Source organism: Colias eurytheme, chromosome 8 (assembly GCF_061535395.1).
Source record: "Colias eurytheme isolate Ceu_HAF_F1 chromosome 8, ilColEury1 Martin Lab GWU primary, whole genome shotgun sequence".
Lineage (NCBI taxonomy): Eukaryota > Metazoa > Arthropoda > Insecta > Lepidoptera > Pieridae > Colias > Colias eurytheme.
In genome coordinates, this window is record NC_142987.1 from 9359060 (window position 1) to 9503238 (window position 144179).

Below are 144179 nucleotides of genomic sequence, written 5' to 3' on the forward strand. Positions count from 1 at the left end.
TTTCTTAGTGAAAGTTGTTCAGTTTAACTAATAAAACGGAAAAACAAATTTTGTATATAATAAAAAAAAATGTAATGTTTGTGTTAAAAAATTATTAAATAGAAAAATACACAAATGAAAACAAAAGATATTTATTTCTGACTAGCTTCCGCCCGCGACTCCGTCCGCGCGGATGTCGGTCTTCGCGTCTTCTACAGATTTATTATATTATGTATAATATATAGATTTATATTGATAAACCTAATAAATCTTTTGCTAGCATTCTGATGCTTTATCGGTTGCACTGGATTTATCTCTTTTTTTTTCAATCGCTTGAATGATATAGGATGGGTCCTTGATGGGCATCGAATGCTGAAGCCTCGAATCAATCAATTCTGACAGTAGGCAATTTATGTAAAATCTTGATAATGGTCCATCATTTTATTTTGCCTAAACGTTACATAATTTTTTATATATTCTATTTTTAACGAATGATTCACTCCAGTCCAAACAGCAAATAAGCAGACTTCTGCTTCTGCAACGTTTAGTTGCAGAAGCAGAAGTCTGCTTATTTGTATTTCAAAAGTGTTATTTTTTGCATTGTATTTCAAATATTATTTTTTTTTATTTTTAACCGCATCTTCCGCATTCATGTCTTTTGCCGGAATTAGACATTTAACTACTACTAGTCCCATTTTCCCTTTTTGATATGGGAGTGTATAAAGTAAATTTTTTAGATATTTCTCGTTATACTTTTAAAAAGTTATTATTGTCATTTTGCTCATCAGGTAAAGTAATTTCGATATCAGTTTTAAGTTTTTTGATACCTGCAATAATAACGTCATAATCGCCTGCACATACTTATCGATTACACCCTGTATACAATCCACCATCCACATTCATAATGTTTTCCTGTCCTCCTCTCCTTTACGCTGTTCACCGATACATTTTAAATGAGTAAATCTGCTACCACTGAAGGATGTTTCATTGTGATCAGCAAATTTTCACCACTGTTGTCGATTATTTGTTTTTCATTTTTAATCAGCAATTGGGAATCATCAGTTTTGTTTTTTGCAGATTGGTGATGTACCCTAACAATACGTCGAAAAGGGAAAGCATCAACGAATTATCGTTTTCGTCCTCTTTTTTTATTCTTCGCGTCTCTGTTACTTCTGTTTGTTTAGTTCTCAACACCCACTGAATTTTCTATGTTATTGTGATTTTCCATTACATCTGAGTTTTGATGATGTGATGATAATCCATTCGTTTTAATATTGGTACTTAGTTGGTGGACTAAACTAGAAATGGTGGACTACATTTGTCAGCGCGTCTGTAAGATCAGAATATAAAACCAACATCCTGTATTTAAGTTACAAAATTAATAATCAAACAACATGCCGCTACGTTGAAAATGACTAGAAGAAAAAATTAAAACACCTCGACATATAATTTTGGAGTAAACAAATCATTTTCCCCGTATGGGGATTTCCCCGGATGAACTTGGGAAGTTCAAGTTCTCAATACAAGTTTATATTATATTTCGTATTTCTCAAACGAAAAATAAACATTTTTGGAACTCAAAAAAATTATATTATAAGAAAATTTATGAGCTTACTTTAGTTTTAAAGAAATATACATCCCTTTACTGACACCCCGTAAAATAAAGAAATTGTAGCCAATCACCTTTGCAATCTATTTGGTTTCATTAACTTTATGTTCGAAGATAATTTTTTTCTAGTAGTTACACGCGTATTTTTTTCGTTTATTTTCCATATCGAAATCAAATGTTTAAAAATACGAATATTTGCACAAAACCAAGATAAAAATAATCAATTAACAAAAATATTAAATTTAATGAAGTAGAGCAACTTTCACTTCGGTATGAAGGAAAATCGAGCGTAGAGCACACGTCAGAACGCTCCGGCCCAAGGAGCGCGACTAAAGAAATTCGCTAGAATTTTTCCTAATTATTTTAAATATTTTTTTAATATTTAAAGAATTATCAAAATTCAAAAAAAATGTTTTTTAAAGGATTAATACTCATTGGTCTTCAACCAACTCGAATAAATTAATGGAAAAAATAACTTTTAGCAGTATTTATCAATAGATTTTGTAAGGCAAAAAATGGGAAATTTAATGAATTTATAACGTTCTAATTAAGAAAATCATAAGTTTTTCGGCAATTGTATTCAGCAGTTTTTAATAACGACTATATAAGGATAATAATGCGCTGATCAGATTGTGTAAATTGTAATCGGTTGCAACGTAGTGAGTGCACAAACTTAGCTCGAAATGTCTTTGGGGGAAAGAGACTTATCTTGAAGGCCTGATTAAGGTAACATAAAGTAACTTTACAAATGTGAAAAAATTCACGCGCATTGCGTATATAACACTAATTGATAAACAAGAAAAAAAAATTCAGTTTATCATTTCATTAGCCGGGAAAAAATTGTCAAATAACTTGTTGAAAACGCAATTTTGCTAGACTGCAGCCTTTAGTGTAGTGTGCAATGAATTCATCAAGTGTTTTATTTACCATCAACCATTGCATGCCGACTGTAGGCTGTATTATACTGTATTAAACTGAAGACTTTATTCAAAACAACCATAAAACAACAGGAATATATTTTATTACACACACATACAATACATTACACACTAAATAAGTATCATCAAATTCATATAAAGCAGTTAAATTCTAATCTTATGTAAATGTGACAAATGCATTTTTTATTCTAGAGCAAGGCTAGTTTACAGTAAAAGAAAGGATTAACAACACCAGAACGTAAAAACGTCATAAAACTATCCATAACTACCATTTATTATCCAAGAAGTACATGAAGTCAAAACTCATTTATCAAAGTATGAATCAGTATAGTTTGCACGACGCGTTCACAAAGATTCCACAAAATGGACCAAGCCGATGAAAGACCTTTATTATTTTTCATTGTAGTGACAAATAGAATATTCTAGTAGGTACTGAGAATTGTGCTCTTTCAATTTTCGTGTGGATTTTTCATTATTCGCCGCAAAATTGAGAGTGAAGTTGTTATGAATGAGTTTTGAGAATTTTTCTTTAGAAACTACGAATTTTAGGTACTGATTAATTGTGTTTACTGTGGCATGCATTGTATCAATGATTTTTTAAACCTCAAACAATTATTATACTGACTATACTTATGAATTTCAGATTCAAGGATTAAGTACGATGCATGAAAATACTTCTTTCTAATACAAAGCCTACGCCACAGTAATTATAGGCCTAACAGAAAAGGTGGTAAGAAGAGGGTAATATGCAAAGGAAATGAATCAACCAAAGAACAAATAAGCCCCACCAAGACTTAAAATCATAAACGTTTAACCTTAAAAAGGCTTTGAATACTTAACAAAAGTACAAACACCAGAACAAGTGGTTAACATAAACCTCAAAGCAACTCTGCAAAACAAAATCGATACTTAAGCATTACAAGTTAAACAACAGCAGTTAAGTTGGCAAAGATAGCGGACGAACTCTAGCTTTGAGTTTTGACGTTGGAATTATTCAAAAACCACGAGTTTCGAGCGAATTGTTTGCAATTTCTGAAATAGAAATAAATAATGAACCGTCTGTGCCTTAATTGATCTGATGCGGGCTTGTTAGTTCAGAGTTTATAGTAATTAATGGATACTAGTGTTACACTCGGAGTTGCTCGCGGTTGGCGACTTTTAGTGTACGTTAATTTTTACAAACCTTCATTTGTAAAAATTAATAGAAGGTTATATAAGGTTAAACTATAGTGTTTGCTTGAAATAATTGTTTTATGCTAACAGCCATTCTGTATTGTATATTTTATTGCGCTAAAATAGTATCGTATGATGTCCATAAAAGTTTGTTAATCGATAAAAAAGAGCTTATAATATTATGAGCCATTTCACACGTCAATTGAATCTTATTCCCGGTTATTTGTCAATTCTTGAAGCAAGCGTGATTAGTTGATTCCTTTAAAACGTCCCGTGTGATGTATTGGCCAGACATATCATTAATCTTTGCTATCTTGAATCTTTAAACCGAAATAAGTTGAAACTGTACAAATAACAATTTGGGAAGTTCTGGTTTTAGAAATCATTCAACAAATTGTGGAAGAAAAACTTAAATGAAACTTTTGACATAGATATTATATTATATTATGATACATTTAGCAAAATTATTTATGTAAAATATTTACTACGTGGTGTAATAATAAAATTGCTATCAATAAATATAAATTGTATAACCTTTTTAGGATATAATATGACGTCGCTGCTTTTCATTATTGAGTATTGATAGATTTTAATACATTTTATTCAACTTCTTATACTATAATTGTAATAAATTTTGAGATGAAACAAATTTCAACGTAAAATTCGTACAAGACCAAAAATAACAACCATAACTCAAAAATCTCTTGTTTTTCGCCAGAGGTAAAAATCACGCCTAATTGTATGTGTAAATCCAGTCGCACAGAATAATCTTAGGTACTGTTGTTATGTAGGATTCAACTTAAATCCGAAGGAAACAAGGAAAAGTTTATATAAAAAAATATTTACAATGGAAATGTATGTAAAAACATGTTTGTAGCGATGTATCTTTCTGTGGTTAAAGAAGTGCGATTTAAACTTGTCAGCTATCCACATTTTGAATACTAGCTTTCTGTCCTTGTTTTCGTAAACGTGAAATACTAAACAAATGATAACTAATTAAGTATCCAAAATTCTATGTTATCAACTAGGTATTTAGCTAATAAGCTTCCGAAGTAACAAATTTCTAATGACACTTTCTTATTGTTCAGCTACACTCTAATCGACATGGTGCAAATTTTGGTTCATGATTCATGGTTAAAATAAGATCATACAAATAGTTACTACTATTAGTTCCTATACTATTACAACTTACCACTACGTATATTGATATTTTAGCAATTAAATTATTTGTTTAAACTATCAAGCCATCGATAAAAACAGAGAAAATGAAAACACATTAAGAAACCTAGCTACTGAAACTAATCGGGCGGAAGTATCGGAAACGCTACTAAATTACCTTAATTAAGGCTTTCATTTATCGAGATTTAGCCTAATTCAGGTAAACCTGTAATGTATTACCGTGGAAGGAAAATATTTTCATGGACTTTGTGAGTTTTCTTGTGAATAGGTGTTAGTTTTGGAAGAGAAATGGCTTGATTTTTAAACTGAACTTAATATGAAATGAACGATTCCGTTCAATCGTGTTATTCAACAATCATTAATATCCATGATTATTAACTTAAATTTGTAGGAATCTGGGTTATTCTGTCCCTACATATAATAGTAAAAGTCATAACTTCACGTATTCTGTTTCCATTTATTTGTCCAACATTGATACCTAGATAGCAACGTTGTTTTGAAACAACAAAAAGTTTTTAAGCTATTGCATAGCTTCTATCGCGGGCCTTGAGCGCGGGGAGCGAATCCAGAAATTCCGTAACGAAAAAACCTCACGCTCCCCACTCCGACGGGCACGGAGGTGTGGCTTGAAGGCATAGCATGCAATAGCTTTACCGCGGCAGTCCCCGAGTGCCACACGTCTTTTTTTCTTTTCGAAAATATAAATTACTATTTAAATTGTTCACATATCCCATAATTTTATCTAAAGATACAACTTTTTGTTCATTTCAAAGTAACGAGACACAATGAATAAACTTTATAACAGTTCCGGTCTGTTTCTAGCCTCAAGTGGAACTGCAGTCTTTATAAGACTAGGATAAAGGTTTTGATGTTTAAGGTGTGTTGAAGGGGATTTGATGTTAGGATAATCACTGGCTACTAGCTGGCTACACAATTGCTTCGAAGGTAATACCTATTGTCAAACTTTACAGGATAACCGGTAAAGTATACATTAAAGCAAGGAATATAGAGCTTGTGTTCCAATATAGAGAGGATATAATATTATAGCTTATAAAAATACGTACAAATTGTTATAAAAGACGTAGAGCATTCTTTCGTTGTTCTTAGTGCGTTCTTATACTGAACAACACTGATTACGAGTTTTCGTTTACACTTAAAGATCACGAAAGAAAGCTCTTGCTCTAGTTCTAGCTCTATGTTCGTTTGATGTAAATGCACAGTTAGAACTTATTAATGAGTTCATAAAAATGCCAAAAACTGAAAAATAACAAGATCACAATTTTTTATCACCAAAATTAATAAAAATATACTTTCGGTGATAAAACATAATATAATGATTTATTTGTAGCAACTCTATTTCGAATCACATTAAAATCGGCGGATCACGCTTTATCTATCCAATGCCTAACTTTATACGTCATATCCAAAGAAAATCATTCCTTGGCACTTAACGCATCCTACAAAAGTCTTTACATTCGAACATAAAACGACTCCAGTTCGAGACGTTTCTTTTAAAATTTCTATTCTGTTTCAAATGCCTTTTTTATACGCTCGTAAAAGTTGAGCGAGACTGATTTCGTTTCTTGAGCATATCTTTCGTAACTGAGTAAATAATAAATGAAAACGTTCCTCGAAATTAAAATATTTAATTCAGTATAACTGTTTAACCGCCGCAGCTAAAGGGTTAGTTGTTATTTCTTTTGTAATGTTTATGTTTAAATTTTTAGATGGATTTTTTTTAATTGTAAGATGATTCTTGTAGTTAACTATTTTATTGTTATATCTTGGTCCTGGCAAAACAAGATTTGAATATTATGAGTTTAGGACTTCTAATGTTGATTGTAGTTTTAACAACCAGTAAATGCTGTAGGTACTTTTACAGCTACATTTCTTACTCGTAGAGTTAAACATATATTTACTTCTCTAAAAATGTAGAGCCATCGCAATAATCCAAAGAATATGATAATAAACAGATTTTTCAGGTTTTACTGGTTTATCAAATAACAAATTTTTTAAGCAATTTACATTATAACTTATATTAATATAGTTAATCTTATTCATTATATGCGATGGATTGGCTAAGTATAATCAATTATAATTAAAAAATTATATATACATTTATAACGTATTAAATAAAATATTCATAAGCGTAGCGAATTTTGTTCCTACTCTGAAAATAACAACAAAAATAACAATCAATATCATTAAGAATCGTATAAGAACCATTGTGAAGCCTAATTAGTTATTGTAACAATGCAACCCCTTGACGATCTCATTAATGTCTGTAAATGAAACATAACAATAACATTAGGGTGCTTTTCCACTAGTAATGTGCGAGGGAAATGTGTCGTGCGAGTCTAGCTGTGTTGTGAAAATGAATGAATGAAAAATACTTTACTGTACACCTTATATATACATGATACAAACTTAAAATACAATATAACAATGTACAGTTTTAGTTATCACTGGAAGCGATCTCTACCAGGCAACCCAGAAAAGACGCGGAATCTAAATGAGTTACATGGTGAGTGCAAAATAAATAAAAATGAGTAGGGGTTTCCACGAAAGCCGTGCGAGGAAAATGTGCGGTGCTGTGTTGAAATGTCTTCTACACTTATTATGCTTTTCCACTTATTGGTGGGAACAGGGGCGGATTTCCCTATAGGCCCGGGCCTAGGGTGACAAAATTTAGTATGTATCTGAAAATATCACATATACACATCTCTCGCACTCTCCTTGTATGGGCCTAGCATTACTGAGCCGATTCCACCAGAGCTGTGCTGAGTGAGGTGTGGTAAATGAATTATTTTATTTTATTTATTTGGTCAACCAACATTTGTTTACAGTGATTCTTACAATATAAATATTACATGCATCAAGATATTATGTTCTTGTCAAAAGTAACAAATAATTAAAGGTTAACACAGCATGCACCAATTTAACAGAGCTATTTCTTAAAAGTACAATATAGACATGTTATTATTATTAAATAGATGGAATAATTTAATTAATAGGCTGATAACAATAATCTAAGTTTTTAATTTATAAATTTCTTTTACTATTAGAATGGAGCTTGCTGGGTGTATGGAAGAATATATCTATTTTGTCGCTGTATTTATTTACAATTTTTGAAAGTCTAGGTACTGGGGAGTTGACGGAGAGGAGGAGCTAATGGAGTTAGAAGCGATACTATTGCTTCTTTGGTGGAAACGCAGCCTTATACTCGTTAATGTTATGTCAATATTGTTCAGACAAGAACATGCGTTTTAAAGTTATTTTTATTTTATCTCCTGAAACATTATAATAATATGTTGTTTTATTATCACAGCACTAGAAAGATAATCTTAAGAGAAAGAAAATATATATGTGGACGGTCTTAAATTGTTAAATTTTTTATTATAAATTATTTCTACTACATGTCAGTGTAAGATTATTGAATAAATCTTACTTATATATAAAAATGAATCGCAAAATGTGTTGGTAAGCGCATAACTCGAGAACGGCTGAACCGATTTCGATAATTCTTTTTTTATTATATTCCTTGAAGTACGAGGATGGTTTTTATGTAGAGAAAACGTAAACATGTACCACGGGCGAAGCCGGGGCGGACCGCTAGTCTTATATATAAAAATGAATCGCAAAATGTGTTGGTAAGCGCATAACTCGAGAACGGCTGAACCGATTTCGATAATTCTTTTTTTATTATATTCCTGGAAGTACGAGGATGGTTCTTATGTAGAGAAAACGTAAACATGTACCACGGGCGAAGCCGGGGCGGACCGCTAGTACTCTAATGAATATAAGACAATTTTGAAATATTCTTAATAATTAAGAATACTAATAATGAATTAAAACTACCTATAATTATTATAGGTAGTTTTAATTCATTATTAGTAGGTTACAATTTGAAAAAAAGTAGAGTAGATCCTGTTTTGGAGATAAATTACAGTAATTTAAATAGGTCACGAAGTGAGTTAATTCTGCTTAATTTGGCACCTGACCACCAGAGGCGGCTCGCCCTAAGGAGCGCTGGTGCAGTGAACTCCCATAAATAATTATAATAAAATCATAGTCCTTAATTTAATTATTACCATTAATTATTACTATTAAAAATCAATCGTAATCTTTAAAACTACTGTTAATACCAATGAATATATCCATCATTCCATCATCCCATACACCTGTATAATACCTACTGTATTATGTAACGCGCGAAGCGGAGCGCTCACGATTGCGCTCCAATGAAAAAAGATTTAGTACATTTCCTAATACGAAATCCAATATGAGTGAAAGAGAGGGTTTTGCCAGAGCCCTGCGCGTGAAACAAAAGATTTTCTATGGAAAAGTAGCAAAATTCGGAGCGCCGCACCCGCAAACGTTGCCGGTTCGTTTTCACCGCCAGGCAGGACAGCGATTGCGCGCGAGGTTGCCAGTTACCACTTCTATAATATAAACAAACACTCGAGTCAACTTCAATGCACGCGCGCGATTCATGCAATTTTCTAATTAAAATTATAAAATACGTGTTGAAATAGCCTGTAGTTATCAGTATTACTTGTGAGTGTTAAAATGAACAATAATTATAATGTGGCGTTCATTAAAAAGTGTGATAAAACGTTACAAATTCGGCTTGAATGTAAAGCTAAGGGACCGCCACGGCCTGAACTTGATCTTACGCAAAAATGTACGACAAAAACGAAAACATATATACGCGTGTGTTTAAATCTGAACAATATGTGAAAACACCGTGGTTGTGTGGTTGTGATGAAAGCAACAAACTATTTTGTTTTCCGTGTCTATTATTTAAAGCGGGCGCGGCCGGCGGAGGTGAGAGTGCTTGGACTGAAACGGGCGTTGACGACTTAGCTCATCTTTCAATCAAGATGAAAAAACATTCACAATCTCGGTACCATTTGTTGAATGAACTGCAATTGGCGTCTATCGGTCTTGTCGCTTTAAGTTATAGATATTTTTGCACACCAAAAAGAAAGACGTATCACGTATGCATTTTCTTTATAAGTAATTTTTTTGATAAATTGTACTGCTTTACACCATGTATTTTCAGTGTTTTATTTCAAGTGAACACCCATAAAATTTTGTCACGAGCCGCCTCTGCTGACCACTAAGGTTGTTTTTTGAAATTCATATATTATCATGCACTTAATCTTATCTCTTGAACTAATTGCATATAAATGCGAAGAATGGATATTTTTCTTAGTAATATATATTTATTAATTACATCCTTACATATCTACTTATAAAGAACACTACTTAACATTCTTTCCGGTATTTAATCCGTCAGGCCTCGGATCACAGACACAATAGAAAATCTATTGTGTCTCGGCCCGATCGGGCCGCTCGGTGGTCAATGGGTTAAAGACAGAGTTTATTTCATCAGTAAATAAAGAATATAATCTTTTCTATTCTTTATAAGTTTATATAGATAAAGAATATTGAAAACAAACAAACATGAAGATTTTTTTACGTTTCATTTTATCCTATGACTTATGTATGTAATTATTAGTAAAAAATATAATTATACATACACGTATAATAACAAAAGCGTTTAATTGAAATAAAACCATTTCTTTTCACTGAGATGTTCTATTCAAAGATACTGAGGTAAACGACACGTCAAGAGTTACCCTGCGGCCTTAGCAAAATAGCACACGATGACTGCACAAAGCAAAGGGCGTACACTAGTCTAGTAGTTTTAATATTAAATAATGTCATGGGGTAAATTAATGCCACTTTGTGGAACAAAACATATGGAAAAGTATATCGAAATTGTTTAATGTCTAGCCACAGAATACTTAGAGTAGGTAACGCCTCTAGCGATAATTTATTGAGAAAGGAAATGCTCGTACAGTTTAATTATAGGTTTTTCATTTTAAATTTTAATGATTCGATTCTTAGCTATTTAATAGCATAAAATATATCCGTTCTTTCCTTTTCAATAGGTAATTCATTCAAAATTCTAAAACGTAGTAGAGGTTGACCACATCAGTCTCTGCCGCTGATGGCTATTATTTGAAACGCGGGCGCTTGTTATTTTAATTAAGTGATCTAAACTTTAATTTGCTGCAGAAAGTACTATGTACAAAAGCAAAGGGTCATCTCACCATATAACTTAATACTTTTTTGCAAACTTACGACACGGATAATTATTATTCCTTGGTATAATATTTCATGCAAACATTTCACCTTTGTCATCTTCCATATTATATATTCACACCTATTTAGTGACGTATTTATTTATATATACTGATTGCGTTTTTAATACCATAACACTATTAAAGTAACGCGGGTATCTTTTGAATATACTATCACCACAGTATTTTCCCATGGAATTTTTATTGTGTGTGGTACATTATCCTATTAATATAATAAATGTGAAAGTTTGTAACGATGTTTGTTACTCTTTCACGCAAAAACTACTGAACCGATTACAATGAATTTTAGCACACATATAGAGGGTAACTTGGATTAACACATAGGATAGGTTTTATCCGGAAATCCCACGGGAACGGGGACTATGCGGGTTTATCTTTGAAAATGCGGGTGAAGCCGCGGGCGGAAAGCTAGTGTATCACTATTTTTAGGTCAGACTTGACACACAAGAAGAAGCAATGCTTCCGGTACATCAATATAAGTTCTTAAAAAGGCTTTTTGATAATTTAAGGGTTTCATTCAGACTTAGAAAGCTAAAGAAGCTAACTTATTAGCTGCTCTGTGAATAACATTTAAAAACAAACATTTTGTTCATTCATTGCAAATCTTTTATTGTTTTGTTTGTTTGTTAACACATGAGCTATACTTAAAACCTCATTCTTGTATTAGTAATTAGTACACTATTTGGAAATATATTAAGTGGATAAGCTCGCAGTAGTGGATACAATATCCAATTAAATAGGCGATAGTATGGCTACTTACCTCCAATAAATCCTATTACAGGTTAATTGCAGTTATCAGTTCCGAACTTAGAGATAATAATAGTGTTTTACTGAAAGCAAACACAATAGAGTTATAAGTAAATATAGTACCTACATAATTAATAGAACATCTATGTATAAAAATTATGAGTTAAACTGCTCATTGATTTCAAGAAAAACTTATTCAAAAGGTTAAGTTCAAATATATTTCGGTGAGTATTAAAAAAAGACCGTGTGAGAGCACGCGTGTCAGAAGTGGAACTTCTTTAGCAAGATTAAAAGATACCCTAATCAAAAATGAAAACATTCCATCATCTAATGAATCTTTTATTGCTTCCTTTAGCTTAGCATCAATAATTCATGATAATAATTAACACAAATAGGCATAACAAAAGAACTACGACCTATCATTTGTTTCGTAATCTCCACGTGACCGTTTACATAACACACGCATTCATATCTACGTCACGTCCCCTTGTTAACACATAACGTATTAGCTTGGAATTCCTTGTTTTTCCTCCCCAGAGTTAAGTCCGGTATAATTCTTGTAGATAATTAACTCGTTGATTTATGCCTCGCCTGCCCGGACATTTAGTTCTATCACTTTTATTTGTTGTTCTCTTGATGAAGATTCGTGGGTTGGGAATGTTAAAAATAAGTCTTAGTGTCTGTGTGGTTGTCATGGTAACGGATGTTGAATCGAGGTCGGGGCTATAATAATTATTATTGGTTTAGAGGGATCTTGTATCTATTAAAATTCGTTGTCTTTTTGGAAATTATAACTATAAATGTGAACACCAGAAAGTAGTGGAACGTAAAATGCATTTCACGGATTTTAAACGCAAATAAATCAGGCATTCATTTATCTAAATAAAATAATATAATATGACAGCAATAAGGTATATTCTTTCATAACATAAATCTTTTTGTTAGTAAGTCCTCGATAATTAATAAGATTATTTAGGAAGGAAAATGAGTATTCCACGCTGCGCTCAAGTTGTAAAGTTGAACAAAGGTGAGCGAATTTTTCGAATTCATTATATCATTCCTTCCTATCAGGATCTTTACACACTGTTGTTTTTAATATCTAAAAAAATACTTATAAATTTTATAACATACATTTTCATCGCTAGTTTATAGATAAACATTGCTTCATCTCTTGGTCTTTTGGATTAACAAAATTCACGAAAAAAAAAATTGTCATACTTATTGAAGTGAAACTTCAATAAATATGACAATTTTTTGAAGTGAAACTTCTTTAGGCGAGTTGAGAGTAAAATTTCAAGGTAGCTTCACGGCAATACCGTAACGTCATGCAGTAAGGCGACGATTTTGGTATCTTTGAATCTTGCCAAAGAAGTTTCGCTTCTGACACATGTGCTTAAATTCAATTAGATTCTAATCCCGTCAAACATTATAATAATAAATAATTGGCTAATTAGTTACAATCCATTTCAAAATTGACTGATCAAAACTCATTTATAATGGTAATAATTCATTATCATATTATTTGTTAATAAATCATTTGCATCTGATCCATCCACAATACAGGTTTAGGATTACTTATACTAATACCATTGATGATTTGAAATTATTTTAGCAAATGTATCTATATTTAATTTATTGTATAGAAATTTAACAGCATGATAGATTGTAGCTATTGGCTAGGATTTGTCTTTACTGTGAGAGCGTTTAAATTAAATAAATTGATGAATTGTTTAGAAACGATTTAGTGTTTGTTTTTAGTGATTGTGTCTTTATTATAAAAGGGATATTTCAAAAAATGTTTAGAATTATTATTAAAAAATACAGGATGAGCTATGTGGTAAGTTTGCAACAAGACTTGTGTTAGGTTTCATAAAAAAATTGTGGATTAAATAAGTTGTGATGTTTAAGTTAGTTTTGCTATCTTTATTTTATTTCACTTTTTAAAGAGAATTAATTGTTTCTATTAATATAACAAACTATTCTAATGTTGCCCTCGTCGCACTGAACTGTACTATTTGTGGTAATAGATAAAAAATAACAAAGAGAGAGTTTCATAGCGTTATTCCATTAGTGTTTATACTTACTCTTTAAGTATTAAAAACAGTGTCTATAAAAGTATCAGTTTAAACCAACAGTGCGCAGAGACCCTATTAAATTTAGTTCCATTCGATATCTCATTTTTCCTTATTCAATTTGCTGACACAGCATCTTAGGAGATGAGTCAGAGGCACCTGCAATGCAATTCGGTTTTAGACGATTGTGAACGTACAGTTGCAGGAACTTTTTAAATTCTTATCATTTTAAAATCTTAACCTATTACCCATACATATAACGAACTTATCGACATTTTCAGATTGGCAGCGGTTTGACCCGACCTTCCGTTACGTATGCCTTACAGTGTATAATTGTAATTTGTAACTTGCATATGGGAAGGGATATTTCCTGAAATAAAACAATTTTATTTTATTTTTTATTTATAATAGGTATATTTGTTAGTTATTTAAGTATTAAAATAATTGCACAACTGTGCATTTGCAAAGAGGTCTTCTTATTTCCTATAATGGTTATCTAAAAGAAGTTAATGTCACAAAAAATTGTTGCTACTGCCCATTAAAGAGCTGGGTCTCTCCATTAACATTACCCTTCAAAAAATAATTTTATTCAACCTTATAAAAGTACACAAAAATTTTATATAAGTTTTAAATAACAAAAAATTATCCCCCAAACTGCCAGCTCGATATAGTTTTATTTAAAATCAAAATGGCCGCCATTTCACAAACTACACAACTGGGATCATCGAGACAGTACCATAAATTGACCTTTACGAGTAATACATCCAATCGAATGGGGCACATTATACATTATTATACACAATTAAATTCTACACATGACTGTTTAGATAAGATTTAGGACTGATCTTTTGAACACTAAATTTGTGTTGCTTCTCTATGAATAGAAGGCATATTGTTAGGTTAGGTTAGGTTAAATGATTTTAAAGTTATTGAAAAAGTTAAATTCAACGTTTCATATAAAGCTGTCTTTATTTATAGATACTAATATATTAATAAATCAATTTTATCCTTTAAAAAAGTAAATATACATATTATTATAATTATTATATTGAAAAAGCCTGCTTGCCTCCCGAACTATATTACTGATAGAAACAAACTTAATAAAAAAAATGTGTGCGTGTACTAGTGTACACACGTAAGAAGTGAAACTTCTTTATATATTTTTCAAAAAATAATTTACTATATGCAACTTTACAGAAATACGTCGAATCACGCGTGGTAGGGATAAGAAAAAGATGGCGCGTAACGGAAAAATGTCACGCGTAAGGAAAAATGTTACACTAAATTTTTTTCCAACCCCGATAAAGAAGTTTCACTTTAATAAAAAAATGTTGTGTGGTTTTATGAAACCACGGTAAAAGTGAAACTGTTCGAACGGTTCCGAACACTGCTTTGTGTAGCGCATGTCGCGTGACGGTCGGCTGCCGAGTAGGTATACCTACTCGGCAGCCGCGATACACGCGACATGCGCTACACAGACCAAAAAGTTTGAGACGATGTAATAAAAGTTTCACTTTAAAATCTTTCAAAATAGCTTTTAATAACCAAAACAATACTGGTATCACTATATTATAACATCACAAGATAATATTTTCTAGACAAATAAAAACTTAATAAAATACAAGCGGTCAAGTGTGACCTAGATACTATTTTGAAGCGATCCGTATGTTAACTTTATTATTTATACTACTTTTATTTATTGAAATAAATGCAAAAATACAGGTACGGTATATTAAAAGGTAAAAAATGCCTTACGTTATTTCCCACATTTCCTTTTTACTTAGAGTAACCAAAGAGTTTACATTTGAATCCAGGAAAGCTTTTGTACGAAATAGAAATAAATAATTTTAAATGATTTAATTTATTCATATTTGTTGTAGGACACCTTACAAATTCGATGACCATCGCAAAGTTTTTAACCTTTATTATCATATTTTAATGAGATCAACATAATCTCTATATTATAAGGGTTTAAACATTGTAGTTACAGAACCCTAAAACATTTAAGACTACGCTCGAGTGGTTCTTGATGTAATTCATGAAAATGAAAATTAGGATCGTCTTTATTACATAAAACAATATAGTATCCTATTTATTGCTGAGATAGCGATTTATTATAACAAATCGATATTGAGATTTGAATTCCAGAACATGTTTATTTACATACAAAGGTATAGTATAAAACTTGCTGCTAAATCTATATATTTGTCAAGTAAAAAGTATAATATGCTACTACAAAACTACAAAAGGATTATTCAGAAATATTTTACTTTTCCTATATATTTAGAATAGAATAAAGCGCGTCACACACGGTGAAGATACTATAATATTTTATCTTAAGATACTGTTATATTTTATATTACAGTATCTTAACGCATCCGGTATCAGCGTTCGGACCATCATTTTTCTTTTTGTCATTGCGTACTAAGACCCCTGTAGAACCGCCATCCTGTTACAAATGACGCGAAATTTTGTGGGTCATTTGTAACAGGATGGCGGTTCTACAGGGGTCTTAGTACGCAATGACGAAAAGAAAAATGATGGTCCGAACGCTGATATCGGATGCGTTAAGATACTGTAATATAAAATATAACAGTATCTTAAGATAAAATATTATAGTATCTTCACCGTGTGTGACGCGCTTAAAGTTTAAAAGTTATAAATAGTTTCTAGAAGTATGCAAGTCGCCGTCCCAGCTGTATTACTGCTTTGTTCATTTACTTTATATAAGAACAGCAAAAGAAAATGCATAAACATTGGCACATTATAGCGAAAGGCAAAAGGCAAATTACATGAAATTGGGGTAAAGAGCTAGTTTCATCATATCGCAAATGGGCCATAAACGACGGCGCCAATACATTATATATATTATTACATATGCCAAATATTGGACATATGTTTCGTATTTATGTTGGGACGCTAGATTTTTATTCTTTTCGCTATTTCTCACGTAATAAGGGAACGTTCTGTCAAGGGTATTGGGCCAAATGAGCCCATTTGTATGGAAATATTACGAATTTGGTTTGTTTGAAAATATATCGGATTCTTATGTTGTAGTTTGAGCGTTGCTGAGATTGAGTTTCGACTGTATTGTAATAACTGTTTTGTTTTCGACGTTCTCGTTTGAAGATTGTGAAATTGTGAATGTTATTTCGTGGCTAAAAGTTGATATGAAATGAAATGTGATCTTAGAGTAAAATATTGTGTATTGTATGTATAGGATACGTTTATAAGGGTCAATATTATTCAGAAATGGAAAAAAGAAAATATACATATAAAAGCAAATACATTTGAGCAACTTTCACATGGAGTGATATTTAACATTCTTTGACGACAATTTATATAATTATTACATCATATAGCTGTATCTATTTACATTGGTTTTAATTTTAATAACATATTTATAATTTAATGTTCATTGTGTGTGTTGAAATATTTTGAAATAATATCACTGTTTCTGATAATCTTACAATCATTATAATAGTAACTACTCTCCCAAAATTATTAAGTGAAACAAGCTAAACTATGCACACAAAATGAGCTTGATTAAACGCACGTTATCCATATGTCAGTTCAATTCGGAAAGGGCATTAGAAACATCGCAATATATTCCCCGCCAATTTGCGAAGCGATATCGATCGGAATAATTAGCAATTACCTCTCAATCGACCATCGGGTGCCACGTAAGCCGCTTACCAAGTTTCATGTTTTACCAATACTTGATTGAAGTAGTGGAGTTTAGAGTTTGAGAGAAACAACATTTTCTGTGAGATGGTTGTTTAGAAATTGTTCGATAACTTTATGTCTAAGTAGTAAGGTTTTACGAATAAGAATTGGTTTATTTTTCTAATTATGGTTTCATCGCTTTGGAATTCAGCTAGAGAAATCATTTGTAGTTTTTACGACAGTAATATTTTATAATATTCATAGAAAAGATAAAGATAATTCTTAATCTTTAGCAAATCCAAACTCAAACATTTATTTATTTAATTAGACTTCTCCTAGAAGCACTTTTGAATCGTCGTTACATATTTTTAACATTTACCACCGATCTGCTATATTAAACTTTCATTTTTAAGTGAATGATTATATAATAATTTATTTTGTTTGATAAGCATTCTACCCAGTAACAAATAAAATGTTTGTTCAAATAATATTCTCATAAATCGCTACTAAAAATAAACAGAAAAAATTCTGTCACTATGTGAAGAAGTCACTATCTTGACAAAATGCGCAGATTCGATTGATCTTCAAACATTCAAAAACAACGTAATCAAGACATACATTTCACACAAGCTGCACGTGCCATTGAATATTGAATCAATTGCACTAAAAATTATGGAACAGATACTAAAGTTTACATCACAATATGCGTTATTGGCTTCCGATCGATAAAATCCAGCTATAAAATCCAGTATGCGAAATTTCATTCCTCCAATAGGACCATAAATAACAAACAGCATCGAATATCTTAACTTCAGAAGTTCGTATGACAAACAGGGTGGAAAGTACAAGATTTCAGAGTTCGCAATACTTGAATCGAGTTCCGAATACTTGGAGTCTGCATAGTTCGGCGATCTGCTTCGAATTTGCTAATGAATGTCGAGTTTTAATGGTGTGTGACGGTTTGTTATATTATGTTCTTGGAAACTAAAGTGAATTACAGATACTTAAAATAGACTGAATTCAGCGATATGGTGGTAAAATAAAATTTTGCACGTAAGCCATAGCCATCGTTTGACATTTTTACCGTTTTTATCTATACTAATATTATAAAGCTAAATAGTTTGTTTGTCTGTTTGTTTGAACTCGCTAATCTCAGGAACTACTGGTCTATGAAAAATTCTTTTGGTGTTAGATAGCTCATTTATCGAGGAATGCTGTAGGCTATATAACATCACGCTAAGACCAACAGCCCCCCTAGTCAAGTGGCTTTCTGTTAGCGTAGCGTTCAATAGAATAGACTACGAATGTATGAGATCTACAGCCTACGTCAATCTCATACATTCGTAGTCTATTCTATTGAACGCTACGCTAACAGAAAGCCACTTGACTAGGGGGGCAGGAGTGGAGACACGCGGGTGAAACCGCGCGGCGCAGCTAGTAAGATATAACAGTAGATGCTCGCGTCCTCTACACGCTTTTTTTAGTTAGTAAACTTGTTATAAAAATGATTGAATTCCATTCAGCAGTTCTAGAATTTAATACATGACACTGTAAGTTACAGGACTTTATTTAATACGTATACAATAAAATAATGTTAATTATTACATAAAATATATTATTACGGTAAAAAATTTCTTATCAGCATTGCACCACAGTTTTTTATATTACGAGTAGAAAAATAACAAAAAGCAAACGTTATAATCATATTTATACAAGTATAACCTTATGAGGTGGGTTTGAATGGAATGGAGGGAAAACTCATTCAAAGCCTCAGCCCTGATCCCAAACAAAAGAGGAAAGGGTGGAAAAATATGAAAAGCATCTAATATCGTCTTCTATTATTTTTTCCGCTAAAAAACTGATTTAAAACGCGGTTTATTCATGGATTAGGGTAAACCTTAAAAATAAGGATTGACGAAAAATTACCAAAAGCAATGGTAATTTCATTAAATTAATTAATTCAATGGTAATTCATTTTAAGATTTTTCTCTTCCATTTAATATATTTATATTATTTATATACAAAATATATTTATTCTTGATATAAATGTTCGTATTTTGAAACACAACGATAATATTTCAGTAGGTACCAAAAATAAAGTTCTAGTAATTCACGAATGTAAACAAAATATAGTTGGACAGTAAATACAATAGCACTCTGAATATTATAGGTTTAGTGCTAGCAAGTTGTGAGAGAATATTGAATAATATTCACATATCAAAGAACTTTGTAACTGTATCCGTCTATTTGGTGACTAGTGCATTTTATCGATACAAAGTCCTATCATAAATATATAGTTAATATATAGAGCACTCTATAAAGTTTATTAAATTATTTAAATTTTTCTTGCTTTTCTTTAATTTTCTTAAACCAACAAAGTTACTTTCGCATTAATTATAGTTCAAGTAGGTAGTTATAAATTTAAGTATAAATTTTCCCTAAACATTATTAATTGAAGTCGTAAAGTACAATATAAATAATAACGGATCTGTAAAATTTATTTCTATTCTTAGTAACTAAGTATAGACGAAATAAATAATAATGTCTCAATATTTAAAGAATTACTATTGCAGATTCTAAATATTAAATACTCAAACATTAATTTATTCAATGACTTTTTCTAGAAGCACTTTTGAATCGTCATAACATATTTTTAACATTTACCATCGATTGTTTTGAAACATTACAATCAAAATTACAAACATTTTAATTTTGAAGTTGACCGCCTCCTCGGTACAGTGGTTGACGCGTGAGCGTAACATCGAGGTGTCCTGGATTCGATTCCCGGTGGAGACGAAGAAAAAAAAGACTCGTACTGGTAGGACACTGAAGGCTGATCACCTACTTGTCCCTAAAGAAAATCGATCAGTGAAACAGATGTATAATGCGTCTGCCCCTTACCCCACTTGGGGACATGTGACTTCACAAAACAATTTTTAAGTAAAACAAACTGCATTTAAAAAGCATAGAAGAGTAGAATTGATAATTAAATCTTTAAGTTATAATCTCTACTAATTATCACGTACATCTGTCTATCAAAATGTAGATAGATTTGTGCGTTAGAATAATAATTATCTTTTTGGGAGTGAAATCGCACCAAACATTCGAGTTAAAACCATCAAATTAGTAATTTTCTTACATCCCACGTATCTACAGCGACAGAATTAGATCGTTTTTGAACTCTACTAATTACAAAACTAAAAATAACCCCTGCGTTAATTACATTGGAAAAAAGTGAACTTGTTACTGTTTTTACTGTCAAGTAAGTTTATAAATAGTATTATATTGAAGGTAGGTTTAACACATTATTATTTCGCAATAATTTCATCATAAATAAAAAAAAATCAATTAAAGTGTTCAGTGAAATTATAATCCTGGCAAACTTATAAATGAGAAAAATAGCAGCCAAGATCAATTCTAAGAATATGTTTGGTTGTTGTTTTCGCCGAAAAAGTATTGAGACCTAAATCTGGAAGAAAGAGGTTCTACAGAAAATACTGTAAAATATTGGAAAGATTAAAATTAACAATTACATATATAATATAATATTTTTTTGCAACTTTATTCCTTATTTTATCTTTATTAACTACAACATTATCTGTTAATTAAAAGTAGGACATTTTAAATTAAATAGATATTGTATAATTGAATTAAAACAATTTATATTATGTACTAATGACTTATCACATGTAAGTGTCACATATAGAACGAAAAACCTTAATATACTTTGAGCCTTATCTTCATCATTCTAAAAATGGATAAACTAAATATCCAAATAGCGTGAACGAAATTCCAGCGCATTGTAATAAATACTGTGCTCTAGTAGATGCATTATATAATACTAGGAAATAGAAAAGGGTTAAGATTGACGGCCCAAAAATTATACGATCCATGCGCCAGCCACATCTGCATATAAATAGAATGCAACGTAAACCAATTTAGGTTTTATCTCGATCGTCCTAGATCACTAAATTCCGTTTTAGATTAGTTCAAAATATATTGCGCTGAAATGTGTACTATATGAAAACACGTGGTGTGTTGCGCGGTTTCATCCGCGGGAAAAATCAAGTATTTCTCTAGCTCATGTGATAGTCTAATGTATAACCTATATTACTGTAAAGTTTCATCCGAATCCGTATAGCAGTTTTTTTGTGAAAGCGTAACAAACATACATCCACGCAAACTTATCGTATTATAATATACGTAGAATATTGTAGGATATATTATAATATTGTGACTTTAAATGTTTTTTTTCTTTTTATGATGATTGTTAGATATATGTTAGATAATATGCACGTAGGTGAAATTGAAAGATACTTATCGCCAACGTTAAAATACATTGTAAGGATCTTCTTCTTCTTATCATTATTATATAAATAAAACCGGATGTGGCATTATTTGCTATATTTTCAATAAGTATTTGTGTATAATAAAATTCTCGCGTAGGTTCATCTAAACATACACATGTTATATCTTTTTTTTTAGACTTATGTTTAACTATTAATTTGGAAATTACCAACGTAATATTCAAATTAAATAGACTGAAAAACAATTAAAAGAGTGTGTGTGAATTCCTTTTTTGAGGTATTTGACAGATACATTATTCAGTTCCTTTCAGTGGTGAATTTTCTTGGATGTGATCAGCCTTCTCTGCAATGCTGACTTATTTCTTAGATATTTCCAATCGGAAATCGAACCGTGCTTGGTTCTCTGGTCTATCCTCATATTTTGATCACTGTACCAAGGAAACGGTCTGATTATTTTAATTATGAATTCAGGATATTTGTCTATACCAGTAAGCTCATTATTTTGTATTATATATTTAATTAGCACGTGCTATTGTAATTGTTGAGCTGATTTTGTATCATAACGACCGAATGCAAATATCATAGAGACTGCAAACATTGTTTTGAATTAATATTCCCGTTTCAATAAACGATTCTAGATATTTGTTTGCAACAAATCATTTTAATTGCTTTTATGTTGCCGCTGTGAAATAATATTAATAAGATTCAATATTTAATATTACTTTGCATATTGAATAAAATGCTATTTAGCGTATAGATTAATCTTTTCGAGTGGTATATTTTTTGAAGCGGATTTGTTTTAATAATAAATTATTATGGCACTTCTCTATACAGTTTTATTTCATGAAATGATTTGGTATTATTAATCATTCAGTTTTTTCTATTCAGTAGTGAAACGGAACTTTCTATTTCATAAAATATCGCCATTAATTTTTTTAAATACCGAAATGTCAAATGCAATGTATTTGTTAGGGCCGATTTTTCAATGCCCAGATAAACAGCTAGATAGACTTTATTCTTCAGTTAACAAAATATTCAATTTTTCAATAGACGAATAGGACTTATCTATCGAATAACTACGTTATTTGAGGAATAAATCTATTTGCCGCTCCAACGGCCAGATAGCGCGCTATTCGACGGTTAGGCGTTTGAGTTGACAACTGACGCGTCAAATTTGGGATATTTTCGTATGTCATAACATAGAGCGTAGAATTATTAACAATTAAACCTCTTTCTATATAATTATTATCAATTAAAATCATATTGAAATTGGTGTTTTTGATAGTACTGATGACCATGCCAAATAGGCGAGCCGTTATGAGTTAGATAAATAATTGAATAAATCTATTCGAGGGGTAGTTATTAGACTGTTTATCTCGGGATTGAAAAATCGGCCCTTAATAGAATTAATTAATATTATCAAAATAATTTGTAGCCAACTGTCACGTAACTTATGACTTATTGCTACGAGATCTATAAACTACGTCGCCTACGACGTAGCGCCACTACGAAGTCATTGCGGTGCGTACATACATTGCTGCATATTAAACACATTACGCTCTACTAATCTTACAAACGAGACAATGTAATATGCATTAGATTTAGATTGGTGTCTGTCATTCACAAGGTCGTAATTGGATATTGCAGGCTAGAATATTTATTAGATTAAAACTGCACCATGAATAATTGTAAAATATGTAGGTGTGATTTTATTCAATGATATAAAAATAGTACCTACTTAATATTTTTATTTTCTTTTGTGTAAGTACAAGAATATCCTGTTATAACTTATAAGTTTCAGGAAAATGAATCAGGAAATTTTCAGGAATCACATTCAATTATAATTGAATGTTATTCCTGAAAATTTTCTTTTCCTTGTTGAGAATTGATATTTTCAGAAAACGATTTTGTTTATGTAAGATTATATTCTAAGTGTTAATTATAAATATAATTTTCCTTTGATCGCAGACTTATTTAGACTTATTTACAATGTCCTATAATCTACCAAAAATAGTAAAATAAATTGCCATGTAGGTATATGTATTCTTCAATATTTAATACATACATACGTATATATTGTTCGCCTCCACACTCTGCAATGTTTCCAATTGCCCACTTATATATTCCAGTGATTTTTCTATTTCTTTATTATGTTGGTCCATGCTCGTACAATGTTTTTTAATATCTTTTATCTCCGAAATACTCTTCTCAATGAGTTCGAGACGTTTATTTTGCCTAGATTCGAAGACTCCAATCATTTCTTTGATTTCATTTCGCACATAGGCACATAGGACATTGTAAATGTCCTATAATCTACCAAAAATAGTAAAATAAATTGCCATGTAGGTATATGTATTCTTCAATATTTAATACATACATACGTATATATTGTTCGCCTCCACACTCTAGCGGCTTAGGAGAAAAAATCCTTCAGCCAAATAGAAATAAAAACAAAGAGTAATAAAGATAATCGCCGACACGTTCCTGCATAATCTGTCACTCATCGTACGAAACTAAACAAGTCAATGGTACTTTAGAGCGACCCCAAATAAATACGGCCCTTAAGCTGACATCGCATATAAGGGTATGACCTCGGGTAAATAATGCCTGAAAATATGATTACATATGACCCGGCACAGGAAGTTTTTATTCAGATTGTGTGTGTTCAAAACGTCTTATAGTGTATGAGTGTCATTCAAGAGTGGGAAATGTTAATTGTATGGTTTTTGTGGGTTCCGTACTTAAAAATAATGAGACACTATATTACTACAGTCGTGTATTTTAAATTGTTAAGTAGTGGAATATGAAGTGCAGTATATAACCGTGCATCAGTAGATACATCAACCAATTATATTATCTCTTAAGTCTTATGCACTTGTCTGTTCTGAGCGAGATAGGTCATCACGGCTGAAATTTTTTAAAAGAACTACATACGAATAGGGCTCTATATTTATCTGTGTAATTAAATAGGAGATAATAAAACTGTAAAAATGTTTGTATGTGAAATAAAGATAAATCATAAAGAAAATGTACAAGCACTTTAAATGACGTAATAAGTTCTCATAAACTTTAATTAAAAAGGGCCAATATGTTTTAAGAATAGAAATAATTTCTAATAACGACGTACTTATGTAAAAGTAGGTACCGTTATCTTCACCATAGACACAGTAACTAAAATAAGAATAAAACCACAAAAAGAAACAAAAATAAGTTTTGTGAGCGCCCACTTGACGGCACCTATTGTGGACCAAGTGTTGAGTGGTGACCGACCCTTTCACATTGAAGGTATTAATAAAGATACATGACATTGGATGAAGATTCTATAGGTACATTTTAAGGTCATTTTAATATCTCTACGAAAAAAGAGGAATCAAATATTTGGCAAAACTTCATTTAGAATAGAATTATGTCCAATCAATTATAAAACCCTATCGGGACATAATTTTTCTCTAGATCCACCAAGCGGAAGACGCGGGTTTTTCTATTCAATAAATAATTACATTTATAAAGCATTTGCAAGCAATACCAGAAAACCATAATATCAAACCCTTTCAGGATCCTAGAATACAATCATGAAGTAGGTAGCAATCATAAATTATATATCAATATTGTAAAACTAGTTTAAAATGAACACCCTATTTAAAATGAAATGAAAACCCTAGCTAGAAAACCGTTTAGCAACGCAAATCATTACAGACAATATAAAATTTAATGTTTTTCTACCAAGAACTCGGCGGCGCTCCAAGTTCAAACGCTCCGAAAGTTTCAAATTTCACAGGGTGTTCTCTTTCGCGCAGCCCTAATCTAACTGGGTGTTATCACCAGTTTCGCTTGAGCGCCAGTAGGGAGCGCACGTGTGCCAACCCGCCAGGATTCTCTCGTGAAATGTGATGTTCGAAATGTTTCTGTGTTACGTAAATAATGTGATTTGATTATGAATGTGTGAGTGACGCTTGTAACAATGGTCGTGTTATTTTTTATATCTGTATTTGTTGGTAAGTTTGTTGTTGTTAATAAAATATAAGTACCTACTCTAGATATTGGTTCTCTACAATTGTTGCGTTTGACATTCAATATTCCTGTCTTACTTTTTAGTGATATTTTTATATTTCTTTTGGTATTTAGATATAAGATTCTTTGGGTGAAATTAAATTGTTTTGTAACAAATATTATCGTCAAGCTACGCGGGAATATTAGGTATTTATTAGACGCTTTACGTGAAAATGTAAGTCAAAATTAGTTATTTAACTAGAACGCCTTGAATAATACAAAACGTAACCGTAAACAGTGATTGCTCCGTATGTTGATTTGAAGTAATTAGTTGTTTTGTTATAACCCACATTTGATCAAGCACTCGCTTTAGTTAAAATTCCACTAATTACTGAAAACATTATCTCTATTAACAATGTTTCACCCGAATTGGCACTGGGTTTACATTAATTCTGAAGGAACATAATATAGTCATGGTTTTTTTATTTTTACTTTTTACTATTAACATAAATATAAAAAAACATCATGTATATATTATGTATAATTATAACGTACATAACGTTTTATTATAATATCCTTCTAATGAATTTGAAGAGCATAATATTTCATGAACTTATACGATATTATGTTAGTGTTAGGGCCGATTTTTCAATGCTTGGATAAAACTTATTCGTCGAATAATGTATAAAACTACCATTTTAAAAACGTATTCTAATTGCCCGCATTTGACAGTTTACGTGACATTTTAATATTATTATGTAGTACTTTTGGCTAGGGAGCCAGGTGCAAATTTGGTTAACTATTTCCTCTCAAGAGATAATTCGTCAGTCGCATGAGAGTATAGTATTATAAAGCCTCGTGAACGTCAGCTGGCGCTCGGTTGGGGGGGTGAGCGGTTATAGCCTCCCACGCACATAGGAAAAAAAATACATTCATTCATTCATTTCCTCTCAGCTAAAAATTTGTCAAATTGTAGCTAACCCAATATCTCAACGAAAAAAAATAGTCAGCTGGTTACAACATGGTGTATTATACGTCAGCTGGTGTCTCGAACATGAAAGTTAAATTTAAAGAAAAATTTATTTTCCGTTATTTCCTCTCAAACAAAAATTTACCTGATGATAGCTTATATGTAACTGTGGATAAATATATATGTCAGCTGGCTGTATCTTGGTGGAAAAACCGTCAGCTGATACGGGAGGCTACAACCGCTCTTCCCCCCAACCGAGCTCCAGCTGACGTTCACGGGGCTTCATAATACTATACTTTGATGCATTTTACTAATTACCGCTTGAGAGGAACTTGGTCATAAAATCTGCTGCTGGCTCCCGGACCATTTATTGGACGGATAAGTTTTATCCAAGCATTGAAAAATCGGCCCTTAATATAATAAGATTTATAGTTCATTAGCGGTGCGTCATACCTGGATCAAATATAATTATGAAAGTTTTTATTTTCGCTCCACATACTATTTTAACTAAAGTCAGAGTCAGTACAAAACTACGTAGGTTTTAGGTCACCAGATAGTTACTCGACTACGTAGTTATTTGTATGAAAAATAACCAGGTTTAAATAAGCGTGTCTGGTTTTATTTTATTACTAGCTGCGCTCCGCGGTTTCACCCGCGTGGCTCAGCTCCTGTTGGTCTGATGATGATATAGCCTTCCTCGATGAATGGTTTATATAACACCAAATGAATTTTTAAAATCGGACCAGTAGTTCCTGAGATTAGCGCGTTCAAACAAACAAACAAACTCTTCAGCTTTATAATATTAGTATAGATGTAGTGACGACGTATCTGTTAAAATTTTGAGTTTCATATCCACTATCTAAATAACAAATCTATATATACATATATATAAAACTCAACGGTGACTGATATAGTGATCTATCAACGCACAGCCCAAACCACTGGACGTATCGGGCTGAAATTTGGCATGCAGGTAGATGTTAGGACGTAGGCATCCGCTAAGAAAGGATTTCCCGAAATTCTTGCGGGAACGGGGAAAAACGGGGATGCACGTACAAAGTCGTGGGCGGAAGCTAGTTTATAATATAATGTATGTAGCCGTGCTCTACAAAACATAGACAAAACAAAGTTTCAATCCTTTCCCTTATATTTCTATTCCTTTCATGTTGTTTTGCTTAGCTGTAAAGCGTAGCGTACAGATAACAAAGTTTCACACTTATAATAATGAATTGATTTATTTCACAAGTAACTTTTAATTAATAAAATCCATACTAATATTATAAATGCGAAAGTAACTCTGTCTGTCTGTCTGTTACTCAATCACGCCTTAACTACTGAACCAATTTGCATGAAATTTGGTATAGAGATATTTTGATACTCGAGAAAGGACATAGGATAGGTTTTATCCCGGAAATCCTACGGGAACGGGTTTTTCTTTGAAAACGCGGGCGAAGCCGCGGGCGGAAAGCTAGTACGTTATATTATTATACGTATATAAACGTAATTATATTATGTCATTATCATACAGTTACGAATGTGTCTCGCATTTGGCAACTATGTTTATCTTAAATTAAGACAGTAATTGACTTTGAATTATATCTCTCTCTCTCACTCTATGTGTTTCGAGACGCTTATGACGTTATAAGATATCTCATTATAGATCTTAATAATATCAGTGAATATTTGTAAAGGTTCATTTAGCTGTAACCACAGAATACTTAATGGTAGCTTACGCTACTATAACTTAACTTTTTTACTGTAGGATGTGTTTTGGGACTTATTACTATAATTACAACATTGTTAATCTTAATATATATAAATCTCGTGTCACAATGTTTGTCCTCAATGGACTCCTAAACCACTTAACCGATTATAATAAAATTCGCACAACATGTGCAGTTCGATCCAACTTGAGAGGATAGTTTAAACATGTAGGTACCACGGGCGAAGCCGGGGCGGACCACTAGTAACTTTTTAAAGAAAGCATTTGATAATTCTTTTTAGTTTATTTTCACACTAGTTTTACCACGCGGTGCGTCTCTTTGTTTTCTCGGATAAAATTCTATTTGTGTTATCGATTCTTATGCTATCGTCGTGGAAGAAGTCACGTAAATCGGTTTCTCCGTTGCATCTTCACGCTGCAATAAGCTAACATACAGTAGATACGTTTTCACGTATATTATTAGGTTAGATATTGTAGGTTTGCTTTAAAAATGTTCAATTGTTTTTATTTGGATTTTCCGCGGAGATATAACCTATATATACATTATAAGAGAGATAATTACGATATTTTAAACTCTACATAGTATAAAACACAGTCGCTTCCTGCTTACTGTCCCTATGTAATATGTATGCTTATTGCTTAGATCGTAAAAAGTACTTCCGTAACGGATTTTCATGCCGCATTTTTATATAGAGGTAGAGCGATTCAAGAGGATGGTCGAACCAGCATCCGAACGAAGCCACTTCGAGTTTCAGTCCATAATAATATAATTACCGGTAAACCATATGAATTGATTAGTTATGTTTTGGTGTACTTGTATTTACTTTGGTCATATATTATTGTAGGTATCTCTACGTGAAATTGCTTTCACATCTGTGCAGTTAAACAACCGAAAGTTTCTGTCCGATTAAACAACCAAACATAGCTGCAATCACACTTAGAATATTAACATAGGATTCATAGGAATACTTTGCCTTTCTCGTTAACTTATTTCAATTTCACTTCTGTTTTGGTCGTAGTTTTAATTCACAGATAATTGTCGAATAACAGCGAATTAATAACATCGCAAACAAAAACAATCAAAGCGGAATTTCGCTACAGATAAATTTAATTACATTTCAAATAACAAATATTTATGTCCATTAATATTGTATCTGTACAATTGGACTTGGAGTGACATTAATTTGACGTTTAACAAATGTTTTGGCGCGTATTATGAGTGATCTGGTTGTATCCTGTTACAGATAAATAATTGAAATCAGTGGTGCAATTTATAGGTTATGTTGTGTTATTTATTTGCTTTTGTTTGGTTTGTTGGGAGCCAATGAGATTAGAGACATTGCTTGTGATGAAATTGTTTCAATTATTTCTGCATTGTATAGATAGTTAAAAAGTTATTTGGCAGAGTTATACAACGTATTTAAAATTACATCTATGAAAATAAAAGGATAAAATTAAATAGCTTCATTAATATAACGAAAATTTTGCTAGATTTATTATGTTGCTTGATCATGCAATTTCACTCCTGTCCATAAATTGAACACTTGCTACAAACATGTTATTAGATTATTTAAAATTGCAATAGCAGCTCGAATTCAAGAAATTGGTGGTGCAAACCCGTTTTTCGCATAGCAGCATCGCAGCATCTAATCTAAATCCTAATTGGCCGAAATTTCTGAGAAAATCTATAACTATTATCCACAATACATGGTACATTTAATAATTTTTATATCAGATTAGCCCGAACCCTGGGGCGAGCGGATAGACCCTAACGATTGCATGATTCGATTTTGTTTCTCTGAGGTCAGTTCAACCTCGAAAGAAATGCCTGCTAAGCGTCTAGCCATTCAAATAACTATTATAACATATTAGATATTAATCTTTAATATGAAAACTTTATGATTAAAATATATCTGTATTTATGTTTAAAACATATTACAAAAGATTTATGATTAAAATTTGTTATTCATCTAATAAACCAATATCTATTAATCTCAATTTTGATATATAAGTTATAATTTAATGCTTGTTTCATATTTCCACGAAACTAGCTGGTAATTTTAATTTTGATTTATTTTCATGACTGTAATTAGACTGACTTGGAAATTAATATTCTGAATACGACTTTAATAATATTATAACACGGGTATTTATGATTTAATTGATTGAATTTATCAATATTTATGAGCAGAAATTGTTCAATGTACCTATGGTTATCTGCTGTAATACACCACTTATTACGTAAAATAGATTGAATTTTCATATATTTTGGTCTGTAAGAATGTTTTCCCGGGCATAGCCGGTGCGAGTATCTAGGTAGGTACTATGTTATGGAGGTACGCATAGTGGTACGGAATAGTCGGTTCATGTTGTTAAGCTATTGCATAGCTTCTATCGCGGGCCTTGAGCGCGGGGACCGAATTCAGAAATTGCGTAACGAAAAACCTCACGCTCCCCACTCCGACGGACACGGAGGTGTGGCTTGAAGGCATGCTATGCAATAGCTTTACCGCGGCAGTCCCCGAGTGCTACACGTCTTTTTTTTGTTTTTCTCAAAGAAACAATGTACTGAACTTTATTCTTTTCCTTTCAGCTACAGTTGCTATGCTTATGTTATGTGTTTTAACTTTCTTACCAAAAATAAAATATATGTGTATGAAATTCATCATTCATCCTTGTGTATTTTTAATAATTTCAGTATCAATAGCTTCATAGGAAATGTTATCTCTATTATTTTATTAATGTAGGTATATATTACTATATTATCACAAACTATGCTAGGCGGCAAATTAGTATAGCTAGAAACTGTCATAACTGTCTCAAGTTAAAGCATGTGCAAGGCAATATCTTCATGAGTTCTACAGTTTAACTAATGTGAAGTAATAATTTCATCATAGTGTTGCTATGGCGCTTCATAGTATCTAAACTAATATTATAAAGAAGAAAACTTTGTTTGTTTGTTTGTTTGTTTGATTGTAATGAATAGGCTCATAAACTACTGGACCGATTATAAAAATTCTTTCGAAATTCGAATCAACGTTCAACCATTCGAAAGCTACATTATCCACGAGTAATATCATCATGCTAAGACCAACAGGAGCGGAGTAATGCGGGTGAAACCGCGCGGCACATAGGAAAGTCATTAAAAAAAATACTGTAACCAGTTTATATTTATATAACTATATACTATACTAGCTGTGCCGCGTGGTTTCACCCGCATTACTCCGCTCCTGTTGGTCTTAGCATGATGATATTACTCGTGGATAATGTAGCTTTCGAATGGTTGAACGTTGATTCGAATTTCGAAAGAATTTTTAAAAGCGGTCCAGTAGTTTATGAGCCTATTCATTACAATCAAACAAACAAACAAAGTTTTCTTCTTTATAATATTAGTGTAGATAATATTACACGTAGGTACGTGTAATTTAATAATGGGAATGAAAGTATTCTCAACCATTGTTTATAAAGATGCGTGGACAAACAATATTATTACACCGACTCCATTCAATTTTTTGTACTTGCTTATTCGGACTTCTTCTTTGTTATGTAAAAACACACCAATTAAAATATAAATGAACGTGTAAAACAAAAATATCACATATCATTTCTCTTCGAACGTCTTAAAACTATATTGGCATTTAATTACTGTCTGGTAACAAAAACGTTAATAAAAATAGCACATCAAACACACACAAAACCTTATTCAGGTGAATCAACATCATCCGTTTTATCATTGTATTAACTTTACAACCTCGTCCCTAAGATTAAGCACTTTCTCTATCGAAAAGGAAATTGTCCCATCCAATTTTTCTCTTATTTTATTATTCAAAGCTATAAAATTGACCCGGCTTACTTACTAGTTGTTTGTAGATAGGCACGTTTTGGTTAAGGCTATAAACCTAGATTAAAGTATGACCTAGATTAACCTGAAGCGAAATTAATTTGATTTTAACAACTTTACCCGCCCTCCTCGATTTACTAAAAAATTGGGTTGATAGATGGGGCCAGAATAGACGTTCAGTGAATATTGTTTACCCGCGCGTTGTTTTCGTGACATAAAATTGTAGTAATAATTATTTTTAGGGTAATGGTAATACTTCGATTTAATTTTGATTAAATTCATTATTATATAAATTAAACCGTTAAAATTTGTACAGATAGTTTCTGTTACCGCTGCACAATGAACAGAAACTATCTGAACCAATTTTAATTAAATATTATAAGTATTTAAGTTACAATAATATAGGACTACAATAAATTCCTTGAATATTTAATATTATGATAACGTAACGGCACCAGTCTTGTACAGATTAAGGAAAAAATTGAAGTTTTTTGCAAATTTCTCGTAGGTTTTTTAACTTTATTGGATACTGTTTAGTTATACCTTTAGTTCTATGTTAGTTTAACGTAACCAATGTTAGAAAAAAGATTACAATGCATAAATCATGAAGTTATTTATAAATTAAAAAACCACTTTTTTGCACCAGTGTTGGACAGTGAAAAATCTAATGATGGACACCCAGTTTTGGACAACATCCAGTTATGAACACCCATTTATGGACTGTACCTAATGTCGTTTCTCCTGTTATTTACACTTGGAGAAGACTTATAGTTATCAATAGAATCTTGAAAATGATGATTGGAATACAATAAATCGGGGATGTATTTATAAAAATAATTTGGAAAATCCAAAAGTGCACGCCTCATAATTTTTTTTTAATAAATATTTATTAATTATTATTTTTGTTTATTTAATAACAATTAAACCACATCGAATCAGACCCTGAAAAATGAAAGGGTTCTATTCCTGAGCATACTCAAGCGTAAGAGAAAAAAAAAACTCGATTAGCAAAGTATTTCGGTCGCTATCGTGTTAACAAGAAAAAGGATCCGCACATACAGACACACGGACGTCCAAGACAGAACTTTTTTAAACTGTTTTTTAACTAGTTTAAATAACAAAAATGACATCAAAAATATCATGAACGTTAAAAATAGTGTTTTTTCTTAATATGTGTGTGTATGTATTATCTTACAAGTGCAATGTATGATACATAAAGACATTTTAAGTTTGAAAAATCAGATGTTTTGCGCGAAGTGACAGTAGTACCCACCTCAACGCTTCGCTTATGAGGCGTGCAATAGTACTTATTAATTGTTTTGCATACTTATAATATTTAAAACAGTCTTAATTTCCATTTTCTAGGCAAAAATTGGACAAATGCATCGTTAAATACGAGTTATGTCCGTTAAGAAACACCAATATGGTTTTTTGTCTCAATAAGTCAGGGATGAAAAATATAACTAAAAAAAGTACAGCCATTCCATCCATTTTGGGACTTCTTCTTCTTCGTCTTATCACTCTAGGGGGGTAGATGTTACCCGCTTCACGATGTTCCGCCATATCTCTGTTTCCTGGCATTCCGCTACACTCGTGAAGTGAATCGCCAATCTGAATCCGCCAGCAGCCTTAATCTGATCGGTCCATCGATATGGATTCCAAATTGTAGCACGAGGCAAAAAGCTTTTTTTAAACTGTTGTCAAGATGGTGTGGATGAAATTTAAGCGTGTATGCTATATGGTGGTGGAATCTAGCAGCAGACAACGATCCAAACAGTTCATCAGAGAACTCTCTATGATAGATGCGTTACAATACGCATAAGTATGCGACTTCTCTGCGCAGTGATAGAGAATGAAGACTAGAACGAGTCGCACAGCACATAATGACCCATTGTTCTAAAATATATTCTTCATGTTTAGATAGATATTATATTGTTGGACCCATTAGTGTAATTTTAACAAAAAATATCAATGTCCATTATAGGAACCAAAGCAAATCCAGTCATGGACAATTGTTGTACAATATTGGAACGCTTTGTTTGAAATGGTCGTGATAGGTATATTATTAATCAGAAAGAAAAGACAATACAGAAAAGCGCATGTAATTAATACCTTTAAAAAAAAATTATTTTCGACATATGTCCATAAATGGATATATCCATAGAATTAAATCCAGTTATGGACACTGATGAATTTTATTTAAACAACATAACCTATCATGATACTAAATCGTGTAATATTTCGTACACTTAACTACTATAAATAAAAGTAAAATCAAATTTTGCTGACATTTATACAAAAATTCTTATAACCAAAATTGTGTCCTCACTTCCTTAAGGATTTTCTTAGTAAAAACGGATTTCTTCGAAACGAGTCGCAGCAACTAAACATAAAGTTCTGCCATCTTCAAACATTTTGGCCGAATAAGATGAAATGTCGTATTTTGATAGCTTATGAACCAAACTTTTATTTTAAGTATTGCCAAATTATATAACGTTAATTTTGGTCTTAATATTTAAATTTAATATTTATTTTGTCCATTAGTGGATGCTTGTCCACGACTGGTGCTGTTACATATAAAATTAATAAATTGACGTTAATTAAAAATTTATCGGAAATTCGTACGTTTCAGTACCGAATACTCTTCTTAATCAGTATAAAACTCATGTTTAAATTACGCTTAAAATATTAATTTTTCGATAAAATCATCTTAATATATATAAATCTCGTGTCATAATGTTTGTCCTCAATGGACTCCTAAACCACTTAACCGATTATAATAAAATTCGCACACCATGTGCAGTTCGATCTAACTTGAGAGATAGGATAGTTTAAACATGTAAGTACCACGGGCGAAGCCGGGGCGGACCGCTAGTATTATATAAAAACTGTTCTTTCGTCCTTTTTTGAAAAATTGTCCTGACAATGACGAATAAAACCAAAATATCATCAAATTTGGCGCAGGTGTTTCGGAATTCATAGACATAGGTAAGGTATACATTTAAGTGATTCATTAAATAGTGTTTGCATGATTGAAAAACTTTCATATTGAGCTATACAAATACAATTACTACAAGCAAAATATTTTCTATTCAGACCAAGAAGGAGTATTATAAATTGCCATAAAATCCCAGTACTATAAGAAAGTTCATTCATTTTCCTCATAAAAGATACGCTATCAACTATCCCCTATCTATACGTCGTATAAAATAACACTTATCCATCATAAATAATAGCTTACAAAACGGCTAAAGCGTGTATGTTTTCTATTGTATTGTAAATCAAATATACCCCTGAAAGCCGTGACTCCATAGCGTGTAGCGCGCTATAATAAAACAGTTGAATGTCGAGGAACAACGCAACACTCAAGGTGACTGCCCTAAATTATTGCTAAAGGATCATACGAAAAATAGGAAGTTATGTATCAAATATTTCCAGTAATGTTTGCGTTTTATTGGTGCGTTTCTGTGGAGCTTATCACGCTTGCAGTGAAACGCGATTCGTTTTCAGTGAAAATTTCTTACGCAGAGAAATAAATATTTTAACAAAACTGATTGACTTTGTAATCTCCGTCAGACTCTCCATGAGGTACTTCATAAGGCCTTAACAAAAACGTAAAAAAATTGCCGAGTTTTACTACTACTAAATTTCAGTACCATTATATATTTCGATATAAGTAAATACCTGCATTTATATCTGGGTTTATTTATTTTTCTTATCAATATGGTCAATAAACAATTGAAAGTTATGCAGCCTGCGGTCTGTTTATTAGGTACTAGGTGACCGTTAACAAGTGTTTCAGCTAAGTGCCTGCTTGTCTAAAAGGACTTCATACTGTTGATCTTGGCTATTGCTAGACTGTTGTTGAACTATATAAAATATTTGCCACAAAACAGACAATGAACTTAATAGAGAAACGAACCAATACCTATACAACTATAGTTATCCGTCCTATAATAATGAATAGTTACTTATATTAAAAACTAACGGTCCGCCCTGGCTTTGCCCGTTTACATATTTTCGTTTTCTCATAAACATCCCCGTACTTCAAGGAATATTAGATATAAAAAATAATTAACGAAATTGATTCAGCTGTTCTCGAGTTTTGCGCTATCTTGTTCATTTGTTTCGTTGTATTTTCACGGCGCAGCATAGCGTGCTATAGTATGATTTTTGTGTCTGAAGATAGTAAGGAAGCAAGAGATCTTATCCTCGTGGGAATTTCTTTGCCGTGGAAGAAAAGCTAGTAAATAAATATAAGGCAGTCTTTCAAATGGCCAATATTGTAAACCTCATGAATTCTTACAACTGCGTATTCTTTGATCAAAACAATATATCATCGTCCATTGGGTATACGCCTATCAATATTATGTCGTCGCGTCTGACAGCGCCGTGATGAAGTAATATTTTGTCACGTTTGACACGTTCAAACGACCTCTTTATTATGCGAATATTTTATCTAGTAATCAAACGGTTTATCGGAAAATTTAGGAATTTGTTTCTCATGTTAACCTCTATATACATATTATAGAAGCCAAAAGGAATGTCCTATTTCAGTGTAACTGCAAGAATAGTTTAGAGACATATACATAGGTATGCAAATCTCGCCTAGTGATCGCATTTTTTCTATTCTTTAAAATTTTCATTAGATATTTAAAAGCATGTTAATTTCTTGTTATTATGTTATTTTAAATTAAGTAAATCTACTGTATAGTTGAGATATCAAAAGAAATATAAGTTTAATTTGCTCGAGAAGGACTGGTTAAGTTTTAAAGAAAATAATTATTAAAGATTTAATTTATGTCGCAATTTTATTTATTTTTCTATAATTATATGTATTATTATTATTATATTATTTATATGTATTCAACAATATTTTACTCTAGGCTATAATTATTCAAGTTATCAATATGGTAATTCCCTTCCAAATATTAAAAGACATTTCCTTCGTTTAATGGAGTGTCAACCGAGCATTGACGCGTTTATATTAGGCTTCAAAGTCTGACTATAATATGACATGTCTGATATATTCAATAGATGTCTAGTATAAAAAAAATACGTGTGGCACTCGAGGGCGGCCGCGGAGTGAGTGGTTTTGTTAGGTTTTTTCGTTATAGTTATAGTTCTCAATTGTGTCAGAGAACAGTAACAAAGAGTCAAACACTATCTACTATTATTATTCAACGAGACGTCATTTGTTTTTAGAGTGACATAAAGGTCGATGAAGTTAAGCCTAATGCGCTGGTAACCCCAGAGCACAGATAGCTCAGAGGGTTAGAACTTGGAGGGAAATCGTTTTTGTCTCTTTCAAGTACTGTTGTCTAAGTGGCCGCTATTATAGCTTCTTGTTCGCTGTAATTATCACTGCGGCACGATTTGTAGGAGATAATAATAAAGTTTTTTGTAGTCAGAATGGAAGTGTGCAAATGTAGCCATTATAAATGGGAAATTCGATATTAAAAAGAGCTAAATAATAATTTAAGAGAAACCGGTTTCAGTTCTTAAAAAATTTTCGCTAAAATATTTCAAATAATGTGAATATGTTCATATATAATTTGAAATATAACCAATACGATATGATTATAATTCTGTGAAATAGCAAATACTCGAAAATGTTTGGCAATCTATTTACATCATTGTTTTTCATTAAATAAATATAATACAATTTCACAGAACGAAATCTACAATATTTCCTAACCTCACTTTAATCCTACTACACAAAATGTCTTCTTTCCAGTAGAAGCCTTATAAAAGAAAAGGCTCATTAAAAATAAAAAACGAAGCGTCTCGTTAGACCACCTATCGAGTCTAGAGGTAGAATACGGTTGACTGGCTCCGCCAATACGCCGATACTTGATAGACGATATTTTAAAATTTTCCCTCATATTATAATGATATTTCAGTTGAATTGCATTGTAGAATTATGGACAAGGTCGTGGGTTTGGATTAACTGAAATTGGGTCGCTGTTTGAGTGAAAGATTCGGTGCAGACTGTATTATAATGCTGATTAAGTTAACTTTTTTGACATTAGAATTATGTTCAAGAGATAACGGTATTTTGTACCTAGCCGGTACAAAATTATACTTTAAATATTATTGAAAACGTAAATCTAAATAAATCTTTGGTATTTTGGGATGCACACAACGTAAAATTGTTTTTTTTTTATTGCATTGTTAAGAACAAAAAAATTGTAGGAAATCTTTTTAATCACTCAAGATCTAGGTATCGACGAAATTTCATTTTATTATACTATCAATAAAAAAGTAATACAATTTCCATTTATTTATTTAATATTTATAGCATTTATAAATACAACATGCAAGGTATATCAGTAAATAAATAATCAGATATATCGGAAAGCCCGCACACTGTTTATTTTGTTGCCAGCTATAACTTTGGAATATGCTTTAATTTTTTAGTGGCAAGCGGTGCTGCCAGATTTCGGTTGTATGTATGCAATAGATGACTTTTATTTGGCAGCGTATATAGTCATTTGTATGAAGTATCTGTGTAATATTAAACTGTGTTGCAGTGAATAGTGATTGTTCGTTAATGAATGTATTACACATTTGTGTGTGAAGAGTCCACAGTCTATGAATTTAAGTCATAGATGAAAGAATGAAGAAATAAATTAAGTAAATATTTGTATGAGTGTACATGATACATCTAATACAAAATATTGAGGTATAATATAAGTACCTAGATATATTTTTCCTGTATTGCTTAAAGAGGATGATATGATCTCATAACACGAGCTATAAGTGAGATCTACTTACGCAAATTATTAACAATTTCAAATATATTTTGCTGGATCTACTTAACATTACAATTATTGTGATAAAAAGTAAAACCATTAAAAATTTTACTCATATAAATTTTGAATCATTCATTTTTATATTGTGTTCTAACTGATTAACTAACGGAGAAAATCCAATAAAGTTCTATTGACTATTGAAATATAAATCGTGTTTTTAATTTTCAGTAAATAAAAACAAGAGCTTTATTCAAAGTTTTCACTATACTGGGCGAATATTGCGCTGCGAGCATTTTCATTGAATTATAGCTCTTTCGCATTTGATAGCGAATACAATATTTTTATTGACACTGATTAATTTTTATTTTTTATCATAACAATTCGATCGTATCTTTGTGTCGTTTGCATAACCTTTTTTGTGCAAAAATAAGTTCTAGAAAGATTTATGCTAGTTTTAAAATCTGCTAGATAAAGAGATGTTGTTGATTAGGATTATGAAATTAGGTTTGATAGCGACATTATATTTCTACTATTTTTGTATCAATATAGCTATTATTTACATTGGAATTTATTATTCTTTAAATGCGAAATCAAAACTATTGAATATATACCATACCTTACAAAAGTTGTAAATAATGTCTCATTTACCATCCAATTTAAATGAAAGAATACCTCTTTACGACCTAGATAACGCTACACGACTAAGTTTAGTCCTTACCAGGCTTTTTATAGTTGACCCTATTCCCATCTTCCCCCAACAAAGCGACTGACATTTACCGTTTGTGTCTTAACACGAAATGCGTCCATTAAAAATACTCAACCAGAAAAGCTTAGTGCGATGTAGTTTTCACTTTTCAGTCAAAAGACTACTTTTCATATTACCTCCGCGTCGTATAAAACATGAACTGAACTTCTCAATGGAGGCTATACGTCAACTACAGTAATATGTTTTCATTTGCTATGCCGAGTCTCCGTTCGCATTTTATTGTGACGATGTACTCACATTTTAAAATATTTAAATTGCACAGATACTTGGAAGGTAGTTTAGTGATTCAACACAAGCGGAATATATGAATGTGTTTCCCCAGTAATTTGTATCTTTCGGTCTAGACGAATAAAAATTGAGATTTGAGCTCGTTTGAGTGCGTAGTTTTTAAGCTGAGCATCGCAATGCAGATAAATTTTAAAATAGATTGTAGTACGTACTCGAATGAAGACTGTATAATTCCTCTATTTTATTCTACAATTTGTGAATTTTCGTATACAATTAAAGCTATATTTTTATGAACGAAAATTAATACATTCTCGTGAAAACTCGTTATTTTCTGGTCTACAAAATTGAAGGGCATAATCGGATGATTCTAAAGCTGAATTAAAACAAAATGTCTTCCATCTAACAAACGAAAAGTCTCGTTTACATAAAATGGAAACGTCCAAAATAATTAAATCGTTAAAAGTGTCGTGTCGAGAGGGTGTGAACGGGTCGCAATCTGTATGTTTGCCTGCTTTGAACGACACCAGCGTGTTTGCTTTTTATTCCGATTCTACAGACAACCTTACACCAGATTGCAAATAGGGTAAATAAATATGCATCCAGACTGGATATAAATATCAACGGCAGTTTCAATGCATTTACGATGCTGCGAATATATTTTGGTTCATAACTTTTAATAGTCATATTTTTTATGTGATTGTGCACTAGCTGCTTCCCTAGTTTTCACATTAAGTGAAAGCTTTTTGTGGGTAGTCTTTTTCCAAAATAAATTAACATTGAAAATTCCGTTGGAGGAGATATTTTGTAAAAATAGAAGCGTAAACTCTTTCACCCAAAAACAGCAAATATTTTCAATCAGGTACGCAGCCTCCAGCTAGTGTATTGTTCGAATAAATTCATATATTGGAAATCGTCCTTAAGACACAAGCTTTGTACACATACAGAGATTTAATCTCTAATTAAACTTACGTTTGTATCGAAACGAAGGTTGGGAAAATAACATTGTTTGTGCAACTTATCTCGACTGTACTTAAACTCAAGATGAGAGTAGTTCCCGGAAACCAATTTGGCACGTGTGTCTAATTAAATATTAGTTGAGAAATTAAGTCACATTACAATATAATTACGAATTCGGTAACAATAATTTTAATATCATTATATAGTGAATCTTTTAGTGTAGCACAATCAGTCTGATTGTAAGATTATTTATAAGGTATACATTAAATTAAATCTGTTCTATACATTTATAAATAACAATAATTTCTTCAAAAATATATCGTCCATATTTATCTTAACGCATTTTTGCTTAGATCATTAAATCACTCAGAAAGTGACAAAGCTTGTGTTACCTTTTCAGGCTAAATGTAGCTGAAATACGTCGAACAAATAACAAAATAACTCATTGAAAATTATATGGATATATTTTATTTAGTTATATTATATCAAAATTTTGATATACATATCATAATAAGTATTTCCCTGTATTAAGTGTGTACAAATAATTTATCATTACATATTATCATGCATGTATTGAACACACATAATAATAGTTTAACGATTTATGCATTTCGGTTAATGATTATATACTAGTGTATATTAAAGTTACACAGAAACTATTCTCATCTGCTAATTGAAACAAAATTAATATTAATATAAGCCATTTTCCGAATAACACAAGCAACTTTGTACAAATATAATTTGGCAGTGCACGGCCATAACGTTTAAAATTAATATGAAATGAGCGAAGCAGCGGTATTAACTTAATGATGTTTATTGAAATATTCCAATATTTTAACTTGTATAGGTAATTTTTAATTATGAACGTGTATTGTGTATTAATAGTAGAATTTTAAGAAGATCAAATATCCTCTTTAAATTAAAAAAATGATATTTTATTTGCTCTTTATTAGTTGATATAGGTTAATGTTATTTATTTTTGTTTCTCTCTATAAAAATTGAATTGCTAAATCCTTATAATGTATTAGGAACATCTCGGAATAACATTTAAATATTATTAACTCAAATATATTATATTTTTTTCCAACGAACATATTTTTCGGAAACGCTTTCAATTTATACCTATACTAGCCGTCCGCCCCGGCTTCGCCCGTGGTACATATTTCGCAATAAAAGGTAGCCTATGTTCTTTCTCAGGGTCTAAAGATTATCTGTGCCAAATTTCATCAAAATCAGTCAAGAGGTAACGCGTGAAAACCATACATACATAATTACAAACCTTTCCTCTGTATAGGTAATATTAGTGTAGATATGTTTTTACTTACAACCACACCTTTCGTTTCGCTATAGATACTTAAATGCTTATTTTTTAATAAATACTAAAAACGAATTACAACCTAACTTTATATAGGTACAATAAAATCCGATCAAAGACGCTGATGTAACCAGTAAGGGCACAAAAGCGTCGAAAATAAGATGAAAAATGTGATTATTTAGGGCTTACAACGTTTGACCCATTTCGGGAAAATCTGATTTAGTTATATAATTTGGAATTGAAATGTTTCAGCCGCTTTGGTTGAAGCTTTTGAAATTGTGTTCGAAACTGATGTATTTATTTTTGTATTCACCAAAAACATATGGTGTAACATATTATGGTGTTTAGCTGTAGCGCCCGTAGAAGAGAAACAAACTTTATAGCTGTTAAGGTAAATATGGAGAAACTAAGAAAAAATTGACATACAAAATATTCTAGAATCATCACCTAGAGAAATGTTAAAGTATGTAGGTACCATAGCTTTAAGAAAGCATCAGCACTTAAAAATAATCGTCGTTTTATTAATTAAAAGTTCTTATATCTAAATAATATATCGCTACCAATTTTATATTGAAGTAATATGACTCAAGTCTTAAATAAACAATGTAGAAATTAGCTTAAAGTTGTTGATGGTCTTTAAGAAACAACAACATTTTAGTCGAGAATTTACTATAAAATATTCTTAGTAACACAAGAGTATTAAGCTCAAAAGCTCCTTATACAACGCTCATACGTTTCCAACCAATAAATAACGGAATAACTAAACAATAGTAACGATAGAGTATAATAACGATTTCCGAAACGATTTACCCATAACTATACGTAAAACTTGGCCACTAAGAAAAAGATACTGTCCTCTACCAAGGAAGACCCAAATTAAGGTTCTATAATAGTTCTTATCTTTGATAAATTGCAATGGGAAGTGAGTTTAATAGTCGAGTAATATAATGTAAGGGAGAAAATTGTAGAGTATTTAATGTGTTTGACGAAGCTAGTGCGATAGTTTGCTTACTCTAAATGTTTATAGATACGTAGGATGTGGATGTCATTTTAGTAAAATTTTTAAGTAATATTTTGATAAGTTTAACAACTTAAAAGAAAATGAGTACGTATATTTATTTTTAAATGGATATAATGTGTGTAAGTGTATTTATTCCGTTGTTGTAGTTATTATACATAGAAAAAGCTTAACATAGTCTCAAGTACAAGTCTTTTTTTTGTTTTTGTGTCATATTTTACGTTAACCATACATCACAAAAGATGAATAACTGTTTTAAACTACCTTCATTCACGCTCGCAACATAAATTTTTGGTTAAAAAGCATGATTTCTATAGCCGAAAACGTATTATTTACAACATAACCGTAAGTTATAGCTCCCGCGGGTAAATGCATAAAGTTCGCTTCATATTGTTAGCTCTGTTTAAACTAAGATAGATAAACCCGGGAGATTTTATTGAAGAATTGTATGTTATGATTAATGGAGTAACAGAACGGTTTTATTTGTCCAGAAATCCGTTGAAGAAGCAGGAAACGCTCTTGTCATTTCAGATGAGAAACTTCTTATAATGATAAGACATGGTTTGCTTTAAGGACAGTGAAATAATCACAATTAATGACTAGATAAACATATTAGAATAGAATAGAATAGAATAGAATTCATTTATTCGTGGTAAAACAAGAAATACATACAAAACAAAAAAAAAAATAATACAGATAAAAAAATAAAAAAATCACCACGAAAAGGGTATGGATTCAGCATATGGAGAAAACAATGACCAAAAGGCCACTGCTTTCACCGCTGTTTTTCAGCCATAACCTGTTGTGGCCACAAATGTCATACGACAAAAAAACATGTAATTATAATAAAAAAAAATACTCAGTACCATAACAAACATAGTGGTTCCCCTTAAACAAACATATTATATTGTCAGGAACACAGGTAAAACAATAAAACTTTTGATACAAAATAAAAGATCAGAAAAATAAATCTAAAACTAAAGGAATGCAGGATTAATTATTACGTCCCTACTGGTGAGATACATCCATTATACAGCGATACCTCATTATTCAGCCTCACAAATATACCTAAAGCCAATCAATTCGTACATCGGGCGAAAGAAATCTTTTTAAAATAATTAAATAAATACAACACAATAAAAATTAAAATATCATCTAATCCGCTGGACACAGTTCCTTTTGTTTTTTAAGTAAATAGTTTTTTAGCCTTGCCCTAAAAGTGCCAAGACATCTCGAGTCGCGGACAGGAGGAGGGAGGTCGTTCCAGCACTTACTAGCCCGATATTTAAAACTACCTCTAAATGCAGCTGTTTTATACTTAGGGATTTGAAACACACAAGAGAAAGACCTTGATTTGTTGAGTTTTTGACTTTGTGACCAAGTTAATTTTTGATGGAGGTAAGGCGGTGTACGGTGATTTATTACACCATGCAGGAGAATATAAAGATGGAGCTGTCTACATGCTGACATTTTAAGTATTCCTGCTTTATTTAAGAAAGGCGTAACATGCGTGCGAGGCTGGATCTGGAAACAGTAGCGCGCACAGGCATTCTGGATCCTTTGAATGAGACTCTTACTTCTTGCCAAACAACAGCCATCATAAACAACATCGCAGTAATTAAGTTTAGAAAGCACGAGTGAGTTACAAAGCTGGATACGCAGCGGCTCATTTATATAATTTCTAATCTTATAGAGAATTTTTAGGCGGTAGAAGCAGTTACGTGCTACTTCAGCTATGTGGTCTTCAAAGTTTAGTGATGAGTCCATTAGTAAGCCGAGGTTTCTTGCTACCTGTACTTGCTCCAATTGTTCACCATTAACTTCTACCTTAGGACATATTTCATTTATCTTACCCACCTGCTTTTGAGAACCAAGAACCAAGAATTTAGATTTAGATGGATTGAGGACAAGCTTATTTCTCTTTGACCAATCGCTTATATTAACGAGATCGTTATTTAGTTTGTCTACAGCTGATAAAGAGGAAGATGGTGGAAAACTTACATACAATTGTAAATCATCTGCGTATATGTGATACGAACAATACTTATTAACGGTGGTAATGTCAGTACAATAAATGATGAACAAGATCGGTCCCAATATTGAGCCCTGTGGCACACCCCTTTCCACAGGTTTCAATGAAGAGTAAAGATTACCGCGAGCAGTATTTATACGAACCATTTGAAATCTATCCATTAGGTAACTTCTAAAAAATTTTATTGAATTATTTTGAAACCCGTAGAAATGGAGCTTGGAGAGAAGAAGCGAAATATCGATGCAGTCAAAGGCTCTCGAAAAATCAAGGAGTGTTAATATTGTTCCCATGCCTTCATCACGTCCTGTGAGAATATTATCAACAACATCTAAAAGCGCTGTTGTGGTACTTTTCTTCTTTCGAAAGCCCGACTGATAGGATGGAAGAATATTGTTTGTTTCGAGATATCGAGTAAGCTGCTCACATACTACGCGTTCAACCACCTTAGACAGACATGGCAATATGCTAATAGGACGCAAGTCCTTTAATACCGTGGGATTACTATTTTTGGGTACTGGCTGAATGAGAGAGGTTTTCCAGCAGGTTGGAAATGTACTACTGGTAAGTATTATGTTAGTTAAAGATGTTATTACAGAAAGAGTTCTAGGCAAAGTAAGCAACAGCATATCTATGGATATATCATCACAGCCTCTAGCCTTCGTTTTAATCTGGAGCAGATATTTAGAGACAACTGTTTCATTCACAGTTCTAAGCTCAAACTTTGCTGGCCCATAGAGGTTATTTTCGAAAAATATTTTTTCATTTGAATTATCAAAATTAGAACTAGGCAGTTTCAGGAAATGGTCGTTTATAATTTCAGGGTCAAACAAACAGTCGGGAAGATCTAGCTCAGGTAAATTATTAGGCATTATTGACATTTTTAAATTCTTCCACATTTTTTTTGGATCCTTAATATTCTTATTAATGTTGTTATCAAAGTATGCCCTTTTTTCGTAAAACAGTGCAGAATTTACCAAATGTTTCATATCTTTGTAGTGGGACTTATCAATATCCGATTTACTTATTTTATACTTATAAAATGCTTGATCTCTAAGCTGCATCATAAGCTTAACATTGTCCGTTAGCCATGGTGTAATTAAATTTTTTATGCGCGAGGTTTTATATGGTGCATGATGGTCAAAAAGATCGATTATATATTGATTAAAGGTAGAAACCATAATGTTTATGTCGTTTAGGTCTAATATTTCTTCCCATGGTATCAAATCTAGATGTTTATTAAATTCAACGATATCTATATCCTTTAAATGTCTGTATGTTACCCAACGTGGAGGCGGTTTCTCTATTTTAACATTAAATTCAGCAACAACAAATGCATGAGCGCTCAGGTCCGGAATATGGTTAATTTTTATTTCTTTTATTTTGGCGTCAGTACAAATTAAGTCCAAAGTGGTTTGCGAGGTAGAGGTGAAGTGCGTGGGGGAATCAACGTATTGTTTCAGACTGGCTTGCTTTAAAAAAATGTCAAGATTCCTGTAATCCGATGTACTCCCGTTACTAAAATCAATATTAAAATCACCCAGTAATATGACAGAATCGAAATTTACAAAGGAAGTAATAGACTCGGCGAGCGCATCGAAGAAGGTTTCTGAACAAAGCCAGGGTGGTCTCTGAACAAAGCCAGGGTGGTCTTACTAGGGTGGTATTACTCGTAGTGTGGTCATGAAGATAATCTATTTGCTCAGCTACTCAAATATCTTGTGTTTCATCTAAAGAACTTGACTCGAAGAAGCTTTAATGATATCTTAATAGTAGTAGCTTCATAATTACTTATTGACCTACTGCTTTATTTTACGGCAAATCACAGAAATATCCTATTTCATACTGCGATATTATGCTATTGATAAGGATCAATCTAAATGGGCTCTACACCCTTGCTGTTCAGTTAAGGCTCCTATAGCACTTGTAATAAGAACGAAAATAAGTTTTTCACAATTAGCATTTTATATAGTACCTTATATTAATATCCCCTTTCGACCTTTCAAATATCCCTGAATCATAGGTGAATTATAATGAATTATAGGTGTTCAATTTTTTTGTATTTTAAACATCTAGTTTTACTAAAACAAGATAAAAAGTAAAACAACTAAAACCCAACTACGACAAAAAACGACGCTGAAAAAGTATAAAACAAAAGTTAAATTGATGAACTAATAAAGAAGCTATGAATGAAAAGATGTGAATTATATGCAATCAGCCCATGAATACAGGTAAAGTCACAAGGAAATGCTAGTAATATATATATATTCAAAATGTGCAAGTAAAAAGCTTTCAAATGATACCAAACACGGCATATTTATCTTAACTTTATTTTTTTACTCTGTATGTTTTGTCCGCTAGAGGGCGCCACATTAGATTTTGTGAAACCCCATATAGCCTATAACCAGCGGACAATTAAGACGCTTCTAATGATATGTCATTTGTCGAATTCTGATAAGTAGTTTAGAAGTTACGAGGGAACAGATGAACATACATACATACATACATATATACATACATACATACATACATACATACATACATACATAGCCTGTCAAAATCATAACCCTCCTTTTGCTTTGCCGTAGTCGGGTAATAATAATGATCAAGTGGCTTAATGAAACTTAGTAACTTAATTAGTATTATTTTAGCTAAAAGGATTAATCTGCGTAAATTAAATTGAATGTGATTCATATTTTTATAGGTTTCAGTTATTCGGGTTTCTCATAATGTCTTATCATAATTTATCTTCTTTTTTTAATTTTCCAGTCCTATAATTTAGTTTGAAAAACTGTCTCAATGTCCAAATCTCTGTATACATACTACAAGAACACTTATCTTAATTTCCACCGCTATCAACTCTACCCATCGTTCAGCATCTCCCCGGTTCATTTTAAGATTATTACGCCTGTTTACTTTTCCTACCCTAAAACGAAAATACTGTCCGAATCCCAGATGACTTGGAGAAATAAATTTCTATCTCAGATGGAATAAGAATAAGGTTTTTGTGGAATTTTTTATACCTTACAATTTGCGAGAGTAATGCGCAGTTTTTAAGGTATCAGTTTTTGGAACGTTTGGATTTTATTTACATTTGTATGCTATGCTAGCAAATCGGATGTAAACATTCAAGAATTATTGTTATACTGTTCAAGAAAATATCTTTTTTTTTAATTGTTTTGTCCTTTTTTTGTAATCAGCGTATGCAAAACTATAACTTCCATGGAGCATAAGTACACCGACGGCAGGACACCCTGTATTTAAAAGTATAATTAATAATTTATTATTATTATTATTAAAATAAAGTAGGTACCTATCGTCATATTATTTCTTGTGATTCCTTTCTACCAATGATGCAGAAACATTATGTCCAAATCGCAAGATCCTTTAATAATCCCACCAAAAATGAAGCTGAAATAAATTTTTGACGCCAATAACCCTGCTTATTGTTTCGGCAATGATTTATTAGCAAGTTATGAGCGTGTTTTCAATAGTTGAGCGCCAGTTTATTGTGGACTTATTACGTATAAAAGCCTGTTTGTACTATTTGCCATTTGTTCTCTGTAATAAAATTTATTATCGTTTAGATAAAGCAACGATCAAGGTATTATTTTTGTACCATTTTGTCTTTCGTAGTTGATTTTGTGCTACGGAAAAAGTTATCTTATTCAGAACCTATACTTATATAATAAAGCTAAAGAGTTTGTTTGTGTGGACGCGCAAATAACGGGAACTACAGGTCCGATTTGAAAAATTTTTTCGGTTTTAGATAGCCCATTTATCTAGGAAGGCTACAAGCTATATATCATCTCACTAAGACCAACAGGAGCGGAGCACTGCGGGTAAAACCGCGGAGCAAAGCTAGTATTTTATAAAATAATAACGATGTCCTGTCCTGCTAATAAAGTATAATTATAAATTGTTTTTAATAATAAATACACATACATACACAGAATAAATACTCTCTATGTCGTATTCGTAAAACATGCGTAAAACATAATCATAAAACTCAGCCTTTGTTCCAAAGTCACACACAAATTTAGATCCATTCGCTAAAATTCCGAACTAATATCGAACAAAAGTTTTACAGGCAATCAACTTTTACGTCAAACACAATCACATAACTAAAAGGAAGGATAATACACGATTCTCATTGAATAAAACATTTGAAATGTCGTCAAACCGAGGAATCTCTTTTGATCTTCTTCCATTCAATAATGCGATCCAATGTCAATAGAAACCCTTTGAAAAGCTACATTTTATTGACGCGTATGCGGTGAGGTTACGAACGTTCAATTTTGTTTTATCTAAAGCCAGGCCTTCGAACCATGGACATAAACATGGTTCGAATATATGCTAGAAAATAAGGATCTAATTTAATTGCATTGTGCAATTTGAAATAATATAACCCAATGTGTAAGCAATACTTATAAGCTTAATCAAACATATCATCTTATAAAAGTGAGTCCATCACGTAACTGTCAATCGGCCATTTTGTGCAATCTGCACGAGCTGCCCTGACGGAGATATATTGTTTTGATCAAGGAACTGTCTCATACGGTTTCATTAGGTTTATATTGCTGCCGGGCGGTGGAACGGGGAATGTAATCCATCGTCCGGTGCGGTGAGGCGACTTGAGACGTGTTCCGCTCATGCCGCCAACGGGAGGGAAGAGCAGGCAAACCACCTTTCCTGTTCTTGGCTTGCGCCTGGCCTGGAGATGGGCTGCCGCCGAGGGGGTCGCGGAAGAATTCTAACAAATACCCGCGGCCCCATCATTAAAGCGGCTCGACGGAACACAGTGGGGTTTTAGTCGGTAAGAATCCGACATAACCCACGGCTCCTTCCCCGGGGGCCGTGGGTATCTTTGGAAGATTTCCCCACTATAAAAAAAAAAAAAAAAAAAAAAAAAAAACTCAAACTCAAACTCAAACATTCATTTATTCAATTAGACTACTATTTAGTAGCACTTTCGAATCGTCATTACATAGTATTTTAACATTTACCACCGATTCGGAAAGCAGTATCTATGGAGAAGAATCGGCAAGAAACTCCATAGTTGCTCTTTTAAATAATGTCAATAAATTTACATAATATGTAACTTATATCTACCTAACTACATAATATGCCAAAGAACTGTCCTGTGGTTTTTACGCGACAACCCTCCATGGGTCTTTATCGTCCATATATTCCTGAATACTGTAGTACGCTCTCTGAACTAGTACATTTTTTATGTAAGTTTTAAATTTAGTACTACTAAACTCTTTAATATTATGAGGAATTCTATTGTATAAGCGTATACCTTGACCCATAAATGAATTTTTAACTTTAGCTAATCGGAAAAATGGCATTTCAATTCTATTCTTGTTCCTTGTGCCATAATCGTGTCTATCTCCTACTCTTGTGTGTAAGTCAGAGCTTTTGTGTACATGCAAAATATTATTAAATATATACTGTGATGGTACAGTAAGGATACCAGTATTCTTAAAATGATCTCTTAGTGAGTCCCGAGCACGTAAATTATATATAGAGCGAATGGCTCTTTTCTGTAAGATAAATATAGTTTCTATATCTGCAGCCCTGCCCCACAGTAGAATTCCATAGGACATAATGCTATGAAAGTAGCTGAAATAAACCAATCTGGCCGTATCTTCATCGGTGAGATGCCTTATTTTTCGGACTGCATATGCAGCAGAACTGAGCTTACCTGCAGCGGTGTTGACATGGGCTCCCCACTGTAGTTTCTCGTCCAATGTTAACCCTAGAAATACAGTAGACTCAGTAGGATGCAATACCTCCCCGTTCAAGGTAATATCTCTGTTCAACTTTTTTACATTAGGAAGTAAAAATTCAACACAAGTGGTTTTTTTGGCATTTAATAATAAATTATTGGCAGTAAACCATTCAGATATGTGTAAAAGAGCACTGTTCACTTCGTCAACATTTGGGTCATGCCTATCCACATTAAAAATTAATGAGGTATCATCTGCAAACAGAACTATTTCACACCTATCCTGCAAATAATAGGGAAGATCATTGATATATACCAAGAACAAGAAGGGACCTAAAATTGACCCCTGTGGAACACCAATGTTAATTGACGCACCGCTAGAACGTTCTCCATTAACAACTACAGTCTGTATCCTATCATGCAGGTATGACGCTATGAGGTTCTGGGCTTTTCCTTTAATTCCATAGTGATTAAGTTTACGTAACAAAGTACAATGTTCAACGCAGTCAAATGCCTTGGAGAGATTTTTTGAGTTTTCCCATGCCTTATATATATGTGTTAGAAGTGCAACTCCAGCATCTGTGGTTGAGCGCCCCTTTGTGAAACCAAACTGTTTGGTGTGCAGTAAATTATTATTTGCAAAATGACTACTCAATTGGTTTAATATTAACTTCTCGAATACCTTACTTAATGTTGGTAAAATAGAGATAGGTCTATAATTGTTACAGTCTTCTTGATCGCCCTTCTTAAATAAAGGTATAACTTTACTAAGCTTTAGTAAATTAGGAAATGTACCATAGTCACAACACTTATTAAATATGGAAGCTAAATTTTTCGCAATATTTTCTATTATATTATTAACTAAATTTACGGACATTCCCCAAAGATCACAAGTATTTTTAAGATTAAGCGTCTTAAAGGCAGTAACAATATCATTAGCAGTTACGTGTCGTAATTCAAATAATGTACTGCACTCCGCAACATGGTCCCTCAAAAAGGTCTCTGCAAGTGCTGAAGACGAATTTAAACTATTAGTAATAGTAGCAGGGACACTACTGAAGAATTCTTCAAAAGCAAGCGCAACATCAGCACTTTTGTCAATAACCCTGTCATTATTTACAAGTTTTATGGTATTACTTGATTTGCTTTTACCCATTTCACCATTAATAATTGACCAAACTGTTTTAACTTTATTATCAGAGTCGCGTATTTTTTCTTTGATATACAAACGCTTTGCAGTGAAACAAACTTTTTTAAAAATTTTTGAGTAATTTCTAACATAACTAAGAAAAGATGGGTCTTTATTATATTGCTTCATACCATATAATTCATAAAGAATGTTCCTGCACCTATGTATACTAGCTGTCGCCCATTTACTAAATGGTAAATCCTTGGTAATATTTAAAGATTTAACTTTAAATATTTTTTCAAATTCTTTATGTACTAAATTAAAAAGATTTTTAAACATTTCACAAGGACTATTAGGATAGGATTGATCATTTAGTACGGGCAGGTTTTTATTAATATTATTCCTAAATTTATTAATGCCTTTTTTAGTTATAGGCCTAACATTAATCCTTTTAAATGTAGGTATGCAATCCCATTCAAAAACTACTTTCTGGCCACAGTGATCCGAAGTCAATGTATTGAGAATATTTTTCTCTAAACAGATGCAGTCACAGTATATATTATCAATACAAGTTGCAGAAGTAGGTGTAATTCGTGTGGGTTCGTTAAAAAGTTTATATAGATTAAATGACTGAAACAAATTAACAATTCGTGTAGCCGTTTGTGTTTGTAAAAGTAAATCAATATTAAAATTACCACATACTATAACTTTTTTTTTACTCCTGCTTAGACGCTTTAATATTTCTTCCATGACTGTCTCGAACATATTATAGTCACTGGAAGGGGGTCTATAAACGCAAACAATAATATAACGCTCCAGCTCCACACAGGACAGTTCAATGGTCCGTTCTACAGAAAGACTAACAATGTCAGTTCGTTCTTTACATTTTACACTATCATGTACAAAAATAACAGAACCTCCGTGAATAGCCTGTGTCCTAAAGTATATACTTTTTAATTTGTAATTTTCAATATTTACTAACGACTGACATTGTTTAAGCCAATGTTCTGTTACACAAAATATTTTAATATTGTTATCATTCAGAAACAATTCTATTTCTAACAATTTGCTAGCCAAGCCTTGAATATTTTGATGCACAATGGAAAAACACTGCTTAGCTGTTGTCTTATATACTAGTTTAAATCTAGCTTAGGGCTAGATTGTCTGTCTACACTTAATCTAGGTTGATGTATAAAATTACTACTACATAAAATTATAGTAGATCGATGGTCTGATACCGAACATGTACCAGACTGGTTAATATTATATGCTATTAACATAGCAAGTTCACGCTTATATCTATATGGCAGATACACTGTATTCTTTGTCAAAGTAAAAGATTTAATACATGAGTTAATGTCAAAGTAAATAAATGCATCACGATGATGATTTGTTAGGTTATACAATTTTAAATTCATATTATAAATTAATCTATTTTGTTCTTGTGTCAAACCAGGTAGGTATGGCAAGGTACACAACATAAATTTACATTTAGTCTTACTACTAATATCTAACATTTTTTTTAATCCTACATCAATATCCTTATTATTTATATTTAAACTGTCCCCATATAATATAATTACAATATTATTCTTATTAAAGCTGAAATGATCCAGTGATTTGATTATATATTTAAATGAACTGTTAGGCGTACAAACATTAGTAACTTTAAGCCCTAAGTTGTTGAGCATAGCGCCAAATCCCTGACCAATATTATCTGACAACACAATTATTTCCTGCTTTGAAAGGTATTTAGTATTACTGGTTGGAATTGTGGTAGTGGGTTTAACACTATGTATGTCTGTGTAGTCAGGCTTATGGGGCGACGGTTGCTCATTGTCATTGTTTGAACACTGACAAAGGTTTATATTGCTGCTTCTTGATTTAAGAGTTCTTGTATTAACTGTCACTGTAACTTCTTTACTATCGTATAGGTAGTGGCAATACTTTAATCTATACTTAATATTATAAAGCTGAAGAGTTTGTTTGTTTGAACATGTTCAATTTTAAGATCTATGTGTTTTATAGTAAATTCTATAAAAAGCTCTACACTTCCAAGTACAAGATAAAATGTTTCTGTCGGTATGATATTTTCTTTTAATATTCATTTAATATCAGTATTCTCAAATCGCTTGTGCTACGGAATAATCTACAGGTCTTTTTCTGTGTGATTCCAATAAAATAGTATTTTTTTCAGAACTGTCTAATAAATTAATAATTTGTAATTTGCCTAAATAAGTCACTTCAAATTCCTCTTTTATACAAAAAGTTAATTAAAATAAGCGAAAATATAACGAGTTACATTGTGACGATATAATACATCGTCACATCAATGGGAAAATGGCGTCAAAATTGATAGCTGGGCTCCGACGATCATATCGTAAAATAAATTGTGGAGTTCTTGCGATATTATCGGATCTTTTTGTTTATTAAAAACGTTATAAGTATTTTGTGATATTACGAAATTGTGTCCACTAGAAAGTAGAAAATATTGCTCTGGAAACTATAACGAATAGTAATAATTATTGAATAATGTGTTATTAAATCGCTCCAATAAGCGACGAAGATAGACCCTATTATTATTATAACATAATATTTTACTAGAATACTTTACCCTGCTATATTATACCCAGCGATCCGGCTATATCCGACTATATGCGTAAAGTTGTGTATAAAATATGATGGTTATTAAATTTAATATTGTACGTGTTTAATTAACTATTAAATTTTGCATAAACGTTTTAAGGGCACAAAGCACTAAGTATTCCATTATATTATCTATAACTACCTACCCCAGCATACGTTGTTCTGCCCTATTGCCTTTATCGTGTTTTTAGTCCATAAGAACCTTCCTTGTGCTTTAACAAAAACGTTAAAAATAGCCGAATTAGTGGCGCCGTTCTCGAGTTTTACGCTTAGCAACACATTTAGCGTTCATTTAACACGTTTTTATAAGCTTCATCTATATGTTTGTATGTAACTAACACGTTTCTATGTAACCGACTCCTTTAGACTCGCCTTTGATCGACTGTAAACGGACATAATTACTTCAAACTTTGTATGCTTATCAAAGATCGGTGAAAATACATAATAACGTCATGAGATTAAGCGTTTGTTTTTGTATTTTTATTAAACTGTATAATTATAATTCTACAGACTTTCTTATTATACAGATTAAACAAACGAACCCAGTTCCAACTCCAGTACTAAAACGACCGCATTTCTAAGCTACGAGATCTCTCAAGTCCTGAGTGTCACTTCAGAGTTGAGATTTACACAAACAGTTAACAAACTAACACGCCTCATGACCCCACTATAAGTGAAATAAGGGAGATATCTCTATAGGGATCTTGACAATTAGCCGAGGTGAAGTTTACGGTTTTGGACATGTCTACGTCTATGTGAGTCGTTTTTGCTAAAATATAGATGTAGTGTGAAGGGTAACATAGATATTATTTTTTCCAATAATAATACCTACCTAGGTGGATTTTTGTCTTTAAGAAATGTGAATAATTCCTTATGTTTCGACCTTTTCTTTTAATTCCTCGTTTGTATTTCAGAATTGTTAATCAAATTTTAACAATCTATGATGAAAGTATACGTTTTCATTTTAGACATGATACATTATAATATAGCAGTTTAAAAACACACATCTGATTACTGCTGGATAAATGAAATCCTCATATTTCCGTTTCCAGGGTCTTCTATAATAATACCTCCTACTGAAACTTATTTAAAACAAAAATAACTAATTTAGCGACAGCGCCTAACAAACGTGATTAAATTTTTCCGTAGAAAAAGTGACTTTTCGCGAATAGCCTGCAAAGTTTGTCGTACGACAAAAGTATTTTTGTGATGAAATTTTAAATAGACTTCTAATCTGGTGAATCCTACTATAATGTTAACGTTTGTAAGGATGGATGTATGTTTGTTACTCTTTCACGCAAAAACTGTTGAACAAACTTTGATTGTACTTTGCAGTGATGTAGCTTTGCGCGTACGTCCAGATGACATCTGTTGTCGGCGTCTCCGGTATCTTGAAGACCCCCATTTTTCTCTTCATTCGAACCGCTAGGGACTGGAACGCGCTTCCTGAATCTGTGTTCCCCGACGAGTACAATATGGGGGTCTTCAAGAGAAGAGTGAACCGGTACCTACTAGGGAAGCGCGTACCATCTTAGACCGCATCTTAGCTTTCCATCAGGCGAGATTGCGGTCAAGCGCTTCCCTATCTTAAGTAAAAAAAAAAAAAAGCTATCAGAATAAATCATAGACTACAGAAAGATTTGCTCTTACGGGTTCATGGGTGAAACTTCGTGGCATAACCGGTAAATATAAAATTTCCAAGTTTGTGCGTAAGTTTACTCTTCTTTTGGTGAAAGCATAATTAAAAAGCGCGTGTTATAAAAGGAAATTGCTATGACATGTAAATGCCACGTAGCCCAGTGGATTATGGTCTAATCCCTCTTGGGAGGTCTGAGTGACTATAATGTAATATTAAAGGGCTAATTAGGACAAAGACATTTGTGTTATTTAAATATTGTTTACGGACTGCTAATTATTTTCGTGCTTTTCTATTTAAAGTTTAATAATACATTTGTGTTATACAAAATATTGTTTACATAACTGACAGTTTTCGTGATGCTCTATTTAAATAGTATAAAAACAATGGTTGCCTGTAAAGTCGGTTTTACGGGCGAAGATTTTACGTGACAACGTCTTTTTCTCGATCATAGTTGAGTGGGAGAGAGACGCAAGGCATTCGGCGGGCCTCTCTCTCGTTCGGTGACTCATCGTAACGTTACCGAGCGTTACACTTTTTCATAAGTGACTCCCAGTCGCAACCTAATTTAAGACGTTGTCACGTCAATAACCTATAATTCTAGGTACCGAAGACTAGTAATTCCCTAATTAGACATTTTGCCAATTTTATCAAACCATTATTGCAGATCTATCATTAGAATAGTTTAGCTACGTTTTTAACATAGAATTAAAAGAATCAGAGAATATATTTTATCAAAGGAAAACACGACATCAAAATTAGCCTAACGTTTTGTTTGAACTAGTCTTTATAAGGTAATTTAGTGAATTGTGCAAAAACTTTTTGTTACTGGCAAACTTCGAACATTGAGTCGATTCCGTAACTTATATTAAAAGAAAAAGGTCTGTCATTCGCGGAATGTAGCCTTGAGACAATTCAATAGGATTGTGAAATCGTGAAATAGCTCTTTTGTTTTGAAGTAGCTATCTATACATGTATATAAGCTTAATCAATAGCTTATTTTTATCGATTTATCTACATATAATATGCCACGCAATGAAATATATATTTCAAATAATATCCGATCACTAGAATATTTTTTCCTACCGAAAATCGCATTAAAACGCTACTAATTATTTTTATTAAAACCTATTCTTAATATTTTTATTCTTTCAGACATTAATACGAGAGTAGTTATATGAACAGTCCATTACTTAACTATATTCTATGAATTATTGACTAGGTATTGTTACTTTTTTATGAAAATTTCCTTATTTCAATCAAGAAGGACGATCGAGATCTCTCGCAACAAAAAAGCCTAAACATAACTAGGTTATGTATTGGTTGAAATATTCCATACAATAATTATACATTTTCCCCCATACACTATAATGTTTCTTATATCTAGTATGGTACCTATTATATTATCTGTGTTTTTATCAACAAATACAAGAAATGACAAATGAAAGCGGTATTTAATCTTGGCACACACCATACCATTTCCACGTATAAGTTCCGCTATTCCGACATCTTTAAATTAATAGTGAAATTATACAGAAATAGAGAACTATTAATTTAAGTGTTAATGTGGATACCAAGAATTCAAGTGAACATAATATATAATTACACGGGGTGATATTAATGTGTTTTGTTCTAGATTGAAGTTATTTTGGTTGAGGTAATTCAAGAATTTAATATCGTCTTGTATTAAGTAGAACATAATTGATTGACATGGTTTTTTATTCACTTTTTATTAACTTTATTTAACTTTATATACTTACAAGAAAGATTTTTTTATCAAGTTTATTCATGAAATAGAGACGATTTTAACTGGCCCATAACATTATTGTATACACAAATAAAATGTAATTTAACTATTTTATTTAATAAATATTATATAAGTGGTTATGCAAATGTTCCTAAGTTGACTCAGAATCTTATTTTTTATCCTTGAAAAGATACAAAGGATATTTTTAAATCTCCCCAGTAGGCGCTGTTAAACCTTTTTCCAACTTTATATCGGTATGGACTAGCGACCCGTATTTTAGTTTCACAAAAGAAATGATAAATTCTCCGCTAGCTGGTTAACTCAGGTGTATAGATATCTATTATTTATCTAAACAATAACAAAGATATCTCAACATAATAACAGATAGCTTATGTTAGTTTAGTAAATTATTTTTGCGTAGGTAGTAAATTATTGTTTACTAGCTGTGCCCCGCGGTCTTACCCGCAGTGCTCCGCTCTTGTTGGTCTTAGCGTGATGATATATAGCATATATCCATCCTGATAAATGGGCTACACACCGAAAGAATTGTTGAAATCTGACCAGTTAGTTCCTGAGATTAGCGTGTTCAAACAAACAAACAAACTCTTCAGCTTTATAATATTATTAGTATAGAAGATAATATAATTAAGAATTAAGATATCTAGCACACATAGACAGACCTACCTAGTGTTATATTCCTCATCGAAAAATCCATACTAATATTATAAATGCGAAAGTAACTCTGTCTGTCTGTCTGTTACTCAATCACGCCTTAACTACTGAACCAATTTGTATGAAAATTGGTATAGAAATATTTTGATATACGAGAAAGGACATAGGATAGGTTTTATCCCGGAAATCCTACGGGAACGGGTTTTTCTTTAAAAACGCGGGCGAAGCCGCGGGAGGAAAGCTAGTCTATTATATATTATCTATTTTAACAAGTTTCATATTCACTAGTAGGCTTATTTCCCTAAGCAGTAAGCAATATACATTATACGCCTAACGCTAACACCATCTTAACGTTCAAGTATTAAACCCATTCTCAATCTAAACAGATTAAACGCTTAATCAAAGTCCAAAATCAAAGGACACTGTATATGATACTCCGTACCTCATCTGCTTGAAAATTCATTAAGAAACGAATTAGCTCCGGGGTTCAAGAAATTTCGTGAAAATGATTTGAGCAGTGCCGGTTTTATGACGCCACGGGTGTAAGTAATTCTGTCCTGTGAACCTCTTTTGGCCCGCTCATTCTGAAATCGATAGTTACAAATAATATTTTAGGAAACTAGCTAGTCACTATAGACCTAGGTCCAACCAATTATGGTTCTGGGAAGTGTTAAATTTAAAATGTTATAGTGAGGATGAAGGAACGTTATCTATAGATGATATTGTATTTTTGTCGACAAAATTATATGACAACTAGCTTTCCGCCCGCGGCTTCGCCCGCGTTTTCAAAGAAAAACCCGTTCCCGTAGGATTTCCGGGATAAAACCTATCCTATGTCCTTTCTCGGGTATCAAAATATCTCCATACCAAATTTCATGCAAATTAGTTCAGTAGCTTAGGCGTGATTGCGTAACAGACAGACAGTCAGAGTTACTTTCGCATTTATAATATTAGTATGGATGTGCTGGTGCTCTTTGTAATGAAATAAAGAAAATGTAGGGTACGTGTTTTATTTAATTACTTACAACTTCAACTCAACTAAAAAAAGTATTTTCTCATCATATTATTCTGCTTTTACATCTTACATAATATATCCCCGTGGTTGCCTGGTAGAGATCACTATATAGTGATAAGACATCATACATCCCGTTGTGGTATATATTATTTACTGTTATCTTATTGTTTATTGTATTTTTTATGCACGATCAAATGTTAAATAGTTAATACACATAAAAGAAGTCGTTTAAAATATGTTAAGGAATCATGGAAGTCGAACGCAAAATATTTTTAAATATTTCCCAATGAGGCAACTGGGTAATACCCAACAGGGCTCAAAATGTATCAATCCGTCCCTGAAACCAAACGATATCATACGAAAGTTTAAATTATAATCCAAATTATATAGGTAGGTAGAGAAAGGTTCATAAGGGCGCGTGGTCTAATTACGAATATAAACTTACTCAATCAGCTTGTTCCGAAATTATATTACGCTGATTTTCACAAAGTTAAATTTGATTTATGTTGCCGTAAAATATTGTTAGCAAAAATAACACGGTTCCATTCTAAAGACAGTTGAATGTCGAATATTTCTCCGGTTTGCATTCATTTGCATAGTCTATGTATTCTATCAATTATTTTTCATGCAATAGATTTTTTATCTGCGTAAAACCTTTTTGTTCGATGTCGTGCTGGCCACTAACAAATTGTTCTTTTTTTAAATTCGAAAGTTTTAAATTGTATGACGTTTAAATTAGAATATCGCGTTATCCTCGACATGTTGCGTGTTGTGCGTGTTTTGTTTCAGATAATTAATTTATTTTATTAAGAATTAAAGTACTTTTCGCGAACAAAACGCTATAATGTTAACATGATCGTACCTAATTATATTGTTATATTTACTTGATATTGTTTCAAACAGAAATGAGAAGGAAAAAGTGTGAAAAGTTTGTAGTTGAAATGGAGGTAAAAAATATTTGAAAGATTTGAAGGTAAGATATTTTTTCAGTTTTCTTATATTTTCTAAGTGACGTTATCATGCAATAAAAGTTCAATGCGGATAACCTTATGACATTTCTTCGCTATACTAAGGTAAAGGTAAAAAATACCTAACCATTTACATGAACGGATTTGAATGAAACTTTACTACTTTAATAGAATTTTCTATTTTGTTTCGTTGATTCGTCCGCGTAGCCCATAACAATCTTTACACTACAGTACCTACATAGAAAATAAACAACATCAAAAAGCAAGCGAACGAATACCAAATTCGAGTGTGTTATAGCCATAGATATACAATACTAGTTATGACCGTATTGTGCCAGTTACAGACAATATAAACTTGCATGTAATTTCCCCCAAGAACGAGGGTTTCTGTAAATATTTTTAGCAGTCGCGACGAGATTTTCATAAATTAGCATAGTCCATGGAGTGCGAGCCGCGGCGCAATTTAGTTTTTGTTTGCAAATGTTAAATATGTGGCGGAGCGGGATCTAATTTTTTAAGGTTTTTATTAAAATTTTAGATTGTAATTTTTATTTTTTTAAGTTGGTACCTAAATAATTATGGAAGGGATCATCAGTCTGCCAGATTAATATGTATGGTGTATTTTTTCAATGTTTTGATATGTCTATAGTTACTTCAGTAGTTATTAATCTATTTTTTTTACTAACAATAAATTAATCAAGTAACTAATTGAATCGTGAAATTTAATAACAATTTAGAAGGTATTTACGATTCAGACATTGACTTATAATTGGCAGGTGTATCGAAGTTATCAGCGTCCACAGTCAGCGTCCTTTATAAAACAAATGATTCTTGGACAGATTAAAAAATTGATAACAAAGAGAAATGAGACTTGCCAATCTCAGGATCAAGACCTTCTATTGACACATAAAAACAGGAGAATATCGTGATGAAACGGTATATATTAAAACCGAAATTACTCGCAGACAGACTCATAGCTGTATAATATATGCTTATGACGTTGGTTATGCACAATAAACGAACTAAATTTTGTACTAACACAATTTAATAAATACTCTTTCATTCCGAGCAGTAATCTGAGCATTATACCATCTCATCGTCGGTCGTAAAGAGCTTGAAAAATGTAAGCCCATTCATTTGTTATGCACAAATTTTGCTGGAGAAAATCTTGAAAAATACACGCGTATTCTCCTAAGAATCACCGTCCCTTTGATCGTACATTTAGCTAATGTTTTCACGCGGGTTCTCTCATAAACGGGTCTATATTAAAATTTATCACGGTCCCAACGAATGCATTATTAAAGTATTAAAGATACCGTAATGTTCGCGCGAGGCAGAAGCATCTAATTTTTCCCTTCTTTATTAAGGTGCCAGGTTTTTGTTGTTTTGATGGATACCATTCATTACTGTGCGATGGTAATGAAGAGTTTGTACAAGATTTATAGACCACCTAATGACTTTCCTGTTTAGATTAGGTTCAAGGCTGTACCTATATAGTATCATTACATTATGTTATGTATCTCAAGAAATAAGCTTCCTGAAAAGAACCTGTGTTATGAACAATTGTCCGTATTTATGCAAAATGGAACCACTCGACAAATTTCGTTTTTTGCTTTTATTGAAGAATACTCATCCAAAAGTGGTCTAAATTCTTATACAAACAAGAACCACATGATTTTTACGTTGGAAACAAGGTATACTAAAAGCAGAAAGGAACCACCAGCAACAACGAATAATACCATATTAAGCAAAACCGAACCACAGCACCACGGGACTGCTTTGTTCAAACAAATAAACGATATAACTATCATGTCATTTTATACAAAACAGATCCACACCTACTTGGTACCATTATACATTACACATATTTCTATTAATAACAATTATTTTTAATACACAAAATGGAACCAGGTTTCTGTGGTATGGTTATGCGTAAAATAAATACATAATTTAATTGTAATTTTTTATTGCAAAATAAAACCACAAGCATTCGGTTCTATTATGCATAAATAAATATTGTAAAACATTCTGAAACCCATCATCGCTATATGGAACCAAATGCCTTGACTTGTTACAATGCTTCTCATCTTTAAACAACGTATTTCATTACTTAAATAGCTCAAAGTGCAAAACTCCAATTTTTTAAGTAAAACGTCGAACATCTGTCAATATTGGTGATATTCAGCGAAGTAGTGAGTACGTGACGGTGTTTTTTTCCTCCGCGAAGTAAGTTCTATTGTTTTTGTTAATTACCTTTAAAATTAAATGTGAAAATGTTTAGTAATAAATAAATAAGCAAACAATGGGTAAGAAAAGCATTGGAGACGAACACCGAAGATAATAATGAAGATACAACGGGTAAGTAGTTTTATTTAATGCATTTAAGTACTTATTGAATCTGAGATGCAGGTACGCTTTATCCACTTTTGATTCATTCCCGATTGTGGTGTGATTTTAAGAAGATAGTTCATTAAGTAAGTACAAGAGGAATCCTCTGTGGATTTACGTATTTTAACGACAATGTCGTTGTTCACGAAGGCGAGTCGAATTAAGAGTCATTTTGTTACGATTCATCTGTCATTGTGAGATGAAACTACTAAAGTCTAAACCCTGTTTTAAAAATAACTGTCGATGATCTAGGTACCTACCTACTATTTTGGTAAAATACGTTTAGATTCAGATTCAGTACAGTACATTCAGCCACATCATTCAGCGCATATAATTATTTGTTTGATTTTAAAACTCGGTATAATGGTACGGAACTCTTCGTTGCGCGAGTCCGACTCGCACTTAGCCAGTTTTTTGTACATGGCGCATGTACATACAACATACTTAGTCGTCTAGTAGGGACACGGCTTTATAAGAACTAATAATATTTTGCTGTCGCCATATACCTACCTACGTATAAAAGCCACGCGGCTTTATTGTTTTGATTTAAAGCTTTTTTCTTTTTATTACAGAAGATAACGAAGAACCCTACCCTCGAAAAAGATTATCTAGAAAGTTTAAGAATATTCAGAGCAAATTTATATACACATACTTAAATAAGTAATTTATCAATGAATTTAAATAAAATAAATTTTAATTTTACTTCATCTGACAGAGCTGCAAATGTTTTTGTAAATCCTTTGATATCTCAGAAGTGCGTTTTTGCTGGGTGGTTCCTTTTTGCTTAAATACGGACAATTTTTGTGTTATTTGCATACATACCATGTTATTAAATTACGTTAATTTTGTGGTATATTTCTTTTTAATTGACACTCATTATAATTAGACGTATTTCATTTAAAATTTAAGTCAGCTTTTATAGCTCAATAAAATGAAGAGTTAAATAAACAGAATAGAATGTTCATACGTTATTCCACATTATATTTCTTATTCAGTTTTTCCCATTTTTATACAATCATTTGTCAAGTACAGATCTCGAGTAAAGTCCCTGAATTATGAAAGATAAAAATGTATTTGTATGCTAATCGTGCTGACTGTAAAAATAAGCTCCATTGATATTTCAGGCCTTGTTTGTATCTAAAATCTAATGTTCCAGTAAATTTATTGTTATCTTTTACCTGGTTATTCATTTTGTGGATACAGTACTTTGTTTTAGGAATTTTTTGAAAGCTTTTAGAATATTTAGAGAACAGCAGCCCCCCTAGACAAGTGGCTTTCTATTAGCGTAAAGTTCAATAGAATAGATTATGAATGTATGAGATTGACGTTTGATAACGACGACGACAACGATTGATTATGTCAATCTCATACATTCATAATCTATTCTATTGAACTTTATGCTAATAGAAAGCCACTTGTCTAGGGGGGCAGGTCTACGCTATAATAAACTTGATTAATTATTGTAACAGAATATTGTGAACAGTACCTTAATTTTTTATTGAACCTTTAATTATTTTCCATTACATTTAAATTTATTTAGCTATTTATAATTTACAAACGTTTCTAAAATGATCAGCTGAAAAATGTTGTTCAATACGAACGCATTTTGTCGTCCGTGACAAGACAAATAATCTAGCCACTAATAATATTCCTAGCTTTTACAGAAACATTATAAAAATTTAACAAACTTTACCTTAATATACATCCATACTAATATTATAAATGCGAAAGTAACTCTGTCTGTCTGTCTGTTACTCAATCACGCCTAAACTACTGAACCAATTTGCATGAAATTTGGTATGGAGATATTTTGATACCCGAGAAAGGACATAGGCTACCTTTTATTGCGAAATATGTACCACGGGCGAAGCCGGGGCGGACCACTAGTAATATATAAACGTCTATAACATAATCTGCTCGTATTCAAAAACAATATAATAAACCAAGAAAACATCTCATTGTTTATTTGATCTTATTTCATACAAAACGAACAACTGGCGCGAGTAACTCGTTCAATTTAAATAGATTAGAGTGTCGTGACAGATACGTGTTTTGTATGAAAATGTGGGTCAGCCATTGTCATCTGAGCCTGCCGAGAATGGTCGTAAAAACCACTCAGATTCATAAGAAAAGTATTCACTTTGCGATAATAAACTTTGCACTGGATAGTGTAATGAAGCTGGGGAAGACGGTGACGTTGTATGAAAAGTAATGGTATGAGAAAAGCTTAGTTATTGTTAGTATAAGCGATTTAAAAAATATTGGTTATATAGCTCAGTAATGTTATACTAAATACAGGGTTTATGCTAAAATTATTGATTATTTGGTAATTGTTTCACTATCATTATAATTACTTTATTTATTTGATGGCTTGGCTCTATGATGGCTATGGCTCTATGAACAGAATAACCAATAATGATTCATATTATTAGGTATATTGCACGGGTCACGGAAGAATTCTACAATACCCGTGGCCCCGTCGTTGATGCGGCTTGACGGAACACAGTGGGGTTTTGGTCGGTAGGAATCCGACATAACCCACGGCCCCTTCCCCGGAGGCCGTGGGTATCTATGCAAGATTTCCCCACTTAAAAAAAAAAAAAAGGTATATTGCACGCCTCATAAGCGAAGCGTTGAGGTGAGTACTACTGTCACTTCGCGCAAAACATCTGATTTTTCAAACTTAAAATGTCTTTATATATCATACATTGCACTTGTAAGATAATACATACACACACATATTAAGAAAAAACACTATTTTTAACGTTCATGATATTTTGATGTCATTTTTGTTATTTAAACTAGTTAAAAAACAGTTTAAAAAAGTTCTGTCTTGGACGTCCGTGTGTCTGTATGTGCGGATCCTTTTTCTTGTTAACACGATAGCGACCGAAATACTTTGCTAATCGAGTCTTTTTTTTTCTCTTACGCTTGAGTATGCTCAGGAATAGAACTCTTTCATTTTTCAGGGTCTGATTCGATGTGGTTTAATTGTTATTAAATAAACAAAAATAATAATTAATAAATATTTATTAAAGAAAAATTATGAGGCGTGCACTTTTGGATTTTCCAAATTATTTTTTTTTGTATATTAATAAAAACAAAACACTTCTCGTTTAAATTGATATCTTATTAAATTATCCACCTAATTAAAATTTAAGGTAGCTTAACATCAGTAATATTTGTTTGAGCGCTATTATTCATAATACAATTTTCACCTTGAAACACCGACAAACAAGGCATTATTATCAAATTGGAAAGAAGATTTACGGTTGAACGCCTATCTAATGAGCTAGGGTTCTGCCAAAAGATTAGGTATATAATACGCTGTTGATATGTCTTTGTTCAAAAAAAGGGTAAAAAGCATAATCCAACCTTGGGTTCAGTAACTTACATCGGCAATCGGTAAATCAAGTTTTGTATTCCGTAACGCAATATGCTCGAAACCTACTTGAAATGAAATAAAGCGGGATCCAAATTCCGTCTTGTTTGTCTTAAGCCCCTAATACTGTTTGCTCACAGCTCAATCTTACGTATCAGAAACACAAGATTGAATGAGAATGTACTTTTATTGATACTGTGAAAATCGTATGCTATGCTGAGGTTGTTTGTGGCTTGGGAAGTTTCTGGAACCTTATTTGATTTGTGTGATTAAATGTATCTATACTAATACAGTTGAACCTCGATAACTTAAACCTCGGTATCATAAAAACCTCTGTAACTTCAAAAAATAATTTGTTCCCTTCCCATCAGAGCCCAAAACCCCTTTAACTTAAAATACGCAACCTCTATAACTTAAATAAATAATCTCTGTATTGGCCCTCAGTAACTTAAAGAAATGTTTCAACAACCTCTATAAGATAAATTTTTTTGTCAAATGAGTCATTTTGAGAGTGTCAAAACAAAAGGTTTCGGTATTTATGGCTTGCACGTGTTTACTATGTATTGTTAACGTAAACAATACATTACCTATTGTTTGCTTTATCGAAATTCTTCAAAGCTTAGCTTTATGACAACAACTTACTTGCATCATAAGTTTTTGATTGTTGTCCTGGAAACATCACTTTACTTACTGTGTGATAAAACTGGCTTAAAATGAGTCCAAAAAGAAAACTAACAACCCTCACCTACGCTGATAAATTAAAAGCTATAGAAGCAGTGAAAAATGGATAGACCCTTGATAACTTAAAACCTCTATAACTTAAAATATTTTGTGTTTCCCTTGGAATTTAACTTATCGAGGTTCTACTGTATTATAAAGAGGAAAGGTTTGTATGTATGTAAGTATGTACGTATGTATGGTTTTCACGCATAAACTACTGGACCGATTTTGATGAATATGGCACAGAAAATCTTTAGACCCTGAGAAAGAACATAGGCTACCTTTTATTGCGATATATGTACCACGGGCGAAGCCGGGGCGGACCGCTAGTATTATATAAATAAACAATAACATTACACTGGAATTATAATATGTATATGTAAAGTGCAATGGCTTTATTCTGGTTGATTTGCGTTTTATACAATGTTTTATTTTATGATAGTTGGGCACGAAGGCTATTTTCGTATAAAAGAACCAAGCCACATAATCGTAGTCTTAAATACTACACGGTGCAGTAAAGTTGAAGAATGTGGAGCATTAGAAAAAGTCAAGTAATAATGACGCTGTTTTATAAGGGCCTAATTGAGGTTCAGACTCATTGTAATGTGGCTAAAAAGCAACACCGTATTTTAAAGTTTAGAGTTTTACAATATGGAGTATTACGGCTTAATATTTTGTTATATGGTATATAATATGTTGTGGCCATATCGTAGATTTGCTCATTTCACGAAATGGTCGCATTTCATGAAATGGCCAACATAGTTTGATCAGATCGTTAAATCGTCAATGTTTCTCGATTTGGTCATCCACATTTGGCCAGATCGTATAAAATATAGGAGAGTCCATAAAATATTTAAATACATGCAAATGATATTGGTATCAATGAAAAGTATAATTTAAAATAAATAATTTATTTACAAATAATACAAACTAGTTTCACTGGGCATGTCGTGACTCTTCTTCTGCACGCGCTTTTAACTCTTCAAGGGAGTAATGTTCGGTTTCCATGTGAGTCCCATTAATCCCAGCGTAGTATTTAGTAATGTATAGCTCACCATCATCACCGATATAGGAATACTGTCCTTCAGACACAAGCACATAACCGCCACGTCCGTTTGGCACGAGCCAACCGCGTTGGGAGACGACCGTACCTTCAGCTGTGACGTAGCGATATGCGTATTGTCCATATTCGTCATGGACTTCTTCTTGTTCCAAAGCAGGCAGAGCACGCCTGATCATCAGCTCTCGGTTGATACTAGGAGCACATAGCACCACAACGGACAAAGCAGAAATGAGAATCAAAGTATTCATGATAGTTTTTCTGTATTACTTTTCACGACTGTGTACTAGAGAGCAGTTTTGTCGTGTGTGATTTACTTTTGAAAATGTCAGCTTTTATACAAGTTACATTAATATAATTATTTAACTGACATTAGGTCCTGTAATATGTGAATTAACAAATTATTGGAATCTTATGTAACGAAAGGACATTACTTAATACTATTATAATGACTCTATCACACGAATACAATTATTATGTAACTTTTTATTCTAGTATCTTTTTATCCCAATTTCCTATATTTTAAGTTTCAAATATGGCCAAGACGTAATACCATCTAATTTACTTACCTACCTCAACTTTCTAACTATGTATCTATTGTTTTCTTGAAGTGAAACTTCTTTAGATGCGTTGAGAGTAAAATTTCAAGGTCACGTCATGGAGGAAGGTGACGATTTTGGTATCTTTGAAACTTGCAAAAGAAGTTTCACTTCTGACACGTATGCTCAGCACACACGCTCTTTATTAATAGGTATGTTTCAAACACAACGTAGTCTCAACATCAATTTACTTTTTTCTTCCAGCTCGTACCATGTGCCACACGATAACTCTACTCGACGTGCCTCGCTGGGCGGATCCAAGGATAGACGCGGATCTTCGCTGCCAGTACGCGCGACAGCCAGGCGATCCGTCGCTGCACTCTGTTAAGTGGTACAGGGGGAAACACGAGATCTTTAGATATACTCCACAAGAGGTAGGTAGAATTGTACTGATAATTCTAATATGCAAATTTCTACAATTATTGAAAAAACTTATAGAGTACTTGAAATACAAAATGCTAAGATGAATCATTTTTAAGATGTAACTACACTATGTGAAGTGGTACAAAGCGCAAGCACGATCAATCGAGAGGCACGTATAGTGCAAACGCCATATCAAAAAAAATAAAATACTTATACTATCTTTGTCTATAATATATCTATTATTTCAGAAAAGCACTTCTTTTTCAAAGTATTCCATAATTGCCCTAACAAAAACAAGAGACTCCGATGTATGAAATTAAATTTTAATGAAAACAGGTGTATAAAATATATTTATCAAACGAGACTAATATTTTATCAAAGACATAAAACCTGCGTCGAATATTATAAGTCGTAGATAATCCTTTAAGCACTAAAAGGCTCTGAATATACAACGAACGTATTAGAACGGGGCTGGTATTATATCAAACTTTTCTATACTTTATGTGTAGAAGTTTTCTTGTATACACGCCTTTATAATAAGACTGAGAAAATAATATCATGAACTTTAGTAATCTGAGCTATAAAGTAGTTTCTCATCTTTTATTAAGATATGATTTCAATCCGTTGTTCACGACTTGACTCACTATAAATAAGGGTAGGTACAGAATTACAGAAAGATTTTACATTTGATAATTAATTTTTTTTATTATTATTATAAACAATTGATCGATCAATATAAAGTATAATATTATCAACAATCAGAAATAACTTTTTAATAAATTCATCCTTTTCTAATAGATATTACCGATCTTAGTCTATTACTTGCCCATTAAAGTCCTGTATTTAATCAGAGCATAATCAGAGTTAAAATTGGCTATCAGTAGCAATGTACTATAGTGTACCAACTTTCAGGTAATAATATTACCAACTTGAACCAAACTCAAAGTAGAGGGTCAGATGTATAAGTTTCTAATAAACTTGGTTAAGTTGAGGTTTTAAACAAAAAGCCCGCAATTGGGTTTTCGAAAGGAAAATTTGTACGTTAAATGCGCTTAAAATTTTAATTTCTTAAGTGATGCCGTTCTGTTTTATAGTAGCTCGTTTGTGGGTTTTTGGAATTCAAGCTTTTTACGACGTGGAGATCTCTTCAGGAAATGGGGATCGATATTACAGAAAAGAGTATAGAGGTGAAAATGCAGTATGGAGTATCGAAATATAAAAATAATGCTTTTTTAGGAAATAAGGTCATCAACTTCAGATCAAAAGTAAAAAATTACGAAAGACTTCATAGAAAATCATCGTATGTTTGAATTAAGAACAGCCATAGATTAAATTAATAATTTATTAGTTTACCTGTCCTTTGTCCTTACCATAATAATTCTCTCACATAGAAATCTCTATCTCTCACAAGTATCACACAAAATATAATATAAAAGATAAGCTCAGGTAATAAATTAACATCTTTAAGCCATGTCAAGAAGTGTTCGAGATGTTTATGTAAATGTAAAAACACCTCTTTTGTACCTCTCAGTAGGATTAGCATTACAATTATGTAAACAAGGATCATTTTGTATAATGCGTATAATTTCCTTCAGCGAGATAACGTTACAGACTAATATTTTGATACCGAGGTATTCAGAAGAATAAATAATGACTCTATACTAATGTTTGAAGTCTGCCTGTCTATATTATGTTATACGCTTTTACGGTATCCATATTATGTTCTTATAAATAATTAATTTGGTTTCAAAAAACTGAATAAACTCATGTAATAATTGCATTGTCGCCAATAGTTGATAAAAGTACAAAGATTGAATTACATCTTTCCGTATAAAGTGGAACAAAATCGAATCTTAAGCCGTTGGTTAAGCGTACTATGTTTGAAAAGTTGATAACGTGTTAAAAATGTATTTTGTATTTCGTAAACTGCATTGTAATAAAAGCCTTTCTAAAAGCCATTTCTATACGAGTTGGTAATGTTATATCAATTTTCCCTTCTGTTTAGTAATTCTGCTCAAATTTGTGCAGAAAATTATCCGACCCATCTCGATATTTTTGAGGAAAATCATTTCATTTTTACGTTCAAATTAAATCAGCCCCTAAAAGTGTTTTCTTAAAAATTTACGCTTAATATTTTAAATTGATTCTGAATAGCTAAAATTCAATTAAAATAAGTGAGTTACATAAAAATGTTATGTAAAAATTTAAATTACGGTCAATCTTCTAATACCTTCCGATATTAATATTAATAATTGTTCCTTTAATATTCATTCATTTATTTAGTAATTATCATCTGTTTGCATCGATTTAATATTTTAAAATATTAAATGAAAGAGAAATAAGTGATAACACCCAACTTTGTTATATGTATAACTCACTTATTTTAATTGAATTTTAACTATAATAAAATCCATACTATAATATTATAAATGCGAAAGTAACTCTGTCTGTCTGTCTGTTACTCAATCACGCCTAAACTACTGAACCAATTTGCATGAAATTTGGTATGGAGATATTTTGATACCCGAGAAAGGACATAGGCTACCTTTTATTGCGAAATATGTACCACGGGCGAAGCCGGGGCGGACCACTAGTTATAAATAAAATACAAAACTTTTTATGTGCACCGTACTAGCTATAAATACAATTAAAGCCTACATGTTTGTTGCTGACGTTACGCGACTCGGCTTTATTTGCAATTCGCTTGCACGCGGCACTCGTCTAATTAAATTTTTATTTAAATAAGACTTGTCGTGTAAAGGACGGGATTTCTCCGTTCCGTGCCTTTCTATTCTGAGTATGATTTTTATTTGTTGGAATGTTGGAACTGGGATATCGAATTGTATAGAAAATGTAAAATGCGGTAGAATAACAGATTGGTACTTATCTGTGTGGTAAAGAAGAATTGATCTAGGTTTTCTTTTAAGTTCAATTACCTATTATTATTTTTAGGAATTTATTAAGGTATAGTATAAGTATAACTAATTTTCTGATTGCATAGATTACAAGTTTCTTATTGTTTCGATGTCGTTTTAGAAATTAATTTCCACAAATATGCATGTATACTTATGTTAAATAAAGAATAGTTTATACACGATACAGTATATTCTAGTGCATATGGCCGGTGCAAAAATGGAAAAAAGCTCGAAGTACTTATTGCTTACTAAATAAATGAAAAATTTCCACCGGCAATCTGCACTAAACTAAGTATCGTGTAGAAACTATGAATACATCCCAACGTAATAATAAGTTGTGCACTTATAATCATAATTATAACAAGTAGGTATATGCATATAATTCATATAAATGGTGTCCCAAAATAACGTTCTCAGATGGCAACTAAGCTTCACCTGTACTAACGGAAGCACATCATTATTTGAAACGCTGCGGCTGTAAGCGGGTCTAGTCTGGCCAATTTAGTTAATGTACAGTAACAGGTTTGTTTCTGTGCTCTTGATATAGAACTATATAATATACAATATGTATGTACGTGTTTCGCTTTGTGCTATGTGATAACAGTATCTGAAATTGGAGAATGCATATTGATTAGACCACACTCTGTATCATTTGTATGTTTTCATTAAGCATCTATTCACTATTCATGCTGAGATTATAAGTGTAAGTTTGTATGTCTATTACGCTGTTATGGCTCTGCACTGATACTGAGGAAATTTGGAATTAAATGAAAACGCAATGTTAAAAGTTTTTGCCCGCGGTTTTGTAGAAAACTACACAATTCTTGAGTAGCATAGGCTGTTTAATTTTCCTCTAATATAAGCTGGGGAAACCGGAACGATCGGCTAGTGTATTATAAATCTGCAAATAGTACGGATATGGAGATATTTGCTGTACTTTCATACGAAAAAGGTTCTCAATGGATTTGCCTGGAATTTGGTTTACGGGTAGATTATGGACTGGAATAACAAATAAGCTACTTTTTATCTGGCAACGGAAACTAGTATTAAATATTGGAGTCCTTGACATTTCATATATCTTTCTATATTATAAAGTACCTATATAAACGCACGAGTAGTTGATGCATTAATATCGTGTTGTATTGCGTAGTACTAATAATCTTCTAAACATAGTTAATATTATATTATATAACTAAATAACTATTCATATTTATTTATCTTATATATAAAAAAGAATCGCAAAATGTGTTGGTAAGCGCATAACTCGAGAACGGCTGAACCGATCTCGATAATTCTTTCTTTATTATGTTCCTTGAAGTACTAGGATGGTTCTTATGTAGAGAAAACGTAAACATGTACCACGGGCGAAGCCGGGGCGGACCGCTTTTATATTATATAACTAAATAACTATTCATATTTATTTATTCTCTTATATATAAAAATGAATCGCAAAATGTGTTGGTAAGCGCATAACTCGAGAACGGCTGAACCGATTTCGATAATTCTTTTTTTATTATATTCCTTGAAGTACGAGGATGGTTTTTATGTAGAGAAAACGTAAATATGTACCACGGGCGAAGCCGGGGCGGACCGCTAGTCTTCTTATATATAAAAATGAATCGCAAAATGTGTTGGTAAGCGCATAACTCGAGACCGGCTGAACCGATTTCGATAATTCTTTTTGTATTATATTCCTTGTAGTACGAGGATGGTTCTTATGTAGAGAAAACGTAAACATGTACCACGGGCGAAGCCGGGGCGGACCGCTAGTTTAACATAAAATGGAATAAAACCTCTGCTCAATAACAATTCACATTTATTTCCTTTAATCTTTTTAAACACAATACTCGCAAAAGAATCTATAAAAGAGGAACTTTCGCGGTTAACTTAAATTTAAATCCAAATATTCATCTGAAATAACTTCAAAAAGTAAATGTTGAAATTGCTATTTGTTTAGTGAAGTGAAACATTTGTTTGGATAAATCTTTCTTTTCCATGTATTTCGGGTCATGTTTGCTCATTGTTTTGTAGAAAACTATTCGGGTTTTCGCAAGACGTTATGTAACGTTATCTAGGAATTTTCACAGCTATTTTATCAGAAAGCTGGGTGGGTTTCGCAACTTAAAGTCGTATGCCAAAATTGTATTTGTATTAGACTGTTGTAGGTTTTATACCATTGGATGCTTTTGTTTCGAGATATTTTCGGAATTTACATAATGCGGATAAAGAAAGTGTTTCTATGTATTTTGTTTGCATATTAATTTTATTAGATGCTTGGTTACTGGCTTGAAAACTTTAATTTAATAAACATTGTTGAACAGTAATTTCTGTATGATTATCTGTCAATCTTTTTTTTATAGTGGAGAAATCTTCCAAAGATACCCACGGCCCCCGAGGAAGGAGCCGTGGGTTATGTCGGATTCTTACCGACTAAAACCCCACTGTGTTCCGTCGAGCCACTTTAATGATGGGGCTGCGGGTATTGGTTGGAATTCTTACTAAAATTTTAAATGCAAAAGTTTGTGAGGATGGATGCGTATGTGTATATTTGTTATGCGGCGATTACACCTAACGAGTACAGTGGCGAGTCAGTGTCCTCGGCCGAGTGCTCGGTTGGTATAAACACTTCAACGAGTGCTCGGCCGAGTACTCGGCCGAGAAGAGTGGCGAGACAGTCACTAGAATCCCAATTTGTTTACTCGGCCGAGTACCCACCTTCCCGCTTCATTCTTCTGCCCCCGCAGCGACTCGCTATCCCGCTCGGCAGGTATAAACACGCACTTGTCGCGTCACTCGGCCACTCGCCACTCGTTCGTTTCGTTATTGTATTTTTCAAAGAATTATTATTTTTATTTATTTTTTCTAATAAATCCCACAATTCGTTAATAATATCTGGTAACAGCCGATTTAAAACCCGTTTAAATTCTTTTTTTTTTCGATCCATTGCAGACGTCCGCGTCGTGATCAAAACTGAACTGACTCGCCACTAGTGAAATACGTGTAAACACCCACTCGGTTCGGCAACTGTCTCGGCCGAGAGCGTATTTACTGACTCGCCACTGTACTCGTTAGGTGTAATCAGCGCATTACTCTTTCATGCAAATACTACTGAACCGATTACAATGAAATTTAGCACACATAATAAAGAGGGTTGGATTAAACCATAGGTTAGGTTTTATCCCGGAATTCTCACGGGAACGGGAACTATACGGGTTTTTTCTTTGAAAACGCAGGCGAAACCGCGAGCGGAAAGCTAGTAAGAATATGACGAGAATGAAGATATAAGTCATTATTGAAAAGAAATACATAGGAATTCCAGAATATCCTACAACATTACAATATCTGCAAAAAGGAAATCGAATTAATTACAATAGTTATTTAAAACATTTTGCTTTGAAAATTTTCAAACCAAATTGTAATAATATCAATTTTATAATAATATGTAAATGAATTCCAACCAAAATTGCGAAACCACTATCCTACATTTTGCAGCACATCACTATTTGCAAAATTTTAACCCGAATCATTTTACACTCAACGCAAAGTTTCCACGAAATTTTGGCATATTTCAGCATGTGCGACGCTAACAAACAAAACAGTGCTGATTTATTTACCTAACCTACTGTAAACAGAGAAATCTTGTAGTAATTAAATAACAAGAGCGCGCTTGAACCAATTTTTATATGAATAAATACATACATTTAAACAAAATACCGCCACAGTTGACGTACTTGTCAGTTTAACAACCGCAAACGCGAAGCTTTACATTTAAAACATTGAAATAACAAAAAACTTTTATGCGAGTTAAACCGCAGAATAACAAGTGAATAAAAGATTGAGTTTTTGAAAAATTCACCGTTTAAATTTGTTCGATGTGGTGTTAGAGCGTATACGCATTATGCGGGTAACCGCATTGCGGGTAGCCGTCCGGCTGACCGCAAGCACAATTATGTACGTAATATTCATTTCTATGCGCACTGTGCGGTCTGCGGTAGCCGCATCCGGCTACCCGCAATGCGGCTACCCGCATAGTGCGTATACGCTCTTATTTAACGTTGAATTATGTTAGACGTTTCCTGCTAATTGAGGCGGACATTTTGCTTTTCATTATAATGTGTCTAATTAGACATAAAAACATACAATAATTTAAATACAGTTAAATTTAAATTATTGTATGTTTTTATCCGTTTGTTTTTATCTGTTTTGTTTTTATTCATACTATAATCTTTTAACGTTTTTAATAAGTTAAGGTTAATGATTTTTGTACAAGCTGGATAAACGTACCTATATTCTATTTTCTTCTAACTTGACATTTTTCAAGAACATCTAATTATAAAAATAATCCACCTATTATATTTACACGAACATTAGCTTTTAAATTAGAGGGACAAATTTGTTTTAATTTAAACGTTTTTTTGTTTAATCGAGTTTCAATAAATGTCTGCAAAAAGTAAGTTCATTTCTATTTTCAAGACAAAACAAAGGGCAAAGAGACTTTTCTGCTTTATTATATAAATAGATATTTATCATACTGGTTCAAAACAAAGGGTAGAGACTTGTTTTAAAATGACAAGATAATAATAGGCTTACGCCATGCCTATAGTCTATCTTGAGTTTATTATAATATGTATTCGATTAACGCTCTATTCACAATTCTTAATATAACCTGTGATATAACTTTGTAATATTAGAAATGTCAATGTTTGTTACTCTTTCATGTCAAATCTACTGATAAATGAAATAACTTCGTAGTTTTGTTGCTTTTTTACCAGTATATAGATTTTTAACTTTTTTAAAGGAAATTCCTTTCAGCTGAAATTTACATAAATACGAAGACAATAGTGTTGACGTTGATCCTATGAAAATAAATGTACCTACATAAAATAAAATATCCCATTCCAATGTAATATTTTAAACCTCTTCAATAAATGGCATAGTTGATGATGCAATTTCGTGTCCCTATAAGTCAGTTTCAAAGGAATTCCCACGTAAATTTTTAACTACCACACCTCTGATACAATCTATCTAAATATCCGATCCCCGAGCCCCACTCCATTACCTTTTCAATCGTTGTAAAATCGCTGCCGTCACGTCTTAGCTGTCTGATACTTGAAGGATTGACGATACGGGAGCAAGGGAGTGTACAAGTCAAAAGATATTATTGCTAGTTGAAGTAAAACATCTTTGGGTACTTTATTTGAGTAATAAATATTTTAGCTGCACTTGCAATTGTAGTAAGTAATTGCTTCAGTATTATTTATTCTACATTTTGTAGGTAGGTATCTACTCGACATTTTTTTATTTGATAATAATTATTTTTAAATTAAATCTGTTCTTTTGTAACTTATCTGATTGTTATAACAAATAACACAATATGTTAACAAATAATATGAAAACCTTTTAAATTTTGGGCGTGACCTCGCGGGTTGAATAAAGATAAAAATATATCTACCTTATTTTATACAGTAAAGTTTTTGAGTTTTAATCAACACACATAAATCAAAAAAATCTTCTCTTCTTAATTTATAAAGAAATATATTTCAAATCGCAATTTCACTTTCATTGGATAATAATAATATGATTAGAGGTTATTATAAATGAAGCTACTTTGCTAAATGGATATTCAATAAGCTAATTAATTACTTCAATTTATATTAATTTTCATTATTTCATCACTTGACAGTAAGTGGATTAGTTGCGTATACGGTAGGTATATTATAACTTATTGCTAACTAGTGGTCCGCCCCGGCTTCGCCCGTGGTACATATTTCGCAATAAAAGGTAGCCTATGTCCTTTCTCGGGTATCAAAATATCTCCATACCAAATTTCATGCAAATTGGTTCAATAGTTTAGGCGTGATTGAGTAACAGACAGACAGACAGAGTTACTTTCGCATTTATAATATTAGTATGGATTAAACTGCGAAAGTTTTGATTGTTACTCCTTCACGCCAAAACAGTTTATCGGATATGTATTAAATTTGGTAAAGAGATCATTTATACACTTATTCCCTCACTTCATTTATCATGTAAGTACCAAGTCCACTTGAGTGAAGCCTCATCCTCAAGCTTGAATAGCATATCTACTGAATCTTCATTATCATAATACCTATTTGAAATATTATGAATTTTTCTTCCTTTTTTACGCATAAAGTATCACATTTGTATGAAAATTGGTACAGATATTATAGTCATATTTAGCAGAAAAGCTTCTCTACAATTATTTTTAACCATGTAACACTTGTCATGGACCGCGGATCACATAAGGCGCGGGTCAAACACAAGCGGCGCGGGCGCGGGCGTGCCATAAGCGCACCTCTTGAATCTGTTTTGCACCACGTCCTTCTTATACATTTTGTATGAAAGAATTTTGGAAAGGCGTCGAGACGGCATGCCACGGTTGTGCCACGGTTGCGCCGCCTTTCCAAAGTTATTTCATACAAAATGCCAATAGCGCACCCGATGCACGCCGGCAGTGCGCCCGAAGCGCGCCCGCAGTGCGCCCGATGCGCGCCGCGCCGCTTGTATATGTCCCGCGCCTAAGCATAACACAGACCATCACAGACACACGCGCATAACAGCTACTCATTAACGCTATTTCTTACATTTTACACCACACAAACACCTAAGTAGCGCCATGTGGGAACTATTGAATTATATTCTGCACTTTCCAACATACGTAGCGAGTGTTCCAACACTTTGTGAAACGGGAAGAATCGATTAGCGTCCTGATTTGTTATACCTTAACAAGGAATGGCAGATTGTTGTCCAATGATAATATAAGCTAAAGCGAAAAATAATAAAAAATGGCAACAAATTCTCCAACAGAGATCACCGTAGGCGATAAGACCGCCATTTGTACCATTGGTCTTTCTATGAATTAATATTTTTTGGTGTAGATGTGATACAAAAAATTATTTAAATAAATAAGTATTTAAAGCGTAAAATTTGAGGATGATTAAAATATTTTTAATCATTTATAATCATTTAATCAAATGTTTTAGCTACATTATCTGATTTCAAATCCAAGTACTAAGTCACATGTACGTCGTTCATATGTTATCAATCTGTAAGCCCATTTACGATTACTGTACGCTTGCTTGCATCTTTTATACAAAACTGGGAATACAGCTCTGCCAACGAAACGGAAACACTGTACTTGCATCTTTCATGTTTGCTACGTTTTAGACGGTTTGCAGTGTACTGTGGCAGGTTTTGTAGAAAAATCGAGGTTTCAACTGTAAAATTTTTGAAGATATCGAGATTTAGGCATCTGAAGAAGGAAGAAAAAATATTTATACCACTCTTAAGTTTAGATGTAATATTATCATTACAAACATTTAAAAATACTTACCATAACTTTCTCAGTATCAGAAAATATTTTACAATTTCAAGTTTTACATAGAGCTCTATAATTATTTCCTTAATTCCAATTTATTACTCACACGAATGCGGTTCAATAAAACAATACATAGGTAACAATAATAATTTTTATAAATGAATGTTTCCCTTTAAAACATATAACGGCAAGACATAATATTTCACATATTCCAAAGCGTGATCAACCCTACCATTTCTCTTCCTAGAAACTGGACTTAAACATGAGTAAAACTTCCCAGAACTACATAACGACAAAATTAAAAGTGCACTGACGAATATTAAGGTTTCCAAGTAAATTGTACTGCGGCTCCATAACTCGGGTAAATAGTCTTCTATTTACTTTGAAATTACGACAAAGGACATCAAATATTAACTTCAAAGTACTAACAGGAGTTTGAGAGATTGTTAGACAAGATTTTCTCTGTTTCTTATTGCCTCTATCTGTGTCTATTATTCAGCTAAATCCACAAAACTAATAAAGCTTTTAAATATTGTGAGCAGTTACTGTTATCGTAAATTGATTTTCCAAATACAATAATTTATCCTCTTTGATAAGATTGCTTGAAGCCTTAAAGTAGTTGCTACCAAAATCAATAAAAGTGTGAAAAAAGACTGTTAATTTCTAAAGATTATTCTAATTTTATACAGAGAAATAACATCTTATCAAACAACAGTCCATCTATTTACTATTACGAACAAAATACACTGTTAGAAACTGGGATGAATATCATAATTCTCGCATTAAGTGCCACGTGTAACATTACAATTTAAAATATGCTCTTAATGGAGCCAAAGTACGCTATTAAACTATATAGTTTACGCTTGTATACTATCAAAACTAAAAGCATGTGTTATTTGCAACTATAATTTATAATAATATGTGAGTAAAATGTTTTACCGCTGTTTTACCCGCTTTGCTCCGCTCCTACTGGTCTTAGCGTGATGAGATATAGCCCCGATAAAGGGACTATCTAGCAGTGAAATAATTTATCAAATTGGACCCGTGGTTCCTGAGATTAGCGCGTTCAAGCAGACAAACAAACAAGCTTTATAGTAATATTTTGTGATACGAGCATAAAAGGAAGTTATAATAATAGAAATTTAATATCGCAAAAATACGGAATGTAATAAACACTATTCCATGTTAAACTTATTATCGTTCGACCGATCAACCATAAATTAGCTTAGCCTATTGTTTGTATTCCATGTATCATAATGTTAATTAACGTCTATAATATCGAAGTACATATCATGAAAAAATATATTACACAAAGCATAATATAGCTCTCATTTCTCAGCTTTTAACTCACGATTCTAAGTGTGGCCAAAACCAACTCCTAATGCGAATCACTGACAAATGCGATCCCACCCTTAAACAAGCTTTCATTGTGGTAAATGACACAATATTTTTTACCGCAAGGATTTGTGAGAGCGATATATGTCTATTACAAGAAAAGAGCGTATAAAGGAGTGGCTAAATTGCCTTCTTTGATGTAATGTGAAACAGGTTTCGATTTAGCATACGTTTTTATGTTATACTAGATAGAATATTGTTTTTGTGTCGATCAGCGTATGTTTTCTTTGTTGTACGTATGTAACTTTGGAATCTATTTCTCTAGAATGATTTCTCTCTATCTTGAGAGATTTAAAAGGTTACGTATCATATTTTGTTGCTTTTCTATAAGACAGCTGTTCAATATACTAGTACAGGCGTATTTCTGTATTAAATGGTTCTTAAAATTTTTATTACAAAAACTGTACCATCAATCATCACGATAGATAGTGTTGAGATAAATCACCTTAATACTTCCTTTATACAAATACATATTCAGAAAACAAAATACAGAGTATTTTTAAAACTTCTTACCAAAAAAAAATCCAAAGTTTTATACACACGCGAAATTTAATTTAAAAAAAAAACCTTATTCCACATACTGTTTGTAACATTATATAATGGAAAAGGTTTCACATTATCTAAGCGTTACCATAACGGGGAACCTTTTCACATTAGTGACCCTTTTTTCGGGCACAAACAGTTAGCACCTACTAGGCTTTAATCGCTATTAGCAACGGTTTCAGGACAACAGTTTTACATGACGCCTCGTTAATAGAACTTAAATTTGTTCTAGTGTTGGGTTCCAATGTTGTTCTAGTAATCGTTTAATCGTTTATCTTCTAGTTTATTTTTCTTTACTCTTAATCTTTTTCTATATACAGGAGGATGGCGAAAATGCATGTTTTCGGACCCACCTATAAGAATAGTATCATCAAAAGTTATTAATACTTATTTGACGATTGTGACAGAACTAACAAAACAGCAAATATGCAACAAAACAGCACGTCTTTAGAACATAACCTATAACAACGAACACTAAGTTCACACAAACAGACCTTGATCGACCAATGCGACATTCACAATTAACACAACGCATTTTAATTGTTAACGAAGACCAATCGATAAATCGATATCCAAAGGTCAGAAGGCAGAAGAGACAATCCAGAAATAACGAAAAAAGAATAAGAATAAAAAATTACTTTATTATATTATTATAATAAAAAATACTCACTATTTCAGTTAGGTATTTAAAATGTGAATACAAACCGTATTTACCATGAAATTCCAAATTACAAGCACAGGTAAAGCTAAAACAAAGTCGTGTACAGATTAAATTACTATTAAGGGAGGAAATCGTTTGAAATTGATGACGACAGGCTGAATTAATCTCGTGGCAATTTGTCTCCAGCATCTAAAGCCGAGCATTTGTTTGCTTCCAAACTTTTCGGAAAATAAATAATTTTATCGTAAAAGTGTGGAGCTATTTGTAACCTTGGATTATGTAATTAGTTACAATATTTTGTGATTAGGCTCTCGAGTTTTATGTTTATCGTTAAACGTATTTTCGAATTGTGAATTTCAAAAATTGTTTTAATTTATGAGTCATTTTTTAACAAATGCAAAAATTTAAAGAATTACTAAAATATTAAAAAAAATCTCTATTGCACGCCTCATAAGCGAAGCGTTGAGGTGGGTACTACTGTCACTTCGCGCAAAACATCTGATTTTTCAAACTTAAAATGTCTTTATGTATCATACATTGCACTTGTAAGATAATACATACACACACATATTAAGAAAAAACACTATTTTTAACGTTCATGATATTTTTGATGTCATTTTTGTTATTTAAACTAGTTAAAAAACAGTTTAAAAAAGTTCTGTCTTGGACGTCCGTGTGTCTGTATGTGCGGATCCTTTTTCTTGTTAACACGATAGCGACCGAAATACTTTACTAATCGAGTCTTTTTTTTTCTCTTACGCTTGAGTATGCTCAGGAATAGAACCCTTTCATTTTTCAGGGTCTGATTCGATGTGGTTTAATTGTTATTAAATAAACAAAAATAATAATTAATAAATATTTATTAAAAAAAAAATTATGAGGCGTGCACTTTTGGATTTTCCAAATTATTTTAAAGTATTTTCAAATATTACTTTTATATAGGTAGTTACTATTTCAAAACAAACATATAGGTAAGTATTACTATAAAAAAGTTTTTATTCTAATAGATAAGGAAACGTAAAACACAAGTTTAATTTTTTCCTCCGTCTCCTTAGATAAATATGTTACAACCCAATCTCCTAAGTTTTTTCCATACCTTTAAAATGAAAGAACCTTTAAACCGACTGTAAACAATATTTTTAACAAAAGGAAGACACGTTGGAATTAATAACGATTCCGATATCGGTATCGCAACACCTGGCAAGTACTGAATAAAATCTTCCTATTGAAATATGATCGCGATGGGATTCAATAAATCTTTGTTCGACACGTTGATATTGCATTTCTCCAGTTTTTGTATAGATAATTGTAAAAGTGCTGCTGTTACGGACAGATCTGATAAATTGTGTCCGAAGTTACGGGACTCCGTTTTATATTAAAACCCAAATTATTCATAATTTTACTTGCTCATAAACATGGTAAAGAGATGTTACATTTGTTTTACTTACAGTAGGTAAAGCCTCTAAATCTCATATCTCAGATGTCTAGCTGTTTTACTATTACTTTATGTCTAGTAGGAATGAGTTTTGGATATTGATATAGAAAAATTATTAGTAGTCACGCAGGCCGTTCAATTGAGGAGATATTAAATTAATAAAAGGCTAAGTAAGGAAATAATTAATTAATTTTAAGATTGTGATCAATAAGCCAGTTAATATGTATATAAATCAATTGTAAGTTAATGTTTTTGTGGACATACGGGGCGAAATAATCAGCTTCCGACTATCCTTAAATAAATAGAAAAAAAAGTTTATGACATGTATTGGTAAATTTTATTCATTTAAGTCTCGGGTTCATAGAAAATAGCCTCTATCACTCCTGAATAGTGTACCTATATCTATTAGTGAAATCCGTAAATACAGATTCTATACTAATTACTGGACGCGCAAAGTGATGAATCGACGTCACTCATCAATCGTCATTACGTTATCTGTGCTAATTCCACGGGATTGTCAATCCAGTATCCTTCTGTTGTGGAACTGAATATTTGATAGAATGGACGTAGTTTCGAGCCCACGTCGCGTTTCGTACGTACGACCCGATGTATGTCGAATTTACAATGAATCTAAACAAGCCTGTCGAATTTTCGAGAAACGTACATTTTTCAATTCGATGCAGCTTCAAATATATAAAATAGAAACAGTTGTAATTGGAATTTATTCGTTTAAATATTATTGAAAAGATGCAAGAGTTATGTAATTAATTAAAGGTGAATTCAAGTAATTAGAGTGAGCGAATTAATTTTTATTTACTGTAAATGGATTGCAATGTTTAAAATTTATGTGATTAATTTATTATGTAACAGAATTAAATCACTTTACGTGAAAAACTATTTTATTAATTGAATTTATTCCAAATAAATTAATCAGCAGGATTTCAACAAAAATATGTAAAATTTCATCAAATACCTTATGACTCTACATAAATTGCAGTAAATAATTATCTAATTTACTACCGATAACATCCATGATTCAGCCAAATCATATTTAAAATAAACATTATTTAATTAAAATTATGAAAGTTTATCTTCAAAGTGGTGAAAGAACCAAGATCTAAATTAATTTTAATTATGACCACTACAGAAATTGAAACGTGAATGCTACAAAATTCTTGTAATCTGTTTCTTTCAAGCCCTTTCATGATACAAACTAAAGCCTCTGAATAAACAGCTGATATCGCTTTCAATGCTATGAATGTATATTCAGCGATCTTCAATTAAAGTTCATAAATAAAGGGCTTTGAATAGCCAGAGTTATTCTATATAACTATCAGGCACTTTATTTGTCGAAGGATTAAAAAATTTGAGTTTTTGTGGCTCTCGTACCTACTTTGTGTTAAAATGTACCTTTGCTATAATAAAAGGGGTACTATTGTATAGATTAGTGGCGTCGTGATGAACTTTCGCGACCAGTAATGAAACTTGGATATTTTTAAAGAACAATATATTGTGAGCAAAAGTTACTATCGACTCAAATCTCTAAACTATATCGATTACGACGCCATCTTTACCCAAACCCTTTGTTGAAATTAATTTTACTAATTTTATAAGAGGAGTAAATTATTATTTAGATATTCTGTTTATACCTTTACAAAGAAAGAAATGTTAAGGAATGTTGTAGATAAATCTCTAAAGAGTATTGCAAAAATGCAAACACGCAGAAAATTGCTTTTTAACGCTTAAATCGATTTACTGTGAATTAGTTTAACCACGCTGATTCTAAAGCGGGAATTACTTGAAGAAATGCTGCTCCTTTACTTTAGGTATTATATCCTATTAATTTAGCTTTTCACTTCAAGACTTATTAATGAATGATTTTAAAAGAGCAACTATGGAGTTTCTTGCCGGTTCTTCTCCAAAGATACTGCTTCTCGAATCGGTGGTAAATGTTAAAAATATGTTGAGTTTGAGTTTGAATAGAATAGGTAGGTAACTAGGTAGGTATAGACCAAAGGTCTATCTTTATAGAAATATTAGTGTCTTATACTTCTTATCCATGAATTAAAATAATGTAGAGCATACTGAGTGTTGTCATGATATTATGTACTAAAAAAATTTGCATAATAGTTAATATATTTCTCGATTTAAAGATAATAGAGTTTTAAAGTTTTAATATAATGCAATTTTACCTTCTACGTACGGAATATTTTAATTTTACGAATAAAACAGAATTTCATTATATAATTTACTCGTAATTTAGTTTGTGAACACTATATAAATAATGTTTTATTCACATCAACAGGTCTTTCCCGCAATACGGGTTTTAATGAATAAAAATACTTAATTAAAGGCAGGCATTCATGATCACGTTTACTGTAAAATTTTAAAGCCTACATTAAATCCAATGATGTGAAATAAGTTTTATATTTTTGTGTTATTTATTTTATGAGTGGAGAGTATATTTTAATATGTGCTTAAAACGTTTAGGTTCTTTTTTAGTTCAGTAAATATTTTTTAGCATTTAAATATATTTTTTTTACATTCAATGAAGCTAACGAGTTTTATCGTATGAGAAAAAGATAGTATCATGTCTTTTAATAGACACAGATAGACAGACGAAATTTATCATACACTAGCTGCGCTTCGCGGTTTCACCCTTAGCGTGATAATATATTATAGCCTTTAGCCTTTCTCAATGAATGGGCTATCTAACACAGAAATAATTGTTCAAATCGGACCTGTAGTTCCTGAGATTAGTGCGTTCAAACAAATACGCTAACTCTTCAGCACTATGATATTAAGTATAGATAAAACAACAAATCTTGTAACCGTTACAAATACTAGAATAACCAATAGAATAACTAATATAATATATGAGTTAAATAAATAAGCTGCTTTTCATAAGCTTCATTTTATGTAATGAGCAAACATCGAACAAGGTTTTACTCATTTAATGGAGGTTGATGAAATAGTATTGTTATATCAGAAACTAGCCTGAGTAAATAATAATATTAAGTTAATATTTAGTTGAAAAATGAGAAAATATATTTATAGTATAGACTCTACGGTAAGGTAGGGTTACATTTATATAGTCATAGACAAAAAATTACAAAATTTTAATTCTGTATGTCTCATAAATGCAAATAATAGGTATCTCCTACATATATCTTGTTATTTTAATATCAAAATCAAATTAAAACATTTCGCACATTTTACGCTTTTGGTTGTATTTCATTTATTATCTAAACGTAGTATACATTTAAGTTTCCTCCCATTAAATTCAAACTAAACACTACAACATATAAATTATAAATCTTAAAACATATTATTACAATATCTGGAAGTCGACTATCTGCGCGATGAAAGTCAAAAATGCTAGTCTCTAGTTATAACAACCTTCAAGCATCTCAAGAAACTCATTAAATTGCATACCATTTAAAACTGCTAACTCAAGGACACGTAATGCGATCGTTAATGCATTACGACCTCATTAATACCCACTAAGTTCTATTAATGATGCCCTTGAAATACCACTTTTACTTGCCTCTTAGACGTGTCTTGGATAATGGTGATCCAAAATCTAGCTAGCTTTGTGGATTGAACAGGCACCTTCTAGTGAAGCGCGCTCCATCTTAGGCCACATCTCATCTTACCATCAGGCGCGATCGTGGTCAAGCGCTTCCCTATCATACATTAAAATAAAAAAAAGATTGACGTGTCACTTGTGGTCTTTACTTCAGTCTTCAGACTGATGACTATAAGCAAACTAGTGTTAATAATTTGTGATGGCTTCGTTCATTGACCGGCAGTGGAAACTAGCCTATGTAACTTGGCAATAATGTAGCTTTCTAAAAGTGCGGTAATTTTCCTCTCCTTAAACATTAATTAGTATGTACCTAGCACAGACGGCATATGATAAATACCTGAAACTAACCACGCTAATATCGTAATAATGTACTTTCGAATTCGGCTCTATTACTGGGATTCCTGAAGCCCCATTTACCTATTTATGCATCTCCTTGAAACTACGAAACTATTCAGATACCTACTACATATAATATCAACCCAATTTCAATGCATCTGAAGTTTGTCGTGTAGGTATTGGACAAATTAACTTTCCTTTGTTAATGTAGTCGTTCAATAGTTAGTTGTTTAACGTTTTTATTGATTTAAATTTTGATTTCTTTTTACGTTTGAACTTATTACTTGACAATTGGGCCCTTGAAACAATTCTGTGTGGTACCTAAACAAAAAATAATATATAAATCATTATTGCGTTTTTCTGAACTCCTAAACATGGTCACGTAGCTACTAAAAAAGTCACAAAACACCATACATACGTATACAATCTGCACAAAGATTTCATGCCATTTAGCGGTAAGTCGTCACCGATTCCAAGATAGATAAAACGTAAGCATCAGGTGGTACTTGCAGGTTCCGCTCACGAACCTCGTTATATTTTATTATCTCTTTAAAAATTCTCAACTGGCCCTCAAATAAAACGTTGATAGGCCATTACACTTGGGTCTTAGTGGTGTTACATTATTCATAGATTTGGAGTTTGTGCTGATATAATCTGATAGTTAGTAAGTGGTGCATTGTAAATACTTAGCAGGAGTGTGATTCGGAGTCGAGATGATTTAAAAAATTGCATAGGTACTATATGTATATTTTACTTGTTTGAAAAATGAAGATCTTTGCGGGATTGTGAATGTAGAGGTTTAGCTAAAACTAATACTTATTTAAATTCTGTATTAAGTAGGACCTGTGTAAATAAAAGACCCCCAGAAACTTGAAAAAATATATTTTATTTTATGCACTTGTACTGTACTTACAACGTGTAACAAGGTTCTACAACAATCGTAGACAAGAAAGCTTTATCCCTAGTCAACTGGAAGAAAACATAATTTTATTTTGTAGAAACATATTCAAATTGAAAAAAAAATAATGAACCGTCTCTTAATTAAAAATGGTACTAAAAACATAACAATTAATTAATCTGGTCCTTAAACATTTAAGGGAACTTTTAATTACAAAAATCTTTGAGTGTAACAGGAAAAAACATATCATAATTTTATACGCCAAAAGGTTTTGCAATCTCTGTTTATTTAATTTTGGTCACTCGCAAACAAAACGCATAACCAGCAAAAATTTAAATACGTGCTTGTAAGCTTTGAAGTAATAAGCTGAGTTTGCACGCACGCACTTCAATTTCTTTTAAGTGAAGGTACGTGTGTAAGTCATTATTAAAATGATGTGTACCCAGCCTAATTCTGTTAATTTTATTTTTTTTTAACTGTAAGTGAGAGCCTAGAGAGAGTGCCAATGGAGCACTATATTTGTAAATATGAGGTTTTTGCCTCTGTATGGTTGGTTGTTGTATAACTTAACATTATTTGTGAAATATCATGACTATCATAATTCATAGGTGATTGAATAGAAATTAATTAATTTATTAATCATTCATAATAACAAAACTATAAATTATTTAAACCATAACCCGCACACGGAACCCTAACTCGAGTGAAATATAAGCAAAAATTTCAAAAGGGTTGCATCTTTAAAAAGTAAGTTCTCATTAAATTATTCTGCTACAGTCATTTTTCGCTTGAGCTTAACAGAAGTTAAATAAAGGCTGAATTTGATACACGAGTAGCTGTCGGCTCTAGTAATATGAAATACTAAGTGGTACCATTAATTTGAAAGAATAACTATAATTCAAGTATATTTAAACCGCTTATATATAGAAACTAATTGGAGAAGAAGAGAAAACCTAAATAAAAAGTATTCACTAGAGTGTGAAAACCATACAATCATACATACAAACCTTTCCTCTTTATAATATTAGTATAGGTAGATGTACATTTATAGAAGCATATTATGATACAAATAACAACATTACAATGACAAAAAATTAAACAACTTAATAAACTAGTTATTTATCTAGTCTCCCTATAAATTATCGTAAAAGGTTTACTACTCGACATTCCATCACCTTCTATTACTAATAATTGTATATTTTTAATAAATCTCAACTTACCTTTTCCTATAAGATTAATTTTCGTGTTATAATCTATTCCTATCCCACGCAGTCCTTCAAAGTTTCAATCAGCTGATGAAGATTTGTATTTTATTTAGGAAAATACATTAATTATATCTGTATCAAATCTGTAATGGATAAGCATATTGTACTACCATTACAGATTTTATACAGATATAGTTAATGTATTTTCCTAAATTAAATACAAATCTTCATCAGCTGATTGAAACTTTGAAGGACTGCGTGGGATAGGAATAGATTATAACACGAAAATTAATCTTATAGGAAAAGGTAAGTTGAGATTTATTAAAAAAATACAATTATTAGTAACTAGCTGCTCCGCGCGGTTTCACCCCCGTGGCTCCACTCCTGCTGGTTGTAGCGTGATGATATATAGCCTATAACCTTCCTCGATAAATGGGCTATCTAACACCGAAAGAATTTTTCAAATCGGACCAGTAGTTCCCGAGATTAGCGCGTTCAAACAAACAAACAAACTCTTCAGCTTTATAATATTAGTATAGATAGAAGGTGATGGAATGTCGAGTAGTAAACCTTTTACGATAATTTATAGGGAGACTAGATAAATAACTAGTTTATTAAGTTGTTTAATTTTTTGTCATTGTAATGTTGTTATTTGTATCATATGCTTCTATAAATGTACATCTATACTAATTTTATAAAGAGGAAAGGTTTGTAATTATGTATGTTTGTATGGTTTTCACGCTAAACTACTGGACCGATTTCAAAAATTCTTTCACCATTAGAAAGCTGCATCTTCACTGATCAACATAGGATATATTGCATTTTCAAAAAAAATAGAGATCCTTACCAAATATGCAATAATGTAACCCAAGGTGTAAAAAATTCCTTAATAAAAATTCTGTCATCGCGTGCGCTGCGGAATCTATTCCTTGAAGTACGAGGATGGTTCTTATGAAAAAAAACGTAAACATGTAGGTACCACGGGCGAAGCCGGGGCGAACCGCTAGTAATATAATTATACATCAAAAAAAAAAAAAAAAAAATAAAAAAAAAAATAACATTTATTTGCCAAAAACATGGTACAGAGAGGTGTGAAGAGATAATTGTTCAGCATGTTTCGCTTTGTATAAAGCATGCAAATATATGCGTAAAACAGATAGGTACTAGATCTAATACACTACACATGCATATTATACAATCGATTTAGCAATTATCATTTAAGGTCAAAAAATTCTTTTAGGCTATAAAAACAATTAATAATCAGCCATTTCTTTAACTTATTTTTAAACACATTCAATGTATGGTTTCTTATGCATTTAGGAACATGGTTAAAAATTTTAATAAGCATAATAGGTCCACTTTTAGAGAAAAGCGCAGTTTTACAACGAGGCATAATTAGTTTGTCAGGATCTCGAGAGGGAACAATACTCACGTCAGCCGCTTTTGTGAAATATTGGGGGTGTTTTTTAACAAAGACACAACACTCCAGTATGTACATAGAGGTCAGTGTCAGAATATTTAATTTTCGGAATAGTGGGCGACAGCTTTCTAGCGGCCCAACCCCGCAAATAGCTCTTATACATTTTTTTTGTGCCAAGAATGCTCTATTCATACTTGTTGAATTGCCCCATAATATAAGTCCGTATCTTAGTATAGATGACACATAGCCATGGTATGCGGTAAGAGCAATTTTTTCTGAACTTATGGTCCTTAAACGGCGTAAGGCGAACACAAATTTGTTTATACGCGAACAGAGATGATTAATATGTGATTTCCAATTACAATTGCTGTCCAATATAATGCCTAAAAATTTTATTTCATCAACTTCTTCCAATATAATGTCTTTATAAATTAAATTAATGTCACATTTTCTTTGTTTGTAATTATGGAACTGCATTACTTTCGTCTTTGCTAAGTTAGCCGTCAAGTTGTTTATTTCTAACCAGTCAATTATTCTATTCAATGTCAATTTTAAATTATGATTACATGTCAAATCCGAAGTTACATTAGGTATAGTCACAGAAATGTCATCAGCATAAAGGGTACATTTGTAGTTAGTTACGTTTGGTAAGTCGTTAATATAGAGTAAGAAGAGAAGCGGTCCAAGCACGCTTCCCTGAGGTACACCTGAACTGTTGAGTCTGGAGGTTGATCGTATAGTTTTTACTTCTGGACCAGCACCACTACATGCAATCTCGACACATTGCATACGATTGATGAGATAGGATTTTATCCAATTTAATGAGGGACCTCTTATTCCATACACATCACACTTATTTAGAAGGATACTATGGTTAACACAATCAAATGCTCTACTCATATCAAAAAATATGACCGTTGCGCTAGTACCACTATCAATATTTTCTAGAACGCTCTGTATAAGCTGGTATGCTGCTAGTGTTGTGGACTTTCCTTTTTGAAAACCGTTTTGTTCATGTTTTAGTATCGAGAATTTATTTAAATAATCTATTAGTCTTTTATGCATTATTTTTTCGAATATTTTAGAAATTATTGGAATAAGTGTTATAGGTCTATAATTATTAATGTCATTTTTATCGCCTTTTTTGTGAATCGGTTTTACAATTGAGTATTTCAGTCTATCCGGAAAAATACCTTCATCAAATGATAGATTAATCAAGTATGTCATTACATTAGCAATAAGATTAATACATAATTTAAGGGCTTGGTCTAGTAGTGCAAACAAATGCATCCTGTCATCCTATATGTAAATAATACAAATGTACTAAGGGAAAGTTGCTCCACTTAATTTTTAAAATTAAATCATTCGTATGCATAATTTAATATTCGTAATAAGTACCAAAAATGTCAATTTGAAACAATTTTCGTGAAAATTACACCGGGTGATTTTTTTTTATCAGTACACAAAATTTGCGAATACTTTCTATTGATATCTTCAACTTCATGTTTATATAACTGATCAACTTTTACAAAGAAATTTGGACGAAATATAAAAAAAATAAGCTTTCCATACAAAATGCATAACTCTATACATTTTTTTCTACCTAAGTTTCTTAGTGAAAGTTGTTCAGTTTAACTAATAAAACGGATAAACAAATTTTGTATATAATAAAAAAAATGTAATGTTTGTGTTAAAAAATTATAAAATAGAAAAATACGCAAATGAAAACAAAAGATAATTATTTCTGACTAGCTTCCGCCCGCGACTCCGTCCGCGCGGATGTCAGTCTTCGCGTCTTCTATAGATTTATTATATTATGTGTAATATATAGATTTATATTGATAAACCTAATAAATCTTTTGCTAGCATTCTGATGCTTTATCGGTTGCACTGGATTTATCTCTTTTTTTTCAATCGCTTGAATGATATAGGATGGGTCCTTGATGGGCATCGAATGCTGAAGTCTCGAATCAATCAATTCTGGCAGTAGGCAATTTATGTAAAATCTTGATAATGGTCCATCATTTTATTTTGCCTAAACGTTACATACTTTTTTATATATTCTATTTTTAACGAATTATTCACTCCAGTCCAAACAGCAAATAAGCAGACTTCTGCTTCTGCAACGTTTAGTTGTCCCTGAATTTAGAAAAAATAGTCATGATTCTTATCTATGACAAAAGTGTTATTTTTTGCATTGTATTTCAAATATTAAATTTTTTTTTAACCGCATCTTCCGCATTCATGTCTTTTGCCGGAATTAGACATATTGACCACCGAGCGCCCCGATCGGGGCGCGACACAATAGATTTTCTATTGTGTCTGTGATTCCGGGGACTGATGGATTACTTCTACTAGTCCCATTTTCCCTTTTTGATATGGGAGTGTATAAAGTAAATTTTTAGATTTTTCTCGTTATACTTTTAAAAAGTTATTATTGTCATTTTGCTCATTAGGTAAAGTAATTTCGATATCAGTTTTAAGTTTTTTGATACCTGCAATAATAACGTCATAAACGCCTGCACATACTTATCGATTACACCCTGTATACAATCCACCATCCACATTCATAATGTTTTCCTGTCCTCCTCTCCTTTACGCTGTTCACCGATACATTTGAAATGAGTAAATCTGCTACCACTGAAGGATGTTTCATTGTGATCAGCAAATTTTCACCACTGTTGTCGATTATTTGTTTTTCATTTTTAATCAGCAATTGGGAATCATCAGTTTTGTTTTTTGCAGATTGGTGATGTACCCTAACAATACGTCGAAAAGGGAAAGCATCAACGAATTATCGTTTTCGTCCTCTTTTTTTATTCTTCGCGTCTTCTGTTTATTTAGTTCTCAACACCCACTGAATTTTCTATGTTATTGTGATCTTCCATTACATCTGAGTTTTGATGATGTGATGATAATCCATTCGTTTTAATATTGGTACTTAGAGTTGGTAGACTAAACTAGAAATGACGGACTAAATTTGTCAGCGCGTCTGTAAGATCAGAATATAAAACCAACATCCTGTATTTAAGTTACAAAATTAATAATCAAACAACATGCCGCTACGTTGAAAATGACTAGAAGAAAAAATTAAAACACCTCGATCAATTTTGGAGTAAACAAATCATTTTCCCCGTATGGGGATTTCCCCGGATGAACTTGGGAAGTTCAAGTTCTCAATACAAGTTTATATTATATTTCGTATTTCTCAAACGAAAAATAAACATTTTTGGAACTTCAAAAAAATTATATTAAGTATAAGAAAATTTATGAGCTTAATTTAGTTTTAAAGAAATATACATCCCTTTACTGACACCCCGTAAAATAAAGAAATTGTTGCCAATCACCTTTGCAATCTATTTGGTTTCATTAACTTTATGTTCGAAGATAATTTTTTTTCTAGTAAGTACATAGTTACACGCATATTTTTTTCGTTTATTTTCCATATCGAAATCAAATGTTTAAAAATACGAATATTTGCACAAAACTAAGAATAAAAATAATCAATTAACAAAAATATTAAATTTAATGAAGTAGAGCAACTTTCACTTCGGTATGAAGGAAAATCGAGCGTAGAGCACACGTCAGAACGCTCCGGCCCAAGGAGCGCGACTAAAGAAATTCGCTAGGATTTTTCGTAATTATTTTAAATATTTTTTTAATATTTAAAGAATTATCAAAATTCAAAAAAAAATTTTTTTAAAGGATTAATACTCATTGGTCTTCAACCAACTCGAATAAATTAATGGAAAAAATAACTTTTAGCAGTATTTATCAATAGATTTTGTAAGGCAAAAAATGGGAAATTTAGTGAATTTATAACGTTCTAATTAAGAAAATCATAAGTTTTTCGGCAATTGTATTCAGCAGTTTTTAATAACGACTATATAAGGATATTTATGCGCTGATCAGATTGTGTAAATTGTAATCGGTTGCAACGTAGTGAGTGCACAAACTTAGCTCGAAATGTCTTTGGGGGAAAGAGACTTATCTTGAAGGCCTGATTAAGGTAACATAAAGTAACTTTATAAATGTGAAAAAATTCACGCGCATTGCGTATATAACACTAATTGATAAACAAGAAAAAAAAATTCAGTTTATCATTTTATTAGCCGGGAAAAAATTGTCAAATAACTTGTTGAAAACGCAATTTTGCTAGACTGCAGCCTTAATAATAAAAACACATATCTCGTCATATCCCACTGAATTTGTATTTTTTAACGAGTTAACTACTTGAATAGTTTCAGTCTCGGTACAGGGGAAAAGAAACATAGTCGCTTCTCTGGGCTCGATGCCTAGTTTGCAGCTTGCTTCTGGGGATACATGCTTAGTGTAGTATTCGTTAAATGAATTTGCAATATGTTCCGGTTTCGTAAGCGTTATAGAGCCAGAGTTAATACATTCTAGGTAATTATGAATTTTTATTTCTTCTACTTTGTCACTTATAATATTCCAAGTAGCTTTGCATATATTGTTCGCTTTACTAAGGTAAGAACAGTTTTGATTCATTTGGGAGTTCTTAATACATTTTTTGAGCAACTTATCATATTTTTTAAAAGCTTCTTTGTTTTTTGTAGAATGTGTTTTGTAGTACGTGTATCTCAGTTTTCTTTTTCTTAACGAGGATACTCTTAACCCTTTCGTTATCCATTTAGGTCCAATGTTTCGATTTTTTATTTTAATGGTATTGATAGGAAAGCATAAGTTATAGAAAAGTATGAAGTAATCATGAAACTTATTGAATGCTTCGTTACAGTTGTTTTGTATGTAGACTTCACTCCATGATAGACTTGATAAACATTTTTGAAATTTTGTTATATTTTCTTTACAAAAATCACGCCTTTTTATATGTGACACTAAAGGTAAACTTTTTTTTTGAATAGGGCAATGTAAAGTTTGACCTGTCTCATGATCCGAAAGACCAAGTAGATGAACTGCTCCTTTTGCATTTTTTATGTTGCTTATAATTAAATCTAAGCATGAATTTTGTCTCGTTGGTTCATTAATATGTAGGATAAGGTCATAATTTAAGAGAATGTCTTGCAAGCTTTGAGATATATAATTTTCTTTAAGAATATCAATGTTCATATCTCCCGTTAATATAATTCTTTTTTTGTTATTTTTTGTCAGTTTATCCAGCAGTATTACAAATCTGTTTAGAAACTCATTTGGATTGGAATTAGGTATCCTGTAAATGCATATAATGATGATATTCATAGAGCGTATTTCGATACCGCAACATTCAAAGGCCTTTTCCGTAGAAATATCAGTACAATAGGGGACTGGGGTGCAATCTATCAACTTATTTACAAGTATACAAACTCCTCCGCGTTTTTCCTTACTCCTTGAAAAAATACTACCCAACTTAAAATTTTTAAACCGAATATTTGACTCATCTCCCAATCTAACAAATGTTTCGGAGAAACAAATTACATCAATGTACGTATTTTCAGATAATAACTCATTCAGTGTAAGTTCAACTGCTTCCAGTTTGTTCAATAGGCCAGCTATATTTTGATGAAGTAACGTGAAATGAGACGCATTTAGAGAGCGCTTTGATTTAGCCGAAAAAAAGAAGACGACGATTCAGTGGGTGCAAGCTGTTCTGTCGGGGTTTTATTTTTTTTGCGATTTTTATTATTCATCAAAGAAAATAAGTAAGGTATAGTTCCTTTTTTTAGAATAGGATTTAATTGTTTAGGTTTATTCTGTTGTGAAACTGCGCTTGTTTTTAATTTAAGGTTTTTTAAACATAAAAAGTGGTCAGTATAGAATTGCATATCGATTAAGAAATTGATTCGTTTACAAATATAATTCATAGAAGGATACATACTAAAATTACATACGTTTAAAAATGTACAATTTTTATAATTATTACATACATGCAATAACATTTGATTTAACTTAAATTCATTTAAGAACCTATTTTGAAACACATTAACAACTATTATTTTGGCATTTTTGAATGATCCTAAAGTCTTTGTTAAACTCGCCATCAACTGAAACGGATTACTGTCATTTTCACCAATGGATATAATTAGGTAATTATCATCATGATCTCGCAACATGTTGCTACAAGAAAGGATGTCTGCTGCGGGCGCATAAGGCTTCGTGAAAGAGTGAATTTTATACTTTTGGTATTTGGTGTTTCGTCGACTGCGGATGAGTATGGGCGCCAAGCCAATAAATTGTTGTCCACCGATTATGAGTATTTCAGGATCATTTTTTGGGACATCTTGAATACATTTTTGTGTTTCATCAATTGGTTGGAGAATAGATTCCTTTGGAATATCCTTACATATTTTATTGATATTGTCATCTTGCATATTTTGGTAGGTATTTGCAATCTGATTATTGACAATTGGACTAAAGCTCTTTGATAACAATTTATTACTGTTTTTTGTAGTAGCGCCATCTAGGGATATAGGTTTACAAACAGAGGGTGAATTGGTTTTCGTAATGGCCTTGGGAGAACTTTTTGCTTTTAAACGATTATTTTCTAAAATAAGATTTTTTATTTTTGAGTTAGCTGTTTCTAATTGATTTCTTAAACATTCTATTTCCTCTTTTAGTACATTAATATCGCATTGCTCAGTTGACAAGTCCGGTAAGCTGTGGGTTGATGATGTAGATAGAAACGATGTATTAGGCGACTCAATTATGGAGGCGGTTTTATTTCTTCTTTGCGTAACAAATTCTTCATCCATTGTTAAGCTTTAATTATTTCTAGCGTCGTGAGTAATGTTTGAGATTTTAAAGAATAATTTCAGTACAAATATAAATTTTAAATTTTAAATTTTTAAATAGAAAATAAAAAGTTCGACGACTGCTTTGAGATTCGAACGCGGTATCTATCGATTCGTTCCTCGCGTCGCAACCATTAGGCTACATGAACTTAATCTCTGATGTCGAAAATAGCGTATTGGTTATAGTAGTAAGATTTCTGTTTCTTAGAGAGAATAAGTATGATGTTTTGTCTATATCACACTTGCACAGAATCACATTTACTTCAACGGTTTTGTTCAAAGTTATTTTCTTTGTTTGATTTTTTTAAATTATAAACACTTTTCGGATGTTTTGCGGTTGAATAATCGTAGAAAGTGTCACTAGATGCACTTTTTACACGGTATTATTTTTGTTGTTATGCACTTGGTCACAGTAATTTATTTAAAATGTTTCGAGTATATTATCGAGAATTTATTGACTTTAGGGCTATTACACGTTTAGATAACACTTGCAGATATTTATTAGAGATAATTTAAGATTTATAAACACTTTTAAGCACTAGATTTGCATTAATATATTTATAATTATACAAAAACTACAGAGACGATGTTTAGAGTCGTTCGATCAGTCTGAACATTCAATTAGAATTAAATTGAATGTTCATAATTCACAAAAGAACAAGTTTCCTTTCTATGTATGCAATAAAAAGCTCATATAATTGTGTATGAATGAAAACGTAGAATTAGAAATAAGCTTTTTAAGACAATAATGACCTCTTAATAGTTTGTGATCTTTAGTAAAGAGGCGCACGTGTATCTAAATTCAAAACCTGGCCCGTAGTACCTTTATTAAATAAAATAGCAATGAGTTTCCATGAAAGAACGTCTTTTTAAATACATTATGAGATAAAATGTATGGAACATTGAAATTATGTTTCGGAGCAACGTCGCACGGTTGGTACTTAATATAATATTTTTCATGCAGGCACTTTATTCTAAGAATGAATGAACGAATTATTCCTTAGGCATCAAATAGCGTGCTCTAAAGTGTATTGTGTTGCCAAGTGAAAATTCTTTTTGAATTTTTCACGGGGTAATAAATCGTGCTTTTATTATTGCATGCTGAGCAACCTTTTACATGGCTCGCAGAGTTTATTGTAAAAGCTTTTGTTAAAGTTTAGTTATCTCAACTTTTTTTCCGTACATTTTACAGTGACAGTTCAGTTATTTATTCTGAGAAGAAGAACGCGGTCAAATCATTTTTAAATACATTTTGCACGCCTCATAAGCGAAGCGTTGAGGTGGGTACTACTGTCACTTCGCGCAAAACATCTGATTTTTCAAACTTAAAATGTCTTTATGTATCATACATTGCACTTGTAAGATAATACATACACACACATATTAAGAAAAAACACTATTTTTAACGTTCATGATATTTTTGATGTCATTTTTGTTATTTAAACTAGTTAAAAAACAGTTTAAAAAAGTTCTGTCTTGGACGTCCGTGTGTCTGTATGTGCGGATCCTTTTTCTTGTTAACACGATAGCGACCGAAATACTTTACTAATCGAGTCTTTTTTTTTCTCTTACGCTTGAGTATGCTCAGGAATAGAACCCTTTCATTTTTCAGGGTCTGATTCGATGTGGTTTAATTGTTATTAAATAAACAAAAATAATAATTAATAAATATTTATTAAAAAAAAATTATGAGGCGTGCACTTTTGGATTTTCCAAATTATTTAGAATATAATAGAATAGAAAACACTTTATTGTACAATGCACACAAAAACAACATTTACAGAAACGATGGGTAACTTAAAATAAATGTACAATTTGGCGGCCTTATCGCTTAAAAGCGATTTCTTCCAGGCAACCTTAAACCTTTACCTTAACCTTCTTACTAACTTATAATAATTTAACATTTCAGTTTCAATATCGTACGATAATAACGTGGTCTATTTATTATTAGTTTATTATAATAGACTGAATACTTTGACGCAATTTCTTGTCGGTATTGCCAGTTTTACGCGCGTAATCGGTCACTTTTTAACCTGTATGCCTTGCTACTTTAATAAGAAGAACAATAATTAGGCATATCATGTAAAAGACATCCATACTAATATTATAAATGCGAAAGTAACTCTGTCTGTCTGTCTGTTACTCAATCACGCCTACACTACTGAACCAATTTGTATGAAATTTGGTATGGAGATATTTTGATACCCGAGAAAGGACATAGGCTACCTTTTATTACGAAATATGTACCACGGGCGAAGCCGGGGCGGAACTCTAGTTATTTATAAGTTTCAATTTTATAAAGCTTTTAATGCTGGAAAAAAATGAACAAGAGTAACTAAATTTTTTTCAGTTTATTAATTAATCTCAAATCCTACAATATACCTGCTTATGATTAAACATACGTCACAATTAACATCATTACAACTTGTAAGATAAACATCGTCTAATTAAAGACTGTTTACCTAAATGTGTAGGTAAACACACAAATTAAAACAAACAACGTAAATAGAAGCAAAATAATTCGTACTAAGTATGTAACATTGGCAATTACATAATTCCAACTTCAAACAAACAAATAAGAAAAAGTATTTTAATAAGAATATAATATTTATTTTGTTCGGTCTAATAATAAATTTATCTTTTTCGGTAGGTACGTAATGTTAACACCAAAATAACATCTACAATCCTTTGAAATTCAAGCGTAGAATAATATAATATCTTCCTTTTCCATACATTTTATGCACCTTATTCGAAACAGAGATTCGTAACATAGCCCCGGAATTTAATACACTGTCGTGTATGCGAACACAGAACAAAAGAGCGTCTGAAACAATAAAAATACATAGAAATCCACACCAGAAAGACACAATAACGGCATACCAATGCCTATAAAGTCAAACGGACATTCGATACCATTAGCGAAATCCTACAAAGGCTCAGCTAATAGAAATTCTGAATAACCACATCGTCCTATTTTGAATTTCAAATGAAATAAACATTTTTCTATTCGCGAATTCTCTAGAAGCTTGATAGCGGTTGCCGGTTGGATTTGAAATTCATGGCGTGCGAAATACTGGACGGGTCGAGATGGTAAGAAATTACCGGAATTAGTAGTTGTTAGATAAAAATTGCTAAACAGGCATTAAAGTTTTATGATGATTATGAGTAGATAACTTATATTATACTATAAGAATTTCGATAAATATTTCTAATTTTCTATGACTAATTTAACGGACGAAAGTCCTAAAATATGACATTAACACGCCTTGCGCCTTGCGTGTTATTTGCGGAAATACTGTGGAAATACCACGTAGGTACGTCTAAGTTATTCTCTGTATATATTTTCTAACCCTCAAATGATTCACGTCAAATGTACGGAAATTAAATTCCTTGCTGTCCGATAGCCCGCGAAATAGCAGCTTAGCGAACAGACGTTTATTGAAAAATATCGCTTTATTTAATCTGTGGCATAATTTCATATTTTATTTAACAATTACTGTCACATCGTGGCGTGATCTTGCATGTTTGCTGTTTCCTACGTAATTTGATTTTCATTTGTTTACATGAAGAAGGGTTTTATTTGTATTACCCCATACCTGCATATATCACACAAAAGAATGAATTTATTGTGTCTGCTTGAAATCTGTTGTTTTAAATGTTATTGCTAATTAATAATTATGTCTACTATAATGATTTTATACGTTTTTTACTACTATATTAATATGATAATTTCATGTAAACATATAAATTTATGAAATTACTTCAAACCTAGCACTAAACAAGAATAGTCTGAACTTCAATCTGCATACTTGCATTGTCAATATGTTATTTGCTACAAACCACACTGACCTATATTCACTCTTGTTACAGTACGAAACCAGAGCTTTCAACAGTACAGGGGTGTCAGTGACGAATAATTCGTGTGATTCGTTCGAGTGCGTTATATCCGTGCGGCCGGAGCCGGGGACAGCGAAATATACCTGTGAAGTTTCGAGTGAAGGCCCTAGGTTCGCTGTTGACAGAAGATCAGCAAACATGACGCTGTCTGGTAAGCCTGATTCTACTGTATATGAAATTGTAGCTTAAGATTTTTCAGGGTGAACGACTTGAACAGAATTAGCGTGTTCTACAAGGCAACTTTTACTACGTCAATATAATTTTAAAAACCCACAACTCGGCTTTACGTGATAGCCGAAGATAATTTTATTTATAATATGTACTTATTTAAATTTTGAAATTGATTTCTTTCTTAAATTATCCAATATCTCTGATAAATTTTACTTCTGTTTTCTCCTAAAAAGGAATAATGTCCATCATTAATTCACTTTAAATCATTTTTGATGGATTATTCATTTGATTTGTATTATTCCCCAATGTAGCAAAGAATAGAAGCGTTATATAAAATAAAAGCTTAAGACGTAATATGCCGATAAATCCTAAGACTAATTTAATACTCCCTTAATTATAACCACAATAAAGGTAATTAAAAGTCTCATTTTACGGCAGAACTCATAAACACAGGCGTTCATTAAAATTACTAGATAAAATCATAAATACGTATTAAGTTATGACACTTTTTCAAACCATTAAACAACTTTATTAAAACGAACAATAGAGAGCATTAAACCCGCCGAGGAAGAAATTACAATCTTTTTATCTTAATATTTTTCCAATAACTAAAAGGAATTAATGTCGACTGACCTGAAACTCGTAAACGTTTTGTTTTATAAAATGATTTCTCTTATACAATAATATAATATAAGGAATGTTATTATTAAAGAAAAACTGATGATAAAGTATACTTAATAAAGAATATTCAATTATTCTCGTCATATGTTTTGTACAAAAGTGTCAAATACAATATAATAAACTTAATAAGACTGCTTACATAATATAATAGAAATATAGAATTTTGGATATCTTAGTGTTTAATGTTCGTGTCATGTTATATGTATGATCTATTTATAATAAATTGTCTGATGGATACACAAATTGTTAATAGAACATGAATAAAAATAAACGCTTTAATACAAAACAAAAGATAAAATATTCTCTATGTGTTTCAAATGTCCTCTACTATATTATATTCTGTGAATTTCAGCTAAAATTTTGTGTATCACTGGTGTTGTCACGATAAAAATCGTTAAAATAAACATAATAAGGACCTTATATATCCCTAAATATCAAATATAAAAGGTATAAAAAAATATATTATCTTCATAGAACTGTACACACTTTATCCTTTAGTATTACGATATAATATGTGACTAAAGTCATTACACCAACCAAACTCCAACTAAAGCACTCCAAATGTTATATCTCAGAATGTGCCATATAATTAAATCTTCCGGGTCCTCTAAATGGAGGACTTTCTTCACCCCGTAGCTTAAGTTGCGTTCTGGGACAAAAATTAGCATATTATTATGTGCTAATCTAGAATATCTATTTGACCCAAATTTCATCTATATTTTGTTTCCACTGCAGGTGTAGGTGAGATCGACTACTAACGATGAGCGTTTGTGATAATTTCCTAACTTATTGTTTACTAAATGTAATTATTGTATTGTATTGTGTAAATGACTGTTTCCTTACGATGATTTTCTTCTTTGCAGTACAAATTAATTGAAAAATCGATACCATTTATGAATGTTCAACTAGTTTCGTCTAAATATTTGTTTGAAGTCAAAAGACTTAACAACTGTGCCATCAATTACTTTATAACCGTCCATTCTCACATCACCATTCTTACATTATTTTTAACAAGTCTTATTTACAGTTTTACCAGAATACGAGCCGCTAATCACAGGGCTGCCAACCATAGTGCAAGCTGGTGAGCAGGCGTTTGTCAACTGTACGTCAGACTACTCGCTACCACCCGCCATGATAGACTGGTACGTGGACGCAGAGTTGCAAGAGGTATGTATTGGTATGGACTGGAAAGTCTAACTGACCTTTAGGGAATTTTAAGGGAGAATTTCAAAAGTATAATTCGAAAAACAGGAGGAATGGGAATATGTCCCATAGGAAATTTACGTGATCATGAGTATTTCTGATTCAGTATTTATTTTACTTAAAATATACCAACCGAATACTCTATGGTTAATGACGCCCTCTTCGGAAACATTTTTTGGCAAAAAAATACAACACAAATATTGCAAAGATGTTATTATTTCTTTCTTTGCTGCCCCTTAACTTTTATACGACTTCCAAAGTATCTGCTGCTTCTCAATTCATTCGCCACATTTTATGACAGTATTTAGCAGCTCTATAACCTAATTACTTTGTCTTTCTATCCTAATAACAGCTCATACAGATCACAGAACTAAACGCTATCAACGTAACATCAAAGTATTTCAGAATCTGTCAGCCATCAGCGCAATTCTGAGCTGAAACTATCCACAACATAAAGGGTTTATTGTGTCCGAACTGTCACTGTGTCCTACATGGATTACTGGATCCTCGTCAACTTTGCCGCTAGTTATGATGCCATGTTTACTTTATTGTTAGGTGGAGTTGATAAAAGCGGCTTTGATATCGCAACTCTGCAAATGAGGAGTTACGAAACTATAGGGTGTATTAAATTGACACACGTGGTTTTAATGAGCCGGGTGTCTAAAATTTACTTTACTGATGAGGGTGAATTTTCCGATAAAGTTGGGGTTTTTAATAAAAATTGGTATAATTATCGGGTAATACATAACAGGTAACATGTAACAGATAATCTGATAATTAAAACTGATCAACGATGTTAAGGGATACTTTTATCATATTAGCCATGGCGTGCGCAATTTACGCAAATTTCACGCAGTGTTTAACTTGAAGCCTAAGTGTAGTCCATTTACCTGACAATGGCCTAGTGACAAAAGAACAAGTACAATTCAGACCTCGGTTATATTACACTAAGAACAATACAACGCTGAGGACGGTCCATTATCACATCGCAAAAAGTGTAGCCTCAAAAAGTCCGTTGAAATATGAAAGATTACATCACAACTGTTAGAATCTCCATTCAATTAAGATGTCTTATAAATGAGTTTCACAATTCTTGATACAATAAATACTGCTTATATAGAGCTTGAAATAGAATGAACTAGCGCAGAATTGGAAAATATTAACCGATTTTCTTGAGTCCTTTCGTTTGAGTTTCGTACTTCAATATCGAACTGTAATACTATGTTATTTATTCTGTAAACTTATTTATTTTGCGAACGTGTTTATTTGTATAAAGTTCGGTTGAATTGTTTTCTTTTACTTATGCATTATTCAAAGGGAAGATGCTATTTTGATATGAAATATGTCATAAAAATATTATTGAGTTGTTTGTCAGTTTATGATCCTTAAAGTACCTAGTTTCACCGTGAAGAGAGCAGGAATAAAACCTTCCTCTTCCGTATAATTTACTTACATTTTTAAGCAGTCGGAGGTTCTGTATGCGAGCGTATTTTTTGTCAACTATAGCAGTATAATATGCTTTAGAAGTCATAACGTTGATTCATTACTTTTTCACATTTGAGTATGTAGGTCAATAGTTTCGTTGGTGTTGGTATAATCATAATTGCGGCTAAAAAACTGCAACAAATATTAAATAGAGCTCTAAGTCAAAAATAAAACTAAATATAAAAAGACTAATTATTATATGAACTCTAGCACAATGCATTTTAAACTCGTTATTATAATAAAATTTGAATGTTGTCTAATGAAGTGAATTTTCTTTTATACACCACTTTTTTATTCACTATTCTCTATGAAGTATTTTTCAAATTATTCATCATCGCACGAACTATAACATCAAGCGGATCTTATAAAAGGTTTTCCACGTAAAGAATAAACATAATATTATTTGTCCTACCATTTATACCATCAAGAACAATGCCTCACTGAGGACACTCTATTATCACGTCTCACAAAGTGTGTTAGCAGGAAGTCTTGTTGAAATATGAAAGCACGATGTTGATTACATCTTTTCCCTTTTGAGGAAGGTCGCATTCGGTTGAAATCACGGGATGTCACGTAACTCCCGCCAATTCAGTTTGAATTAGGGGTGAGACGCGTCTACCGGACACTAACTTGCAGTTATTATATTGAGTGAAAATTCAAAAAATATATGTGAATCGAACAAGGAGTGGTATTTTGATTATTACACATTGAATAATTTACACAATGCGTCGCCTACGACGACAGCAAAGCCTACGACGCCTCCGACGTTTACGTCAGCAAAACCGCGTGCTTAGTTTCGATGTAAATAAATACCAGATATTACATCGATAAAAAAATTGTGAATCCTATTTTATAATAATGTATATCAATGACTAAATGAGCATTATTTCCACATAATTGTAACTCAAGGTACATCGACACCCATTTATTTAGCACGAATCTTAAAATACTCATTTTTCCTTTATATTCCGAAACACGTACTACGCTATATAACATCGTTCATCTTTTATTCAATTTATCATATCTGTTTATTTATTCTTTGGCGTTGGGATGTAGGAGATGTAAATTGAATGGTAATAACTTATGAAGTAGAGCTTGTGAGCCTCTGAGGAACTTATAACTTTAGTTTGACTTGCGACGTTGCGTTCGATAAAATTGTCACATGACATATGTAATTGGTTATAGTTTCCCAAGAGTTTCTCTTTAAGCTGAGAAGGAAGAAGATATTGAAACTCTGGCTGAATTTTTTATGTCAATGTAATCTTTCTGTAGATTGGTATCTATCTATGGCGGTTTATACAACCTCCTAATTGCTTGTGCAAAATACTTTCCTGAAGCACGACCAATTTTTTCCAAATAATACAATCATTTCTATTATTTTACCTCCTGAACATTCAATTACAATTCGCGAGCTCACCCGTAAAATTACCTGAAAATCTAACAAATTACCTCCGCATAATTAGAGATCGTTCACCGCCTACATTTCCTTATAACCTTATATCCAGGAATAGCTACCAGGTACTATGTAATATATTCTCTCCAGCCTACAATATTTCAAAGGAAGTAAATACATTTCACTTTTTACGTCGACACACATCATGCAGCGGCATTTTACCTCGCTCTACTCGTAAAATATTCACCATTCACCACACGGAGGTACTAAAGGAACGATCCTCAATGCGTGTTACGAAATTCTAATAAAAATAACCTGAGCCCCCGTTCTTGCCTTCGTTATGTATGAAGTTGTTTTGGCTGATTGCATCTAATTATAACATGTACGAATTGAATTAGAAAGATGGAGTGAATTTTTATCAACAATACCGCAAAGGATGTATTATTTTATGTTTGAACTAGATTTCCGCCCGTGACTTCGCCGGCGTTTTCAAAGGAAAAGCCGCATAGTTCCCGTTCCCGTGGGATTTCCGGGATAAAACCTATCCTATGTGCTAATCAAAGTTACCTTCTATATGTGTGCTAAATTTCATTGTAATCGGTTCAGTAGTTTTAACGTGAAAGAGTAACAAACATCCATACAAACTTTCGCGTTTATAATATTAATAGGATAGAATAGCTTTCAGATAAACAGAGTGAGGTTTTTCAGGTGACGTCACAATGATACAATTGAACATACTATTTACTTTGCCTGTATCTCTATTCCTTCCCGAACGCGAATCTTTTCATAGTATACTCATTCTTATAATAAAAAAAATGTTGCGTGGTTTTATGAAACCACGGTAAAAGTGAAACTGTTCGAACGGTTCCGAACACTGCTTTGTGTAGCGCATGTTGCGTGTCGGTCGGCTGCCGAGTAGGTATACCTACTCGGCAGCCGCGATACACGCGACATGCGCTACACAGACCAAAAAGTTTGAGACGATGTAATAAAAGTTTCACTTTAAAAATCTAGTAGAATGGATAAACGTTCCATTTATTCATTTTTGAATGAAATGGATAAATGGAAAGCTTTTAATAAAATCTAAAACTAGCTTTTGTTACTTCAAAGAACCATTGTGTATAATAATCAATCGTTAAAAATATTCCAGGTATAATAGCAATACAATCAGTTTCCACCGACCTTATAATTTTACCGCGTCACTCAAACCATTTTTCTTATTTTGACGTGTTAAGGAAATTAAAATTGTACACGTCGCGGTTATTAATATCCGACTTTGTAGGAAAATATCGTACAAAATGTAGACAGTTAATAGGATTTATATACAGGCTTATACTGACGTAAATGCTTTATTAGAAAACGTTTTTATTTATGCCAATTTTATTCAAAACAATACAGAACCACTCGACTTCTGTTGCTTATATTATTGTGAATGTGAAGATTGTGGATGACTCTCGATCATAACGTAAAAATTGTTCGATCTGGCTTTGATATTTTCAAAGATACTCTAGAATAGAATATTATGATAGCTGCGATATAAAAAGTAGAGTACAATGTTACTATTAATATAAGTAAGTTTAATTTAATATTTTTCGAAGCTTATTCGATTTTTTATCCATACATAGGTAACTTATTTTGTTTCTCGACGTGACATATAAGAAATTATTAATAAAATATTAATTAATCATTAACCTGATTGAGTGTATAGATCCGATGTAATAATAAAATAAAACAGTATGAGGTACTTAGTCCTCGATCCTTTGAAATAAAGTTTCTAATTACGAGTTTTATAATTACTCTCAACCCTTTTACTTTTAGCAGATGAAAGGAAAAACGTGTGATTGACATATTATTTAAAAGGTTTACAAAATGTACTAAACATGAGTTTATTGTTTACGAAACATTATTAGCGCCTATAGCCTTTTTTACCAGTTATTACTCCTTTTTCCTAAGCAGTTACGTGTGTAATACACACAAATATCTACAAAAATAAAAAGGATGAAACATATTAAAAGAAATTAGAAGTACCTAAACCACACAAATAAATGTACCTAACACATGTCTAAGAAAGAGCTCAACTATAATGCTTAAATCAAATCAATATTAAACTTACAGTATGCAAAATAACACCTAATCAAACTGGTATGAAAGTGTTAACATCCAAAATTCTTCACTCTAATAATATTATGAAAATAATGTTTTAATAATGGAAAGGGTCTCAGCAACCCAATAAAGGAAATTAAAGCCAAAAAGCAATCACGGTTGTTAGATTACGTTTTGTAACCTTTAATAAATTATTTTCACAAATCATCATTAGATTATCTTTTCAAGTGATAATGAATGTGATCCTGAATTATTAATCTATTCGGAATTTGTAATGAAATTTTGAAAATTCAGCTTCAAACGGTTCTAGTTTTAGCATTTTAATTTGGATTTGACATTACAATGGGGTATAAACAAAATAATTGGTATTAACAGGGTGTTCTTGTTTTAGAAGAGTCAAATTGTAATTCTATTTAAAATGTATTTCGTTATTTTATAGAGAGATCTCTTCGAATAATGTTTGTAGATATTCCTTGTTATAATAGTTATTACACTTATTTTTCCTAGTAAAAAAAATCGCATAATCATATTGATTTTAGGTGGAAGTTATTAATCAACAATAATCGACTTGTAAAACACGATCTATCATGGCTTAATACAATGACAGTTCAGTGAGTAATACTTGTATACGTAGTATATTATAATTAGTCTGTGGTAATACTGTTAGTTAGTAACGTCCATTAGCTCGCATTTATTACAACACTGGATTGTTTGTTAAACCACTAATTTATAGAATTTTGCTTGTGTAGAAACTTGTTAATAATTACCTCACAGCGCATGGTAAGGTAAAATAGGGGATGTACTCATTTTTTTTTATCTTCAAAGTGTACGATTTGTACTCTTTGTGTCTGATTTGTATAATTACTAACAAATTCGATACTTTTACCAATACAACAACCTCGGTTGTTGTCTCCACCATATCTTTTGCCAAGTAAACATGACCTTATACTAAAATGTAAATAGACAATTTGTAGGATATTCATCTAACAATCGTTACTTAGACTCTGTAGTCTGTGTAGTCTGTATTGGTACTGTTACCACAAAGATAAAGCTTACGCAGCAGAACTCTACCTAAAATAGTCTGTAGGCCGTCTCCAGATTTGTCCAGTCACCAAAACCCATTAAACCATTAGCCGCATGCACGGACGCAATTGTATCTGACCAATGAAGCGGACTTCCGATCCTAATGGACCGGATATGGCTCGCTCGAGTGTAATCACTCAGAGACAGACTAACTTGAGTGATTTGTGGCCAATTAGTTTCATTTGCGCGTGGAATTCCAGTTATTCTCTTGATTTGGCAATGTCGTCATATAATTATGTAACGTTGTAATACAATACTGTTGATGTAGCAGATCTATTGATGATATTACACTGTGTAGATATTGATATTTCCAATTGATTACATTGATCTGTGCTGCTTGAGTAAGTTTTGTGTAATATGGTACGCATATCGTATGAACTATGAATATTATCTATTACTTAGCCTATATAGATATAAACTTCACTAAATATCACAAAAGAGAATGGTTTATTCAAATAATCTAGTCTCAAAATAGTAGTTTGAATTGTAAAATTATTTTTGAGCCACTTAGTCCATTTATGATAAGAGCAAATCATCCACAAAAATTTGCTAAAATGAAAAACCTTCCTTCCTTCTGAAAGCATCACACGTCTATATAGAGTTTAATATGTTTAACAACTTACTTTACTCCTATTACAACTGTTACCAAACAAAATTAAACTACATATTATTTATATTTGTATCAATAAAACCCATTAGTTTGTATACAATTTTAGTAAACCGTTGGAAGAGTGTAATCGCTATAAATACGTGCCGTTCTCGTAGTCGTAACGCTCTCAATGTGACAATATAACCGTGATGATATTGCATTGGCTATAAAGATAAAAATAAACAATATTCTCTTTGTACGACCATCGAATTAACTTTTAGATTTCCTGAATGTTATCCGTCGTAAACGATATAAGGGTAACTATGGCTTGACTTCTATGGAATGGAAATGGGTATAGGCGTTACCTTGGATTTATTTTTGTTTACATTATAAGTTCTTTGTATTTTATCTAATAAAAACTTTATGATGTACCGGACCTTAGTCCGGTTTCTCCACTTGTTTATGATAATGAACCTAATAGATATTTAACACTTTTAAGCTAAACAGATCATATGGAAGTTGTAATATCATTACACAATATTACAATTTACAGGTGTCTGAATATTATAATTATTCGTCATTTAGATGGCCATAAAGATTTTTTTTTATTACTGAAATCAGAGATGAATATTGAATTTGACGGGGACAGTTTTCTAGCGTTGCTTAATCCTCCATGAGAAGCGGATCGATGAAATATAACTGTATAACTGGTTCTCGCGTAGTCACTTCCCACAATACCTTAAAACTTTTTTATCACTATGATCCAGTAATCTTGCCTTCTACCCAGGACCCAGTAATAACCGGTCGCACACACGTCTCCGGAGCGGACGGGGACGGTCTCCAGGCGTCCTGGCGGACCCTCCACGTGTACCCGGACGACTACTCCACGCACCGCGGGTATCTCTCACTCGAGTGCCGCGCGACCGTGCCCACGCGCCCCGAAAACGTGCGCAGCATGGCCGTGCGGCTCTTTGTAGCAAGTCGGCCGCACATATCGTCGTATATGTTAAGTAAAAATAGTAAGTATATTATAAATTATAATTTTAACAGTAACCTTGTGTAAGCCTTGTGAAGGTTGCAAGGCAGATGTAAGCTTGGCGGTATGGCTCTTTGTAGCGAGTCGGCCGCACATATCGTCGTATATGTTAAGTAAAAATAGTAAGTATATTATAAATTATAATTTTAACAGTAACCTTGTGTAAGCCTTGTGAAGGTTGCAAGGCAGATGTAAGCTTGGCGGTATGGCTCTTTGTAGCGAGTCGGCCGCACATATCGTCGTATATGTTAAGTAAAAATAGTAAGTATGTATATTATAAATTATAATTTTAACAGTAACCTTGTGTAAGCCTTGTGAAGGTTGCAAGGCAGATGTAAGCTTGGCGGTATGGCTCTTTGTAGCGAGTCGGCCGCACATATCGTCGTATATGTTAAGTAAAAATAGTAAGTATATTATAAATTATAATTTTAACAGTAACCTTGTGTAAGCCTTGTGAAGGTTGCAAGGCAGATGTTAGCTTGGCGGTATGGCTCTTTGTAGCGAGTCGGCCGCACATATCGTCGTATATGTTAGGTAAAAATAGTGTGTTACTTATAAATTTTTGTAGTCAGACAGGCCTAAAGATAGAAGAAGTATGAACGAAGTTAAAATAAAAGGCCTCCCTCTATAACTTAAGCATGTGAGAATAAATCTCATACAAACAGTTCGACGAGGTTGTTCACCTATTTGCCTATGACCTATCAGAGAAACAGAAGTAAATTACAAATCAATACTACAAAAGAACTAGTAATTTCCTACAGAAGAGAATTATACCACTTTATAATATTTCCTAGCATTATTTTTATTCATAATTGCACATAAAAAGTCATGAAGCCCATTCAGTTGAACTAGCTGTGCTCTATTTATAAATATGTTTAAAACGAGCAATATTCTTTTCATAATCTAAAGATAATTATTTATAATACAAATTCATCTACATGACTCATTCTATTTCAAAAAGAAATTCCCTTGTTGGTTTGAAATATTCACGATAAAATCAAAGATCTGAACCATACACAATACGCTGCCAATAAATTATGTATTACAATTTGTCTCATGTTTCGATCTGCGCGATACAATTCCTAAAACAATGAAATCAACAACAACAAATCGCGCGGTTGTTGGAAATGTAACGCTAATGCAGCATAAATAGCATCCAATTTCCCTTGAAGACGCCTCAATTACAAACGCAATTATACCTGCAGGAATAAAAAAGCACACCGGTTGTAAAATTAAAAGCACTATGCTCTTTAAACCTGAGAGACTAGACTTTACGAGAACTCAGGAAATTCAACTCTGTTATAACATTTAAATATGACGACAATTTCAAGGGAAAAATATTATAATTAAGAGATATTCGCGATACTGCTTGGGGAATGTTTCACAGGGGTTCCTCTGCCATAATATTGTTTTAGGATGCTTTCTTGTCACGGTATTTGGCGTATGCCGAAAATACTTGCATTTTTGTTTGGCTTCGCACGTTGAAATTTGAATTATGCTCCAATATTGAACGTTTTATAAAATTAATTAACTCTTAAGCTTCGTATCCATTAAGTAACATAATATTTTGTTGCCCATATGGAGCTATAAAAGCGAGCCACGTTTAATTTATGAAAAATTAAGTGCTGTTTTTTCAAGCTGTTTTCTTACAATATTGCTTTAAAATAAAACTCGAAAATTAATGGACAAAATAAATGAAGCTGTATTTTACTTAATTTATTAAAACACATTTTTAATGTTTTAATTAAAAACCGAGTTTATTAGAATAAGGAAGCTATGATTCAAGGAAGTTCTGAAGCGATTTCATCATTCATTACTTAAGAACGTCTAATAAGAGATTCTGTAGAACTTAACATTATTAACAACGAATAGGAAGTTATTAACAAAGTAAAGATCAAATCTAGTAAATTTACACAAATTTTATAGTTTGTCATAGAGTTGCGTTAAAAAAAATTATAAAACGTTTTTGTGAAGGTATTGCTATTTTTTCATAATATATTTTATCCCTATAGTAACATTCCATATATAAGACAAATTGTATAACAAGACAGCTGTTAAATTATTTAATTAATTTTGTATAAATACAAATATTATCATATTCCAGGTGCAGTATCAAGAAGTAGTGCGACGAGATATAAAACCGGTATGTGTGTATGGACGATATTTCTCTTGGCGAGAAGACTAGTGCCTTAACTAGTGAAGTAAATAAATAAAGTGACTGCAATGAATTATAATTGTGACGTTACGTGTTAAATGTATGTAATAATTGTTATTGTGTTGCCGTTACATTGTTTTTGATTTGTTGAAGTGCTAATACCAGGGAGAGATGTTTGTATAACGTTTAATTTTATAATTATTGTATTCTAATGTAATATTTATGGTAGGTATTGCAATTGTACATAGGTCTGTTAGTTTTTATAGACACCAGTGTTACATTTTCATTATGTTGTTTTTATAATTTATGGATTTGACATATAAGTTAATACAAATTGTGATTTGTAAGACCTTTAATAATTTGTTTCACACGAAATACATTTCATGTCCGCAAAAAGAATATAAAATTCGTTTAAAACTCTACAAAGCAAACGGCTTATATTATAAATATCTACTAAATGTTATTTTGTAAAACTGAAAATAAATGTTACTGTAAGAACAAGCATTTAATTAATTTCCATCGTATCTCTGAGTGGATGAACTAAAAGCGAAATGAATTTTCTTGTTAATAAAATATGTTTTAAATATAATGTTTTTATGAATAGAAAATTGCGCACTATCGTTGAAATGTCACAATGTACTCTAACTTGGTATTAGAGCTTTTTGTTTTTCCTTCGCAAAAGTCATAATTTTACTATTTTTATAAATAACATAGTTCTAGTTTCAGTGTTTTATTTCCTTATATTTTAAGTACTAGGCCTTTCTATGCATTATAAATGCACATTTTTCTACTTTCATCGCGCACTTAATATGTATATAATTAGTTAATCGATTGTATGACAACGATTAAATATATTGTAAAAATAATTTGTTGTAATGAGATGCAGTGTGATATTACTGTTTCTAATGTAAATAAATGTATGTGCCAAACATTTTATTTGTTCGTTTTATTACCCTTAATTGTAATATACTTACCTATTTATGTATTTTTATAAAATTATGTAGTCTGTGTTCCTCATAGCTGCTGCTTTATCCCTAAAATTAAGATTAATCTAATACATCGTGTTAGTGAAAGTCTAGGGTTCGATCCCCTTCATACGCTAAATATAATAATATATATTGGGATGCCGAAATACTTATTTCCATTGACTACCTATTTTTAAAGTACCTAATGTAATATTTCATAACTTTTGCCATAGGTAATAATTGTACGTAACAATAATACAATTAATAATTTATTGTTATATTGGTTGTTGTTATTTTTAGTAGTACCTACACAACACAAAACAATTTTTTTTACCATAACTTATTTTCCTATTAAGACAACACGAAGGCTTAAAGAACGTGTTTAATTAGTAGATATAATTATATTTTCAAGGAATACACCTAATTAGAGCTTCTCAAAGCAATTAATTAATTAAGATTTTCCTGCGAATAATAATCAACCTGAAAAAGAAACCTCATCTCATCAACGCATATTTACGGTCTAAATTAAATTATAGGTACTAAAATCCTAATTGTTTTGTATTGTATTTTCCTTTTCAACCAGGGAAAAATCCCGTTGAGGCCCAATCATACAGACCTATAAGCCTACTTCCTATACCATCCAAGATATTGGAAATTCTTATCCTTCGTAGATTGACCCCAATTATCTCTGAGAAGAAACTTCTGCCTGATCATCAGTTCGGATTTCGCCAAAGACATGGGACTATAGAACAAGTACACCGATTAGTGGAACATATAAACGAAACCTACGAAAAAAAAAAGTACTGTACTGCTGCCTTCCTAGACATATCCCAAGCCTTTGACCGCGTGTGGCATGATGGATTACTATTTAAAGTAAAAAAAAATCTTTCTTCTAACTTCTACAGCCTCATAAAGTCATACTTGAGTGATAGATACTTTTTTGTAAAACAGGCGGAAGAAACAACGGAACTAAAAAGCATCCAAGCCGGAGTTCCACAAGGTAGTGTTATGGGTCCTACTCTTTACCTACTATTTACTGCGGACCTCCCTTCGATCGATGGAGCAATCACTGGAACATTTGCAGACGATACAGCAATCTTAGTATCAGATAACTCACCAGCTGTTGCTTCACACAAGCTCCAATCCAGCCTCGACCAAATATCTCAATGGCTCAAAGACTGGCGTATTAGAGCAAATGAGAGTAAATCCGTTCAGGTAACTTTCACCTATAAAAAAGAGACATGCCCACCTGTCACTCTTAACGGCAGAGAACTTCCACAACACGACCACGTAAGGTATCTTGGAATATATCTGGACAGACGTCTAACGTGGAAGAAGCACATCTTCACAAAACGACTGGCAATGAGTCAAAAACTACGCACATTGTTCTGGCTCCTAAACAGAAAATCGTCCCTTTCCTTAGATAATAAACTGTTACTATACAAATGTATTATAAAGCCTATATGGACATATGGCCTGCAGCTATGGGGATCAGCAGCAAAGTCTAATGTGGATATAGTTCAAAGATTTCAGTCAAAAATGCTAAGATTAGTAACAGGTGCACCTTGGTATGTGTCCAACGATAGATTGCACCACGACCTTTGCATAAGCACGGTTAAGGAAGAAATAGTTGAGAGAACTAAATCATATAAAGAGCGTATTAAACACCACCCAAACCAGCTGGCTGTAAACCTTATGAACGCCCACACAACCACCAGGAGACTCAAAAGAAGGATACCTCAGGATTTGATATAAAAAAAAAAATAAAAAGTCAATAAATTAAACAAGATAAAATCACCAATAAACGGAGTAGTCACTGGACGACTTCCGTACGAAACAACCTTAAAATTCTTAAAAAATCGCTGAATATCTGAAAATTGATAGATTGCGATGATGAAGAACAAAAAAAAAAAAAAAAAAAAAGTATTTTCCTTTTGTTGAATTTCTGGATTCTGGATTGAATTTCTAAATAAAAGACGTGTGGCACTCGGGGACTGCCGCGGTAAAGCTATTGCATGCTATGCCTTCAAGCCACACCTCCGAGCCCGTCGGAGTGGGGAGAGTGAGGTATTTTCGTTACGGAATTTCTCGATTCGGTCCCCGCGCTCAAGGCCCGCGATAGAAGCTATGCAATAGCTTAAAAATCTAGGCAGAAAATTAAAGCAACAGTTAATGAGCATCATGATTTATACAGTTTCCTCATTTCATTCAACGTAGCGGAATTTATTATGGAATTTTTTAACATGCAAAACTTAATATAATGAAAAAGTTATATAATATCTGTGTCTCAACGAGTTATATGTTGTGTATGCATAGTTTTGTTACACTGAAATAACTTTACTTTAAAAAAATATCATTTAGGATAAAGTTTGATTAAATAATAAATTCTATAAATACCATCAATGGTTAAACATAAACATGCCTTGATGCAAAGTCTTGTTTTACTCAAAATATAGGTAATATAACAAACATTTTAACAGACTAAATTTCGTTATTCTTCCCAAAATTGGTCAAAGTAAACCTATCAACAGCTTACATAAAAATTTCACCAAATTTTCCCAACTCCGGGTGTTAAATTTTTTTCCAGTTATTTTCTTCGAGTAAACGGGAGGCTGGCTATCATCCAACTTAATTTAAAGTAGCTTTCTAAGAACATTGTGTTAGATTTATATCTACAAGTTTGCAGATGCTCTAAATTATATTCTTTTGGTTTATTTGAACTAGCATTTTTTGGAAGTCTGGGAAAACATATGGAGATAAATTTGAGATTTAAAAATCTATTTTTACTTCACTACATAGTATAAAACAAAGTCGCTTTCTCTGTCCCTATGTCCCTATGTATGCTTAAATCTTTAAAACTACGCAACGGATTTTGATGCGGTTTTTAAGCTATTGCATAGGAAGCTATGCAATCGCGGGCCTAGAGCGCGGGGACCGAATCTAGAAATTTAGTAACCAAAAACCTCACGCTCACCACTCCGACGGGCTCGGAGGTGTGGCTTGAAGGCATAGCATGCAATAGCTTTACCGCGGCAGTCGCCGAGTGCCACATGTCTTTTTTTTTTAATAGATAAAGTGATTCAAGAGGAAGGTATATAATTTATTATGTTTTAGACAAAGCGGGCAAAGCCGCGGGCGGTAAGCTAGTGTTATATATCATAAGGTACGTACCAGACACCTCTTGTGTCTGGTGGCACAAGTAAATAACAATTTATATTAACTTGCTTGTGTCTGCAAGACGGAGATTTTTCTATTGCATACATCGGATGCAGGGCGAAAAGCTTAACGCTTTAAAATAATCACATTTGAAATTAAATTAAATTTTAGTTTACAATACTCGACAAATATTAATAAATCATACATACTCTTTGTCTCTTTACATGTCTCTATCTCTCTTACTTCTTTCATAATGTAAATTATTAAATATTCCTTTAATACCTACACAAAGAAAGAACGCTATTTAATATAAAAACCACTTCACAACAAAAGATTTAAAAATTGAAAATTATCAAATGATTCATCATTAATACAAATTATTGTATAAAGAATTAACGGAATTTTAAATACAATACATTGAAGTCGGATTAAATACATTCATATTTGATACATTGTTCACATAAATTCGAGTCCGTATTACTCGCATTTATTACAACTTGTCGACAAACAATTGTACAATAAAATGAATTTACATGAAAACTATATTTGCACATGCAATTTGTTGTTTTACTCATATAAAAATACTCTAAAATATAGTAGATAGTTTTGAAATAATCAAAAATAGTTAAGCTGTGAGTAAGATAAGATAAAAAAAGCAGTAACAACACCACACCATAGTCAAACACATACCTAAATCTACTTCGTGTAGAATCTATACTTAATATTTAGAGAAGAAATTAATTGCTTAATATTTAGAGAGAAGAGATTAGCGCGTTCAAACAAACAAACAAACTCTTCAGCTTTATAATATTATAGTTTAGATTAAATATCAACACAAATTTTTATATTTTTTTTTGTTAAATCTTATAATCTTACTCGTAATATACAAATCTGCTATATACAGCGTAAATGAAAATTTAAATCAAAAGCTTATAGTTAAATACTTGAATTTATTCGAAACTAAAAGGCATGAAATAACTAACTAATTAGTCCTTTGCAACACTTTGAATCAAAGCTCACTGGGAGCAGCATCTGGTAAGAAATGTTTTGCTTTGCATAACTTATTAACAGAAATAAACTAAACCGAGAGGTGCAATGGAACATACTTACAAATAAAACAAAACTTCTTCTTTCAAATATACACTTCTTTATAATAGAGAGAAAGATTTAACTTTAACTTATATCTAGCTATCAAAAATATAAAATATCGAAAAAAGTTAAAACATAGTTAAAACCAGCAAATCCATGCAAATTTAAAAACATTTGTACGAATAATTGTGATACAAAATTCAATTAAAACTTTGTGTTTTTAAATATATTCTACAAAAAACATTAAAGACTTTATGGACACGACTTTGGAATATTTCTTATTGGTAAAAAGAAAAGAATTAAATAAGAGGCATAAAAATGTGATTTGTGAATGATGTCGCTTGGAAAAGTGCTAAAAACATAAATTAAAAAACATGACTTTTAGATGCGGCATTGAGGAAATTTTATTGAAAACCTAAAAATAATATTTCATGTCTTTATCTAAACAAAACTTCGAAAATTTATAAGTATGTATACAACAGTTACAAATACTATTTCTTAAAACTTTTTATTTTAAGTTTAAGTCAAACACATCCTATAAAACATGTCCCAATATTTAAACTGTGTAAAATAGTTTCCAGGGTATTAGTTTTGCCGCATGTACTATGTGTACAAAATAGTAGCTCCTTGTAATAAATATTACCACTATACAGGGTGCATACTAAATCTGCTTGCATCGACTTCTTTGAAATTTATGAACTATTCTCATTTAAGTTGCGCGCATCTTGGGAAAATTTCAAATAACCTGCGATATTGAGTCAACAATAACTTTTTAAGTTAATTTTCAGTTTACTTTAAGATTGAAATGAACGTCAAGTTTCTTTACTTATAAGGTACGAAAATTCTTGATACTATCTATACAATTTTTATCGTCTCATCGTTTATTATTCATAGGCTGAAAAACAGATTTCATAATTCAATTTTTTAAGTTAATATTAATCAAAGCCAGGATATTACTTATTTTTACATCAATAGTTATTCATTAATTTAATGTTTATGATGTTTTTTGATATCAAACTAAATTGATGTTTTCTTCTAAATTTACCTACTCTAATAAAATTGTAATACGATTCAAAACTTTCGTTATAGATAGACTTAGCTTCATTGGCACTCCTTGTTATTATGACAAAACGTTATGCAGATAGACTTATAGGTTTCATTGGCACTCATAACAAAAGCGTACTAGCCAACTCGCAGATTGGAAGCTTCAACGTATGCACAGGTATAGCAATTTAGGGAGCCTCAAAGGGACCCTCGACATCCACAAAGATTAGGTAAGCATCTATGTCCATCACTATCGTAGATTCCGATCTATGATAACTGCATGCGCGCAGCTACAAAGAGAAGCCTTCATTATGGCAAACTTTTAAGAAATTTATTGGAATTAGGCCATGGTATAATGCAGTCAGGAACTATGGGTAGAATGTATTATGTATTATATGTATGTATTATACTAACTTTTTGGAACTCTAATACTTTTTATCATAAATACACATTTGGGTACCCATAAAATAATTATTGTCTTAATCTGGTAAAACGTACGTAGGTAGCTAAAATCATATACCTACTACGATTAAAACTGATTGATCGATAGAAACTTCACTGACCAATAAAAGAACAGGACTAGATATAGAAAATTATATTATTTATTATTCTTATATAGATATCCTTCTATGTGCAAGCGTTGCAGATAGCTGCTGTATCAAATAACAGATCATACATAATATCGATTTATAATACGACACTGCACATTGCCTATTCTTTACAATGAAATGAAATGGGAGTTTCTCGAAGTGTCCCCCGTGGATCGTAGAACGAATTTATATACTTCAGTATTGCAATATGTTGCTGAAAACGTCCCCAAGTGCAGTTAATAATGCACAAATTCTCACTTCACCTACAACATGCCAGGAGTATTCAAACTTCAAACTTATGACCGGAAAGTCAACTAAAAATCTGTCGTACACCTGCAAGTTTGATCGTAGTATGATAACGTTCTTGAAAGTTTTTCAAACTTTATCGTACTTTAACTGAACGATTTGAATATTATGTTTTTTGAAAATATATCTGAAAGTTTTATCCAGTCATGTTCGTAGAATTAATTTTTTGGAAGTGGTTCGTAGGATTGAAGATGATAATACAATAATACATATTTTATTTAAGTCTATACTGGTAGTACTGGTCTATAGTGTCATTAAGTCTTAGCCGATCAACATGAGACAATTGTTAAAATAATGCATTACTATCTAAATATTGATAAGACAAGGTGACATAGAGAAGAGACACATACATTCGAGTCCTTTTTTATGCACTTGTATAAAAATACGAATCACGTTCTTGCAAAACCAGGGTATAATTCAACTCAATATACAATTAAGGTACTCACATCGTCACATCGTTACCAGTATTGATTTTCATACAAACTTGCCACAAATGCCAGCAAAAAAGTACATTATAGCGACGTTAACAGAAAACATTTGCGACTAATTACCGAGCAACCAGGTCTAGGACGGTGAAGAGGCTATCCAACTAAATTGTGCTCTAGTACAGCATTACTGGGTTAATAAAGGACAGCAAAAATACGAGCAATTTCTCAAAATGTTTTCATGGTCTTCGTCTCCGTTTGAAGTAGTTCTAGGATTTTAGAAATTGAGATCAGTTTTTAAGCTATTGCATAGCTTCTATTGCGGGCCTTGAGCGTGGGGACCGAATCCAGAAATTCCGTAACGAAAAAACCTGACGCTCCCCACTCCAACGGACACGGAGGTGTGGCTTGAAGGCATGCTATGCAATAGCTTTACCGCGGCAGTCCCCGTGCTGTGCCCCAGTGCTGTGGCACTCGGGGACTCCCGCGGTCGACTTTTTTTACAATTGAATTATCTGCGGGTAGAACAAATTTCATATTCTAGTCTGATTTTTAGTATCTATTCTGGAACTACATTGGTATGAAGTTTCTTATCATGACATAGATTTTAGCACATAAATCTGCCACGTTTATCGTCATGACACTTTTGTAAGAATGCGTATTTATTAGCGTGCTAGCTTTATCTATGAATACACACGTCTTCTATACGCATGGAATTTAGGTTAGATACTGTTTATAAGTTATTTTTAAAACCATGTAAGTACATAACTGACCGACATCGTAATTTTTTCTAGCCTATACACATCTTGATTTTGATATAATATTATTCTATCGTTTCAGGACAAAATTTAAGAAGGTTGCTTGTATAAACAACCATCTTGCCATCTAAACCAAAATAAAATAGAAACAGAAAATGATCAAAGACCACATCATTTCGCAGTTCCCAACATTTTTTACAAGCCCCTGAAATATGCAAACGAAATTTCAACACACTTATTCAAATGGTAAGCATCACTGAGCGGCAATTGTGTCAAAAATAACACGGAACATCAAGGCTGGCCTCTCGAGGATTGATATCCACTTTGAGAATTGCTGGCTCAGCATAACGACAGAGGTTCGAGTGTCATAAGGAAAAGTGGTCTCGATTCAGTAAGGAATGAGAGAAAGCGTCTATTTCTCAACGGGATTTTGCATTAATAAGGGATAACTGATGTGACCTGCATTGTTTATTCGACCAAATTATTTGTTGACCTTTTTCAGTAGCGGTTATTTACAGGAAGGACCTTTGGAATATAATAGATATGATAAGCTAAAATTATTCAATATTATAATGAAAACAAAATTGTTTGGATACAAAGAAAATTACGTTATTGTGTTTTTGAAAGATGGAATTTTGAACAATTTTGCCTATTAATAAGGCGAAAGGAGTAAATTTAGGTCAATGTCAGATAAGGCAATAATTTCACTTAAATTTAATAACCTTTTTAATTGTATTTTAGCACAGAACAGATTAGTTGGATTTGGATTTTTTATTCAATGAGCAATTTTTATTCATTTTGCTTGTAAAATAATTTTAACAAGAATTATTGTAATTTCGTTAGATTATACATATAAAATTTTGTTTTGAATCAAAATAAATGGTTAATTAAGCTGTGCGCATCCATTATTTTTTACAACATTAGAAAACCGCCATGTTGAATTATAATAAAGAAAAAGTTAAATTGATAAACCTTTTTCAAGTATGCCATTAGAAGCACTTTACTCGTCGGTTTTATAAAAACGGCTTGTAAGTCGGGTAAGAATTATTAAAGCCACAAAAACTTAAGAGCGCTTTTTAAACCATAAAGCAAAATGAATACTACAGAAAATGTTTTAATTTTTATATCAATTAAAACATAATAATATAAATAGAAGTGCTCTACAAAGAAAAACACATTTTACCCAAATTATTTTCAACAATTGCCGCTTTCTGCTTAAAATATAATACAAACGTTTAATTAATGTTTTTACAATAGTTTTATGATCAGGTTCAAATCAATTTAATTTTATAATAATAGTTTCAAAAAATTACTGAGAAATCTTTTGTTTTGCTCTAAAATGGTTAAATAGAGTGAGAATTCAGCAAGGCTTTTTTGGCATTTTTTATGCCGTGCCGTGTGCTGGTTTCGTCAAAAGTAAGTATTTCTATATCTCCTTTGTAATGCTAGTGCAAAAGCGACTGTTAAGTCGAATTTGTGGTTTTTACGTGAAAACATATCAATTCAGGCTCTCAAACTTTCACATTTACTATTGTGAAACTATGTTTGCATGCCAGTATAACTGGCGAGTGTGCTGTACTTTTCCATAAAAGAATAACTTGTGAACCACATTTGAGCAAATAAAGATTTATTTATTTATTTATTTATTTAGTAATTTATGAAGTAATATAATATACCTACTTGAAGGATGAATATATATTTGACTTTATTATGTATTTTTTATTATGTATGCCCATCATAACGTTACTAAAATTTTTTTCATAGCAAAAATACGTTCAATGAAATTATTAAGCAATTCAGAGAACAAAAAGAGCAAACAACTTGTAGAATGCACGGGCATTACGTATGCACCGTTTTTCCCAAGAAAAGTTTGTTTTTCTTCATAACTCTACACGTGATCTCCCATTGCGTATAAATGTGCATTTGAATAATTCATTATATTATCCTGTTGTCAGTTATATAAATGGAACTGCGTATAAAACTTTGTATTTCTGTTTATTAACTCACCTAATAACCTATAAATGTAATTTATGTCAGTGAAAGTATACAATATTATCTTAATGTTATGAATATAGCATATGAATTAAATGAATGACTATGTAAGTAGAAGTACTGCAAATCGTTTGTAATCCTTATCATTCGTTTAGGGAGTTTTAGCTCGATGCAAAATTTCAGGAAAGCTCTTCTCAATATCATATTTGTGTACTCATAAAACATTCCAAACAGTCCAAACTATGATTGTTTAAGTTGTTTGTAACAATTATTTGTTTCCTTTACAGTATCAATTTCTTACCCAAATATTCCACTACAGCTTCTACACTACACATCTCCATAAAGTTGAGAACTTAAGGACAACAAATTATATCCCAGAAATAACATCAAAGCGTATTGTCAAAATGATTACGTAACGTTGATCAATACAAGCTAACGGGCACAGTAGGCCTACCATGAGTTTACAGTACCCTTACTATGAGCAATCGAATCTTATGTTCGCTTTCTACATTCGATAGCGAGTAAGCGTGGATCGAAAAAGCATATCTCGAGAGTAACTGTCAAATTAGTTCTTTTGGTGACCGCTAGAGGCGCTGTAATAATTTTCAATACAAACTGCACAGTGCGTCTATCATGAGTTTACAGTGATCTGACTCTGACTTTCTGGATTCGGTCCCCGCGCTCAAGGCCCGCGATAGAAGCTATGCAATAGCTTAAAAACCTATCGTATCGTACCGAAATATTGTTTCCTTTGATGTAAGTTAAGCCATTCACTATAATTTCGATCGACGCTTACTCGCTTTCGAATGCAGTAAGTAACAAGATTTATTTGATTGCTAACTCATGGTAAGGGTAAAGACCTAAAATATTCAATTGAAGTTTACTCCGTGAGGTCCCGCGTTCCTTTATTAACTCTGTCAGATGTTTTCTGCCTATTCAAGTATACAGATTCGAAATAACAAAATAGCGAAATAGAAAATGAGATTGACCAAATCGTATAAAAACAAATATCTACAAGAAAAGGAATAGGCGAACGACGTACCTGTGAATTGGTTTTGTGTAAATAAAACAAGAATATGTTATAAGACTTACTATGAAATCACGCTTGATATTTTGATCTTCTCTTTGTTTATCTTTTGAACTATAGATTTAGAACTAAGTAAGTGGAACTCGCACTGTTATCTTAGTTGAAGTACCTAATAATAAGCTACACACACATAGACACAAAGTAACTTAATTATGTTATACACACATGATAACTTTCTGTTAACGTATAATTTGTACGTACAATAATTTACATCAGTTTTGAAAAGACGCAATTTTTTCCGTTCGGAAATTGTATTCCTTTTCGGTAATTTTTCGGAAAACGGAAGATATAAAGAATAATTCTTGGGCATATCCGATATAAACGGAAATGTTCCATATTCGCATTGACCGTCCCCGTTCAGGATTCGGACGTTTTGCATAATAAAAGCCTTCGCTATCAAACCTATGGGAACTGGTATTTCAACAATTTCCAAGCTATCGACTGCAGTGCTATTTTGTATTTAAAATAGACGGTTTCTTTTGTTATGGGTGGGAATAAAAACTATACCTTATTAATCTCAAATTGTATGGTCAATTTCATCAGGAACTTTCAATATTTTTGTTTCAAATATTTGCGTTCTATTCGATAAATAGGCCAAAAAATTACGATCACACTAAAATGTGAGAAGGAGTCTTATATAAATTTGACTTCGACATCAAAATATTTCGAGGCTGAAGAACTGTTATTCAACTTTGTCGAAAAAGTTATTTGAACACTTATTATTTCTTTTCAGCCTATAATCTATCTATTGGATTATCAAAGCAACCTCATTTTAATTTCAAACAGATTTAAAAAGTAGCCAGTATGAATGGAGCCTAAATCTCAATGTAGCGACATCTATCGAGGCCACTGGTGTGCAATAATGCTAATGTTATTTGAATAGAAATTGGATTCCTACCGTTCCGACCCGCTTAACCCTTAAGTCCGATATACTTATTAAAGAAACGTACTTTTATTTTCAACTTCTATGGGTAAAGTTTGAAAGGCTTGAACATTTTTATTTAGTAGGCGTTTTGTAAGCGCTTAAAATAGGCAACATTTTTACTAGCATTGATTTTTAGTACAGGAATATATTTAACAAAATATTCTTTATACTTTTTTAATAGTAACATGATATAGATTTGTTTTATCCATTACTGCACTTAGCTTTGTAACAGGCCTACGTTTTTTATCTGTATCGATTACCGGAACATGCACTATTTTAATGATATCCCAGTTTTACTAACATAGCAGTTAGCTTTATGTTATTTTGTCGATGTGGCTCATTTTCAGAAGAAAACTGCACGACGGCTTTTAATGATACACATATTTTTTCGTATACTGGCTTGCCCAGGCTTCGCCAACGTAGACCTGAAATAAAAAATAATCTATGTTATTTTGAATAGCGTAGCTTTCTAGCAGAGAAAGATCTAATGATTACTTTAAACACACACAGGTAGAAACTAGAATCTTAGCCCCTTTATAAAATTAACATAGGGTTATCTTATCCCAATATAACTCGGAAGAACTATATCTATAACTATACTACGAGTGAGGCAATGACATGGCTACGGTTAGAAACTACGGAAGCAGATGTGTGGCCTATCGATGATGGATCTACACAAGATAATGGGATAGGACAAGCTTCAAAACTCGATTAGTTACTGATACATGTTGTATGGGTTTTTTTATCAGCAATTACTGTTGTTCAATTAAACAAAATATGATTATGATTTGTTGATATATCTGCTAATGCTGCTATTATTAAAAAAAAATACCCTAAATTTAACCATACGCTTAAATTTTTCGACTTCTTTCAGGTTACTTATGTTCCTCCAAAAAACGTATGTATTCTTTAAAACATTGACCGTATTTCCATAAAGACCATGAATATTTCATGTAACTTGCTCTCAAGTTATACATAATTGACAGATCTGACATCTATCAAAAGCTCTTGCGTCGACAATACCCCATATATTGAAATATTGATATTTCCTTCTTGGAAACTTCTATTGCAATGTGACGGTACAATTTCATATTTTATTCCCTTTGACGAAATTTACCAAATTTAAATTTCATATTTCTGGGATATTGGTGGAAGTTCTCTATATTGGGAGAATATAAACTGATAGTGTTACCTGTATTTTGTGTTATTATTGTGTATTATATTCAAAATACATTCTTAATATATTTATGTATTAGTTAAGATTAGATTTGAATGACACAAAACTCTATAAATTGTTCCCTTTACTTATAATCGTAAAATTCACGAGAAGCTTCTGATTTCTGAACGAAATTTCATGATTAATGAGTTATTTGAATATTATATAAAATAAATAAAAATAACCACCATAATTATCTTAAATGTCTTTTCAATATTTTAGATATATTTAATTGCAGAGAAAGCAAAAGAAATGCCACCTGATGTTTAGTAGTCACCCATAAACAGTCTCAACGCTGGCAGTTTACCCATACACACAGGTTTCATCTAATACTGCTCAAACATTCTTAAAGTATATAGAGACCATAACATCCATACTAATATTATAAATGCGAAAGTAACTCTGTCTGTCTGTCTGTTACTGAATCACGCCTTAACTACTGAACCAATTTGCATGAAATTTGGTATAGAGATATTTTGATATCCGAGAAAGGACACAGGCTACTTTTTATCCCGGGAAATAGGATAGGTTTTATCCCGGAAATCCCACGGGAACGGGAACTATGCGGGTTTTCTTTGACTGCGCGGGCGAAGCTGCGGGTGGAAAGCTAGTATATAATATATAGTATATAGAACCTTATCCGTGTGGACATACGTATGTGATACTTTAACTACTACTCAGAACATACGAGAAATAGAACTATGGATGTTTTAATTCCCCCAAACCATAGCTAAAGTATTCCAGAACATGAAGATAATTTTTCCCGGTCTCCATTAGCTGTTATCATGACGGACGCTAGACCCTGAGTTATGTGGCCACACATCCGTACCGCTATCGCGCCGAATAAATAACTTTGGCTTGTTTTTACATAGCTATTAATAAGGAATATCATGATTTTTGTATAGATAGCACCACTTACAGCATTTGAACATTTAAATAGTGCTAAGTTTCCAGCTTTCTTTTATTTTATAGAATTAAATTGCTTATAAATCAAAGTTATTTTTCATACTTTATAATTTTGTTGTACATGGTTATATTGTATAATATTTAAAAGTACTTTAGACATCGTACTTATAGTATAAATCTTTAATAATACAAAAAAAAATCGATGTATGTTACTCGATCCGTTAGAATATATAGATAAAATACATAGCAAAATGGCTATCCGCCTATGCTTTGTTAGTTCTAACCAAGTTAAATCCGCTATACAATATTACTTTTACTAAAAAAGCAATGATATCACAATACTTCTATGGTGGTGCCTACGCAAAATCCAAAATACCATATTTTATAAAATATATGCATGCAATTTTTCTATCAAATATAATATCTCCACATATTTGTATAAAAGACTAGAGAAAATGTCAGTATTTTATCATATTTACAACCGGATAATAGATAGCCACACATGTTATACCATGAAAAGATAGCAACATAAAAGTAAATAGTAATTGCAGCCCTTGACCGATGGGCCTACACTGACCGATTACGTGAAGAATTATGTGAAAGAAAACTACAACGTCACGCCTCTGTGTTGTATGATAAATGAGTGCTTCAAACATCTGTTATTACTGCTGATGAATGGCTGCGATAATATTGCAAAAACTTGGTAATTTTTTCAGTGAAATCTCCTTTAAGGGTGTTGTAAAGCAATAGAGGTGTAGACAATATGATAAGATTAAGCGGGGAGGTTACTATTTTGTCTTAAAGCAGTATATTAATTAAGCTATTGCATAGCTTCTATCGCGGGCCTTGAGCACGGGGACCGAATCCAGAAATTTCGTTACGAAAAAACCTCACGCTCCCCACTCCGACGGACACGGAGGTGTGGCTTGAAGGCATGCTATGCACCTTTACCGCGGCAGTCCCCGAGTGCCACACGTCTTTTTTTAGTGTGGGAAAGTGATGAAGCTAGAGTGACTAGACGACCTAAATAGCTCTGTCACTTTTTCACACTGGAATTGATACTGCTCTAAAATGTCATGATAAAATATGTCTGTTCAACATTACAATGTTAATGTCCCTGTTATCCATTCCATTATATTTTGATACTTTTTGACATAAATTTGTAATAGATAGATTAATTATCATTATTATCTATATCATCAGTCCGTTGACGTATTTCTTCCATCAAAATCTAATCGAGTCATTCCCAAGACAATAATCAAACTTTTATCTTCAAAACTTAATCGTAATTAAATAGAGTACCTATACTTTTTCAACGCTTCCTGTCACAGATGGTGTTTAATTAATTTTACGGCAAAAGTAAACTTTTAATTGGTACAACTTAGGTATTTTTCTGTAAACTTTGACGCCCTCAGGGTCGAGCCATAAAATTGGTTTAAGATGTAATAACCGAAAGTGAGTTGCCGTTTTCTTTAGATCTAGAATTTCGAGTGTCTAAAGTTGAATTTTATAGTATTTTTTCTCAATCAATAGTGTTCTGAATATAGTAGGCAAATACGTAAATCAACAATGTAGCTGTCGCTGAGGTAGTTTCCTTTATAAAAATTGATATATACCCTATTTATTTATAATACTTCTCGGTCTTATTGTTAAGTTCAAAGTGTAGTATATTGTGAGGTCGATTAACCGTCGAAACCAAACCCACTTAGAATCGTGACAGAAAACATTTACCTTCAAATACATGTTCCCAAACTTCGATAAACAAATCGCGACAAAACATATTTTCCACTACACTACACCACAACAATATACGCAAATCAATATTTGATGGATCAGCTCACATAGCAACAGAGAGAAGATATCAATCCATCATTGGTTGTCAAGTAGCATCTTGAAGCTAAGCCTAATAGGTTGAGCGTCTGACAAATGGCATAAATCCACTGTATTGTTATTAATTGAGATTGATGACTTAATTGTATGTTTTCATTGTTAGTCATTTTAGCATCCTTTACAGTGAATCAGCTCCCCTTAGAAAGGTGTTATCTCAAAGGTATTGTATCTTCTGTTTTAATACGCGTAATGTTCCCAGATGTAGTATTTATAATTTATAATTATACAAGCCATGTTTCTTGCTATGAAAATACATCTTATTTTTTCTTAAAAGATAGATATTTCAATGGAATAAACTTGGTAAGTTTAAACAGTTTTTGAAATATACTCCCTAGCCTAGCCTACAATAATTATGTTAGCTGGTACCTATGACTGCAGACGAAGTCACCAAATCCCAGTCTCTCGAGTAAATGTTCTAGAACGTCAGAGAAAGCATCACGATACCCAATCGTGCAGTCTCCTAAAACGTTCTTCGTGTTCCTAAATTGAGTTTGAACCAACTTGATTGACCTAGAAAGAGGAAAGTAAAGTTTAAGTCACTATTTTACAACACTCGGCTATATATTTATTAGGTTTAAAGTCTGAAATTCCCTGGCGAGTGTGGTATATTGTTGAAAGTTTGTAATTGACTGATTATAAACTGAAGTTTAAGTGCATTAGGTAGTAAAATTTCTATGAGAGTCAAGAAAGTTATGATACATATTGGTATGATTTAAAACCATAAAGGGAATGTAGGTAGAAAACAAAAAAGTATCAATACTTTTTGGTTTTCTAAACGAATGTTATTAAGAGGAAACATTTGTGTTTTTATATGTATGTTTATAATGTTTTCACAAAAAAACTACAGGGGCGATTTCAAAAATTCTTACATCCTTTCCGAGTAACATAAAATATTTTATATCTCAAGGAAATCCGAGCAAAACCGGAGCAAGCAGCTATGATGTTATTAAACAAATAAAGGAAATATTCTTTTTATTTGTCTAAAGTTATATATAAAGATTAAGTTACACGTGGTACAAAATAAAGTGAAGGTACTACTTTATAAATCCTCATCCAAATGTATGTTTCGACAGTTTGACTTATCCTCCTTCTATAATAAACAATATGTTATATAATATTATGTTTAGTTGTTTATTACACGTGTTAAATATTGGATGAGAAATTGTTATTTAAGTATATAAATGTTTTATGCCTATTATACTACATAATAATACATAGAAGCAATTCTGAATTCACTGAACAAACCTATAATATAGATACATACCTTTCCCAAAAAATGTTAAATAACTTATTTCTAATTTAAAATACAGCATCAACAAGATTTGTTCGTATTTAAAAGAGACGAGACCCACTCGGGATTTCCCAAAACATTTTTGTGTGTAAAAGCCCGTGTCCTATTCTGGGGCAAGGGACGGATTCATTTTACATCCGTTTTACTGATCGATTCTTAATAGGGGTTATCTCTTGATAATTTAGGACGTTTTTTTCTTCACAGTAGTGTTCGCGGATCTTTCTAGAATTTCAGGATAAGAATTGTGCCTAAACTCAATGAAACAATGAGAACAATGATTTTAAAAGAGAAACTATAGAGTTTATGGCCGGTTCTTCTCCATAGATACTGCTTTCCGAATCGGTGTAAGTTTTAAAAATATGTAATAAAGATTCAAAAGTGCTTCTAGAAAAAGTCAAATTGAATAAATAATTATTAATGTTTGAGTTTGAGTTTATATTATTCTGAAGCATATTAGATCTCAAAATTGTACAAGCTCTATCTTTAAGCAATCGTGTTTATTTTGCATATATTCATAACACAGTTTAGTAATTGTATTAATTATTACATTAAATTAAATTATTCCTAACTTAAACCTTCAGTTAACAGCTACATAATATAGTATTACAGTGAAATACGCAATACTCCAATGCAGATTATAAATAAGATGAGATACCATCTCCTGGGCCACCGCCAAGATGAATCTTACACCTGCATTACATTATACTATGTTATGTTTGAAATAGCACCTTGATGTCTTGTAAGATGAGTTAATATGGACTAAAATGCTAAATTCATTTATGAATTAAAGATTGTAACGGATTTAAAACGCAATTTATTCATTATACCTACATATTATTTTCGCAACGTTTCGCACGCTATGCTAAGTTCAGCTTGATTATCTTGATTTGTTTTCCTTTTGAAATAGTCGCAATTTTCAAATACTCTTTGAATCGCGGTATGTTATTACAAACTGTTCTGTAATAGAATTACTAAATCTTGAGACAACATATTGTATTGATTTCAATAACTGTAATAACATTGATATCAATAACTGTATTCAAAAATGCATTAAAGCAATATTTATCTCAATTGTAATCTTAATATATTATAACTACCTATTTTAATTAATTCAATTTATTCCTTGCCCATAATTTTTATAGTTTCACATGTATGTATGTATGTATATATTTATATATAATATATATATTATGATGTATTTATTTATAGATTTATTATTTATGTATATTTATTATTTAGGTTATAATTATATTTTATATTTATTTATTATTCATTTTATTTTAGTTCAAATCAAAATTTTAAGTTTGTAATGCACCACCACCATAAATGTAATCCTTCTAAATTTTCGGGCTGTCTGGCAGAAATCGCTTACAGCGATAAGTCATAAGACCGCCCTCTGTACATGTTGTTACTTGTATGGTTCTTAGTTTATAATCCTGTATTAAGTGTGCAATAAAGTATTTTTCATTCATTCATTCATTCATTGTATCTTCCAAACAATCACGTGGCTATTAAATTGTATAATGTTCTAAACTCATAGGAGTCCTTTATCAATGCAGATGAACAAAATTCGACAGATGTTGCAGCGAAGCTCTTTAAAAATGTATCACTTTGCTTTAAGATATCATAACACCCAAAAAAACGCTATTAAAAGAAAATTCTTATTTTATATTTAAAACTAAAATAGAATTAGAATTTACTTTCCTATTCATATTAACAGTTACCGAGCTAGCTAATTCCTGAGCGCGCCACAATTATTTAGAGCCAAATACGGCAAACAGCGCATAAATTAATTTATTAAGCAATTAGGCAAGCAGCTCAAATTAATATAATTATTAAGTTATCGTGCTTCGTATAAAAAGTATTTAAAATAAAAAATCATCTATACTATTATTATAAAGCTGAAGACTTTGCTTTTTTGTTTGAACACGCTTTCTTGAATCTCAGGAACTACAGGTCCGATTTGAAAAATTATTTCACTGTTAGACAGTCCATTTAACGAGGAAGTCTGAAGGCAGTAAAATATCATCACGCTAAGACTAGTCAAATAAGTAAATAGTTTTTACGTGAACGACAAAAGATTTCGCGTCATTACTTTTATTTGTAGGGACACGTACAAATTAAAATTATATTAATAATCAGGATTCATTAACGTTATTATAATTCATTTTTAAATATTATAAATCATAAGTTTCGCGATCTGTTTCAATCAATACATTTAATTATAACTTTAATTACATTTTGTTAATTACGTTTTCGATATTTTATTTGAGTTAAAACTGTTCGGTACTTGCTCTTTAATCGTATAATATCTAGTATAATCTTGTGAAGACATTCAGGTATGCACTTAGGCGATAAGGTAATACCTAGATAGCCAAGGCTTAGTACCCAAGTTGCACTTAGCGTTTAGATAATTTTATACCGCTGTTAACTTTTTAGATGAAACTATAAAAATCGTGGGGGTTAATTAGGTAATACGGCTACGCCGTAATTATTACGGTATAAAATTAGTTTTAATATGTATTATAACAGTTTATAAGGCAGGTTAATGTGCAATTTTTTATACATCCATACAGTCACTAGGAAAGCTCGATAGCGGGGGTTCGACTTTTGTTTAGGTTATATCTTGAAATCATCAAATTTCAAATAAAATAAACCAAAAATCAAAACATCCGCAAATCATTTACCCTTCTTTAAAGAAGCTGTGTTTCTTTAAAAAGAAAATAACTATAACATACAGTTGAGTGTAAAAAACGTTACAATATCAGAAGCTATGACTCCCACGGGAGAAAATAAATAGTTTAGAACTGAAAAAACGCATTGAATATAAATGGGACCCCATTATGTATTGTGTTGGATAAATTTATTATCATGCTGTTGCCGTTAGTAAAAAATGAGACGTGATTTTGCACCTCTAATGTATGTTGTTTAAGTATATTATACGTATATAATTTGTTTATGCTATTTATTTCTTGTTATTACATAGTATAAAAATATTCTGCCTTACTCTGTTGACATTGTGACAAAAGAATTTCATATATTACTAGCGGTCCGCCCCGGCTTCGCCCGTGGTACATATGAAAAATAGATGTTGGCCGATTCTCAGACTTACCCGATATGCACAGAAAATTTCATGAGAATCGGTCCACCCGTTTCGGAGGAGTATGCAGACTAACATTGTGACACGAGAATTTTATATATAAGAGATTATATAATGATACTTACAAAAAAATACAACATCAAGACGAAAGAGTAATTTGTAGTAGAGTCACGCATAAAAATCTGGAATAGTTATTTTATACTTTTTTTAGTACACAGTCAAGTGACATTATCTCAAAAATAAAAATTAAAGTATTCATTCTCAATTAATCAACACTAAGCTTCCTTTTTACTAACAAACCTTATAAGCACATTCCAATTAAACAAAACGATTACCTAATATTAATTTTGCTACATTAGGAATTAATTTAAATTATCGCCTTACAATTGTAACACGAAGCTATTAAAAGAAGCCATATTAGCCACAAAAGGTGTGACCAACGCTTCCTCCAAACATAAAGGTCGAGGTAACGCCACGTAAACCGCAAATTATTATAATTATGCATTTTAATCGCAAAGTTTGAGCGCAATTTTCTCTTTAATGACGACCACCCTATTTCACCCTGTTGCCACATAATTGAATGTCAGCCGGTTTTATCAAAACTGAACTATAACTAAATAGGCTAAGTATGAACTGGTTTAGCAGGTATCAACTACGATATTAATAACTTTAATATCAGAGGCCTATTTTTCAATGCCCAGATAAAATGTATCCGAAATGATGTGCTTTTTAAAAAGTAGAGCCTCACGGTCTCGTCTAGTAATGTGTTGTCATTATGTTATAATCTAATTTCAAAATAAATTAATAGAAACAAGAAAATATTATGCACAAACCGCTCAATATTAATCAAATATCCGAAATGATGTGCTTTTTAAAAAGTAGAGTCTCACGGTCTCGTCTAGTAATGTGTTGTCATTATGTAATAATCTAATTTCAAAATAAATTAATAGAAACAAGAAAATATTATGCACAAACCGCTCAATATTAACGCAAATCCATCTGAAAACAAAGTACCTATGTGATACCTAAAATTCGAAACATTTCCCTGTTACTCTGCATATTTAAATAGTTTTTCTTTTTTTGTTATCGAATAGACCAATAATTATATTACAGCATTAACATTTTTTTAAACTATGACAAGAAACAATTAATCTTTAAGCGGATAAATAAATAAATAAAAATATTCTAAAATATATTTTGAATATTGACAACAAAAACATAGCAATGTAATGGTATGTATAGATGTTTTATGTATTGTTGTTATAAAATGTGAAAAATGTCTTATGGTCTGAGCTAGCGCGCAAGAGCAACTTTTGTCTCCGCAACTATTTTGTCTCTCCCGCGCGCAACAGCGAGCGACGCAACTCCCCATAGAGTTGATGGGAGAGAAAAAATAGTTGCGGAGACAAAAGTTGCTCTTGCGCGCTAGCTCTTATACTATAACTATTCAACAGCTGAAAATCTCTAACATTACATGCGGTAGAGCCTTGGTAGAGCTGTCGAATCTTCCAATCAAATACTTCCACTATAATACGCCATATATTGAATATGATTAAATTTTGTCGTGGTGTTGAAATTTCACTAACATTATTACCACCTCAGGTCAGGAAGGATGCGTAACAGGAAATGCCGGTAATAAACATCAATAAGTGCCCTTTTTCAAACATATTGTGTCTTGTAAAGGGAATTTTTAGGGAGGGTTCAGTTTGAATAGATCCTGTTACACGCATTGTCAATATTATTATATGTGTAATCTTTGTGTATTGAACACAGCGTGGTTTTGCATACTAAATGTTAGGCATAAACTACGGGGTACATTGTAGCTTTTTGGATATTTGTATTTCCTTGTTTCTTGGTTTTAACACGCTTATATTATTAAGCTATTGCATAGCTTCTATCGCGGGCCTTTAGCGCGGGGACTGAATCGAGAAATTCCGTAACGAAAAACATCACGCTCCCCACTCCGACGGGCTCGGAGGTGTGGCTTGAAGCCATGCTATGCAATAGCTTTACCGCGGCAGTCTCCGAGTGCCACACGTCTTTTTTTATTTGATTGTAACCAAATCAGGGGCCCTAGTCTGTACAAATTAGTCGGTAATTACCGACAACTAATTTATAGTCCCGTCTTCAGCAATGAAAATGATGTCGCTTAATACCTCTCCCCAATTTGATGGAAGTATACAATGGATACATATTTGTTTATAATTTTTATTCTTCACAAAACTTTCCGTTATGCGTCAAAATATTTATATGATAATAGCCTTGTAGCAATGCATTTTTATCTAAATTAATAACATCATTATTTCAATTCCGTAGATATATGAAAAATAAATCTTATATATAAAAATGAATCGCAAAATGTGTTGGTAAGCGCATACCTAACTCGAGAACGGCTGATCCGATTTAGATAATTCTTTTTTTATTATATTCCGTGAAGTACGAAGATGGTTTTTATGTAGAGAAAACGTAAATATGTACCACGGGCGAAGCCGGGGCGGACCGCTAGTAAAATATACAATGATGCACATAATAATACAAGCTAAAAATACAAGTGATACAAATTATCCGTTCCGTCCTAAAACTTGCGTCCGTTTCTATGATGTCTTAAAGATTTCTCGAAAGGCTTCGAATTGAGCAGAATTATCTTGTAGATCTTTTAGAGTCTTTTGATTAGAATTTTATTGCACTTCACAAATAACAAAATATTACTAAACTAAAACTAATAGCTTTAACTATATAAAAACATAAAGCAGACTGATATTTTCTTAGGATATTTGTTATCCAATAGATTCATAGGATTTTTAAGAATATAATTAAAAATTATCCTCTTGAAAACACAAAATTTATATTTATTTTGATAGAAATATTATTTTGATTGATTGATGTCAAATGTCAAAAAAGTAAATAATAGGATTGCCATACATGGAATTTTGGATTCCATGAATATGTAATAAATAGAACATTAATTAAACGATTGATATAAAAAAATATCGAATTTGATTAAAATTAAATTAACTGCCATGTTTTTTGTGCATAACATGTGCTTTTTTCATATGCAATTGTATTTGTAATAATGCGAAAAAGGAGACTATTTTTTGTGGGCCCACCAAGACTCGGTAACGTATAGTCATAAAAAAACGTGTATAAATATAAAATTATATTATGAATTTTGTAACTTCGTTGTTTCACAAACGAAACCGGAATAATGAAATCGAATTAAAAAGCCTTATTTTGATATCATCCCTGCTGTAGTGTGCTGTCTACAAACCAAGAACAATGGCCAACATTTAAAAAAAACTGGAACGAAACGTTTTTATCGATAGAATGAAAATAAAACCAAAAAGCGAAAAATTAATACCTAAACCACTTTAGAAACTGTTTTTATTCTTATTTATATGGAAGAATATGATTGATAGCGATTTTAAATCCTGTCATTTATCAAATAAAATAATTTGTTTCTACTCAGCTAAAAAAATCCGTGTAACGAAACGTTATAATATAACGTTAGATATTATCTATTGGCTGCTTTGACGGAATATGTCAGATTCCTCCTGTCGTAGCCCCCTGCGTCAATGTTTGCAATGAATGTAAACAATGTTTTTTTTACCTATTTTAAAATGAAATTGCTACAACTTAAGAGTGTTTAATATTACAATTGAACATGAATAATAGCATAGCTGCGCAAATGGATACCTATCCTAATATTATGTACCTACTCCTAGTCATAAAATATCACGTACCGTCAAATGTGGCTACTTGACCTTTACTTGGCAACTTGACCACACCTTCCGTTTAACAACAAAATATCAAATTTTGTAGAATTGAAAGCAAATTGACCTAACGTATCGATGTTGGTAGGTTTTTAAAATATTAATTGGCAACATATTTTAATTTTAAAGCGGTAACGCTGTTGGTTCTCGCAATATAACGTATCGAAGTGTGACTGTGACTAAGGATCTTTTGCCGGTGTCAGTATTATTATGTTTGTAGAGCTTAAACTGTACATCTCAGGTGAGTACAGTTTTGATATGTTGTGTAATAAACCCTAGAGATTGATTTTACAGTGGGAACTATCCAACTTTAGGCTCATCTGTCGAAATATTTGCTTGGGCATTGATGCCTCAGGTTAGGTCAAGTTGCCATTGACCGCTGCGTGGCAACTTGACCTACGCCTAGGGTTGACACAAAAAATAACGTGACTGCATTTTTTCCTTTTTTTATCTGTTTCGAGTTTTGCATAGTAAAATCAATAAATTTGCTGCAAATTTCGGACAATCCAGATACTTATACTCTCTTTGATGACAACGATTTAGCATATTTCTAATGAAAAATAAATGTTTCCTTACCTATTAATAAATACCTATAAGTATTAAGTAATATACATATACATATGTATTAAATTTAGTTTAATAAATAAATAGTTCATTAAAATTTGTGTCTTGTTTGTGACAACCCTATTCGACATGTAATGCTTTGTATGAAATCATTACAAATCCCGTGGCAACTTGACCAGGTAGCCAGAGCCTAACAGTTTATTGTAAAGCTTCGGGCTGCAATATTTAAAAAGTCGAAGAATTAAAAAGTAATAGCAACTTAGCCTAAAACAAGAATGTTAAGCATCTACCTATGAAAACTGATGTGCAAGGTCAAGATACCACATCAGTGTCAACTTGACCTGTATTACGTTTATTTGTAAATAATGTCAGATTCAATATATTTTAAAGAAATACCTAGTAAAAGTGAATGATGAAATCATTCATGACATGAACAAATCATAAAATGTTAATAAAAGTTTAATATAAATAAGTTAGCTAAGAAAAAGTAAAAAAATGTGGTCAAGTAGCCACATTTGACCGGTACCTAAATACCTACCTACTTAACTGATAATTTCTTATTGAATCAGTTTTCCCAATCGCTAAAATCGCATCAAGGTCCAGAAACTTGAGGTACACCCACTTATATCGATTTTCTATACTATTTATAACCAAATCGGGTCTCCGTGTTTGTGGTACCTTCGTTGAGTCCGATTTCCGAGCTTGGAATCGTGACAATGTACAGTTTTCTTATATTTATTTATTCATTTATTTAAATATATTGTACCCAATGATTCGGATGGGTCACACAAGACAAATCGCTCATTATCAGTTAGTTTGTATGTAGTAATGAGGTGAATGTTTGCACACGTATTTCTAAAGATTCCGGTTTAACATGTAAAAGTAATGTCACCACTGTAATCTGGGGACTTCAAGGAACAAATTAACACACATTTCATTAATATACGCTAAGAAATTGAGGTGGGCCTATTCTCCAAACAAAAAAAAATGGTCTCCTTTATGTAACTAATTTTAATCCATACTAATATTATAAATGCGAAAGTAACTCTGTCTGTCTGTCTGTCTGTTACTCAATCACGCCTAAACTACTGAACCAATTTGCATGAAATTTGGTATGGAGATATTTTGATACCCGAGAAAGGACAAAGGATAGGTTTTATCCCGGAAATACTACGGGAACGGGTTTTTCTTTGAAAACGCGGGCGAAGCCGCGGGCGGAAAGCTAGTTTACTATATATTCCATAATATCAAGGTAAATTTCTTGGAAAAACAACACTAAATTTTTTAGGTCCATACTATAGTTGCTGCAGAACATCGTTAGTTACCGACCGATTTCGGTCGAGATCGATATCGACTAATGTGTCGATACTACGCCTACTAGACCGGGAGATACTGACACAAAATTTCGAGTCATTTGTAACAGGATGGCGGTTCTACAGGGGTTTTAGTACGCAATGACAAAAAGAAAAACGATGGCGTGAACGCTGGTACCGGCGGCTTAGTCGCGTGGGCGTTATTCGAACTCGTCGGAAAATAGCGAAAGTCAAACGATTTGTAACAGTATGGCACTTATTTTTCCTGTAAGTTTGAGGATCAACAAATATAAATACAAAATTTCAAAGATCTATGTGTTGGAAATCTTCACTTATATAAATTAATAATAAATTAAGTTTTCAAGTATGACAGCACTTTTTCCCCCTACTAGAAGTATGGCAAATATAATAATGGTCACATTTTATCAAATACTCTCCAAAAATCCAAGTGCAATACTGGTACAAAAAGTTTGGCGAAATAAAAATTTTTTGCAGATTTTCGGCGGTATGGCGACCATTTGGAATCGTCCGAAAAGTATGGCATGGCGATTTTCGTAAATGGCTGCACGACGATAGTTACCTGTGCAAAAGTTAGCCTGGTACAAATGGTTGAATGATTGTTTTATTTAAATCAACACAATCACGTCGGTATGGCGGGCTGTAAGTCACACCGGAAAAGTATGGCATGACACTACCGCCTACTACTTTTTTATGGGCTATCGGTAAATTCTAAAATTTTTGTGTTACAAATCGTTTGACTTTCGCTATTTTTCCGACGAGTTCGACAAACGCCCAAGCGACTAAGCCACCGGTACCAGCGTTCACACCATCATTTTTCTTTTTGTCATTGCGTACTAAGACCCCTGTAGAACCGCCATCCTTGTTACAAATGACTCGAAATTTTGTGTCAGTATCTCCCGGTCTATACAGGTAGACTCAATTTTGACCTCATTAAAATTGGCCATTCACACTTATCCAGGATCACAATTCATAATATTATGAATTTATTAAAGCTTTTTTTATTATATTTTTCAAAATATTCATTATTCTTTTTACGTGACGAAAACCCAACCAAAAGCCATTTGATTTTTTGAGGTAGTGCTGGCAAACCTTTTTATAAAAAAAAAAATATTAACATTTAAACGATGAACATAGTCCGAGCGTAATTGGTATAATATTCTTATTCCCCGATGTACAATAGTCTACGTCCCTAAAATTAATAAGCTGTATGTAAATTGGTCCGTTTTAATGTACCGACTACTTCATTTGCATACTGAAACGTCACATTCAGTTGCGACCTTTGAAATTATTTGCTGAAGAAAACATGTTGAATGTTTTTCCTAAAAACAAAGCTTAAAACATATAAAATGAGCTTAAAGCGCGTCACACACGGTGAAGATACTATAATATTTTATGTTAAGATTCTCTAATATAAAATATTACAGTATCTTAAGGTACCTATCCGGTATCAGCGTTCTGACCATCATTTCTCTTTTTGTCATTGCGTACTAAGACTCCTGTAGAACCGCCATCCTGTTACAAATGACCCGAAATTTTGTGTCAGTGTTTCGGGTGACAAAATGAAAAATGATGGTCAGAACGCTGATACCGGATACCTCAACATACTGTAATACACTCACCGGCACGGAATCTTGGCCACTTCAAATTTCTGCGAAAGATTACACTATTTCTTTTCTACTACAAAATTCAATAAAAATTTCATCAAAACTAGTTAATTTAATGTTTTTACAAACTTTTAGTAATAATTTGAAGTTTATAAGAAGTACTACCGCGTAGATATGAATTAAACAAGAATTTACGCTTTTTGTGTGAAATTTAAATGATTTCTTAAAAAATGCACAAAAATTAGAAAAAAGCGTTTCCATAAAAAAAATTTAACCTTTTAATATTGGGTGTTTCCTTCTCTTGTCTTAAACACTGTTTGCATCCTTTCTGGCATACTCTAGAAGACATTATTGATGTCCACTTGAGCTATAGTGTACCAAACGGCCCCAGCTGTATTTCTAAGCTCATCCAACATTGGTGGTGAGTTGGAATCAAACTTTATGTTTCTTTAAAGCATGTCCCAGATGTGTTCTATTGGATTAAGATCCGGGATACGAGCTGGCCACTACAATTTTTCAATAATAACCTCTTGAAGGTACTCTTCAACGCATCGCACGACATGCGGACGTGCGTTATAGTGTATTTGTAGCAAATTTTCTTCAATGATAAACCTGTAATAGGGCTGAACATGTTCCTGGAGAATTTCCTCGATGTACCTGATCAAATTAAAGCCATTATCTAGCCATAACTAACTCCGTGCGAGCATCGGAACTTACACCTACCCATACCATTATTGAGCCTCCATGAAAAATCGCCGTTTGAGTTGTGTTGATGTGTGAAAACCTCTCTTCTCATTTCTTCTATACTGACTCTTGGCTATCAGAAGCTCGTAGAGTGCCTTGGCACTCATCTGTGAACACCACACGAGCGCACTAGCTGTGGGTCCAGTTTTCATGTTCTCGCGCAAAACGAAGACGTGCTGCTCTGTGATGTCTGAGGAGTTCGGGACGGGGTGCTGGTCTGCAAACCTTTAAATTAACTTCCTTCATTAGTCTTCTCACCGATTGCTCACTGACATTGATTATCCTGGTCTTTTTGAGCCGATGGCGTATCTCAACAATTGTCAGAAAGTGATTTTTGAGTATCTTTTGAACAATAAACCGGTCTTCTCGAGCTGATGTGTACCTCACGCGTCCATTTCCTGGTCTGCACGTATAGCTGCCAGTCTCCTGGTATATTCTCCATACATAGTGCATCGCTGAACGTGGTCCGTACTATACATTAGGTACTTTATGTTGCGGCAGTCATTGGTCTAACATTGTTATGGTCTGAGCAGGTTGTTCAGATGTTAACGGCATTTTTTATTGTTTTTTTATGATCATTGACTACACCACAACACTAACAATATCTTAAAACGGCATAAACGATATCGAAAAAAGTTTAAAACGAACCATTCGTAACTTCGGCTTAACCGCACAAATCACAAATTTCGACTAAATCCTAAAAAGTGATAAAAGCTTATTCTCAAACATAATGATTTCTTAACATAAAATTAAAGGAATAATATGTTAACATATCTGCATACAAAAAAATCGTGAAAAACACTTAAAACTTTTTTTAACGGCAAATTTGTAAGTGGCCAAGATTCCGTGCCGGTGAGACGTGGTTTCGTACAGTGATAATAGATGTCGCTATACGTTCGTTGAGCCTTTTTAAGTCGCGCTATTAAAGTTTTTTTCTTGTATATTGATATAATTTTCAAATAGAATCAACCACTGGAATTAACAATATATAGATACGTTATATATAAACATTTTTTGAAAAATCTGACAGCGAGTCAGATTTGTATGAATAATTCACAAATACTCTAATACATAGGATAAAATATAAGTCGCCGTCGCTGTCTGTCATAAGATATTTTTAACATTTACCACTGATTCGGATTACCAGGTAGTAATCACATAATATTATATTGTACCAATGCCCTATCAAATTTCAACTAAATCGATTCAGCCGTCTCAAGTTAGTGTAGTGTCTGTAGTAGTGTAGCTATATGGATATGAAGTTCCACTTCAATATATTGGAAATTTGAAACTTTAAAATTGCTACTTAATATCTGAATTTCTCAAATACTTTTTCCTTCATGAAAACTCTGTAAAAACTTATTTTGTAAATGCATACACTTTTACAAGTAATTATGAAAACTGCGAAGCACTCATATAGAAATCTACGAGCTCTATATGAAATTGAAATTTATTAAGAAAATTTTTACGTCCCTGAATATTTTCTTCATAAATTCAAATACAGAAATAAAATCTTTTGTTCCAGTTTGCGTTGCCGCTTCTGCAATATTCGACAAGTTGAAATCAAAAGATATTAGAATTTCAATACTTTTTCACGCAATACTTTGATATAAGTTTTATTTTTGTATTGAAAATTCTTCGTTGCATTTTGTAT

The 144179-nt window shown here is 32.1% G+C and overlaps 2 protein-coding genes across 2 annotated transcripts; one reads left to right on the forward strand and one right to left on the reverse strand.

The window, feature by feature from the left end:
- Window positions 1–25693: 25693 nt before the first annotated feature.
- On the forward strand, window positions 25694–114262 carry LOC149906719 (uncharacterized). Its single transcript, XM_090104830.1, has 6 exons — window positions 25694–25838; window positions 69333–69502; window positions 101844–102021; window positions 103750–103889; window positions 111366–111597; window positions 113719–114262. Exons 1-6 carry the CDS (start codon window positions 25805–25807, stop codon window positions 113805–113807), a joined length of 843 nt encoding a protein of 280 aa, XP_089960956.1. The 5' UTR covers window positions 25694–25804; the 3' UTR covers window positions 113808–114262.
- Window positions 68406–68780, reverse strand: LOC149906720 (uncharacterized). Its single transcript, XM_090104390.1, has one exon. It carries the CDS (start codon window positions 68778–68780, stop codon window positions 68406–68408), a length of 375 nt encoding a protein of 124 aa, XP_089960516.1.
- Window positions 114263–144179: the final 29917 nt, after the last annotated feature.

Excerpts from the sequence above, each read along its gene's own strand:
- LOC149906719 (XM_090104830.1), top strand. The coding sequence starts at position 25,805 with ATGGTCGTGTTATTTTTTATATCTGTATTTGTTG. Across the intron at positions 25,839-69,332 it reads TTTTATATCTGTATTTGTTG|CTCGTACCATGTGCCACACG; the intron begins GTAAGTTTGTTG and ends TTTTTCTTCCAG. Across the intron at positions 111,598-113,718 it reads GTATATGTTAAGTAAAAATA|GTGCAGTATCAAGAAGTAGT; the intron begins GTAAGTATATTA and ends ATCATATTCCAG.
- LOC149906720 (XM_090104390.1), bottom strand. The coding sequence starts at position 68,780 with ATGAATACTTTGATTCTCATTTCTGCTTTGTCCGTTGTGGTGCTATGT.